Source organism: Lontra canadensis, unplaced genomic scaffold (assembly GCF_010015895.1).
Source record: "Lontra canadensis isolate GAN:19392208 unplaced genomic scaffold, GSC_riverotter_1.0 scaffold49, whole genome shotgun sequence".
NCBI classification, from domain to species: domain Eukaryota; kingdom Metazoa; phylum Chordata; class Mammalia; order Carnivora; family Mustelidae; genus Lontra; species Lontra canadensis.
In genome coordinates, this window is record NW_022631043.1 from 7,006,656 (window position 1) to 7,148,249 (window position 141,594).

General features: G+C 51.6%; 2 protein-coding genes across 5 annotated transcripts; one reads left to right on the plus strand and one right to left on the minus strand.

The window, feature by feature from the left end:
* The first annotated feature begins 28,666 nt into the window (after positions 1-28,666).
* NDRG1 (N-myc downstream regulated 1) lies at positions 28,667-80,522 on the plus strand. Of its 4 annotated transcripts, none has more exons than XM_032873493.1 (16): positions 28,667-28,673; positions 41,345-41,425; positions 43,994-44,029; positions 54,537-54,642; positions 56,632-56,752; positions 59,980-60,042; positions 60,742-60,802; positions 61,832-61,918; positions 64,344-64,400; positions 66,785-66,888; positions 68,278-68,334; positions 69,136-69,187; positions 70,290-70,337; positions 72,561-72,596; positions 76,522-76,573; positions 79,874-80,522. In XM_032873493.1, the coding sequence occupies exons 2-16, from the start codon at positions 41,363-41,365 to the stop codon at positions 80,083-80,085; spliced, it is 1,155 nt and encodes a 384-aa protein (XP_032729384.1). In that variant the 5' UTR covers positions 28,667-28,673; positions 41,345-41,362; the 3' UTR covers positions 80,086-80,522. The 4 variants fall into 4 exon arrangements, with proteins under 4 accessions (XP_032729384.1, XP_032729381.1, XP_032729382.1 ...); XM_032873490.1 differs by lacking the exon at positions 28,667-28,673 and adding an exon at positions 29,457-29,553 and having other exon boundaries at positions 41,349-41,425; XM_032873491.1 differs by lacking the exon at positions 28,667-28,673 and adding an exon at positions 29,472-29,553.
* A 9,433-nt stretch (positions 80,523-89,955) lies between these two features.
* On the minus strand, positions 89,956-123,454 carry CCN4 (cellular communication network factor 4). Its single transcript, XM_032873494.1, has 5 exons — positions 123,290-123,454; positions 102,885-103,164; positions 96,035-96,295; positions 92,526-92,719; positions 89,956-90,879 (listed from the first exon to the last, which is right to left on the minus strand). Exons 1-5 carry the CDS (start codon positions 123,356-123,358, stop codon positions 90,580-90,582), a joined length of 1,104 nt encoding a protein of 367 aa, XP_032729385.1. The 5' UTR covers positions 123,359-123,454; the 3' UTR covers positions 89,956-90,579.
* Positions 123,455-141,594: the final 18,140 nt, after the last annotated feature.

Below are 141,594 nucleotides of genomic sequence, written 5' to 3' on the forward strand. Positions count from 1 at the left end.
CCATCGGGCCTTCTTCTCTGGGTCGCTGGGAGAAGGAAGGAAGAAGATGCTTGTTCTGCATTGTCACCAGTAAGAACCTTGCTGGAGACCAGCATCACTGTCAGTGGTACCCTCCCTACATCCCTCTGCCTGCCTCCTGCCCCCTGCCTCCAGCCTCTCCCTTTCCTCGTCCTCGGTGGTGTAAATCACCTCCTCTCCTTGCCGCCATGCCACGCTTACATCTAAAGGCATATGGCGGAATCGGCTGTACCGCGGCCTTTGCTGGTGATGGTGGGGAGCACCCCCAGGGCCAGAACCGGACCCCATTGATCATCCAAACCTCAGGTCAGCTGCGCTTGATCAGAGTTGGCTTCTTGAATAAATGAATAAGTGGGTGAGTGAGTAAATGAAATGACAATGACCTTCCCAGCCCCATGGGGGAAATGCTTTTGGTCTTCACTGATCAATAGTGATCTGTGCCCCACTTTCTAAGTCACGCCCTAGACAACGATCGCCAGGCTCGAATGCATGACACAGGGATCGGTGAACCAGACAGCTGGGGAGGGGGGCCAGAGAAGTCACATCGTCCCACCTTGGTGCACACGCCTCCCATGAGGGGCACCCCGGGGAGGGGGGAGAAGGAGTATCACACATGTCTTGTCCTTTCATTGAGCTCTCCCTGGGCGTGAGCTGGTCAGGCTCTCAGAAGGGCAGATGCCAGCTTTCAGGGAGTTTCTTTCAGGGAGTTGTATGGGGGGCCGCCCTGGAGGAGTTTGTCAGATACACAAGACCCAGAGCCCAGCCCCACGGAGGAGAAGCCTGTCCTTGCCGTGCACAGACCTTGAAAACGCTGCCACCACCCCGCTTGGAAACGCAGCTCTGCACGGTCCTGGGGAAGCACTGAGACAGACTTAAGGATCGTAATAAAATACCAAGAGAGGAACCAAAGGCAAGCTCATTGTCCTTGGCATCGTGCCTGCATTTTATTTTATTCTATTCTGTATTATTTTATTATTTTTAAAGATTCTATTTATTTACTTGAGCGAGAGAAGAAAGAGCACAAGCATGGGGAGGGGCAGAGGGAGAGGGAGACTCAGGCTCCCCGAGGAGCAGGGAGACTAATGTGGGGCTCGATCCCAGGGTCAGGAGACTCTAGCCGACTGCCTGAGTCTCCCAGGCACCCCATTTCATTTTATTTTTGGGAACACTACAATGGTCATTCTTATACCTACTTCCTAAGATTCGATAGTGTTCACATTTTACTTATATTTTTGCTTTTATTTGCTGGAGCATTTGAAAGTAAAATACAGACACCGTGATCACTCACCCCTCAATTCTCCAACAACTATCTCCTAAAATAAGGGCATTATCTCACATAACCACTCTCTAGATCTTGCATGAGAAAATGAACGATGAATTCCTAATATAATTTAATACTCGGTCCATATTCAAATGTCCAGAATGGTCCTCTAAATAATTTTCATAGCAGTTCTTTCCCCCAAATCAGAATCCAGTCGCAGCCTCCAATGGAGATTCATGCAGCGTTTTGTATAGGACACATTTGAAATCTCTCTTAACCAAGAGGTGTGTCTCCTGCCTGCACCTGTTCTTTTTTTTTTTTTTGGTCGGCACGTGATTCCTGATATTTGCTGCTGGTCTAGAGCAGGCCAGATGTCATGCAGGACGACCCACACCCTTGGACATACCCACTGCTCCCTCCTCCACCTGCAGCTGGCTCCCAGCTGGGGGACTGAACTCAGCCATTTTCAGACCTTCCTCTGGCTAGTGGTGTTAGTGAAGTGATTCTTGTGAACCTCTCAGAGATAACAAGGTGGCACATGCCATGGGGGCCCAGGAGGGTCTGAGCAGGTGGTGTGCACTGCTGATAAGGCCCTATCTTTGTATCAGAGGGAAGCCAGAGGACGCCAATGCGGGCACCTGGATTTCTCTTAACCCCACACACCTGTGTCACCTACCGCTCCTGCCTCCAGCCAAGAGTGCTGTCTCCCTCCCCACCCCACTGTCTTCCCCCCACCCCCTCAGGTCCAGGAAAGCCCTGGGTGCCCACAGACTTTTTCCTCCACCCCTGCCCTGGCTCAATGTCCATTCTGGATTGATGGAAGCTTTCAGGATCACATATAAACACACACTCACACGCATATGCGCACACATGAAACAACAGCAGAAATCAAGCTGAATATTATTGTACTTAATTGGGATGAGGAAGCGCTTTACACATGACCTCAAAAACTGAAACTGTGCAGAGAAGAAGGAATAGATCTGACTAAATCAATCAGCTCTAATGAAAAGCCAAACCAACTCTGGGGGAATGAATGAACCATGAAAATTAAATTCTGACCCTTAATATCTTCAATACAGAGGCCTTTGATCTGTTGACTTCATACAAAGAGTAAGCGTTGGGGTTTTCTATTGGGATAGGACAAACTACCCCAAACTAGTATCTTGGAAAAACAATCATCTGAGGCATTTGCTGGTGATTCTATGGCTGGACAGGGCTTGGCACAGCCAAGTCCTCTGCTCAGCAAGCGGGTCACCAATGGGAGCTCAGCCAGAGCTGTTAGGTGTATCTTCAGTTTCCTTCCTGAGGATTCTCTATGAGGCTAGACTGGGCCTCTGGCCTATTGGGAGTGTCACCAGTTCTTGGCCGCTGGCTTCCAAGGGAGCACAAGCAGGAGAGGCTAGGCTCTCTGACGGCTGAGTCCTGGAACCATCCCAGCGATGCTTCTACCTTCTTTTATCTATTAAAGTAGGTCACACAAGTAGCCCATACTCAAGGAGGGAGGGGAACACAGGCATGAGTACCGGGGGCCGCGGTTCATTGGAAATGCCAAAGTAACATTCTGCCACAATAAGTCATTAAACAAAATTCCAACAGAAAAATTGCCTATGCCTAAAAATAAATAAAGAGTAAAATAATAAATACAAATGGCCACAGACATCAAAAAATGTATTTACTCTAACTACCATTGAAGAAATACCCATTTTAATTTCACCTAAGTTTTCCCAACCCATGGAAGGAAGAGGGTATTGGCAGGATCCATAGACCATTGTGGGAATGAAAATTTCTGTAAATCTTCTGGAGCGAAATGTTGATACAGTGTATCAAAAATCTCTCAAAATAGTGATGTTTTTGAGTCAGCAATTCCACACGTAGGCCTTTCCAGAACTTTTTAGTAAGGAAATACTCACAAAATGTGTACAGCGTTATTTAGATTAGTAAAAGACTAAAAGTGTATAAACAAAGGGTTGCATTGATTTGTTGGAATACAGTGCATGAGATGATAGCCTCATGAACTTGGTTTTTAAGCCAGTGACCTTGCATCAGAAAGTATTTGCCAGCCCTTCCTGCCTCATGTCATCTGGGTTTGGCTGTCCGGACATTCATCTACTCATTCACATAAATGTATTTTTGAGGTACGTTCACATTCACAAGTCTACTGAGCACCACATGGGGAGGAGAAATTATGCACGTTCCAGTTCCTGGTTGGGGAGTGTTTCCACAGCCTTTGGAGAAAAATAAATAGAAATATTCGTTACTAAATATAACATAATATGATCAGATGAATACACATCAACAAACCCACCTCTTTCATCCAGAAAGCAAATAATTAGGTCAAAATAATTAGGTCAAAATAATTAGGTCCAAAAAGGAATAAACTCCTACCTAGTGCAGGTGAGGACAAAGGCAAATGGGTCCCTAGGGGAGAGCATCTTAATCGGTGTATCTTACTTGTCTTCCAGGAGAAGCTCCGTTATATCAGTTATTACATATCCATTATGTGGAACTCTGTAACTGACTAGAGAATGGTATTGTTAAAAGAAATTTTTAAAAGATTGCTTTTTATTCTATTTATTTTTAAAAACGTGTTTATCCTCTCACCGAACAATTTGTACCTCACGCCCTCAATTGTGTAACGCATATAAAAGGGAAACTTTAAAAAACATAAACAACCATTGTGTGAGCGGGAACTTCTGGGGAGTGGTCTTTAGAGCTGGAAGAAAGACTCACTTTTCATATTATGCCCTTTGGGCACTGTTAGGGACCGAATGTTCATGTCCCCCCAAGTTCATATGTTGAAATTCTAACTCCCACCCCCACCCGACCCCCTTTCCTCCCCTGCAATGTGATGATATTGGGAGGTGGGGCTTTGGGGGGCAATTAGGTTATGAGGGTGGAGCTTAGAGTGTCCTTATAGAGAAGACCCCACAGAGACCCCTCACCCCTCTCACCCTGTGAGGACTCCCCTTCCAGCATCTACGAGCCAGGATGCTGGCTGCTACCAGACAGCAGATCGCCCAGGGCCTTGATCTTGAAACTCACAGCTGCCAGAACTGTAAGAAATAAACGTTTGTTGTTTAAACCTCAGTCTCTTGTGTTTTGCTTACAGCAGCCAGGATGAACTCAAATAGGCATGACAGGAGTTTTTGGTATCTGGTGTGTATGTTTTATAAAAATATGGTAATAAAAACCTTTAACATGAATCAAAGTGTTTTCACTAGAGTATCTTACGGGGTCTTTGAAATTCACTCACAAATCGATCTGCTTGTTGGTTGATTCATTCAATAATTTGGTGGTCATACATCCCAGGTAGGAAGACACCAAGGACTGGACTCGAGTCTAGGGGGCGACCTGTGACATCAGGCACTGGGCATCGGGCAGGGTTCACGTCAGCACTGCAGGAGGGCTCAAGGGATAGGGACACCCTTGGTCAGCTGAGCGCTGTTGTAGGGCCGTGGAAGGGAGCAGCCGGCCAGGGAGGGGCTTCGGGAAGGAGGGGCCATCTGAACCAGGCTTTGAGAGGCCCTACGAACCCGTGCCAGGTGAGGACGGCCAGACAGGAACATTGGCACCCAACCACACAAACAATACTGTTTCCAAATCAACTGACCTACTTGGCAGGAATGGAAAATTCACAAGCCAAAGGGAAGAGAGGGGAGGCATCCAGATTGGGCAGAACATAGGAGGCATCTTATAGCTCATCACAGAAAGAAGCACACCTCTTCTCCTCCCCCCACCAACCCCGCCCCGCTACCCAAGAGAGCAGGAAGCTTCTCTCACCGTTGCCAGTCACCATGATAGTCAAAGACCCTTCTGTGCAGGGTGATGGGCTTTGTGTCTTCTCTCCCAGGGTAGCAGGAGATGCTCCTGAGCCCATGACATCCAGGTGGGCTATCGGGAGGACAGCCCACACTCTTTCTTAGATGCTGACATACATTTCAGGGACAGAATGGCAGGTGGCCGAGAGGCTCTGGTTGGACCTCTCAAACTTCTGTTATTCAAGGTCCCAGTTAACAGGCCTCCAGTAATCATGGCTCGATTCCTGGAGATGTGAACCTGGGCAAGTTACTCTCTCCCTCTGAAGAGCCAGCATCCCAGAAGCATTCAACTCTTAGGATTGGTGCAAAGATTCTAGGGACACTGCCCCTCACCAGTGCCACCCACAGAAAACTCATCCTAATCATAAGCCTGAGCTCTACACTCCAAGCATGTGGATGAAAGTTCTCCACCGGGCACCCGTGGACAAAGCCATCTCCAGCCTCACAACACTTTCTCTCCTGCCCCTCTGGACTCCCTCAGCCCAGTCCCCTTACTGGTTCCTCCAACCACAATCTCAGATCAGTTTTCATCTCTCCCTTTCTACCAGATCACCAATTATCTCTTTTCTCTGGTGCTGCCATCACACAAGACATCAAGCCTTTTTGGAAAAACACATGTCTGCTTCTGTCTTCTTCCAGCCCATAACCCTTCAGTGGTTCCCAGTTACCCAAAGGGCAGTCAAAACTCCTTATGTGGCATATGAGGACCCAGCTAGCCCCCATCTTCCCAACAGTCCCAATTCTAGATTTTCCAACCCCCATACTTTGTGCCCAATGAATGCAATCCTTAACCAATTCCAAAGCATGTCATGTTTTCTCCCACCTCTGTGCCTTTGCCCAGGCTCTTCCCACTACTTGGAAATACCATGTCCTCCAATCCTTTCCTTTATCAAGAAGAGCTAGCTCAAGGGTGGTGTCCCCTCATAGCTGCCTGCCTGGTGGGGCTAGGTGGCCATGCTCTGTGCTCCCCATAGCTCTCTGGGCTACCTTAGGCCATCACAATTAACACACAAGTCTGGGCTTAGCTTTCCTCTGTACCTACCTCCTCCCTGACCTGGGGTAACCTGAGACACCTGGCTCAGGGAAGGTGCTAACTGAATGACAGAATGGATGGCCCAATGCCAACCCAGTGTCTGACTGTGGCCCTTGGCTTATAGTTCCAGACACAGTGGCCCCTGCCTGGGAGCTCGCACAGCATGTGGAAATGACTGCTGCCACGTTCCTCTCCGGGAAGAATGTTTCCTTCCAAGGCTATTTCTAGACCTGTGGAACATGAAGGATTTAATGTCTGCCCATGATTAGGATAGAGATTATTTCTGAGTAAATGTATTTCCCCTTTCTGTGGATATGTTTAAATTAACATTACAGGGCTTCCGGGGATCAATGAGCCTCAGAACACATCTGGAGAGTTCTGCTTCTGTACCTGTTTTACAGACGGGAAAACTGAGGGTCAGAGATCAGACTTTGAGTCTGGGGCCAGCTGGTGGACAGAGCCAGTCCTGAGGTCCTCCCAGCATGCCTTGCTCTCCAGGCAAGGCCTGATTCTGCTCTCCAGGGTCTGTGGCCTCATTGTCTGGGGCATGTTGTCCTGTGTTCAAGCGGATCTTTACAGATCTCAAAACTCTCCACCCCTCAGAGATGGGACTATTAATTCTTAATTTTACAGATGAAGAAATGGGCCCAAAGAAGTGCGGTGTCCCAACGTGAGCCGAAGAAGACAATCCAAACCGAGGCCGTCCACACTCCAGCCCTGCATCTTTCCCACACACCACCCATATCCATAAAAGCAATAAAACTTACTTCCAGAAACTAGAGGGCAAGGACACATGGCGATTGCCTATATCTTAGAGGCCAGAAGAAAATATGGAGCAGAAAGCCAGGGAGGAATTATTGGAGGTACATGGAGTAACTTCCCTAAGCAGTGTTTGCATGCCTAAAATTCCATGTGACCCTCTAGAAAACAGTTCCTCTTCCTGACTTATGCAAAGGACTCCGTGCCCCCCTCTAAAAGTAAGTATCTGGCACTATCTGGAAATCAAAATCATGGTCTGCTCACACATACAATTAAAAACAAACAAACATGTAATGCTCCTACTTTAACACAAAGGAGGAATAAAAGGAAGACGACTGGTAGCACACCGACGTGGACTTCAGTCTGCGCATACCCGGACCTGAGTCCACCTGAGTCCACGGAAAACCATAACAAGCAGTCAGATCACCTACACCTATAAATAAAAAATCACCATGAATACAATTACAAATGCAGACCGACATGGGTGTGTTTTGCTGGTGACTCAAAGCACTTCTGTGAGTGATGTGATTTTCCAAAACAGTGAACAACTCTTGGAAAATCCCCAGAGCCAACATCCCTTGATTTTCACAGTAGTGGCATTCTAGAAAATGCAGGGACTATGAAAGCCATGCAAAACCCCCTTGGGTGTCTATGTCGAATCGAAGTGGGTTCCAGGCTCCGATCATTATAGAAAACTGTTTTACTTGCGTGGATGTCCAGGATGAGATTTTTCAGCGGGGTGGGGTCTGGGGGAATCTTTGTCTTATAGTAAATGAGTGAACCATGCAAGGGAGGGTAACGCACACCAACTAGAACAAGCTACATACCTGTGGAAAGAGGTAGATGTTGATAGTACAGATTATCACGACTTGCCTACTTTTTACTATGTGTCACGGGCTGTTCTAAACGCTTCTGCTATAGTAACTCACTGAATGCCCACAAAACCCTAGGAGGCTGGTTTTTCTATCAGGCTCATCTTACAGATAAGGAAACTGAGGCACTGCCTTGAGGTCACACAGGTAAGAGGTGTTTAGTGAGTGGCCACAAATGCCCATAAGTACCTACTGTATGCATGGGCTCTGCTGGGGGCAGGAGAGGGTTGGGGGTGGGGTGTGAGGGGGGTGTGGGGATTCATCAGGCTTGGGGTCCGTGGAAAAGAGAGCTGATGTTTACTGAGTACCTGTTCTGCACCCAGGCGGGGGCTGGCTGGTATACCAGTAAATCCTTCTCCAGTGCTCTCTGCTCTGTCCCTTCCCTCCAGGGGTCCGGCACACCTGAGGTGGGGACTGGTACCATCATTTCCAACCTTACCCCCATACCTTTGCCCAGTAGTCAGAAGGCTCTCCCTGCTGCCCCACCGTAGATCTCGAGGCTTCTCCTCATCCCGGATAGGGCCCGGGCTCCTGGTCAGCCCAGCACTCTGCCTCCAGACCCTGCCCAGCCCTCCCTCCTCCTCATGGCCTCTGCCCCATGCCTTCCCATCCCACCCCACCCACAGGTGATGCTTCTGGCCCTGGCGCGTTCCTCCCTGCCCTGCAGGAGAATCACAGAGCTGATCAGAGGCCTCCTCTGGACCCCTCCCAGAGGTGCTAAGGCCTCTGCGGGCCCATCCCCTCACTCTGGCTCCCTTGGAGCTCGAGTGGCTCTTCCTATCACCTAGTCGTATCACCTACCTCCTCCGGTCGCTGTACACGGGCCATCAGGGCAAACACCGGTTCTCCAAGTCCCCCTGGATTCTCTGTGCCCAGCACAGAGTCGGCCTCCACATCACAGGCTAAGCAGGTAAAGGAGTAAATGAGGAATAAGTGGATATCCCCACCCCGTACTGTGCATACAGGGGAGCTTTATTCTGCTGGTCTGAAGCAGGGGTGACCGAGCCCCTGAGACCAAGCCCGGAGCTGCCAAGGTAACCCTGCGGCCACCAGCCCCTGACCAAGCCCAGCCTCTGGGTGGGTCTGCAGCCCCGGAGGTGGGAGCAAGGGCTCCCACACATGTGGCAGCCAGGCAGAGAGGCCTCCGGGGATGCCGACCTGGAGTCCTTCTCACAGTAGCTTCCTCAGGCCTGACTCACCCCCAGGAAAGCTGATGAGACATTGAGAAAGTTACAGGAAGGCTACTAGGTCCGTGGGCCGTGGGGCTGCCTGGCTGGCCGGTGCCCTGGGACAGCAGCCCTGGAAGAAGAGAGGCCTGGAACTGAGCTCTCCCCATGAGGGATGAGGCACCCACTGGGAGAAACCAGATGCTAAATCCCTGTGGTGCCTCGCAAGGCTGAGATCTGAAACCTGGGGGCCCCTGTTTCTTTAGCTAAGATTCCAGCCAGAGGGAAATGCTCACAAGTCAGAGTGGAGGGTGATGTCCTCAACTGGGGAGGGAACCGGGAGACGGCACAGGTGAGCCGGCAGAGAGTGTGGCATCAGATGGCGGGCCTCTGGGTTCCTCCTCCAGCCAAGGACCTCCTCAGTTTACCTCCCTGAGAAATGGAATGGGCCAGAGTGTGTGCATCCCTGGACACGGAGAGAACCGTGTAAAGCAACCACCCTTCCCTTATTGGAGAAGTCTGTCCTGCATTAATGAGACCCTGGCATTTCTCCCTAATGTGGGAACGTTTGTATGCACAGATCCTGCTGTTCTTTACTCACTGGAAGGAACCAGCCAGATCCTTGTTCTACCTCATCTTAGGAAGGCAGCCTGATGGTCCAGGGCTTGAGAAGAGGGCTTCAGTAGCCCTGGAGCCAAGACCACCCTTATGGGGCTGAGAGGCAGGCAAGGGGAGGGAAGGGGGAGGAGGGAGCAGGCCCTGTGTGTTTTGCCCAGACTTTGTTTGCAGAGCGCTTTGACATTCTGTACTTCAATGGGCAAGGTAATACCATAGCTATTATAGGCTTAAAAGCACAGAGACACAGAGAGGTTAGGTAGCTTGCTTTAGGACACACAGCTTCTTGGGACTCAAAGCCAGGTCTTCTGATTCCAATTCCAGGCTATGCCCTCTGTTTCGAGCATGTTCCAAGAGCATTTGGCATCCTACCTGGTAGCCAGGGAAGGACTACAGCTGTGTGCCTGGCACGCACTCAGTGCTCTATAAAACGCTACCATCCTCAAAGAGTGTCCTAGTCCTCGAAGGACGGGTGGCTCCCACCTCTCAGCTTTCTCCCCCTGAGACACACAGGAGAGGCCATAATACCAGCGATTCACTTTTGCACAATTCTTATCAAAGAGCCTATGACTACAATCCTCTCTTCCCTTGCAGGATGCACACTTGCAGTGGAAGGAGAATGGCATTACGTCAAGGTCATCAACACACTCCGTCCCTACAATCTGTGTTATTGGTCCAGGGAGCGAACACCCATGGCCAGGCTGCCTGCACTCAAACCCAAGCCTTCCTGGTGAGCATCCTGGTCTAGAAGTTTCTTCAGCTTCCCTCTTCCTGGCTCTGTCAGCTGTCCATGGGATCATGAGCTGACCAACCTAGGAGGGCTGCAGTAAGGATTAAGAAAGTCAGCACACGTGTCTCATAAGATGGCTTTTATGAGTCCCTCGGAGCGGTAAGCATTTCGTACTTCCTACTACCGCGTTGGAAGAAGCATGCGCTAATGGTAACACCGTGCAACTGCGATTAGCTATGTGGTCCTTTCAGGGAGGTTTGGGACCAAATATCTCATTTCTGGTCGATATGCTGTGAGCAAAAGTGACTGGGTGTCCGTTTCAAGTCAGATGCTCCCTCCCTTTCCTCCTTGACATGTGCCTTGCAGCCTACGCACGTGCCCCCGATGGCCCCTGTCCTACATGGAGCAGGGCTGCCCGACCTGGATCTGACTCTGATTGGAGCAAGAAATCAATTCTTATGTGAAGTTCCCGAGATATCAGGGATTATTGTCATTGCGGCATATTCTGGCCAAGCCTGACTAAGACAGTGGAATGCGTCAACGCTTACTCAGGCAGAAGAAATTCCTCGTGGTGAAGCCCCGGACTTTGGGAGTGAGGTCATATGGGTTTGGTTTGTATTGCTCAGGCTGCCCTAGACTACGTGGCAGGAAAACCCCAACTCTCAGTGATTTTAAACCACGAAGGTTTCTTTCCTACTTGCCCGATGTGACTGGTAACCTGGGTAAGAGCTCACACACTCGCTGCCTTTATGCACTGAGGGGACCACCCCATCAGGAAGGGGTGTGACCGCTTACAGGGGGAGAGGGAGAAGCTGGCAAAACTGTGTCTTCACTCTTAAAGCCCCAGCTTGGAAGCACCAGCCCCCACTTTCTGCTCCCACCCCACTGGCCCAGACTGGTTACATGGCCACACCTCGCTTCACTTGGTCAGGGTAGCCCACTTCTCCAGCAAGCCTGGCAGGAGAAGGGGGATGCTTGGTCGAAGGCATCAGTGAAAGCCTCCAAGTTAGAGAAGAACCTTCATGGATTCCGTCTGCGCCTCTCACTTTGGCTTGAGCCTTTCACTCGAGCTTCTTTAGAAATGCTGCCTCAGTTTCCCTAACTCTATAGAGCTTTCTGAGGCTGTTTGAAATCCCGTCAGCATCTCCCTGCCTATCAGGGTGAAGGCTGTCTCCGTACGTTTGTCTCCATCACCAGACAGAGAACTTCTCAGGGTCTCAGACGGCATTTTGTCCTTCTGTTTCCCCACTTTCCAGGCTGAACGAGTTTCTCAGCAAATTATTCTGGAGCAAATTAATTCTCGCTAGGGGGTTCAGGCAGAGGAGAGAGCTCCCAGACAGCCAGCAAATGCCACATCAGCCTGCTTAGACTTCCGCAGATCTCAGGAGCCCTGACAGAGTGCAAGACTCGCATACAAGGGCTGTTTTGACGCGTGCTGCTTCGATGTAAGTAACACGCAGGAGCAGAAAGTCCCGTGGAGATCACCTCCTGATGATTCAATCTGATTTTGAGCCTCGTCTGGTGTTCCAGTCCTGCCACTATCTTACCACGTGCCCTGGGCAAGTTCTGCCCCTGTCTGGATGTGGATATGTTCCTGAGCACCAAGGGAAGGACTCAGAACATCAACAGCACGCTCGTTTGGTTTCTAGGCTGCAGAAGCCCACATCACCCGTCCTTCTGCACAAAAACGTTTTCAGAGACAGGTGAAACCTGAGCATGTGACTCTTGCAGCTTCTTCAAAGGCCCTGTCTGCTGCCCCAGGGGCTCTGCGCTTGGGGAGCGGGGCCATACCTCAGACCTGATCTAAGCTTGGGCTCTCTCAGTGGGCCTTTGTGACTTCTGCAGAAGCCCGGAGAGCTGGGGGACTGCTGCGGCTTCCATGAGCGCCCAGAGCAGGACTGAGCTCCCCGGGACCAGAGTACATCCCACCCCCTTGTCCCACCTCCCTGGGCCACCTCCCTCCCCTCCATCCCACCGGTCTTTGAAGACACTTTGCTCTAAGTAGTGGAGGTCTGTGCATACAGATTTGCGCCCTCTCCCTTTTGTCTCCTTTCACTATGGAGCAATTCTTCTTGCTTGCATTCATTCACATGCAAAATATTTATTGAGCGCCCACTATGTTCCAGGCTCTGTTTTATGCACAAAGAATACAGTGGTGACAAAGACAGCTGGGGCCCTTCTCCCCAGGCCTCTCAGTCTCTGGAAAACAAGCAGTAGACAAACCAACAGGCAGAAGCACTATCTTCCATCAACAATGACCGCCATGAAGCAAACACAAAACAGATTCATGTGATAGAAGGAGAAGATGGGCGAGGCATCTTTGGAGAGCGGCCATCTGGGGAGCCCCACTATGTAGCTCAGAGTTGAACTGAAATCTGAGTGGCATGTCCTGGTTGAGGAAGGCAGGCACATCCAAGCTATCCCTGGAAAGGAGCTTTCTTTTTTTTTTTTCTTTTAAAATATTTTAAATATTTTATTCATTTATTTTAGAAAGAGAGAGTGTGCAAGAGCAAGGGGAGAGGCAGAGGGAGAGGAAGAAGCAGATTCCCCACAGAGCAGAGAGCCTAATACAGGGCTTGATCCCAGGACCCTGAGATCATGACCTGGGCCAAAGGCAGAGGCTTAACTGACCGAGCCAACCAGGTGCCCCGGAAAGGAGCTTTCAGGGGCAGGAGGATTCACAGGGAAAGAGAAAAAATTAACATTGGTTGAGTATGTATTGTGTGTTAGGCTTTTAACATATACTATTATATTTAATCCTCCTAAAACATTAATGAGGCAAGGATGGTTTATGCCTATTGTAAAGACAGAAAGACTGAGGCTTCAGTGAGCAAGCAAATTACCAGAAGTTGCTCAGCCAGGAAATGGGATTCAGGATCTGATCGCAGTCGCTCGGTCACTGAGGTCTTACTCCTGTTCTGTCTGTGAGATCACTTCAGTCCATTGGCAGTCTGAACCAGATAATTCTTCATTGTGCAGGTGGCCCTATGCAAGGTAGGATGTTTAACAGGATCCCTGACTTCCACACAGTTGAGAAACAGTCGTACTCTCTCTTTTGTTGTGACAACTGAAAAGGTCTTCAGATGTTATCAAATGTCTCCTGGAGGCAAAATCACCCCAATTCACAACCACTGGTCCAGAACCTCCATGACCATGTCTTAGAGAATACGTTTCTAATCTGTGGAAGGTGAAGAGATGTGCCTGTCTTCAGATGTCCCCCTACGACAAGCTGATCCCTCCAGACTACCTCAGACCTTTTCTTCTTCTCTAGAAATATGTCATTAATCACCCACCAGACATCTCTAGCGCCATGTCCCTCAGACACCTCATTCTAAATGAAACCAGGCTCAGCATCTCCCTGTCAACCCTCCCTGGTATTTCTGCTCTCTGTGGATAGCTTCTCCAGGCTCAGAATTGCTCAAGCCAGAAACCTAGGAATCATCCTAACATCTCCCTCTTCCTCATCCATCTCAGGCAGCCGACCAAATCATGCCAATTTTGTCCACCCTTCTCCATTCCTTTTGGGACCACTAGCTCAATTCTGCGTACCATGCCCTACACAGGGCACTTTTAATCTTTTAGTATCCCTAATAAGTCAAAAGCTCTCAGAAATAAACAAGAAAAAGACTAGGAACCCCCCAAATGGGCAAAAGATATCAATAGAAAGTTTATAGTAAAACACATAAATGACTTTTAAAAATATTTTAAAAAGATGTATAGCTTGACACCAGACAAATGATAATCAAATCAGACAATACCGAGGTACCATTATTCACCAATTAGATTTCAAAAATTAAATATTAACTACAAATTCTGTTGGTGATTTTGGGTGGAAACTGGTTTATTGCTGGTGAGAGTATAAATTGGTACAAGTTTATGGAGGGCAATTTGGCAATACTAGCAAAGTTATAAAAGCATGTGTCCTTTGAACCAGCCAGTCCCACTTCTGGGAATTTATTTAACCAATAATCTTGCTTAGTTACTAAGTGGTATATGTTATTGCAGCATTATTTGTAGTAAATGTTGGAAATATAACTAATATCTGTCAAGTTGAAGACTAATTGAATAATCTAGTAATCCAGTCAATGGAATCCATGCAATGTTACACACACACACACACACAAAACAGCAAACCACCAGAACATTCTTTATGTGTTATCAGGAAAGAGCTCTGGGATATAATGTTACTTGAAATAAACAAGGCATAAGGTATTATACAATGTATTCAGTGTGCTAATTTTCACATACTAGAAGTAGGGTGATAATTATATATGTTCACTACGTGTGTGTTTTCTCTGGGAAACTCAAAGCGGATACACACAAAAGTAATAGAAGTGGTTAGTATGGTGGAGGGTAGGGATCACAATGGATGGGGGACAGGAGTGGAAATAAGAAATTTTCACATGTACATTTTTATACTGTTTATTTGTTAAGCTATTATAATATATTCCCTATTCAAATTTGCTTAGCATTGAAACATTGGCAAAATTAGCACAAAAACAATTCAAAGAAGATGGGATACAAGTGAGAGGAGAGAAGTCTCGGGGTCATCCATGATGAGTCTGCTGAGGCCCCTCAAGTTCTTGGCCCACGGTTGAGGAGTTGGCGAAGAGAATGCAGGTTTTCAAACTCTCAGTTCTGCTGGAACAAGCAACCCCAGATCACCCAAGCATTCCTGAGTCAGCACCCAGCCTTGTCTCTGCTTGTAGAGAAATGACTGTCTAAAAGTGAGTCTGTGAAAAACATGTTCATACCCTAAGCTGGTCTGTGTGGGACAAAACACAGTGTTTCCCAACCCCTAGAGGGACCACACAACTGTCCATGGTGAAAGCCAAGGCTTTGCCCCAGACTCAAAGCCAAATGGGGGTGGAGAAGTTTGCCCGGATAATCCAGCAAGAGCAGAGGAGAATGAAAGCTTCTGTAATTGTTGGCCTTATTGGAATACAGTGGGGTCGAACGGAAGATTCCAGCTCTGCCTCTGTTAAGAGTCACTTAGCAGTCCAAGGAAATCATGTTTCCCAATCTGTAGAATGGGCATACTCGTGCCTAGCTTGTGCAATTGTTGGGAGGTCAGAAATAATGTGTATAAAGAGCTTCATCTTCTGTACTCAGTTCTGGGTAACCTAACACAGGATCCATATCAACACATCTTTCATTTTCAGCTCTGCCTAGAGAAGACCTGCACCTAGGGAAGGTCTAGCTTTACTAGACCTCTAACCAGTAGATAGGAAGAAACTAGCTCAGGTGTGACAAATACCCTAACTATGCATATATGCTCACCTCTCTGGCCAGGACAGATGTCACTAGTTGATATGAAGGACAGACATCACTAGTTGATATGACACTGAGAATTATTTTCAATATAGTGTGCCATTTCTCATCCACCGCCATGCAGGAGAGATGAAAGCCATTTATCCACTCTAGAGTGGTCTTCAGTGTCCCATTACAATCTTGTTAACCAATTTCTCAGGTTCTATCAGAAATTTAAATAGAAAATAATTTTAATATTCAGTTATAAAAATCACTGAAATATATTGCTGCTTCCAGGTCACTTAACATTTCATTGACATTGAAACGTTTCTCTTTGGTGTGATTGCTGAGGCAGGGTGCAGAGCTTTCCTTCAAGGTCTTGCTGCGTCTGGAGGGGATGTCAGCTGGCATGAGCTCCACTTCTCTGTTCACCTGTAGACAGGAGATTATGTAGGACAAATGCATGTCCTTCTCTATGTGTGCTCTTGAAATAAGCTCTGTGTATCAAGCTTACCTGGCATAATTCCTCCAGGCGCTCACTGTCATGGCCCTAGGGATGGGAAGGAACAGAGGATATTTAAATGGCTTCTTCCCCAAGATTCCAGAACTGGTAAGCTGATTGAAGGAATCTCCTGCCTGTTGAAATAACTGATATGTGGCAAGACAAACTCCCAAACTAAACCTATCTGGGTCAGATTTCTGCCCCATGGTATCAACAACTCAGGTTCCATCCCTCATTGTTCTGTTACATTTCATTCGAAAGGTTACCTCATGGTCCATCGTGGCTGCTGGAGGCCCAGCCATTGCATTTCATTCTTGCCATCATTAAGAAGGAAGCAAATCTATTTGTGCATGCTTCCTCTCCTTAAGCATACTTCCTAGATTTTAACTACTTCTACTTAAAACTTAGTATTGTCTAAAACCTTAGTCACATAAAAGGGAAACTGGAAAATATCATGTTTTTGCTGGTTTTGTGCTAAAATCTGGTGTTCTCTTACGTGGAATGAAGAGGAAAATGAATAGAACCCATTCTTTCTTAGATAATTTGGAGCTAAAAGAAGGCCTTGGGCTGGGAATTAATTTGTTCATTGTTCACTCATTCATTCATTCATTCATTCATTCATTCTTCAAACAAATATGTATGAAAGGCTTACTTTGTGCTCATCTGCTTCTCCATTCTGGGGATTCAGGGTGATTAAGGCATACACAGTCCCTACCCCCCCGCCCAAGAAGTTCACAGTCTAGTTGGGTGTCCTAGTTCCAATTAGAATAGATTTTGTGACTTCAATAAACCATATCCCTTCTCAGAGCCTCAGTGTTTTCATCTATAGTATTCTTGGAGCCCATAATTGATACAGATCTCCCAGTTAAAATATTCTCTAATGAGGTGTCTCTGAGATGTAGGGGAAAGGTAGGGCCACAGAGAACCTGACTTCCATTTTCTCGTTTCAGGGGTAACAATCACTAATTTGCAGGGTTATTGTCTGAGTTGGATGGGCCCTGGGGGGCAGTACCCAGCAAGGTGCCTAGTGGAGAGGAGAATCTTTTCTTCTGTTCACATACCTGTTGCTCTGCTCCAGGGGAGGGAAGATTCTCTGGCCATGGGAGGAGGTCGTTTTAGAGCTTGAGAGCTCCCAGGGAATGTGGGGGTGTCCAGGGCTTGGAGAGTGTGAGGCAGGAGGGGACTTGGAAGTCACCAACCATCACTTCCTCTCACCCCCTCCTGGAGTCCCCTGCTCTGGGAATCCCCCAGACATAGGTTAGGGGATCTCTGTGGCTCTGTCATCCACGCTGGCGATCCTCTGGGAGATGCAGCAGCCTGGGCCACAAACCAGGGTGCAAATCCTGACTCTGTCACTGTACTCCCCCTGCCATATTCATATGTTGAAGTCCCCACTCGCAGGACCTTAAAAATGTGACTACTTGGAGACAAGAGGTTTAAAGAGCTAATGAAGTTAAAATGAGGTCATTAGGGAGGGCCCTAATCCACTATGACTGTGTCCTTATAAGAAGAGGAGATGAGGACACGGCCACACAGCAGGGGGACCATGGGAAGACACAGGGACAAGACCACATTTACACACCAAGGAGAGCGGTTGCAGAAGAAACCAACCCTGCTGACACCCTGAACCAGGACTTGCAGCTTCCAGAACGGTCAAGAAATCGACTTCTGTTGTTGAAGCCCCCAGTCTGTGGCACTTTGCTATGGCAGCTCTTGCAAACGCCTACAAGCTGTATGACATTTTTTTCACTTAAGCTCTCTGTGCTCATTTTCCTCATCTATAAAATTGGACTGATAATAGTAGCTCCCTCGTAAGAATGTTCTGAAGCTTCACATACAAAGAGCACTGAGAGCAGGACCTGGGCAGAATGAGCGCTCAGTAAGTATAAGCTGTAATTGCACTGATTACTGCCCGTGAACCTGTCCCACTAGAGCTCAAGGGCAGAGCTCCCTCCTGCATTCCCGGACCTCCAGGGCTCCCTGAAGCAGAAGAACACTTTTCTCAGAGCAGGGGATACTTCTGGACAAACGGGTGAGTGCAGAAATGATGAATGTGAGAATGAATGCCGCTTCCGGTGTTTCTCAGAAGATCAAGATGCCATAAAATGATGCTCTCAGTTGATCTCTCTCTACTGTCTAGTGAGGAGTGCTTAGAGACAAAGTGAGTGCCCAAGTGTGAAAAGAAGGGATTTCTTTATTCCTGCAGTCGGTGGTGGGGAGGCCGCAGTCACCAACACCCAGCAGGTGAGCCTTGCCAGACACACCTTGGGCCCGGGGCCAGAAGCTTACCTGCATCCCGGGAGGCGAATGCAGCATACGTGGGGGACGCAGCCGACGAGGAGGACGTGACAGAGTACCCAGGCAGGCGTGGGCAGGGTGCTGATGTCAGAGAAGCAGTGAGTCGCGGGGCCAGTGGGCCACCCCTGACACCTGCACCATGCTGCGCAGAGAGAAGGGCTTATCTGCCCCAAATGCACCACATACCTGGCCTTTCTCCTGTTGCATCTACTGAGTTTCAGCCTCCCCTCCCTTTCCCTCCTCCCGTCCCCAGATTCTAGCCCCTGATCTCTCTGCTCTCCTAGCTGGAACACCAAAGCCTGTTGTGTGAACCTAAGAAAGCAAGGAGGAAATCTTGGATCACTGCAGAGAGTTCTCTGGCTCTTAAACACATAGGATTCTGCCCAGAGTTGGGGGTTGTAATCAGCAAAGATTTCCTGGAAGTGATGAGCTTTGAACCCATTTATTCTGGAGATCAAAATCAGCTACCCCAAGCCAGCCTGGCATCTGGCAATGCATCCATCCATCCATCCATCCATCCATCTATCCATCTTGTCAACATTTATTAAGCATCTACTATATGCTGGCCAGGCTCTGATTGCCAGGGACATACTGGTGACCAAGAGATTTTTCTAGAAAGGCTAGCTAGTACGCAAAGAGAAGAGACAGAACCGAGATAGAAAGTGAGGCTTCTTTTTCCTTTAATTTGCTTTTTTTTTTTTAATAAATTAACTAATCTCTATGCCCAATGTGGGGCTTGAACTCATGAATCTGAGATCCAGTTGCACGTGTTACTGACTGAGCCAGGGGGACGAATGGGGGGGAAGAAAAGAAAATGAGGCTTTGACATGAAGTAGACCGCCTTCGGCCTTCCTCAGGGTGCCAGAGGGGAACACAGCACTGGAGACTTCACCTCAAAAGAGCATCCTGGAAGGCCTTGAAGGAGGGATGCATGGGTGTGCCTCAAAGAACAAAGTGGCCACAAAATCCCCATGCAGGCCAAGTGGAAACCACCTGCACACACACTTCCTCTGCACAGAGCTGTGTTTTCTGCTATGTTTTCTCTGAGCTTCTTCTTCCATAACCAACCTTGGAAAATCCTTAAAGCCGTCCCTAAAAACCAGTGGAGGTCTTCACTTGTTGTCAGGCACCGTGGAGAAAGTTGGTTTCCTGATGCTCCCTGGGGAACTGCCCTGTGATCATTAGCACCACTCACCAGAACTTTCTGCCACAATGGAGCTAAGTACTGGCTTGCCCAGTGGCTGCGGGATACATGGGGCTATCAACCACTGGAAAGGTGGCTAACTGAAAATTTCATTTCATTGGAATTAATTTACAAACAGCCAGCCCTGTGGGGAGTTCCGCCTCAGTCTAGAGTGGGGCATCCAGCACCCCCACACCAAGTGTCATCCAAGATGTCCCAGGGTGTGTGATGGAGAAGACAGCAATGGGGTAACGCAGGCTTTCTCCCAGGCAAAGTTGCTGCCCAGGCATCTGGACCCTCGGGAGAAGGTGGGTGAAGATACTGTAGCTCCTTGTCTTCCTCAAAGGCCAGGGTCAAGGTCCTTGCTGCTAAAGGATCCCTAGGCTTGCCCCCACCCCAGGCAGAGGGGTCTCCCTTTTTCACCTTCAAGTTCTTCTCCTTCCCTTCCGGGAACCTTGGAACAAAACCTTACTTGCTTCAGCCATTACTGAAAGAACTTCAGCAAGGTCCATGTCGTGCATTGGGTCCGATAATCTTATAGCCGGGTGGAGAGGGCTCCAAGTGGTCAGGTTTCTTCCTAGAGCCCTTCAGAAAAAGATGAAGGGAAGAATCCCACTATTTCATTTTGCAGTGCATCATACAGACTTCCTCACAGGACTGTCATGCCCATGTGAGGGAAGGGATGAGACACCAGGGAAAGACATCCATGTCCAAGGGGAGGCATATGTAAAGGCACAGAGGCAGCCGAGCCCTGTAGCAGCCAGATGGCATGGTGGCAGCCTCAGAGTGACAGATCCTAGAGCTGGGTCACCGCGTGGCCGTTACGTGCTTCTCCACCTGTCCTCACAACCCCTTAGATGTGCCCCAACCATTTCAAAGATGAGGTTCTAAGATTTAGACAATCTAGACCAGGATATGAACCCAGGTCTCGTGGACTAGAAGCTTCAGTGTCTACAGTCCATGGAACGGATAATGTAAATCAGGAGCAAGGAGGGAGGTGAGACAGCTATTTGCTTTGGGAATGGGGTGCCCTCGAGGTGAGAAACCAAGCCCTCAGCCAGGGGATGAGTCAAGGGAGACAGCCCAGAGTCTGAATCATCCAGATGACTCCAGAAACCAAGAGACCAAGCTGGCCTCGTACCCCGAACCTCTGGCCTGTCCCCAAAGGCACACACCTTCCTAAGCTTCTAGTAATAATCAGCCACAGGAAATCTCCCACAGTCATTCACGTAACAGTTAAGCCCATTATCAGCACTTGGGAGAGCAGCCCCACCGCCCTCTGCGGTGGAGGGACGTGGCCGGGGAGGAGGTGACATCATCAGCAAGGCCCTTTTTCCCTTTCAGCAGAGGTGGGCGGGAACCTATACAAGTTAACCTGACTCAGAGTCACAAGATTAGGGTGGAGGGCCGGGTGCTTTCTCTCTGGTTGTGCCGGCCATCCAGACAGAATGTTGGCCCTGACCATCTGCCCACCGACATCCCATAACAGAGTGTTTGCAGAGCCCCTTGGATTTAGAAGGCACGTGGTGGTTTAGGAGAAAGAATGTGGGTTTGGGGGCCATCCAGATACAGAGGTTAGGGACACACTTGGGAGCTGGGCTGCCTGGATTTGATTTCTATCCCTACCACGTACCCACTGGGTGTCTTGGGCAAATCCCTTCACATATTTTCTGGCCTTGGTTTTTCCATTTATAAAGTAGGGATGATAAAAATAGCCCCTTAAGTCTTGGAGACGTGGTGAAGATTATCATTATTACATGCAAATGCTTTACAACAGTTCCCAGGACCTTTGTGCAAAATGGGGATTAGCTACTCTTGTTAGAAACATTACACGCAGCGTGGTCCATCCATGTGAGGGAATAAATACTATGCGTTGTTAAGAACAATCTCATTGCCTCGTGGACGGTGGTGGTAGCAGCAGCAAGAGTTCCCACGGTGAGGCTGTGTTTGCCGTCTTGGCCCAGATAGTTGCTGTAGACTCTGGGGCGTTCATTTTGTAATTATTCCATTATACTCTGCGCTTATATCTGATGCACGTTCTGTTTTATACATGCTGTCTTTTATGATAAGACAGTAAAAAGAAGTGTGTGGGCAGATTTTTTTTCAATTGCAAAGATGTTCATCACATCTGGTTATGTGAAAAAAGCAGGTTATAACAAAGTCAGTAGTCCTTCTATAGGCTGTTGTCAAAATACCTGCTTATAATTAAATGCTATCATAAATTTTTAATATATATTTTCACACACATCCAAACATACATGCTCATAGAAGAATTTCTGGAGCAACAAGCCCCGAGATATTAACAGAGAGTATTACAAGGGGTGACTTACTTTAATTTTTTTGTGATTTTTGTTGTATGTATTTCACGCCTACCTGAATTTCCTAATAACTCCACATGGAGTATTTATTTTTGAATTTTTTTGGTTGTTAAGGCAGCAACCATTTCCGTAGCACCTCTTAGCACGTGATACACTCAGATTAAAGCATGGTCTGCTGACATTGAACACCCCTGCACTAAAAATCACTGTCTGCTTGGGCAAGTGTACATTTCGATTGGATATACACCAGGGATTGTCTGTTTCAGGAAGACTGGGTGACTCAGAACGCACCCCGGCCCCAGATGTGGCTCTGGGGGCTCTGTCCCCTGCTTCGCCTGGCTGGCTGGTGGGACTGTGACCGCCATGTTTTCTCCTCTCCTGACACTCCTTCCCCGAGTTTCGCCCTGCTCAGAGACCACCCGCTCATGGCACCAGCTCCCGGTCCAGCCCTCACACAGTCTGTCAGCCACTGGGGCTGCCTTCCCAGGCCTGGGCCAAGACGGATGGCTTTGTGTCATCAGTCAAATCTGGGCCTCAGTGTCCTCATTTGGGAAATGGGCACCCGCATTGCTCACAGGACAGGGGTGGGGGGGGGCTTCCCTCTGAAACCTTCCTGTGCTCCACCGTTTTAAGAAAGAGTATTGAGTAAAGACCTGTCCACCTGCTCAGGTGAACTCGCTGACCCTCAACAGATTGAGTAAGGGCATGCTGGTTCCCCCTCCACAGTCTTCCCTTCTTTAGGAACAGGACAGCTGAGCCTTGGTCTTCTTGTACCTTGAAGATAATACTAACTTCTTCTGCCCCAGCCCCCCTCCGTTGTACCCTCACAGCTCTATCATCTGATCCCTTGCAGACTGCGGGGTGAATGCTTGCACTGTGCTCCCCAGCCTGGGGGGTTGACTGCCAAGACTCCTTCACTTGAATTTGATCCTGGAGGTGGTCAAAGGCACACATTGCTAGAATGCCTGGGTGGGATGAAAATGTCAGTTTCTGTCCAGAAAGCAGGATGGAGAGGCTTTGCAGAATCAGTGTTACCACTGAGTTGTGGCTTAGGAGGCTCCTAGCAAGGGTGAACCTGAGAGTCATCTCGCTTTAGCTTCAGATAGCACAGCAACTGGGGGGGGGGGGGGGGGAAAGCCCCGGACTTGCCTTCCTCATTGCAATAACATGGGGCAGGATAATTTATTGACCAAGATGGAATTCACCACTAGGTCCAGCGTGGGTGGGGGGTGCTGACCCAGCTTCGCTTCAACACAAGGCATGGGAAGTCACGTGATGTTCCTTCTGGGATCTGGTTGGCAAGTCAGTTGCGTAGTTACTACAACATCTTTTTGCATTTCTTGATCCAGGTTCCAGGTGATGGTAGGCGGGGACTGTCGGTCAGGAGCCAATGGGGAGACTTAGGCTCAGGTTTAATTTCTCCAAGATAAGCTTTCACTCAGGACATCAGGGAGCACCTCTATGGGGAAGGGGAAGGGAAATGCAGCCTCAGAGGTAAAAAGAGCAGATTGAAGTTTTGAAAGTACCAAGGAGCAAAGGAAATATAATAAGCAGCTGTAGTTGTAAGCTGATCTTCTGCACCTAGGTCCAAAGCCTTTTCCTCCCTCCCTTCTCCCCTTCCTCCTTCTTTACATTCAATCAGCAAATACCACTCAGGTCTTGCCTGCTACCTGCAGGTTGGTGTGTTCCCAAGAGAGAGGAGCCGCTGCCCCTGTTGGCCGTGGGCTCTGCAAAGGCACAAAGTGTGAAGGTGCCCCGGCGTGACTGGCCTGGGCAGGCAGGCAGGTCTGACTGGAAGGTGCGGTTTGTTGGTGGAGGCGGTGCTGGTGGTGAAGGGAGCTGGTCAGGCCAGGAAGGTGGGCGGGGGAGGGTTAAGGGCCAACAATTTTAGGAAGAGGGGTGCCAAGCATACATTCGGGCTCCTCACAGCTGCTGTGGCCTCTCAGAGAAAGGGAAGAAAGATTTCCCAGGGCTCTGCCCTGTTCAGAGATGAGGAATTCTCTAGCTCACTGAGCTGCAAATCCCTGATAACCTTCGATGGAATCTAGAAAAGACCTGCCTGAGAACAAAGCCAACTTGGACTAAAGGAATCTGAGAGATAGGGAGAGCTAGAGAGGCAGGGGCCTGGTGACGTCAGGCCCTGGTTCCCGCTGTGCCTGAAGCCAGCCTCCACCGGACTCCGCTGCTCCAGGAGCCCATAGCCATTCCCCTCCGTTGGTTGCTTCAGCCATTTGAAATGGTATGTATGCCACATATGCACTGAGGGGTTCTGACTAACAGAAAGAAAGGAAAACACGCAACGTTCTGGGAACAGAAGGTGGTGAGATCACGCTCCCCCACCCAGGCCTCATTTCCTGGCAGCCTGCTTCAAATATCCCTTTTCCTGGAGGGTTCTTCTTGACCTTCCAGAGCAGGCGAGACTCTCGGGTCATGGAGTCTCCTAAGACCCCCTGGGCTTACCTGAAGACACCCACCCGTAAGCTCACAGGCCTGCCCTTGTTTGATTCATCCCTTGGTTCCAGCACCTCACACTGTGCGGGAAAGACTTGTGAATGCTTGACAGCTATGCATTGAATTTGAAAAATGAGTCTGGTTGGAGAAGAACAAGGGAGCTTTCCTGGAAAAGTTGACATTTGGCGTGGCCTGGGAGGACACAGATCCAGTCAGGATGGGCTGTGGGGGCTGCAGTGACAGGTCTGCTAGAAGTCCTAGTGGCAGTTTAATTCTTCTCCATGTCACATAACTACTTTGGGTCAGTGGGGGGGCTCTGCTCCATGCATGCCTCCTGCTGCTAGGCCTCAGGGATGGAACCCACAATATCTGGGGCATTGGTTGTCACAGTAGTAGGAGAGCAAAGCGAATCACATGCCGGCCATCCGGGGACGCCTGGGGTGGCTCCTTGTTCAGAGGGGAGCCTGCGTCTCCCTCTGCCTGCCACTTCCCCTGCTTGTGGGCATTCTCTCTCTCTCTCTCTCTCTCTGAAAGGTAAAGAAATAAAATGTTAAAAAAAAAACCACCAAAACACGTTGCCATCCAAAATGACACAGGTCCCTTCTACTCCACGGTCATTGACAATACCAGGAACCCCACATGCTGAACTTCAGGAGAAAGGGGCCGGAAGGAGGAGAGGTGAAATGGGGAGTGACTAATCCTGGTGGCTTCCCCCAGTGAATGAAATCCCCACAGGGAGAGGAGGCGCGGGGGCTTTCTGGAAGGAGAAACAGTGTGGGCAAAGGTTCAGAGGTGAGGATGTGAGGGGAGGCACTGGGTAGGTCTTTCTGCAAATACACTACACATATTTGTAAAACACATAGTAGTCTAGTACTAGGGTGAATCCCGTCCCCCGGAAAATCATTTCCACTGGGAACCTCCGATTGAGACCTTATTCGGCAATGAGGTCTTTGCAGATGTAATTAGTTAGGGTTAGATGAGGTCTTGGTGGATCAGGGTTCAATCACACTGGTGCCCTCATTAGAAGAGAAGAGCCAGAGATGGAAACATCCAAGGAGAAGCCCGTGTCATGACAGAGGCAAGGATCAGAGGGATGCGTCCACAAACCAAGAGACATCAAGGACTGCCAGCACACCCCAGAGGCTGGGAACGCGGGGTACAAGGAAGGGTTCTTCCCTAGAGCCTTCTGGGGGAGCAAGGCACTGAAACTGAGCTTCTATGGGGCCAAAGTTGTACATCTCTTTGTCTATTCAAAGTAAAGGATCATTATGAGCTCTGAGCATAGGCTAATATCCAGCCTCCAGTGGAATTGTTCCTTTGCACCTTTTCCCATTGCTTGCAGCTGGATTTTATAGGGTAGGCTTGCTCTCAGAATGCTGGGAGAATTTACACAGGTCCGCGCGTGGAGGTCCTCCCACGTGGACTCCCAAAGCAAGGTGAAAGCTCCCTTTTCCTCCCAACAAAGTCCAAGCAAGTCTGCACAAGGTAGGGAGAACTGGGAGAGAAGCACTTGGATCCGCTCACTTACTCAACCAATGCTTACTGGATTTCGGTATGACCTGGACCATGCGAGATGCCAGGGAAGACGGGCTGGGATGATGAATGCGATAATGATGATGATGGCTGCTAACGTTTTATCAAGAACAAGAGTTCCTTATGTGCCACACGTTGTTCTAGGCACTTTACATGTGTTAGCTTGTATATTTCTCATAGTGACCCTGGGAGAGTTAGCGCTATTACTATGTGTTTTTTGTTTTTTTGTTTTTGTTTGTTTGTTTGTTTGTTTTTGTTTGTTTGGTTTTTAAAGATTGATTTATTTGAGAGAGAAAATGAGAGAGAGAGAGCATGAGAAGGGGGAGGCTTAGAGGGAGAAGCAGACTCCCCGCTGAGCAGGGAGTCCTATGTGGGACTCCATCCTGGGACTCCAGGATCATGACCTGAGCCGAAGGCAGTTGCTTAACCAAACTGAGCCACCCAGGCACCCTTGTTTTTGTTTTTGATGATGAGGCTGAGACAGGAAATCCAAGCACTTGCCCTTGGGTGCAGAGCAAGTGAGGTAGGGAGGGTCAGGAAGGCAATTGTTCTTCCTAACAAGGTTGGCAGAATGATTTGTCCAGGAACTTGATAAATTAAATACTTAAAAGTGAAAGGAAGGGGGCATAGAGCATGGAGAGATGTGTAGAGACACCTAGTTAGCATAGTTTGGTGGAGGAAAGTGGGGGAGAGGAATAGGGCTACCATCACCAGAGGGCAGCTGGGATCATAGGATGGGTCATGAATTGCAGTGAATGTGTATTTGTTGATTAGAATGATCCAGAAAGGAGGTAGATGTCGATTCCAGAGGATGGCAGAGGGGGGCCTAGGATTGGAGCTGGGAGATGCTGGCTTTTCAGGGACATAGTCTCATCTCAACTGGAAGAAAATTTGGGACCGCAGTCTCGGGCTCCTGAGTTGTGGTGGGAAGGCCTAGTGGCCTCTCTCACCCATTTGCTCCAGGTGCATGTGGGGGGGACAGATGTGCAGAGAGGTGGGATAACTGCTCCAGCTACCACCAGTTCCTCAGTGTTGGAATCAGGAGAAGAACTCCAGCTTTCTCTTGGGTCTGTCTCAACCTTGAGTACCCATGCGTTCCAAGCCAGAAGGTTGGGACTGGATGAATCCTATGGTCTTTTTAGTCAAGATAGTCTATAATCAAATCTAAGTTATTGCTAGATAGAAACTTCCAGAGGCCATGAGTCCAGAAACTCCGATCTCATCCCGTGATGGATTTGCAGCGCACACTCATTTACTAAGCAAATCTGATTCTATTGCTGACCAGAGAGAAAAAGAAATAATTTAAACAGCTCAATTCAATTGCACCCACATTTGGCTCTAGGCGCTTTTGCTGCCTCAGCAGGTCTGGGCTGGGGGATGCGGGGGTGTGGTGGGCGGCTCTCAGCTCCCAGGGTCGCTCTGGAGGACGGGCATCTTTCACAGGTATGTGCATCCGGAGTTGTGCCAAAGTCAGTCTTTCCTCGATAGTGGCCACCTTGGGTACAAGAACGTGGTTTCATCCTCAGTGGAAGAAACAACACAGTGCAGCGGGAGGAGAAATTGGCTGTTCTGGACCTGCGACAGAGGGGATGTGGGATCTAGTGGCACTTTCCCCAGAACATCTCCAAGTGGATTTGGACCCTGTACCCATCTCATCTCAACCTGGTTTTAGAACACTGCTGCTCTCTGAAATTCTACTCCTCTGTGGTTACAATTCTTTTTTTTTTTTTTTTTTTTTCTCTTCTCTATGCCTTGGGCACCTTCCCTCCCCTTGCTGGAATGTTTTCTGCTCACTGTCTTCTGGAAAGTTGGGGCTCCTATAGAGCGACTTTGAGGCCTCTGGCTGCAGGTCTGGGCTGCTCTGTGTGCTCTGCCCCAAAGACTTCCTCAAAGGAGGATCTTGAAATGGCCTCTCTTGGCAAAATGCCCATCTTTGGCCCACATACCAGCGTTTCAATTTGTTGTTGAAGGAGGAGGCAGTTTCCTCTGTAGTTTTGAACTTGACCCTGTGTCTTTGGCAGGTAATAAACCAGAGGTGCTCAAAAACAGAGGAGGTAAGGGAAAATGGATTTACGTGAGGGGGTAGAGGACTGCCAGATTTGGGAGGGCCTTCAGATCGTAGGCTGGCTCTGGAGGACGTGAACTTTCTGTTCATGACCGTGTCCTTAGTGTCTAGGATGGTTCCTGGACACGGTAGGCGCTTAATCCAGGTATGGAATGAATGAGTTCGGTGTAGCCTTCTGGTTGTGTGGATGGGGAAACAGAGACTCAGTCTTCTACGCTGTGCTCCTGAGGGGAAGGACTTTGCCTCTTCAGTCCTTATCCCAGTGGCTGAGCACAGAACCGGGCTCATTGCAGAGGATCAATAAATATTTGTGGAATGACAGGAAAGGTAAATGTCAGGGCCTATGGAGGTAAATGGGCTGCACAGAGAGTCAGGTCCCTTGCCTTGAGCAAAGCATGGGCTGCTGGAGGGAACAGGTTTGTCACTAGCCAGAAGAGGGAGAGTGGGGGAAGGGCCCTTGAGCCTACCGGTACAAGGCCGGCAGGGGCCTGAGGGACAGTGACAAGGTCTTCCTCAAGTGCAGTGGTTCTCAAACTGGCTGCATATTTGAGCCACGTAGAGAGCGTTTAAAACACCCCAATTCCTCCTCTGCAATCCCTGAGGTTCTGATACCACTGGCCTAGGGTCCATCCTAGGACCCCTGGTAGGTACCCTTTAAAAAAAAAATTCCTCTGGGAATTCTAATACACAGTGTGGGTTGAGAACACGAGGTAATCTTTAAACAAAACGAGGCCGCAGAGAAGGGCAGCTAACAGGCAAAGGGTGCTCTGGACAAGGTCTGGGAAGCGGAAGACTCAGCGGGTGAGGATCCTCCCAGCCAGGGCTCCTGGGGGAGGGCAGAAGGCCAAGGGAGGGAAAGGACTAGCATGGGTGGGTTTAGAGCTGGGGAGGGGAGGGGCGAGCGGATGGGGTGAACAAAATGAACGAGATTCAGTGCCAGCGAGGATTTCAGCGGAGAGATGATGCAACAAGACAGGGGCATGGAGTGAGAGTTGCTGGGAGCTGCTCGCTGGGATGTCAAGGACTTATCCCGGGAAGGCAGTTAAATTGGGTTGGGGAGCTAAGATCTTGAGACTTGGAGGAAGTAGGGAGTCGCCCACTAGGGATGTCAGGGTGTGGCGCGATGGGACTCAAGAAACTCTGAGACCGAGATGGGGCCCTTGGGTCACAGAGAGACACACAGCACATGCTCACGCGCGAGCACACGGACTCATCCCCAGGGCACACGCCCACTGCACACGCGGAGGCCTTGGCCTTCCGGGGGAGGAAGGCGACCGCGCAGCCGAACCGCAGCCGGAGCTCGGAAGCCCCTCCCCGCCGCGCCCCTACAAAGGCTTGCGCAACAGGCGGCGGCTCCGGCGGGCGCCCGCCGCGCTCGGCCTCGGTCCGGCCCGTCCCCGCGAGCTGGCGGGAGCGGGAAGAGCGCCGGGGAGGAGGGAGCGGCAAGGGGTGTGTCCCCGCGGTGTGCGGGTTCCGGAAGGCCGGGGCGGGGCGAGCGCGGGGCGGGGCCGCGGCCGCGGCGCCTATAAAGTCGCCCGCCGCCCGGGCATAAACAAACCCCGTCGGGCTCCCAGCTCGGACTACGGGCGCACGCCGGTCCTCGCAGCTCTGCTCCGCGCTCGCTGGCCGCCGCGCCTCCAGCCCTGCTCCGGCTCCTTTTGCCTTTCTCTCTATACCTTAGGTAAGCCCGACACCCTCCTCGTGCCGGGCAGGGAGGGATCGATGCCCCGTGCCTGCAGCTGCGGCTTCTGGACCGCCCTTTGTGGCCCCCAGAGCTGCAAGTGCGTGGCGACCCCGCGGCGAGGGCGCGCGGAGGGGTTTTGGGGCGGGGCCGCCGCTGGAATGGGGGGTGGGTTTCGATGAGCGAAGAGGAGGCAAAAAAAAAACCCAAAAACAAAAACAAAAAAAAATACAGGTCCCCGCTCACCTTACCCCAGCTGGGAAAGTGGGATCTTGGGTTCCGGGGAGGGGTGGAGAGCCGGCCTGGGCACACCTTCGTCGCGCTTCTCAGCGCCACCCGGAGTCCCAGCTGGCGCCGCAGGCCTGAGGGCGCACTGGAAGTGGGAGCCGGAGGAGGGCCTGGGAGAGTGCGTGTGCGCGCGCGCGCGTGTTGGGGTGGGGTGTATTCCCGGAGTGGGGTGTCTGGGGAAGGAGGGTTTGAGCGCGCGTGTGTGGAAAGGAGGTGAGTGTGGGAGAGCGGCGAGCTGAGGCTGGAGAAAGGGGCGTGGGTGTGTCCGGTTTCCCGACTGAATTCTGAACCGATGTGCATCTGAGGGGCGGGGGCCGATTCAGCCTCGAAGCCAGGGTGGGGTGTGTGCGTGCGTGTGTGCTGGCGGGGGGGTTGGGAGGGAGGGAGGGTCTGAGTGTGTCACAGTGCGTGCCAGACGCGCGGAGCGAGTGTCAGCCAGTACCGCTGGGCAGGGTGCGTCCCCGGAGGTGGCCCGGGGTTGGCGCTGTGGCGGCACCGAAGAGGTGGCCTGGTCCAGAGGGGTCGTGTAGGCAAGGGAAGGCCCCGCGCTGGCCAGGGCTGCGAGTGGCGTCATTTTCGCCTCCGCCCACCTCCCTGGCCCGGTCCCCCTGCCTTCGGGGACCGCCTCTCCTGCCCTCCTGAGGGAAGAACAGCTGGAATTACTCCGATGTTCCTGGGAGATCCGCGGCCTCTGATTCAGCCTGGGGCGGGGAGCGCGGGGCGTGTGGAGGGTGGTGGGCTGGGGGGGAAGGCGCTGTTCACCGCCTTTGTCACTTTAGTAGCTGAAGCGGGATTTAGTGAGTCTTTCCCTTCACTGTCCCCCTGCATCCCCCTCCCCCCAGCCACTCTGTCTCCAGTGCTGTCCGAAGTCCCTGTGGGTCCGGGGCAGCACCCATATGTGGCTGGAAAGGGGAGGTGCCTGGCAGCCAGTGGGGGAGGGAAATCTGGTTGGGGAAGGTTCAGGCTCAGATCTTCACATGTTCCAGGCCTTTCAGTTCTTGCTTCCTTTAAGTTACTGGGAAAAGGTTGACGATTCAAAGAGTTCAGCCCTTGGCCGCACGGGAGAGCATTATTCTCTTTGTGATGTCCATTGACCATACTTAATGTTCTCAGCCACCTCAGATGAGCCAAATATCGAAATACAAACTGCTCTTGCTATGAAAATGCAGTTCAAAGACAAGCCCACCAGCCCCGCCTCCTGTACCGAAAATGCTGGGTTTTTACTGACTTTTCACAGATACGAATTGAAATAAGCAAGGTAGAGAGAGTGCAAATTCCAGTCCCTGCCTTCAAGGGGCTCGCCCATTCAGGGGGAGAAATGCAGGCAAAGAGGGTAAGTGCTGGTGTGGCCCGGGTGGGGGTCAAAGGTATGGGGAGGTAGAGGTGATCAGGAAGTGATGGGGAACTGTCAGAGGGACAGTGCCTTGGTGTAAGCAGTGAAATCTGGGGTGTCCCCTGACCTGTGACCTCTTCGTTTTGTGGGGCCTCATCCTCCACAAGAGCGTGAGTTGGAAGGCTTCCCTAGCCCTGCCCCATAACCGGAGGTGGCCCGGGGTTGGCGCTGTGGCGCTCCTGGCCTAGGAGTTCAGATACACGCTTTGAATGAATTGAATGGCTCCTTTCCTCTGCCCCATTCCCCTGTAATCTCTTGGGTGGAGTCCCAAGCAGGCAGTTGACCTTTGGGGTGCTGGTGTTGGACGTGACTTACCAGGAAGACCTTCCAGCACCTGTTGGAATCTTCCCTCCCCAGAGCAAGGGTCTTCCGGAGCAAGAAGCAAATCCAAGACTACCAACAGTTGGTCTGATAATTTGGGATGGAATCAGGAACTCAAAACATGTTCCTGATCCTGCGTCTTCCCATTTTACAGAGGGAAACTGCGGCCCAGAGACAGGGTATGACTTGCCAAGGCTGAGCCAGAGCTGGAACTTGGCCCTCCAGACCCCTCTGGTTGCTATTGAAGGTGGTGAAAAGGGTTCTTGGTCTTGATCGTTGCCCCTCTCATAGCTGACATTGGGTCTTCATTGCATTTCTTGGTGAGAAACTTTCCAGGTGGAATGTGGTGATTATTTATTTATTTAGTGTCAATCACATGTTCTTGAGAACTTAGCAGAATCAGTCCAGTGAGCAGGAGGAGCTGTAGTCCTGCTGAGGGATGGTTGACTGGATTCTGGCTGCCCCCTCCAGGTTGGACTTAGATCTGAACAGAGCTGGGGGCTCCCTCCACCAGGCTCACAGAAAGCTCCTAGTCTGAGCTTGCTTTGGCATGGATGGGGAAGAAGGGTTGTGTTGTGTGTTTTTGGTGGCCCAAAGCTGCCGTTCTTCCTTAGAACCCAGCTCAAGAGAATCCCATCCAAGGCGTGACTCAAAGTCCCTGTGCCTCAGAAAGGAAGCCAGGATGATGAGTCAGCATCTAAGACTCTGGCTGGGAGAGGGCAGGGAGGGCCAGGACAGTCTTCCTAGTCAGCTGCTGCATCCCTCCTTCCCCTGTCATCCTGGCCAGAGAGCTGCCTGATCTGTATTGGCTCCATTGAGTAGATGGGAAAAATGAGGCTGAGAGAGTTTGAGAGGTTGGCCCGTGGCCACGTGGCTAAAGGTGGGAGAGCCAGGCTTTGAACCCAGAGAGGCAGACACCTAAGCCTTTGTTCCTTTTCATGACAGCATGTTGGGATGACTGGAAAAAACTGGAATGAAAGAAAAGTCCAGAAATGTGATGAGGAGTGCTGTGCCTCGGTTTCCTCTCCAGTAAAATGCGAATAACAGACACTGTCTCATGGGGGGACATATAAATGTTAATGAATTAATCCGTCGAAAGAGCAGAGAACAGTGCCTGGCATGTGGGAACACCATGTAGGTGTTTGCTGTCAATCATTCCCACAGATCACATTTCTCGAGGCATTTCCTTGGCTATCAGTTTCAGGGACTTTTGTGCTAAGCTTGCCCATGTCAGTGAAAGTGCCTGCAGGGGCTGAACTCATGTTTTGCTTCTTGAAGTTCTTCCAAAAGAACTAAGCTGATGCAGACAGCATAAGAATGTAATGCGAATATTGTCTGAAATGCAGATTTCTAGGCCCAGTAAGTCTGGGAGGCGCCGGGAATCGGCACCATTTCGAAGCCACCTGGGCTGGATTAGGGGTGGGGTGTCCTGAAGGCTGGCGGAGTTGAGGCCATCTGCTACAGAAAGACTGAGGAGAGGGAAAGGAAAGGAGAAGCCAGAGCAGCCCATACTTCTGTGCCTCCACACCCTGGTGCTCCGTAAACCCCTCTTACCTGGCCAAGGAGCCTTGTGGTTTCAGCTCATCACCTCATTCAGCTGAGATAGGTGACATTCTTGCCATTTCTCAGGTCAGCAAACTGAGGCATGGGCAGATGACTTGCTTGTCTATATTCAGGTGAGTGGGGTCCTGTTCTAGGTGGACCACCCTGGACCTTCCCCTCCAGTGTCAAGGTCCTCCAGACCCTTCTGGACCCGTCTTTGAAGCATGAACTTGGTTTCCTGGATTCATTTCATGCGCCCATTTCATGTTTGGTGGTTCCTGCCTGCCTGATCCCAGGCCTTGCCTTTCTACTTTTCTTTCTCCTCCCATTTGGAGACAAGAGATGGATGGAAGGTAGTGTGGGCTGCAGAGGTGGAGGTTAGTTTTCTGATGCCCTCTTGGCCTCCTGCCATGCCAGCCCAGACTTGCTGGAGGTGGGTGTTCTAAGAGATGGGATGTGCTTCCCTTGGGGAAGGTCTGTGCAGGCTCTGTGTCTGGGCTTTTCCAGTCCAGCTGAGGTGGTGGGAGATGAGGCTCGTTAGCGTCTGCGGGCCTTGAATGGCCTGTTCAGGAGTTCCATCTTTTACTTTATACTTTTTTTTCTCTTAAATCTGTAGAAACCTCAATACAGGTGTGAATCTTATACCCATGTGCAGCCTTCCTTGAAGTGGTAGATGGGGACCAGAGCTCTAGGCTGTTCCCATCTCAATCCCAGCTCCACTCCCTTTGAGAAGATTCTCTACAGCTCTTTGGGCACTGCCCAAAAGTCCACAGTTCCCCAGCTGGGAACCCTGGCCTCTTCCCCTCTGTCCTTTCCAAGCATTGTACTGGCCACCTTTCTCCAGGAAGCTCTCCCTGGCTTTCCCTTCCAGGCTGGCATGCTGGGTGTGTGTGCCCGCCTTGGATCATTCTGGACTGAGTCTCTGTTTACCCTGTTCCTGTAGACCCTGAGGGTCTGGCACTTCGTAGGCACTCAGTTAGCGTTGGTCAGAAGAAACCCTGTGTTTATGAAGCAAATAACTTGGGCCATCCTGTGTAGGAAAGATCGGAAGACCATCCAGAGTGTGGAAACAGCGAGACCATTTTGAGCAAGGATCCTGTCAATGTGGCAACCATCCCATCTCTGGGACAAAGGGTTTTGTAGGAGGAATCTGTTTCCGTGTCCTGTGCCAACACTGGCTCTGTTGTGGGCTTTTGATATCTCACAGACTGGCTAGGGTAGCTCATGCTTATGCCACAGATTCGCAGACGAATCCTTGAATCCCACCAGTGTCCTCCTTCAGACTTCCTGTTATTCTGCTTGTCCTCTCGGATGGTCTTCTCTCTGCCAAACAATGGATCGGGCTGCCGAGACTCCACTGAGAAGCTTCAGGAAGATCCCCGGGTCGTGTTACAGAGAGGAGGTGGATGGTGATGGATTGCCAACCCTTCCCTCTTCCTGCTCTGTGTCCCAGACCCCCTGGCTAGTTCTGTGCTCTGGTTGAACACAGGTCGTCCCATTTTAGCTCCGGCCCTATAAGCTGGGGTTAGCCTTCTTCTGGAAGATTCCTTTTTCTTTCTTTTGGCATCAAGCAGTTCCTTGAATGCTGCTGAGCAGGCCCCATGCAAAGCGGGAAGGGGACCCCCCCCAGGAATTTCTAGTCTGATGTCCCCTCTGCATGGCATTTGTACCATTTTATTGACTTTGAGAACCCTGTTCTCGATTTCCGTTCCCCTAAACTGGGGGATTTTCTTGAAAGTCCAATGCTTCTAGGTTCTTCCATATTGTTTACTAGCTCGATTACATAAGAAAAACATGGCCATTTAAGACCACCAACTTCTTCACTCTCCTCAGAGCTTGAGTTTCCAAAGATCTAGAGAGAACCGTGAACTGCCTTACAGCTTGACATCACAATCTCCTTGGCCAAAAAAGAAAACACAGCATGTATCTACAGTAAGACAGGGGTAGCCAAGGCATACCTAAGGCTGCTTTCCTTGAGGTTCCTACGGACGTGGGGCTGTTCTAGAACCTTCGGGGTTTGCAGTATCTGGGGAAGTTGCTATGTCAAACAGCAACAGCACACATTGATTTCCACCCCACCCCCTGCTACCCCCTTTTCAATTCTGTTCCATAAAGAGCCCAGTGTGCTGGAAAGAACACCACTTTCATGTGGCTTTGAAACCGGGCGTGTTGTGGAGGGGACAAAATCTGGGCCAGTTGCTGACGATCACAATCGATGCAAGCTTGTCAGCAAAGCCTCCTGGCCTGCCTTTCCCTCTGCTCCGCTGGAGGTGACCAGAAGGATGCCGTCTGTCCACCCCTGCTCTCCATGCATGCACCCACGTTGAAGGAGTGGGTCTTGGCCTTTCAGAAGTCGCCTCGGGTTACCCATCTAGAAGCTGGGCTGATGATCCCCACCTTCTGCTGGGGACCTCCACGGGGCACAAATAGAACAAGGCGATGAACACTTTCTCCAAGTGTCAAAACTGCTGAAGGCATCTTGCCGGCGCCTGGGTGGCTCCGTTAAGTGTCTGACTCTTGACCTCGGCTCAGTCTTGATCTCATGGTGGTGAGTTCAAGGCCCACATTGAGTGCCATGTTCGGCAAGGAGCCTACTCCAAAAAAAAAAAAAAAAAAAAGTGGAGGGGAGCTAAAAACAAAGCCTTTCTGGGCATTATGAGGGAGAGTAGGAAAGTCTAGGATAGGGACTCTGTCCAGAGCCTGAGCCTATGCTGTTTGTCATGGCGTGTCCGTGGCCACTTGGGCGGGGCTGGGTGGATCCGGGCAGGACCCTTGTTGTCTTTGGGTAAAGCACGTTCCCATCTCAGCAGCCCTCATCCCCACATTTCTCATGGACCGTGTGATGTCCCTAGGGTGCACACAGCCTGTTTCGCAGGTGGGGAAGCTGAGGCCCCCAAAGAGCGTCTGAATGACTTGGTCAAGGTCACATGGCAGCAGAGGGGCAGGCTTTCTGGGCCCTGCTGACTCTTTGGCCAGGGCTGCTGCTGCTGCATCAAGGCTTTTGAGAGTCACAGGCTCTGAATGTCCCTTCCCGGTCCCCGTGACTGGTTAACCATTTTCTGGGCCTCACATGACCCAGCATACCTCAGTCTCCTGCCCTCCCAGATCCCCAGGGTCATGGTCTTCCCTTCTCTGGGCAAATGCCAGTCTTGGCTTCCCTTGGAACCCAGGAGGTCCAGCTAATTGCTAACTGTCTCCTGAGTCTGCTGAAGCGGAAAAGTGCTCGCCCAGCTGCCCTTGGGCCCTCATTACTCATTCACCGACATTGCTAATGGAAGGAAGACCCCCGTGGTGGTGCGCTGGGTCTGATGGCGGGAAACCCACATGGTTCTTGCTGAACTTCGTGAGCTCCTCCACCTTGCTGGGTTGATTCGGGGACTCATAGCGTATAAAACCCAGGGTATGTCCTCACAGATGTCCCTGGATCTCTGGAGCTACCAGGAAGGGGGAATGCACTGGTTAGTCAAGCAGCCACCCCCTTATCCATGGTTTCAGCTCCCCGCGGTCAACCAGGGTCAGAAGCAAATGACCCTCCCTCTGACATGTCCTCAGAAGGTTGACAGTAGCCTACCACCATGACACACGCTTGCATCGTTCCCCTCACTCCATCTGGTCCTGTGGGCACGTCGCCTCACAACATTCCAGGAGGGATGAGCTCAGCACAGTAAGATCCTTCGAGAGAGAGGGAGCCTGCAGTCACATAGCTTTTGTTACAGTATATTGTTAGAATCACTGTATTTTATTAGGAGGTATTGTTGTTCATACTGTGCCTTTGACGTGCAATACAGGAGAATGGTGTGTATAGTGTTCAGTGTGTCCTCTGGGGGTCTTGGGATGTATCCCCAGTGGCTAAGGCAGGGAGACTATCCTGTGTGCCAGATTGTGTTCTAGTCTGTAAGCCATGCTGCTGTTTGCTGGGAGCAGGAGTTGTACCCATTTCACAGATGGGCAAACTAAGGCCATGAGGCTGGAGAACTTGGTAGGGATTACAGAGCTAATAAATGATGATGCTCAGGCTGACCCTCCAGTCTTCTGCCAGCTCCTGGTGACCGTCCCCTTGACCCCTTGTCCACCATGGGTTTCCCCTGAATTCCTTCTGGGGAGAGCATGTGAGAGAGGACGACGTGGTGCTGTGAACTGGTCTGGCAGCTGGTGTGCTGCCCCAGAGCTGGTTTTCAGGGGTCTTGGCCAGAGACCTGTCCTGATCTGATTCCGTGTCTGTGCTTCTTGGGGACACAGTGGGCAGACACTGCCCACCCATCGTCATGCTGGGTGGGGCCAGAGGGCTGGAGGTCGGACACCTGGGCTCTCACCTAGTGCCCTATATGTCCTTGCACTGTCACCCTCTTCTCAAAAAGATCACCTTGGCCCTTTGGGACCTGATGTTCTGTGTTGGGACTTTCCAGGAGGTGGCAGAGGGGCAGGGACCGGCGTGCAGTACTGAGCCGTAAGTTTGGGGATAGAACCTGCTGAGCCAGGCGGGGCCTCTGATGACCTGAGAGGAGTGACCCCCTGAGTATGGGCCCCACAAACCGAGTGGCACCTGGCAGGGGTGGGGGCACCAGGTAGAGCACCCCAAACCAGGTGACCCCACAGGCGTCCCTCCCTCCTGGTGAAGGAAATCAGTCGCCTACAAAGTGGCGTGAGCTGCTGGACCTGCTTCCTTTAACGGGCCATAGGGTCTTGCTGCTGTGGGTTTGAAACCTGTAGAAAAAGCTTTTTAAGGGAAAGTGTGGTGGAGAAGTAACTGCGCGGCAGAGGCCTCTGCATCCCGGCCTGTCCGTCCACACCGGCCCTGTGCTGGTCCAGGCTGGTCCCTCCACCCCCGGGGCTGCAGGCGAAGTGATGGTGGTGGTGGCGGTGGTGGGGGGACGTGTGGGACTCTGTGAGTCTGGGAGAGTGTGGCCTTGGGGGGAGACGGGCAGCCATGACAGGGTCGGGGGGGTGAGCCGGACTGCGAGCTCAGTGGGGCAGGGCTGGCTGTGCTCATGACATTGCCCCTGACCCATCACACAGTAGGGCCTTGTCAGCAAAACTTACGGGAACTGTCACACTTCGCTTGGTCCTGGGCACAGGAGAAGCGAGTACAGAAAACAATTTCTGAACGAATCACTGTTTCAAAGCCCACTCTCCTGGGACTCAGAGGGTGTTTGAGGGTGGGTGCGGAGGCATGGGGCAGTAGGGGCCCATTGGGGGGGGGGGGGGGGGGGGGGGGGGGTGGGGGGGGCTGCCAGGGGGCATTGGGTCCTTTCTGTATGTCACCCAATGCACACCAGCTTTTTTTTTTTTTTTGTCTTTTTGTAAATCTGTTTTTCTCTCTTGAGCTTCCTTTTAAGATTTCTTTAGGCAAACAGGTTCTAAAATAAAGGTTTTCAAGGTATTCTGATTCAGGCAAAGGAAAACGGGGTGAGGGCTAGCCTTGAGCTGGCCCAAGTCAGCAGAATTGGGTTGGAAGCAGTCACCTGTCTTCCTCCCGCTGGCAGACTGACCACCTGCGGTAAGGAGCACCTCAGCAGCCCGGGTTTGGGCAGCCGTGGTTGGTGCAGGGCAATGACCCACACAGAGGTCCTGGCGCAGCCCTGCCGGGAAGCTCGCGTTCATAAGTACAGGCGGCCGTGGACCTGTGGCACCCCCACCTTCCCCGGGGACACGTAGTACGGAAGCTTCCTCTGCTTTATCCTAATCTCCCCACAGACCTCAGAGTCCCCAGGGTGCTATGGATGTTTCTCCGTCTAGACCTGGGTGTCTCAGCCTGCATGCTGTTAACAGCAGAGGCCGGACGGTCATACCGCGGGGGCCGTCCTGTGCAATATGGGGGTGCTGAGCAGCGTGTCTGACCCCCACCCACGAGATACCAGCAGCGTTTCCCGGCCGTGACCATCAAAAACATCTCCAGACATTGCTAATGTCCTCTGGGGGAACCGAATCACTTGTTTGTCTGGAGAACCACTTGGGGGGGCTCTCGGGGGCGTCACTGGAGCCTCTCCGGGGCCCCCAGGGGCTCCAGAGAATCAGTGATTCTTGAGTATTTGATCTTCAAGACAGACTGGCCAGTTCTTGGACCTGCTGCCTGGCGTGGGCTGGGAAGCTGAGTTGTGGGAAGGAAAAGGAGAGAGTGGGGTAAGGAGGCTTCCCTGGGAGCACATTTAGGAACCTGGGAAGGCTGGGATGAAGCTCTTTCCTATTCTAAAGGAGAATGAGGGAGCCGGTCCAGTGGAGGCTGAGGTTCTGATGAGATCCCAGCATCAGAAAGTCACAAAACACGCTGGGCTGAATGCGCTTGAGTCCCGGTGCATGGGGTCTGTTTCAAGTCCTTTCGCTCCTGTGGTGTAGTGATGATTTAAGACTGAATTTAAACACACACACATGGCTGTTAAACTGCATCAGATCTGCTCATGTGTTCAACAAGCGAGTTGTGGTCCGACTTTGGGGACAAGGAAGGTAGCTCCCAGTCCTGGGGAGCTCGCAGGTGGGGCTGCCCCACGTGTAGGAGCCTGTGGAATGGGAAGCCCTTACTCTGTGTGAAGGGTGGCATTGCCAGAACCCTGGGCTTCTGGAAGGCTCCTTAGGCTGTGTAGGCGAAGATGTCCCACGGGCCAGGGTCTCGGGACCACGAACACGCTGAGTTAGCAAGGCCGACAGACCTCTCCCTTTCATGCCTCCTGCCTCCGAACTGGCGGCTACCCAGGAATGCTCACAAACATAAAACCGACTTTGTTTTCAGAATGTTCTCGAGCATAGACTCCAAAGGCTGCATAAAGGCATTCTTGTGGGGCTGGTTATCTGCTGGGGAAAATCGTGCTGGGGCCCCAGACCAGACCATCCCGGGGGATCTGCCCACGGAATGCCATGTGTTGGCACAGGGGGTGGGTGCAGGGTGACCTGAGAGGTGCTTCACGACGAGGATTCTCACGGGTTCTAAGAGTGGGTCTTCAGAGGAGCCCTCATTATAATAGCTTTTGCTCTCTCGGCCCGCTTGTGTCTCCGGAGGGCTGGGCAACGCGTCACTGCCCAGAACTTGCTCCAGGGACAGCTGATGGGTCCAGAACTCTCCTGCTGAGCTCTGTAGGGGGTCCCTTCCTGATCCTTCTGTGCCTCCCCGTGTTAGAGCCAAGCAGGGCCTTCTCTGGCCCACTCTGCTCCCTCAGCCCAGCTCCCATCCTGCTTCCCCATCACTGCTGTCACCTTCCATCCTCCTCACTGCTGCCCCCACCCCTGCTCCCCATCCTTGATCTCACCCTCCCTGTTCCTGCCCCCTCACCCCACACCTGCTCTCCCATTCCTGCCCCCATCCTGCTTCCCAACCCCACTCTGACCTTCCATCGCCTCACCCTCTGCCTCTCCCACCTTATTCTCCCACACCCTCTTTCCCACTCCCTGCTGCCTTGAAAGCCTTTTCTCCTTCAAAATCCCTCTGAATGTAGACCCGTGGAGATGGAGGTGTTCCTGGCCTGGCCCCGTCCTCACCAGCACGTAGCAGAGAGCCCTGCACGTGGGCAGGCATGGAGGTGTCTGGGCGGGCCCAGCCCACTATTAGGACTAGTTGGAGAATGAAAGGGGACGAAGCTCGTGCCCAGCCTTCATACGGGGAACCTCCCCTGACTCTCTGTCCCCTTTTGGTTATCGGCCTGGGGCTGCCTGACTTCAGGATCAGTGATGTGGGTCCCCCCCAAATGCAGCAAGATATCATCCGATTTTTGCTTTTGTTGCCCTTGCCTGAGGAGACACCCCAGAATAGTGCTTAGACCAGCATCTGAGAGCTCACTGCCTACACTTTTCAGTAGCAACATAGGTCCTGTAGTCAACACCGTTGTCATCACTTTGTGACCTGCCGTGGTGATCATTTCGTAATGGATAAAAATACCGGTCACCCTCCTGAAACAAATGTCTCCAGAAACGAATGTCGTACCGCATGCCAGCTATAATTGAATGAAAAGAACGCCAGGAGAAATGCCCTGGGTGAGGCGGTTGGGCCTGGGGGCTCTGTGCAGGGACCCGGCTTGGAGTGTCAGTCCATCCCGTTCACTAGAAAGGTGGTTGTGTCCTTGAGCCTTGGCTTCCCTGCCTGCCTCCGATGCAGGAGTGGTGGCACGGGGCGGGGGGTAGGGGTTGCTTGTGACTGTGATGTGCTGGGTGGGTGGTGTGAGCCACTGGGCAGAGGGGGGCTCATTCCCCGGCCTCGGATTTGCTTCCTTTGGGCAACGTCTGAGCAGGAAGGGCTGACCCATGGCCTTCGTTTCTTTGCAGGCAGGTGACAGCAGGGACATGTCTCGGGAGCTGCAGGACGTGGACCTCGCTGAGGTGAAGCCTTTGGTGGAGAAAGGGGAGGTGAGTGGAGACAGTCCTGGCTACATCCGCTCCCATGCACACTCGTACGTGGACATCGGTGGGCGTACAGTACAGACACGTGTGTGTGCCCACATGCATACGCACTTGCATCTGTCCCCTTCTTCCTAGTGTCCAAGACTGCAGAAGGACAAGAGATACCTTGATGGTTCACATCAAGGAGGCCTCCCTGTTGGAAACAGAAGCCCATGTACTCCAGCTTGGGCTGGCACGGTCCATCCTGGGCCGGAAAAGCTTTTCCATTTGCACAGTCGACGCTGTGTTCTAATTTACATTCGCCTCCCTGTTCCTACCAAGCTCTGTAACTGCCTGTGATGATACATCTTTTTAAGGATACAAGACTCAGGCTCAAAAGTGAAGTTATGCTAAGGCCAAGTAAAGGCTTTCAAAAATAATAATTAACACGCACCAGACATATCTTGCATGCCAGTTCCTGGGCTGTATTTCATGGTTATCTTGAGCTGACCGACAGGATAGACTATGATTAGTTGATGCTAGGTTCTGTGATCCTCCCATCTTACAGAAGGGAAAGGGGAGTCTCGGAAAGTTCATTTGTCCTCCATCACATAGTTAAAGAGCGTGGGGCATGGAGCCAAACCCAGGCCAGTTGCTTTGGGTGAATGGCCTGTTCCTTTGGTATTTTCGTGACTTTGCATGTGGCTGCTGTGTCTTAGGTCCATTATTTCGTAGATTTTTTTGTTATGAATGTGTGAGGCCATCGCCTCTCTCCCCATTTTGCAGAGACAGACACTGGTCTGTATTGGGAAGGGAATCACCCAAGATCATCCAGAAGGAAGTGGAGAAGCCAGGCCCAGGGAAAGCTGCAGACTCCTTGTTACCATTCTGCCCCAGGGGTCTGCAGATATTTTCTGTAAAGAGCCAAACAGTAAATACCTCAGGCTTTGCACGCCGTTCAGTCTTTCATAACAGCTGAGCTCTACCGTTGCAGCATGAAATGAAAGCGGCCACAGACAGTATGTGAGCAAATGGACTTGTGTTCCAGTAGAACTTTATTTACAAAAATAGAGGACGACTGTCATTTGCTGATCCCTGCCGTTCCCTGCTCATGCTCCAAATCCATTTCCTCTTCTTCTGGGGTCTGACAGAGGCTTTAAAAGCAAGCAGACCAGCCAACCAACCCTTGATCATACAGAGACATAGCAACATGTTCTCATTTTTCCCTTTTAAAAAGCCATATGAAATAGTAGAGCACACCTTGCTTTACTCATGTAACGAACTCTCTTGGAGACCTTTCCAGCGAGGGTCCACAGGACACTTTTTCCTTCCAGTTTCCCAGCATCCCCCAGAGTTGGTTGGACCAATGCCTTGTCAGTGGATATGTGGGTCTGCCCAACCTTTTGCCATTCCCAGCAACGCTGCGGGGTACTTGCATCATTTGGACCTTGGACCTGCGTCATTCGTATACATGCAGGTGCAACGTTAGGATAAATTCTCAGGGGTGGCATCTCTGGGTCCAAGGCTAACTGCATTTGTACACCCGGTTTTTATACTTTCCAGGCAGCCTACTGGTATATTGGGAAAATTTCATTTTCGAAACCAACATCTAGGAGGTTATCACTTGCAGGTGGCATGTCTATCTCAAAGTGAATATTTGCCTTTTCTTCCTAGGTTTTGATGGAAGGAAACCTTCTGTTTCCTTTGATTGACTGACTCAGCAGAGTGTTTTTAATGAGACTTGCTTGGGGAAGCTCTTTCGGATACCTCTTCTCAATCTGGATGGCCATGGAGCTCTTGTTGACGCTTCGGGGAGTTGTACAGAATGGCTTTTCCAGCCTCCTCCCACCGACATGCACGTTCACAGAGTGGGCGTTGGCCACATCTGCTGCTACCTTAACCCCGCCCGGGGTGCAGTGAAGCCATTTTAATCTCCAGCAGCCGGGCACCTGTTACAATCGGGTCTTCTAGCTCTGGCTCTCCCAAGGGGTTTCCCTCTTTTTCCTTCCCCTCATTTGCATTTTGCTCTGCTGAGCTGTCTTCCTCCCTGGTGTTTGGCGATAAGGTCCAGAAGGGGCTTCGTTTTCAGAGGGTTTTGGACTCCCATCTCTAGGCCAGAAAGAAAACATGCCAGCAACATCTCCTGGGAAAGTTGCAGTCCCTTCTCAGAGCCACGTTCTCCCTGCTCCCCAGGGGACTGGGACCCCTGATGATGGGGTAACCATGAAAGATACTGAAGAACAGTGACGTGGTCAGGTTTGAGTTTAAAAGTGTAACACTTGGGTAGAGGCAGGGAAACTACTTAATAGCCTGTTACATTCCTGTATCTCTCAAGCTTGTGGCCAGCTTAGACCTTCAGATCTTTTTGAATCAAGTGTGTTGTCAAAAAGGATCTGGCTAATGTGTCTACTCTTCTGCTGGACTGCTCTTCTTTGAGATGAAAAGGAAAGTCTCTCTTTGTAAGAAATTGGAGAGGCCCCACGGAGGAGGGACGGTCAGCATAGACTCAGGGCTTGGAGAGACCCGGGTGGTCCAACATTATTTTTTTCCCCAGGAAACTGACAGAACTGACTCATCTCATCTTTCTCTCCACAGACCATCACCGGCCTCCTGCAAGAGTTTGATGTTCAGGCAAGTGAGAGGGTGTGGCCGCCCTTCCCCCTCCCCTGTTCTGTTTTCTCTCTTTCCTCCTCCTTTCTGTTGGTTGAAGATCCGTTGTTCAGACACTGGGGCAAGGGGAGGGAAGGAAGTTGTGTCACCGGGTTCTCCACACTCAGCTCCTTCTCCCCGGAAAGAAATTGTTTTGATCTCTGGCCGGGGAAGCAAGAGCGTGTCACTCCCTAGGAAGGCAGGAAGGGGATGTTGGGCTGTGGGGCATATGCGGGAGGGACATGGAGGAGAAGTTGGGTGGGCTTGGGACCTGGTGATGGGAGGAAGCTGAGCAAGGCTTGATGTTCTTGGCTCTGCCTGGGAAAGTGAGCCCTTCTCTGTGGTCTCCTGGCTCCATCCCTGCTCAGGGTAGGCGCGGGCGAGGGGGGTGTTTCTGGAGCTTTTTCCAAGAACAAGTTTTCAGGAGAGCAGGCTGGCTGGTCTTGGCAGAGGGAAGGGTCAGAACCTGAGGAACTGGAAGCCCTGGACTCAGTATCTCAAAGCTGGCATGGGCCTCATGCGGGGGCGGGGGCGGGGGGGGACCCTGATGGCAGGTGTCCTGGGCAGTGCTGGGTCAGTAGCACACCCTGTCTACTAACTCTTCTGTGAATCGTCCTTGTGTCGTGCCCCCCCTCCCCATCCCTGTGGTGAAATACACATGGAATTTACTCCCCTAACCATTTTTAAGTGTAAGCTCCGGGGGCACTAACTCCATTTCTGGTGTTGTGCAACCATCACAGCTGTCCAGCTCCAGAACTCTTCATCTTGCAAAACTGAAACTCTAACCCCAGTAGGCACAGATTCCCCACTGTCTCCTCCCCGCAGCCCCTGGTCACCGCCGTTCTGCTTCTGTCTCTGCATCTGGCTACTCTGTGTGGTTCATGTAAGGGGTATCCTGCTGCATTTTGTTGTCTTGTTATTAGCTTATTCTGCTTCATGCCATGTCCTCGGGGTTTGTCTGTGCTGCGGCAGGTGTCCGGATTCCCTTCTCTCCTGAGGCTGAATACTATGCCGTTGTAGGTGTTAGGGACCACGTTTTGTTTATTCGTTCATCGGTCAGGGGCGACTTGGGATGCTTACATTTTGGCGATTGTGTGGAATGCTGTTGGGAGCATGGGCGTGCAAATGTCTGTGCGGGAGCCCTGCTTTCAGTTCTTTGGGGTGCACCCCCAGACAGAGAATGGCTGGATCATGTGATTATTGTAGATTCTTAAAAGCTTGGTTCTGGATTTGGAGAAACCTTGAAAGCATCGTTTATTTGTTTCCTGGGAAGATAATTCCTTGTGTTTGTGTCTCTCTTGGTAGTGTGCAAACCACTGTTAGATGCTGTGATTTCCAGGCACTGGTAGCCAGTAGAACAGAGAACCGCACCTCCGGCCCCACCTGCCAGCCCAGGTTACCACCTGACTTTAAGGTCGCCCAGGCTGGGGCGGGTGGAACGCTGTACCTTCAGGACATCAGCAAAGGGAAGCCCGGGCCGGAGGCTGGGAGAGAGAGGGTAAGATCCCCCCCAACCCATCATGCACCAGGCTGGGTTGGGCCCTCGCAGTTAATCCTGGAGCTGTCCTGTGAGGTGGGAGCATTTTTCTGATTGTGCCTCCCTTTGTTCCTTTCACAAATGCCTGCTTTGTGCCTGGCATTGTCTTAGGTGCTGGGGACACAGTGGGGAGTGTGACAGGCGGTGATCCTTGTTTTCAGGAACTTAGCTCACACTGCTGAGCCGTGAACACATGCCAGGCATGGCTCTGAGCGCGGAGGAGCGCGCTCACAACGGTGCCCCTCTCCGTGGTGCGGAGGGAGAGCCCAAAGCACAGAGAGGTTGAGTAGCTTGCCCGGAGCCTCAGGGGTGGAAAAGGGTCTGAACTCAGCTGGTGCATTTCCGGAGCGCCTGTTGGAAACCAATTCTTCTGAGTTTGCTACGAGTCAGGGGAACCAGTTAAACACGCCGATGCCAGCTCCCTCCCAGGGTGGGGTGCTGTCCGGGAAGGCTGTTGGAGGCGGTGACATTGAGCTGAGATGGGCATGATAGATGGAGCCAGTCATGTGACCAGGAGAAGCTTAGGGACCCATCATCCCACACAGGGGCCCCTCTGGCTTGGTCTCCGAGCCTTCTGAGGGTCCCCTGACATCTTCTCTAAGCGAATAGATGTGATCTTTCCTGTGAATCGGTATCGGGGCTGAATCTGGGTGCGGAGTAATACTCTGTCAAGGTTGTTTGCAAAAGTATCTCTTTGTATAAAACTATACTAATACGGATTTGGCTCTTAGACCTGGTTGACTCATGGTGTTTATGAAAGTTTCCGTCAGATTTCCAGCAGTCTCCGAAATCGTGGGTGTGGGTTGCTGTACGACATTCCCTCTGAAGCTGCACAGCCCTGTGAGGCTCTCCGTATCCTAAAGAGTTACCGACCACAGGCCAGAGGTGGAGAAGGACAGAGCCGTGGTTCTGTGCCCCAGGCAGGGACTTGCCAGCCCACCCTGACCTCAGACTTCACACGGGGCTCTGGCAGAGGGTCTCCTGCCTGCTGTGGACTTCATCAGCCTCAGATGAGCTAGGCCAGCACCCTGGGCTTCCCAGGCGCTCTTGCTGACTCTTCTGGGACTTGTCCTATCATCCCTCCTTGGCAGATCGGGAAACTGAGGCTTTCCAGCAGGTGTGAAGGGGCCCCGCTGAACCTGGTCTGACCCTGACCCTTTCTCTCTGCCGTGATGCGTTACAGTGGTGATGGGCCTGGGAGGGCCGGTGGGGGCTAGAAGCCAGCATATCTTGGCAGCTCCGGTTGTAAACCAACCGGGTTGGGCAAATACTCTGGACAGTACTTTGGGGGGCGAACGTTTAACCCCCAAGGGTGAGCCGATGCAGGACTCACAGCGGGTGTGCCCTCGCGGCAAACTGCTTTCATCTGTTAATTTAGTTGGTTCCTTGCTGCTCATGAAAACAGGGGGGCCCCGGCTGGGCAGTTCCTTGGGGGCCAAGTTAAAGGACCCTGAGCAGCCTCCCTGCATGGATCCCACAGCAGCCCGTGTTATTTTTTGGAAAATATTTCGTGTTTCAGCATTTTGACTAACTCAGGCAGACTCTTGTTCTTTTCCCAGAGTAGTCAAGATTTTTTCCCTGCTGAATCAAAACACACCGTAGCCCAGAGCTCAGCAGTCAGAAGCTGCTGGAGGGTCTGCTGCGTGAGCCTCGGGGCTGCCTGTCTCAGGAGAGAGCTCCCCGCCAGGACACAGGCTTTGTGGCCTTGTCTCTTCCCGGCTGATATCATCTTAGGCTGGGCACCTCGTTTGGGGCCTGGCTGATGTTTTGGGGCAAATTGATTGGTTCCCAGCCTTGGAAGGCTGTGACGTGCTCTCGGGACCTTTCTTTGCAAGCCTTTCCTGGCGACCCTCTGGGATCCTCAGAGTACGTGTGGGCTACTGGGCTGAGGTGCCTTGGCTGTAGGATGGGTGCAGTTTGATCTGATTTTGCAGAGAAGGTTTTGGCATCGGGAACTAGGCTGTTGTGTTTGCAAATTGGATGAGTAGGGTAGGTGGGGATATTTTGGGTTCCAGCTTACTTTCTTTGGCTAGACTCCTAGAATCCAAGAATATCAGACCTGGCAGATGCTTTATGAGCTAGCCCTTCCCTCTCTGCTCCAGGTGGGGAGGCTTCCTGGAAGGCCACTAATGGGAAGGGAGGGGAGGGGAGAAGGGAGCGAGAATGCATTATTTGCATGCCTGCTTACTGTCTGAGGCCTTCCGTGCCAGGTGGGAATGTTACCCTCTTTTGCAGATGAGAAATCAGTCTGGATAGTAAAGAAATGCACCAAAGGTGCTGTCAAGATAACCCTCAGTGACCCAAGTGACTCTGAGATAGGAGAGAATCACAGGAGTCCTGCTAACTGATGTCCTGAGCATTAACCGTACTCCAGAAATTGTTCTGGCCTCTTCTGTGTGGTGTCCTTAACCCTCACACCAGGCCTTCAGGAGACGGCTTAGTGCACCCGTGTTTTATAGTTGAGACAAGGCCCAGAGAAGGTTGAAGGGATTTTCCCCGTGTTGCAGCGTGATGAGATAGATGACCAAGGCTGACCCAGTGCCCATGTCTGGAACCAAAGTCAAAGTCCCTATAACCAGTGGGTGGAGAGGGTGGCAGGGTGGTGACCACTGCCCCTGACACTTGCTCTGGCCTCAAATGGCCTCTCCTATTAGATTTGCTGTTTCTAATTCCTTCCACCTGGATCTTCAGTTATTCAGGTGGTTTGATCTGATTTGGTGTCCGTGGGAATCTGCATCTGCGTGTTCATCAGGACTCCCTGGGCATGGAGCTGATGTCACCCGCTGGGCCTCTGGGTGTGGAGCAGCAGGGGCCATGGCACAGGAGGCAGTGAGCAGCATCTCCTGGGGTCTGGCTCCCACTTCTCAGCTCAGTCTGAGCCTGGCAGAGGGTGAGGGTGTTGGGAGAGGTGATTTTCCCCCCATTTGTTGGACCAGATCAGCTTCTAGGGAAAATGGAAACAGTGACCTTTTACTAATTTTCTTTCTTTGCACACAGTTGCTTCTTGTTTTCATGCTCCCTGACTGAAGGTGGGCAGAACTTAGAGGCTTGGAAATCCTCAACCCACCATTTCCCATCCCTGCCTTCCCCAGCCCCACCTCCCAGCCAGGCCACTGGGGCTTAGAGCCAAGCCCGAGTGACAGATGGCAGAAGTGCTCATCTGGGTCACTGAGATGGCTTGCTTCTTCTCTCCTCTGTGGGTTTCCTGGGAGTGCCCTTTGGGGGGACGGGAGCGGTGGGCCAGGAGAGGGGTGCCTCACCCACCAAGCGCCCCCGTGGTGGGGCTCAGCTCTCCCTAGGTCTAGGCTCAGTATAGACATCCATGTCCTGGTGTCACAGGGCAGGTCCAGTGGACAGAAGCCGGTTGTCTTTGCCAGCTGTGTGTCCTTGGCCGGTGGCCTGACCTCCCAGGGGCTTAGTCTTCTGATCTGTAATCTGGGGGAGGATCACTACTCCCAGGGGTGTCGTGAACGTGATAAACACAGCATGGGATGCAGCACACAAGCCTCCCTCTTCTGCTCCGTGGGTGGATGGATGGCCGGCGCTCTTCCTTCTCTTTTCTCTGATCCGACAAGACTTCCCTCCTAACTCTCTCTTCCCTGGAGAATTGCGGTCTTTGGTGTGGGCTCCAGCTTCACTCTGTATTCCCAGGCTGACTCCCGTCTGCCCGCAGCAGCTGGTTTCCTGACTCTGTAGCTTTTCTTTTCCCTGATGTGATGACAGCATTCAGCTGGGCCTCCTTGAGGTCGTGTCTTCGAGGGGGCCCAGTGTGCCTCCTGCAACCTGGGACTTGGCTGGCAATCTGGACATGGGGGGCCCAGGGGCCTGTCCTGAACCTTGCCTCTGCTACCTGCAGGTGGGTATGCTGAGGTGCACAGATGCTGGCTTTTTCCGTCTGTGAAATGGCTGTTACTGTGTTTGCTCAGTAAACACATGACTGTCCTTACAGGCAGATCATCTGTGTTTCTTGCACACATGCACACACCCCAGCATCTTTCACTCTTCACCTGCTTCTTACTTAATGGAAAGGAGGTCAGTGGCCTAGCCAGGGGTGCCCCTTCCCCACTGTGGGCACTGGAGATGAACCAGGAGGATGGGGGGAGGGCAGTCCCCTACCATTTCCTCTTGAGTCTCTGTGGTAATGATTTGCCTTTTCTTGCCTCAACAAGGCTTGACTTCAGGCTACATCTGACTAGCCCAAATTCGGTTTTCTTTGCCTGTTTGTTGTTCCAGAGAGTGCCCTCCGCCCTTGGCTGTGCCTTGACCAAGGATTGCTAGACTTCGGGGAGGGGCAACCCAGTGCACCAGCTGACTTAGCATCTGGCTAAGTGTGTCATCCCTTAGAGTCCGGATGATTCTGTGTCTCCCCGGGGCCTGCTGGGAAGGAGGGGATTAGGGAGGGAGGTGGTGGCAGCTGGTCTCAGAGCTCCCCTGGATCACTCAACCAGTTGACTTAAGCCATTGGGACCCCCTTGTGGCTTCACACTGATTATCTCTGGGACAGGCATCTATGAAAGCCAGCATGGAGCCAAAGGCAGCCTTTTCTAGAACACTTTGCAGTGCACCCCACGGTTTTAATCTTGGGAGCAGCCCCAAGAGCAGATGGACTCCTTACTGCCCTCAGTTGACAGCTGAAGGAATTCCCACACTAGTCTGGTAACTTGCCCAAGGGCACATGGGGAATGTATCATTAAGATTAGTATTCCTCAACACACACTGCTCTCAACAAGGAAATGTTTGCTATTCTGCTGAGTTGGAAGACCTGTGAAGTCACCCAGTCCCTGACTCCTTCCAGCTTCCTGCTCTGTCTTCTCTAGCATACAGTTCTGTCCTCATGCTCATAAGATGGCTGCCGACTTCCAACCATCTCATTCATATTCCAGGAAGGAAGCAGGCAGAGGGGTGAAAGGAAAAAAAAAAATCAAAAGGCCAAGTTTGACCCTTAAAAAAAAAAAAAATACTCTTCTCAAAACTCTGCTGACATCTCATGAGCCAGAAATGAGTCTCTGGACCACCCTCCGCGCCCATCCGGCTACAAGGCAGATGGGGGAAGGGAGAATTTTATCAGGCACATTGTTGGGAATTCTGTCCTAAAGGGAGAGTAACAGATGTGTGAGAGGCCAGCCCACATAGTCAGCCATAGTTTATAAAGCTCTGAAGCCAGGATTGGCAGCTGAAATGAAATCTTGAAGGAATACTTAGTGGTAAGTGCTGTTTCCAGCACCTGCAGCCTTCTAAGCCGTGTAGACAGTAGGAAGAGGATAGGTGCCGTTTCGCCACTTACTAGCTTACAGGTGGTATGGACTCTGTGAATCTTGGTGCCCTTTTGGGGCCAGACCTGGTCTGTGGCAGAGCTGGCCTCTCTCTCTCTGGGAGTTGGCTGTCAGGTGGGAGGTGGTGATCAAACAGATACTTGCCCCATAGTGGGCACTGCAGATAAAACAACCAGTACACGGTGAAGGGGCCAGCCCAGTGCAGTGATGTTTGTGCTGAGGCTCTTCCGAGTGGGACACCTGCCAGCCTACGGCAGTGTGGAGGCAGGTGCACGTCCTGGGAAGGATGGACGGAGCCAGTGTCATGCCTCTGTTCCACGTGCCAGCGTACCCCAGCACCTTGTCTGTGGATGGCACGTCCCTGGAGATGCTGGGGCCGTAGAAGGCCGTCTACAGTCACTTGGGGGGGGCTGACTTAGAGTCACAGTGCACCTTCTGTCTTAAAGGTTTCTTTTCTTCGTGTACCGTCTGGCACCGAGAGTAAACAGGTGTCAGAGAGCACACAGAGTCTAGGGTTTTGGACTTGGAACAGCCTCAAATTCTGTTCCAGCTGTGTGACCTCGGGTAGATCACTTGCCCTCTCTTGGCCTATCTCTTCTGTAAAGAGGACAGCTGTTACCTGGTGGGGCTGCATGCATTCGGGGAGAAGACTTGAAACAAATGCTCGAGGCAGGGCCAGAATCGAGTAGGAGGCCTGATTTGGTGAGTATTTCCGCCATATTGCCACCTCCTCTGTACCTTGAGAGAGTGGCTTTCTAGGCTTTTCCAGAGGAGGTGAGAGAGGAAAACTGTACAGCTTGGGTTTTTCTCTGTTGCTTGCTTTTGGCTGGGTCAGACCCCTATGCAGAGGCATCTCGAAGATCTGGCTCTGAACCAGAGAAGGGCGGAGGTGGGAGATCTGGCTGGTGGAGGAATTCCAGCCAATGTCGTAGCCAGAGAGAGGACCCTTGGCAATCCCAGAACAGGGGACGTCCTCTCTCAGGCAAGGGGCCATGAAGTGCATGGGACACGACGTTTCTTGGTGCCCTCTCTGTGGGAGAATGTGGGGATGTGAGGTAGGTTCCTTCCTACAGGATACGGCATAGTGATTCATCGCCCTGGAGACAGGAGGACAGAATGTTCTTTGGGTCTAAAGAGGACAAAGCATGTGTTTGTGTTTTAATTCCTCCATCCATCTCAGGTGCAGTCTTGGTTTTGGCCAGTGCAGAGAGAGCACCAGGGCTGGCTTAGAATCGTGTGCGTGCGTGCGCACGTGTGTGTGTGTGTGTGTGTGCGCGCGTGCGCTTCTGTGACTTAAGGAATGGGACTCGCACAAGAAATATCACATCTGTCTTTTCTCCTCCTACTGCCTGAGTGCCTTTGCTGTATTGCTTCCACTTTCTGAGACTGGCTGCCTTATCCTTCCAGAAGAGGCGAGCCGTGACGAATGCTTCTGGCTGCGCAGAGGTCCAGGCTAGTGGTGAGACAGCGTGGGCCACGGCCACCACCCTTGGGTGGTTCCTCTCGAGGATGAAACCTTCATGCTCCATGGGGCTCATGCAGTCCTGGGAGGTACTGCACTTGTCCTGGGAGATTTCGTGCCAATCCTGGAGTTCGCAAGTGGGAGTAGGAGCTCTCTAAGAAGCTCAGAGCCAATTACGGGACAGAGGGGAGCCTGAACCCAGAGTAGTTAGTGGAGTTTCTAGAGAAAGATCATTTATTCTCAGGTCTTAATGCAATAGTTCCTGACTGTCTGCTGGGGGCGTGGACTGTGTGCCAGGCCTGGGGACAGAATAGTAAGCCAGGCAGGGCTGCCCCTCGCTTTCTGGACACCTTTAGTTCTGGTTACAGGGAGGTATAATTTTAAGGCCTCCACAGAGATGAGTCAACATCAGCCACGCATCCCCACCCCAGGGGGCTGTCAGGGACATCCTTGGTGCCTGCCAGGGCTGGGCATCCTGTATCTGCCACTAAGTGGTACCCAGGCACTGCATTAAACACCTCGTTACCGTGTCCCAAGGACCCCTTTTCCTCCTGGCACTGTTTCATACCCCAAGGTGACCACCTCCCTTGAGGATCCCAGGGTGAGGTGGTTTGCTCCTGTCCTCCGGCTAGGGACCCAGGGCTCAGAAGCATCGGGGAAGGGTAGGACCCAGATTTGAACCCTGATGACCTCAGGCTGGCAGGGATGCTGCTTGGCCTGGCCTATTTTTAGAGGGCGCCGTGTGGGTCAGCTGGGGAGACAATGGAGAATGTGACCCTCTCAATGAACCATTGTCCCCGATTGGCTTCAGGGCCAGGGACGGGCCCAGCAGATGACTGTGGCCCCCACTGGGGGCCAGGCTGTTGCTCCCTCGTCTGTGGATTTTTCCAGTGCTTGTAGAGGCAGGAGCGGAGTGCCGGGCACCGATGGGAAGAGAGACCGTGGACTCGGTGTTTGAGGGACTGACTGCCGTTGTTGGGGTGATGAGGGAGGTGGCTCAGGAGGACCCTTGTGATGGGGATGGACCTGGGACTGACAGGGAGCAGGCTTCCCCTCCATGCTGTGGTCTCTGTGGGCCCATCAGCGTCACCTGGTGAGCACTCATACTCGGTGAGGTTCCAGCATTCTCCCTATGTCACAGGTGTGAGGGCAGCCTGGGAAGGCCCCCTCCAGTACCCAGAATCCCCCAGCTTGCTTTAGGGGTCCTCGGAGCGAGGGCTGGAAGCACCTGCAATGCTTGCTTGGGATGGGGAGTGGAGTGGCTTCTTGCTACATGCATGGATAGCGCGCTGCCCTGTTCTGGCGGGAGAGCCTGAGAATTGGGGTGTATTTCTTGATTTGTTAGCCAGTTTCTCACAGGTCTGGGATGGAGGGGCTGTGGGCACAGTACCTCCTGCCGTGTTCTGTCCTGCAGGCCTCCTGGCATCCCCGGAGCTGCCAGGTCCTAGGTCTACTCGCAGGGTACAGCCTGGGGGAAGGGCAGCTTGCCCAGCTCCATGAGGCTCCTAACTGGGGCATCTGGCCCGTTTCTTCTTGTCCATGTGGGGTGGACCCTGACCTGCTCTTTCCTGCCTTTCATCAGCAGTCAAGATGGTTCACGTTTAGGTTGGTTTTGGGAGCAGGTTAGATGGCATCTGGAATGTTCTCTCCTTGGTGAATAAAGGTCAAGGGCTGACCTGAGGTGGCCTCCTGAGGCATGAATGTGGTTTGACTCTTCAGGCTTCTCAGAGTGTGAGGGCGTAAGAAGCCTGTGGGGAATGTTGAGGGTGACCCTGTGGTGGGTCCTGAGTGTGATTCTGGGCAGCTGCCTTGGTTTCCCCGATCCAGACTGTCACCATCCACCATGGGAGCAGATAGTCTAGGAAGCTCAGGCTTTGATGACCTCCGTTTTCCAGGTGGAGAAAACCAGGTCCAGTGCAGAGAGGGGCTGGGGCTGGTGCCTTTCCCACATTTTGGGCGGTTAATGTCACCGTCCGAACCAGGACTCTTTCCTCTGCCTCCCAGCTTAGTTCCCCTTCCCTCCCTGGCTCTTGGAGCAGTTTCTCTGGCTGGAGAGATCTGCTGCCCCAAGACCAGAGCTCTGCTGACCAAATGAGAAACATACGTGGAGCTTCCTCAAAACACAGTTGGAAACTGGACGCATGCAGTCAGCGGTCGCAGCCGCAGCAACTCTGAGAAGCCCACATCACAGACCCCTCTATCTCTGTCTTTCCTCAGGAGCAGGACATAGAGACGGTGCATGGCTCCATTCACGTCACGCTGTGTGGGACCCCCAAGGGAAACCGGCCCGTCATCCTCACGTACCATGACATTGGCATGAACCGTAAGTTCCCGGGAGCCTCAGTTCCCACTGGGGATGGGGAGGAGGACAGCTAGGAAGAGCTGGTGGTGGGAGGGCCAGCTGTTCTCTTTTGCTGACACTTCCTGGAGCGGTTGTGAGAAGAGAACTTGCCACAGTCTGGAAGAGCCTGGAATGCACGACGCAGGGCACAATAATGTCTTTGTGCCTGGGTGTGCTGGGAACTCGGGGCCCTCCACTGTCTGTGGGTGACAGTGACTTCTTTTGATCAGTGTGTACAGTTGTTTTTATGATTTTGACCGAGTTGTACAACCATCAGCACAGGCCATTTAAGAACATTTTTTTACCACTCTGAAAACTTTGTTCCCACAATCTCCCGAACCCCCAGCCCCCGGCCACCTCTGGTCTACTTTCTATCTCTAAGGGCGTGTGTATCCGGGGCATTCATTATAAACGGAATCCTGCCACACGGGGTCTTCTGTGGCTGGCTTCTTTCATAATGGTTTCCGTCCATCCACATGTCCACATGTCCCCTGTGTGATGTCCTTCCTTCCTTGTTCCTGAATTATACTCCATTGTGTGCATAGACCACGCTTCATATTTCCGTCCTTCTGTCGATGAACACTTGGGTGGTTTTGCTTTTTGGCTATTCCAAATGAGGCTGCCATGAATGTTTACGCTGTATTCTTGAGATTCCCAGGAAGTGTTACCATATGTGGGTTCCCCATTTTTCACAGACGGTAAAGCGGTAAGATCTGCTGAATGTTAAAATCCTGCAGGATAGAAGCGAATCTTTCCGTGGCGATTGAGAAGCCACTGACAGCCTGCACGTCCAGGCACCTCTGTAATCCTGAGTATCGCAAGCTGGGTGATTGTGTGATCGGTGATTGACAGCCTGCCTGGCTTGCATGTTTTTCCTCCAGCTTCTTAGTACCTTGAGGCAATGATGTCAGTCACTGAAAACCATTTTCCTTCATCTTCCCTTCTCCTATATCCCTCTTCCTCTCTGTGCCTGCCCTTGGATCCATTAGCTACCATGCTAGGTCCTTGGATATCTGTTATCTTATTTTTCCAGACTCTGGTAAGGGGTGGAATTGCCTGTGGCTGTTACCCCTGTGGTGGAGGCTCACTGTTTTAGTAAGCCAGTTGCAGAAACAGAAGCCCCCAAGATCTCTGTGGCTGTACACAATACACATTTGTCTCTCCCTCCTGTAATGCCTCTGGGCATTCTGTGGGACACCTTTCGCTTGGTGATTCCAGAATGTAGGTTCCTGCCAGCTGTGGCTCCTCCGTCCCCTGGGTCCTCAGAGCCTTCTGCATTTGGCAGATGGCAGCAGGGAGAGAAACCTAGAAGAATGGGTGGCAGGTATTAACAAGAAACCGCGAGCTTCAGGAGCTATTGGCTAGAATCCGGTCACATGGCTGCCTCTCATTGCAAAGGATTCTGGGAAATGTAGTCCCACTGAGTGCCCAGGAAGAAAAGGGGGTGGATGGGTGAACAGCTGGCCGTCTTTCTTTGTCTCAAGCACTCAGCAGTTGGGAGACTCCCCCAAGGCCACATAAGAAGTGAGAGCGTTCATGCTTTACCTCCTGTGCCCTCCTTGGTTGAGAGTCATGTGCCCTGGCCATTACTTCCAATGTGGGGGTTCCAGAAACCCAGACAGAAAGAGGGCATGAGTGCAGCAAGGTCCACCGCAGCCCAGCTGATGAGGGGTGATGCTGGAGCCAGGACGGGAGTCTCCTCGCAGCACCAGCTCCATCCACGTTTGGGCTTCAGCCGCTGGAGTATGCAGTGGAGCCTACCCACCCTTTGCACCACCACCAGGCCCGCTTGCTTGCCTTTTAGCACCAGAGGCAAGTGGGAGGGGACAAGAAGGTTGGCATTCTTTCTTTTGCGTTCATTCCTCCCCTGCATGGGAGTGCGAACAGCAAAAGGCCATTACATGCCACCAAGCACCCAGATGTATTCTGTCCTTACTCCTTCCTCTTCTCTCGCCCCTGCCTGTTCTGCAGACAAAACCTGCTACAACCCCCTGTTCAACTCTGAGGACATGCAGGAGATCACGCAGCACTTTGCCGTCTGCCACGTGGACGCCCCTGGCCAGCAGGACGGCGCTGCCTCCTTCCCTGTGGGGTAAGACCTAGAACCCCGTGCCCCTAAAGGGGTACAGAAAATTTGAGCAGGGGGCGGGGGAGGCGTCACACTGGGTCTCTGTTTTATGGTGGTAAGGTATATATAACCCAAGATTCACGCTTGGAACCATTCTTGAGCGCAGTAGTGTCCCATGCATTCGCACTGTAGTGCAGCCGTCCTCACTGCCTGTCGCCAGGACTTTTTCAGCCTCCTAAACTGAAACGCTGTCCCTGCTAAGCACTAACTCCTTGCCCCCCACCACCCCGACCCCCACTCTCACCCACCCAAGGAGCTAGCTTTTTAATAGGTGTGCATGACAGGCACAGGATCGAGCGGAGAAGACTTTCACAAGAAAAACAGTTCAGAGAGTTCTAGAAAGGTGGGAAGAAAAAGAGAGGGAACAATAGAAAATAATCTTGATGAAGTACTTCCTGTGGTCCAGGCTTAGGTTTTTTTTCTTTTTCCTACAAGTCCTACAGCTTGTTTAACTGCGGGAATTGGAGACTCTGCTGACTTGAAGGATCATGTTCTCCTTAGAACATCAGGGTCTCTTGTCCCAGGGATTTAGCTGCCTGCTTCTCCTCAGTGTGCAGCCAACGTGGGCTTCTGGTTTCTGCTGCGAGGCTGAGACAGGCTTCCTGAGTGCCCGGGACCATCAGTGTCCCCTGGAGGGAGGCAGACCTCTTGGAGGCTGTCATTAACCCAGGGTGCAGCAGGCTCAGGGGTTTCGAGTCTCCCAGAAGGGGCCTTCTTGACATTCACAGATAGCTTCCTCTCCTCTCCTCCCCTCTTCTCCCCTCTCCTCTCTTCTCTTTTCTAATTGGTGTTCAGAATTATCCTTGATAATTAACCTTTGTCAGAGCCCGGGAAGGATACCAGCACATGGGGCCACGACCAAAAATGTAAAGCTTCCTAGTACAGTGGGACCCTGTTATCTGTTCACTAGCAGATTAAGCCAAAGGTCTGTCAGCAAATCCATCCTTGTTGAGAGCAAGTGTTTGAAAGACTTGCGGTAATGCAGTGGCTCTTAGCTCCCCATAGGAGGATTTAAAAAAAAAAATGTCCTGAGCTTTGAGCCCCACCCTGTGGAGTTTTTATTAAGTTGACCTGGAGGCCAAGGTTCAGGGTGTTTGCCCCCCATCCCCGGGTCAGCAGGTGATTTTAGTGTGTGGCTGGTGGCAGCCATGGCCTGAAGAGGCCATGCCTTATTTCTGCCTCCTGTAGTTGGGGGTCTCCTGCACCCTCTGGGGTATGCTCCCTCTCTCCCGAGGCTGAGGCAGCAAAGCAGGGTTGGGGACCCCAGCTCTGGAGTCAACTTCCTACATATGGGGGGCTTGTGTAGAATCCCTTTGCCTCCTGACTCTGTATCCAACCCCAGGAACAGCAAGGAAAGAAGCCGTTGGGAGTAAGTGGCTTCCCCAGGATACCCTTTTGGGGGCTGCTGGCTGTAAACTGAGCCATGGCCATTTCAGAAGGAAACTGGCCCCATTTATGTGTAGACAAACCAGCTAGGCCCTTTCTGGCTCTTTCCAGAGCTTTTACACCTGCTGGGGTCCCCTCCTGGAATATGTTTCCTATACTCTACACTCATCAAACCCCAATGCCTCCTTCAGTGTCACTTCTTCCAAGAAGCCCTCCCTAACCACCTGATCCAACAGAACAGGGATCCCTGTCTCAGTTTCCCTTCTGAACACCCCCACCTCCCTCACTGTTACCTCCTTTGTCATTACACTCCCTTGTTTTGCCTGGCCCCTGTGTGGGACCGGGGCTTTCATGCTCATGTGGTCTCCCTGGGGAAGAGTGAGCACCCGTAACTCCTTTGTGGAAGGGCCTCCTCCTGGAGTTCTCCTCCCGGAGACCAGCCTTGTGGGATGCCTCCTAGTCCAGGATGCTCCTGTGCCTCCCCGATACTGTGGCCTATCTGCTGGTCTTGGGCGGAGTTTTTCGGGCTCCCGCAGGGAACCGTCCAGAGACTCATGGGATGTCCCTAGGAGCTGGTCCTGATGCAGCGAGCCATGTGCATCTTCTGATAAAAAGGGCCCGGCTCGCTCATGGCACCCAAGGCTTTGGGGAAAGGGATGATTCTTGGAGTTCTTCCAGGCACGTCGGGAAAGATAACGTGCAGGAATTCCGTCTAGGGTTGTTGGCTCCTGCAGGGGCAGAGCTTTCTGGCCTTTCTGGAGATCCCAGGCTGATGAGCACACACGGTGTGAGAAGGCAGAGGGAACAGCCTATGCGAAGGCCAGGAAGAGAGCAGGCGTGAAAATGCTCGACAAGACACCGGGGGCAGCGCTGGTTTTGGCTGAGAGGAAGGGACTAGCCTGGGAAGTGGCTCCTCACTGTGCCGGGGGTTGGCATGTGGTACGCCCATAGGAAAGGGGGGACACAGTGGGAACAAGAAGCCCCATGTGGGCCCAGCCTAAGGACTTGGTGACAGGCGATGGTTGTTCCCTGCACTCTGGGAAGGGGAAGCATCCGCCGTAACGCATAGGCTTAGGGCAGCCTGCAGACTCCACACTCAGGCAGGAACCGTGGTTCCAGAAAATGGGTGAATCGAGGCATCCCAGTGCTTTCAAATCCTGCTGGGTGTTCCGTCTCCCAAAGCCCACTGTGTCCAGCTCATCAGCATGGCCTGCTTCTCTGTGCTCTCTCCAAGCTCCAGAGCATCTCTCGGGGTCAAGGGGGAGATAAGGGAGGGACTTCCCCGTGGCCAGGAATGTTCTATGGGAGAGCTGCTGGCAAGCCTCCTTCTGGGAGGTGAGTGAGAAATCCCAGAGCCCACGGAAGATGCCATTCCAAGGGCCGGCCTGGCCATGAAACCAAGTGGCTTATCCCAGCTTCACTGCTATTTATATAATCTGTATACCGGGGGAAATCACAGGAACCTCACAGGGTTGCCGTAAGTATTAGATGAGCTGCTAAGCCTCTGATGCTTGCTCTGGGACCTGGAGCATAGGAAGCAATCTTTCAAGGCTCAGTTTACAAACGGGGAGGATTGGGGTGGGGCGCGGCCTCCAGCAGGGACTGAGGCTGGTGCATGTGGCTCGATGCAGGGAAGGAGGGCCGCAGGGGGCTGGGCAGGGGGCTGAGTGGGGGCTGAGCGGGGGCTTGGGGACACGGGTAAGGTTGTGCTTGAGTCCTGCCCCTCAGGCCTGTTCCTGCTTGAATGATTCATTTCCACCGGGGTCCAGGCCCCCACTAATGGCCTCTGCATGGCTTCTCCCAAGGTACATGTACCCCTCCATGGACCAGCTGGCCGAAATGCTTCCTGGAGTGCTCCACCAGTTTGGGTAAGAGCGAGGGATCAATGGCCCCAGCAGCCTGCAGAGAAAGGTGGTTTCTAGCCTCTGCCTCTCCTTTGGCTTTGATCTGGCCACTGAAATGTAGGATGAATGGTCAGGAAAGAAATGAGCTGTCGCACCGTCTCTACTCCACTGTCTGCCTCCCTCCGGCTGGGCTTTTCTCCATGAATAAATACATCACCTGAAGCCCGCCTCCCCCCCATCCTTTCCCTGCCTCCTCTTCTTTTATTGCTCTTCTGGCCTGCCCTCCATTTCTCCCTCCATGCCCTATTTCTTCAGTGCTCATTGCCTTTTACTTGAGCCTTTTGTGTGAGGATCATACCTCAGAGTTCTTGGCCAATTTATTTTCCTTCCTAGTTTCAGAGTCTAAAATAAAGCTTAAGAGGGGAAGAAGTGGTGCGGTAATGGACCTTCCCATAAATGTCAGGGAGTCTCTCACAGCCTGCCTGAGAAAAGGGATGAGTCTCTCCAAGGTCACGGTGTTCTGTCAAGCTATAAAGCATGATGCATGTCGGGTCCTTGAGGCAGCGTGTTCTGGCTTGCCAGCCACGCTCCGCCATGAGCGGGACAGACGCTGGGGGCGGTGGCGTTCCTTAGGGACCAGGAGTGAGGGAGGTTTTTTAAGAGGGTCATTAGGGCTCCCATTGCTCATCCTTGTGTGACATGCCTTTTTATTTCTGCTTCCAGGCTGAAAAGCATTATTGGCATGGGAACGGGAGCAGGTGCTTACATCCTCACTCGCTTTGCTGTGAGTTCTTGGGCATTTTTAAAAAAAAAATTATGTTAAATGCAACTGAGTCAGGATTAAGGAAAACAACTGGATAAGCATCAAAAATCCCAGAATGAAGAGAAATGACCCGTAATTTCTGAAGGAAGAACCGCAGTTCACGTGGTGTGTGGCCCAGAGTCGTGCGCGCGCGCGCAAGTGTACTCAACATACATGCTGACAGCCTTGCCTTTCCTACAGCAGACAGATTGAATCTTTGACCACTGATTTTGCTCACTTCTTGGTTGGTGGTGGGCAGGTCCTCATGTCACCATACCTTCTGCTGCTTCGTGAAAACCCCACAGCTTCCGGATTCTGACTGATTCTCCACTAGAATCAGAGACACGTAGGCTCATGTGACTGTGGGCCCAAGCCAGGTGCTCCTGGAGCCCCTGTGTCCTTACCGAGCAGCTGTTCAAAGACGCAGCAGTGCTCGTTTGATGAATAGACTTGAAGGTATTCCGACTGCGTGTCACTTGCTGGACGTTGTCAGAACTCAGAAATGCTGGTATGAATTAAAAAAAAAAAAAAACAAAACACTGATGGACTAGGCTCTGAGCTGATAAAGAAGATCCGTGTTCGATATGAGATGGACACAGATGTGTCTTCCAGGAGTGGCTGCTAAGGAGCCATGACATGCCCTGCCTGACCTTGAAACTGGTGCTCTGGTAGACCCATCTGGCAGCGGGGGGAGAGGAGGTGCAGGAAGGGAAAGTGACTTGCCCAAGGCAGGTGTGCCACGCGCACACACGTCTCTTCTCCCACTGCCGTGCACACACACGTCTTCTGCTTCCCCGCCCCACAGTCTCGGGGGCTCAGTCCTGCGTCTGTTGAACTGGAGCCTCTGTTTGTCATGGGAGGTGGGGCTGAAGGGTCTTGAGGGCAACAGACTGCTCTGGGGATGCACATGGGCCCTTTTCTGGTACTTTTCTCCATTTTCTGCTTTACCTTTGAGGTACATGGTATCCTGAGATCACGGCGTTGCCACTCACCTTGTGTCTTGAATTGCAGCTGAACAACCCTGAGATGGTGGAGGGACTCGTCCTTATCAACGTAAACCCTTGTGCAGAAGGCTGGATGGATTGGGCTGCATCCAAGGTGAGGCTGGGGGTCAGGGCCAAGACCAAGGTAGTATCAGGGTCAGGGCTCCAGTCAGGGCCAGGGTTAGGGCCAGGGCTATGATCAGGGCCGGGGTTAGGTTCAGGGCTGGGCCAAGGCCAGGGTCAGGGCCAGAGTCAGGGTCTGGGCCAGGGTCAGGGCCAGAGTTAGGATCTGGGCCTGGGCCAGGGTCAGGGCTAGGGGCAGGGCCAAGGTGAGGGTCTGGGGTAGGGTGAGGGTCTGGGGTAGGGTCAGGGTCTGGGATAGGGTCAGGGTAAAGTCTAGGGTCAGGGTCAAGCAGGTAGAATAGTTGGGCCCACCCAAACCCCTTATAGCCTCCTACTCACCACTCCATTACAGAAAACAGTTTGCTTTGCTTTGCTTGGGATAGTAAACATGACTTCAGCCATTTGTCATTCGGAAGATTTCAGTAGGACACTGTGATCTAAACTAGACATTCCCTGGGGACGTGAGTCCTCGAGCCAGCTTTGATAAGCATAGTTTGGGTTAAGAAGTGTTTGCTGAGGACCTAACATGTACTGGGCTTCGGTCAAGACACTGGAAATCAAAAGAGGAACAAGACAAAGGCCTCTGATGTCAGGAACCCACATATCATTGATGAAAAAGGAGGGTGTGTTTAGGACCAGCACTGCTACTCATTTGATGATGACAGTAATTAGCTAGTGTGTCCTGAGTATTTCCCAGGTGCTGTTCGTACTGTCTGACCACATTGACTCTTCCCAGTGACTCCGGGGGGTGGACTTGTTAAAACCAGGTTCTGGAGGAGGAAAGTGAGGCTCAGAAGTGAAGGAAGCTGTCCAAGATCCCACAAAGCTAGTCAGTGGGAGAACTAGGGCTGAATCCAGATCCCATGGACTCTGTAGTCCTTGGGCCTCACCTCCTGCCTCCATCCCCCGTCTCATCCAGCAGGTGTGGAATGGCCCCTTGACCCAGGCGCTGCAGGTCTGGGAATACAGAGGGGACAGGACCCATGCTGTCTTGGGAGGCTCTGCTCTGGCTGGTGTCCTAGCGTTCCTTGTTTATCTTTTAAAAATGATTATTGTGTTTTTTCATAAAGGCGCCAGTATTTGCCAAGGGAAGAGGTTAGCCGTTCCAATTGAAACAGGACAGAACCTTTCAAGCTGGGGTGATCCTGGCCTTTCATTTTGAAAGTATGTTTTTGCCAAGTGTTGGGTGGCTGTCGCAGACCGAGGTTTGAAGGGGTTGTGCCCCTCCCTGCTACCTCCCACCCGTCTTGGCCACTCTGATACTGCATTTCTTTCTGGAACCTTATGCCAAAATGCAGGAGCCCATCCCTCTGATCCTGCGTGATATTCAGAAGCAGAGCACACTCCCTGTTTTTTTTTTATTTTCCAGGAAAGGAAGTGCTATTACCGTCAGCCAGTTTGGCTCCTGGGTAACTGTTCTGAGCCAGACGTGAAGGGCTGGGGACATTGACCATTGGCCAGAGTAGGGCCTGAGGAATGTGTGTGTGTGGCTTTAGCATCTGCACCATATCCTTCCTTTCCAACCCCAAGAGAAAAAAGCCCTATATTGGGAGTCGTCTATTACGTGTCAGGCACTGACGTCAGATCCTATGACACGTGTGGTCGCCTCATGTTACCTTCACCTTGACCTTGTGTCTTGGAAGCTCCTGGCACGGCTGCTTACAGATGAGAAGCTCGAGCTTCAGAGGCTCTGCAGCCCACCCAGACCCGCACAGCGAGTGTATGGCAGGAACCCCAGTCTGGAGAGTCCCCTGGCTTGGAGCTTCTCTATCCTGCCCATCCTTGCCTGACACTGAAATCGGTCAGCACACATTTATGGAGCTCCTGCTGTATCCTGAGCATTTATGGAGCTCCTGTTACGTACCTAGCACTTATGGGGCTCCTGCTGTACACCTAGAATTTAAGGAGCTCCTGCCGTATACCTGGCATCGTGTTGGGGAGAGAGAGAGAGGAGAGAAAGTTGGCCATGTCTTTAGTGACCTCCATATATTCCAAGAGAGGATACTGGCTCGAGGTGGGTAATCTAGAGGATGATACAGGAAGGCTAGTTCAAGCTAAGCAGGTCCTGGGGTAGAGACTAGAAGAGCTTGGTGTGTGTATAGAAGAAGGGGGCCCTCCTTGGGAGAACCCAGTGTGCTACAGCATAGGGAAAGCTAGGAGCAGGCTGGGTCTCTGTTCAGCTCCTGTTTTCTGTGCATCTTTGCACTGTGCATGGGGGTCTGAGAACAAGCGATTGGTGGAGACTCAGGTGCTGCCTTCAGGGAGGGCCCAGGTCCTTCAGTCAACTGGAACAGGTAGCCAAGTGCCCATGAGGGGGCTGACTTCAGACCTAAGTGTGGGGAGCTCAGCACTGAAGGCTTTGCTGACCCACCACTGCAAACACCTGTTCTCATCATACCTGTTCTTGCCCTGCCCAGATCTCTGGATGGACCCAAGCCCTTCCAGACATGGTGGTGTCCCACCTCTTCGGGAAGGTAGGTAGCATGGCCTCACATCCTGTCGTTCATGCCGAGCGACCGCGTGCTCCTTGGGCCTTGGGCATAGAGACCAACCAGACACAAACCGCTGAGGCCGCTGCTGACATCCGCCTCGCCCACAGTGCCCGTGACTGCTTTCCAATCAGGTCCCGCTCACTCTCCTTCTAACATGAGGCTTTTTTTTTTTTTTAAAGAAAGTAACATACTAGATAGATCCCTTCTAAGTAAATATAACAGATAGCTTTTTTTTTTTAATTTTATTTATTTATTTGACAGACAGATCACAAATAGGCAGAGAGGCAGGCAGAGAGAAAGGAAGGGAAGCAGGCTCCCCGCTGAGCAGAGAGCCCGATGCGGGGCTTGATCCCGGGACCCTGAGATCATGACCTGAGCCGAAGGCAGCGGCTTTAACCCACTGAGCTACCCAGGCGCCCCTAACATGAGGCTTTTTAAAGGTGCTTTGTTATTAGAAGTACGAAATTTCACCAGTGCTGACACACACACACATCCCCATAAAGCCGCACTGATTGAGATGATGACCATATCCATCACCCCCAAAAGTTCCCCGTGCCCCTTGCTAAGCCTTCCCTCCCTGCCCCTCGGACAGCCTCTGATCTCCTGACCCTCGCTGGAGATGAGGTCGTATTTCCTAGAGTTTTACATAAATGGTACCACACAGTACGTATCCTCATGCGCTGGGCACAGTTGCTTTGAGGTCCGTCTCTGCCGCTGCTCCCTTGCTTTTCCAGCTTCTGGTAGCTTCAGAATTCCCTGGCTTGTGGCTCAGCCCTCCATGCTCTGTCTCTGTCTCTGGTGGCCTCTCAGCGTCCGTTTCAGATCTCCCACTGGGGGCACCTCGGTTGAGTGCCCAACTCTCGATTTCAGCTCTGGGCATGATCTCGGGGTTGTGAGATCGAGCCCAGGGTCAGGCTCCGCGCTCAGCATGGAGTCTTCTCGTCCCGTGCCCTCTGCTCCTCCCACCGACTCACGCGCTTTCACTCTGTCTCAAATAAATAAATAAAATCTTAAAAAAAAAATACAACAAACCTCCCTCTGCCTTTCTCTTAGAAGGACACTTGCCATTAGATTTAGGACCTACTGGGATGATCTCAAATGATCTCATTTCAGGATCCTTCTCTTAATGACGTCTACAAAGACTTCTCTTCCAAATAAGTTAGCGTTCACGATGCCCAGGGGTTTGACATGGACGTGGCCTTTGGGGCTAGCCTGCTGCCCACTGTAGCTGTCTTCCCCTTGTCTGTGCTCCATTCAGTTTGCGATACATTTTCTCTACCCCTGAGTGTATCATCTGAGCCTGAGGGGATCATGGGAAAAATTAAAGTCAGTTTCTGTATTTCCTTGCAGGAGGGGGTGTCAAGTATAGGGTGAGAGTCTGACCTGCTTCTGCCCCACATTACTTGAGGAACCCCCAGGTTGCTATAGTTTGTTTGTTTTGTTGTTGTTGTTTTGTTTTTTGTTTTTTGGTTTTTTTTTTATCTGAAACCGCAGCACAATTTACGATGGTTTCTTCCTGATTATGTTTCTAATGGCATGTTGGCCTCTTTGTTGCTTCACTGATCATGGACTACTTAGACAATAGTTCGGGCTGGACATGGGCCCCCCTTTGCTCCCTCCCTGTCCTGCTCTGGTGGCCACTGATCACATCAGGCCATTTTGTGGAGCCATCACATCCGCTCTTTTACAAATGAGAACCAGAGCAAGCTCGTAACTTGTTTGTCTGTCCCAAATCACATTCAGAAAGGAACCAGGGGTTCCTTTCTGAGGAAAGCCGAGGCTTCTGCAGGTCTCTCGCCACCCCCCCCCCGGAAGCTGAGAAGGCTCTTCTTTCCAGAAGGTTCACGGGAGTTGCATGCTTTGGTTTTGTGTTTCCAGGATGAAAAACTTCTCAACTCCCCCTTAAAAACATTAACTTCTAACAGTTGCATCAATTTTTACTCTTTACAAAGGGCTTTTGTGTGCACCACGTCTCTTAATCCCACAGCCTGATGATACAGGGAATAGTCATCCCCCCTTTTATTTTTGAGGGGACTAAGGCTCCAAGAGGTTAAGACACTTGCCCCCAAAAAAGGACAGTGCCAGAGCCAAGGTCCATGTTTGGGAGGACTGACCTCGAATACAAAGTCCTGAAGAAGTAAGGAACCCAGAAGGGCGTTCTTTTCCCTTTGTGGGTTTGCATTCCTTCCTGTTATCAGCTGATAGGCAAAATCAGACTGCATTTCCCGCGGTCTGCTCAGGCTCCCTGGGAGTCGAGTGCATTATGCCTTATTATCTCTGTACCGCATAACCCGAAGAATGGAGGTACTCGGGAGTGGCCCAGGGCCCTGGTCCCAGCAACGGCTGTCTTCCCTCTTTCGATGCAGGAGGAAATGCAGAACAATGTGGAGGTGGTCCACACCTACCGCCAGCACATTGTGAATGACCTGAATCCCGGCAATCTGCATCTGTTCATCAACGCCTACAACAGGTATTAGTACACGGCTTGGCAGTCGAGTTCCTTTTGTTGGTCTGGAATGTGGCGTAAGGCAGAGGGGGCTTACGAAATCAGTAGAGGATCCAGTCCCTGAATTTGAGCAAAGAGATGGCTGGGAGAGGGAGACAGGTGCTTCCTGGAGTCCTGCACTCCAGATGAGGGGGATGCAGGCATGAGGGAGACATAGTCACCGCCCCCCCCCCGGGGTTTGGAATAAGTGTCCATGCCCCGGCTGACCCTGCAGAGAGGCCAGGTGTGAGGAGGGTGAAGACAGTGAGAGTGGGAACGAAGGGGAGGGAGCAGTCCAGAGAAGCTGCTGGAAGGTGAGCCAAGCCAAGGACAAGGAGCACATCCCTCCAGCCTTTGGCAAGGTGTTAGTCCTCTTCATGATAATGAGGGGCTGGTCTGGACCTCAGCTGAGGGAGGGGACAGCTTAGGGACACTGGTGTCAGCCAGGTGTTCTGAAAACAGGGAAGGCCGTCTGCTGCGCTCCCATGAAGGGGACAGGAAGGAGCCTCGGGACTGTATCTCTCTGCGGCCAGTAGCTTACTGCATGAAAGGCGTTAGTGTCTGTAACAAAGTTCAGTGTCCATCTCCTCTTACCATCCTCCCAGCATCCCGCCTCTCAGTGCAGTAGGGAGAGGTCCTGCCCCAGTGGGCAACTGAAGATGTGGGACCCTGCAGAGCATTTCTTAAGCAAATACTTCCCGAGAGCTGGAGCAATCAGGCAGTTGGCTAGGCAGCAGACCCGCAGAGACCAGAACAAACCCCCAAGCCCCACACACTGCTTTGCCCTCGTGGTGCCCATAGGAATCAAGTAAATCCTCTTAAAAATCCTGGGACACTGTTACTATCATCATCTCCTGCCAAGGAAGCGCATGCACAGAGAGGTTCAGCATTCTGTCCAAAGTCACACAGCGAGGAAGTGGAAGGGTGTGATTTGAATCCAGTCTCTCTGGCTCCAGGCCATGCTCTGGAAAAGGGTGTCTGCTGGTAGGAGCCCTCGGGAGGCGAGAGGCTGGATAGACATCTGCAGGAGTGAGCCATGGAGCTGGCCAGGCCCATGCTGGGTATGGCACAGCACAGTAGGAAACTGGGGGAGGCTTTGAAATGAGGGAGGGAAAGGGTCAGGTTTGCGATGTAAAAGAGATTGTGTAGAGTACTCGGGTTGGGGACAAGGAGGTGGGTGCCATGGGAAATGAGTGAGTCCTGCTGTCCCTAAAACCATTTACATGGACCCTGAGAGGCTGTGCTGTCCCCGAGAGCCATGCTGGTTGGGACATGAGTGTTTAGCCAGGACAGCCAGTGGCAGGACATCCTGGGATTAGGGAGATGGGAGGGGCTGTCCAGGTAACGATGGAACCGTGCGTTTGTTGTCTGCAGCCGGCGGGACCTGGAGATTGAGCGGCCGATGCCCGGAACCCACACAGTCACCCTGCAGTGAGTGGCCTTTGTCCCCCTCGCCATCTTGTCGCCTTGCTCAGCCCCTGGCAGGGCCCTCTTTCTGTGTTTGGCAGGATTGACGCTCTGTGCCAGGACATCCATCATTGGCACGCCCTGGGTGTGTGCTTCCCAGGAGGCAGGCATGGCCCGGTCTCTCTAACCTACTTGATGTGCAGGGGTTCAGTTCCTGGGGGTGTCCCTGAGACATGGGTGGGAGCCTAGGGTCTCAGAGAAGGAGCGCTCAGTGTACTTTGGATAAAACTTATTAAGTACCTGCTCTATGTTGAATATTGCATTAGGCTTTGCTTTCACAGAACCTGGAGATGACTAAGACATGAGTCCCACCCTAAAGTACCCTATAAGCTAGTCATAGGTACAGCTGACTGCATTCTGCCGGTATCATCTGTCTTTTGTAGTTCTGTAAGTGAGCCATATTATTTGACGCCTGAACTTGGCACATGCCATTCCCTTTGTCAGGCATGTCCTCGTGGTCTCTGGTCTTGATTGTTGGCAGAGCCCTACATATCCTTCCTTGAGGAGAGGATGCTTGAAACTAAAACATCAGGGCCCAGAAATTCTCTGGCTGAAATTCATACTAAGGTGTAAATGACTATCATCTCAGTTTATCTTAAGAACAAAGCAGAGGATGGAAGAAGAAGAAAGTTCAAAGAGCAAAGGGTACTGGGGAGACCAAAACAAATATTTTTAGAACTCTGGTCTCAGCCTGGGAGGCCTGGGAGCATATGAATCTTTAATAAGTAAACTTTGTGTTAACTCGCTCTTCTCTCCCTGACCCAGGTGTCCTGCTTTGTTGGTGGTTGGGGACAGCTCTCCCGCTGTGGATGCTGTGGTATGTAGGAATCATCCAGTTGTTTCTGTGCTTAATTCAACAGTCCGAATCTGGTTGGCCTTTGGGCAGAGGGCCCCAACATCAGCCTCTATCCCAGGTGACTGCCAGCCCTGTTTGCTTGGCACCGGGTCCTCTGTCTTTTATTTCCAGGCCCAACACCTGCCGTTCCACCTCCCATTGGTTTGTTTAGATGGGCATGTTTGCCGCTTGGCTTCCCAGCCAACAGACTCGGGAATCTGGTAGAGTTTTCAGACCTGCTTGGTGCCTGATTGTCTGGAAGGGCAGAGAGGGCCCTGGGCAGTGGGGTTTAGACAAGGCTTTCTGAGTCATTTCATCCCTTAATTCCCACCTGGGATGTTGGGGAGGCAAAGCACAGACTTGACCCTCTGATAGCCCCACAGCTGGAGACCGGGAACCTTAGGGGTTACTGAGCAGAGTGCTAGCATGGTGACACACCTTGTGGCTACAGAGTGGGACTTGCAAAGGGCCATGAGTTTCCTGTGATCTGACCCACCAGGCATAATCATAGGATATATCAGTATAGAGATATTGTTCATAGGAAGGGAGGTGATAATCTTAACTGTAGGCACTTGGAACATCATGGGTTACATGGGGGTATTTTGTCCAGTTTGGATGTGCTGCTGAGATGTTCATTGACAGATGAAAGCTAGTGGATGTTAATCTCATAAAAGCTAGTGGATGTTAATCTCTTATGAAGACTGGTTGTCAGGACTGCAGATGTTGATCCACTTGTAGAATCTCTGGCAGCACTAGGTTAAGTAAGTCCATTCATGTAGCAGCTGTTTCTGGAGCGTCTGCTGGATTTCAGCGCATCGTTGTAACAATCCTTTGAAAAAAGACATTACTCCCTTTTTATGGATAAAGAAACAGAGGCTCAAAGAAATTAAGTAACTTGTCGAAGGTCGCTAGTAATGACAGGGCTGAAACTTACGGTTACGTCGCTTCATCTGGAAGCCCACATTCTTTCCTCCATGCTAGTGGGAAGACGAGTTGCTGCTGATAGGGGCAGCAAAGGGGGAAGGCTGATGACCTTGGCTCTGGATGGAAAATTAACAGCTTTCTTCTCCCTTTCCTGGTCCAGGTGGAGTGCAACTCGAAATTGGATCCAACAAAGACTACTCTCCTCAAGGTACAGGCAGAATGATGCGAATCCGCCTTTGTTTTTTCTCAGAAACCCCTAGCTCGCTACAGAATGGAGTAGTGCCTAATTGAGGCACAGCTGGGGGGGTCAGAGACCGTAGAAATAATTATTTAATGTGTGTGTTCGCGAACATCTATCTGTTGTGCCCCCAGCTGGACACCCTAGGCTGCAGAGCCCTAGAGTCTGTGGGCTACTGGCCTTGGTGCTCCGAAGAGGGATGGACTAGGATTTGTGCAGGCAGGGGCTCTCCTAAGGGTTGGGCTGGATGTTCCTCCAAGAGGGGCTCTGCCATGGGAGGGCAGGACTCTGGCAGCTTCTCTGGGTACTTGAGGTGCTCACTGTCCCCGAGGCCAGATTGAGGGTCCGTGCCCTCCCTGACCTCCCAGTCCAGCCGCCATATTGTTTGTGACTTGCCTAAAGGCACCACACAAGACGAGGACCCTTTCTGGTTCTACCCCCAGGAGGGCAGGCGACCCAGGTAAGGCCTGCGTGAAATGAGCTGAGGGTCTGTGGAGCGCTGTGCCCTCAGTGGCCTTGTGAAAGGCACTGGGAGGCGTCTGATACTGAGGAGGGGACCTGGTCCCTGGAGCCAGCTCTTCACATACACTTTCTTTCTTTCTTTTTTAAAGATTTTATTTATTTATTTGACAGAGAGAGTGAGATCACAAGTAGAGAGGCAGGCAGAGAGTTGGGGGGAAGCAGGCTTCTTGCTAAACAGAGAGCCTGATGTGGGGCTCGATCCCACGACCCTGAGATAATGACCTGAGCCGAAGGCAGAGGCTTAACCCACTGAGCCACCCAGGTGCCCCGACTTCACATACATTTTCTATCAAGATTCCCTCACGGGAAATTGCAGGAGAAGATGCTGGGCTTTGGGCCCCAGGGGGCTGCTGATCGGCTGATCCAGGAGGCCCGTTGTCTTTCTTAATTGTCCCGGCAAACCGTGTCTGGATTCCGGCAGCACTGGGGCCGCTATCCCAGGAGAAAGATGGAGAGGTCACAGCTATTGCTGATAGGGAGAGGAGGATGGAGCATTCGAGAAGGGGAGCTTAGTCTCCTCGTCTCCATTATAAGCACCCAGATCAGGGATGGGGGGTGCCATGCTGAAAGGCGCAGGAGTCTTCTCTTGCTGCCTTGCAGTCTGGAAGCTGCAAGTCCCAAGTCCAGGTGTGGTCAGGGCCACGCCCCCTTCGAGGGCTCTAGGGAGGCCCCTTTCATGTTCTTCCCTTTTGTGGCCATTGCCGACAGGCCTCAGTTTCCCGGCTGGCATCCGCATTCCTCCTGTCTCTGCCTCCATGCCGCCCAGCCTTCTCTCTGGGCAGCCCTGTGTCCAGATTTCCCTCTGGTTTTAAGGACACCCCCAGTCATTGGATTTCGGGTCCACCTTCTTCCAGTACGACCTCATCTTAGCTCAGCACATCTGTGGAGGGAAGGTGATGACCTACGATCAGTGGCCAATTTGGCGGTGATGGGGATCTGAGTCTAGACAGCTTGGCCCCTGGGGTCAGTTCTGGTGTACTGTCGCTGCATGGGTGCCCCCGGGTGCCCCAGTTAGCCTGACCCTGAGGCAAGACGCTGGGCCTTGGCCTGGCCCAGTGCCAGCTGCTATCACTCATCAAGCCTGCCAGTCCCATGTCTCTCCTAGCTGTCCTCACCCCCACCGCTGCCCCAGTCTGCCGAGCCCTGGGTCTGGGTCATGGTCCCACGTGGTTTGATGATTCCTTAGGAACTTCGGAAGCTGTGGTGTTTGTGCCGGTGTAGCCAGTGGGAAGACCCTGAGGCCAGCCGTCTCAGGTGGAGCAGTTTCTGTCTAAGGGAACGTTTCACGAGAATGTGTGTGTGTAGGGCCTCCCGCACTGAGGCTTTCTGGTCAGATGGACCCTGGCCCCAGGCCTGCTGGTTCCTCGAGCTCTCTCAGGCCCAGCATGTGCCTCTGCTATGGATGTTCGAACCCTCCGGTTCTCAGGGAACTGAGGGAGATTTCTGGGGCCCAGCAGGGCATCTGGCATCTCAGTCAAGAAGACACAGATCCATGCTGAGATGGACAGAAACGAGCAGCCCTGGTGGGTGGGGGTGGGTGTCTCTCCACCCGTCAGGTGCCCAGTGTCTGACAAACGGGGCCAGACGGGGCCGGGCAGTGGCAGGCGGGTCCCATGGGGAGGGACGCCTCTGCCGTGGTGTTTGGCACTGACCAGCTTCCCTCTCTCCTAGATGGCAGATTGCGGTGGCCTCCCACAGATCTCCCAGGTGAGTCCCACCTGTCCCCGCCCCCCAGCTGGAAGGTGGGTGCCTCTCTGTCCTGTTAGCACCCATTCCCCCACTGTCTGCTTGTCCCCCAGCTCACTGTGACATCTGATGACACCACAGACACGTCACTGTATACAGAAATTGCTTGCGCATCCTAGGAACCCCAGGGGCTGGATGACGCTGGGGCTCATGGGGGGAGGGGGTTTGATGCATGGACACGGCTTGACACCTGCAGACCCAAGTCTAACTGTGTCTGGTGTTCGCCCTCAGAGACCACAGGGTTCTGCCGGAGCTCAAGGCCGAGCAGAGCGGGGCAGTGGGGAGATGAAGCCAAAGTGTGTGTGTGTGAACACATGTATGACTGTGCATGTGAACACATGCATGTATCTGAGCACGTGTATGACTGTGCATGTGAACACATGCGTTTGAGCACGTGTGTGAGTGTGCATGTGAACACATACGTGTGTGCACGTGTGTGTGCGTGCAGACATCAGTGCAGTGTTTGCTGCACAACCACTCGCCCCTCCCATCCCCCACCGGTAAATAACCCCACTGACCTAACAAGGGAAGGAACTTTGGAATCTCTATCCTTAAGTTTTCATCATCATAGTTTTCTTCTCTTTCCTAACATGGAACATGATGTGAAATCGTTGGTCGCCTTTGCCACCAAACTGTGGGAAGGATGGAATGATGCCTTTTCTTTCTTCTGTTCCTTGCCCTCCTGAAAGGGACTTCATGGCTTCTGCAATCCAGCACTTTCTTGATGGACAACAATAGAATCTGGATCTTTTTCTACATACCTGTATCCTCCTTCCCCCTGTGCCCCCACCGTGGGAGCCTCCTGCAGCAGTGAGCCTGCACTCAGGGTCCGTCTCACCTGCCAGGGTGTAGGGAGAGACAGGGATGAGGGCACCGAGCACCAGAGGGTTAAGACCACATCCCCCTAGGTCTTCCCACTGACTCTTTCTGGCAGGTGCACCCATGCCCTGGATTCACACGTGCTCTGAGGGCCGCCTTATCCATGAGCCCGTCATCCAGGCAATGACGTCAGGCTGGGGAGATAAGACAAACAAAACTTAGATTTTTAGAGGAGAGAAGGGCTGTGTGCCCTCCTCAGTGATGAACCAGGACCTAGAATGTGTATTTTATGAGTTTGAGGTTTGTTTTATTTTTTTAATCAATGCTATTTAGTACTTCTAATTTTGTAGTTACAAAGTAATACATTTTCATCAATGAAAAATTAAAGATACAGGTGAGTAAAAGAATAGTAAAAAAAACACATCCGTAGTTCCCCAACTTCAGGTTTTACCGTTGTTACAAACTTTAAAGTTACTTACTTCTAGTCTCCTCCTCTATATACTTGTGTACATTTTAATTTTTGTTACTCTAAGCAAGATTAGGATCATATTGCATATCTATTTTTTACTAGTCCACATAACTTGACATCTCCAAGCTCTCTCTTCCTTTGGTTAAAAATGCTCTGTACCTTGTTTTTAATGGCAGGACAAAATGCCATCACACAGATAACCCGTAACTGGTTTTCTTGACGCTCTACTGCTGGACACTTACAGGTAGTTTCCAGTTTCTCACTGTTCATGGTGGGGCTCTGGAGAGCCTCTCAGTGTGGGAAGGATCAGCTCTTGGTTAATTTCATGCGGCCCTGCCAGTTTCAAGGACTGTGTGATGGAAAAGGGAGAGTCTTGGCTCTGAGTCCCCAGGGAGTGGGCGACGGCTCCCAGGTCCATCTGGGGGCAGAACAATCTTCGTACTAGCTGGAGCTGTCCCAATAGAGAACGGTCTCTCTGGGGTCATGGAGTATTTCGCTGGGGGCTCTAAAGGGGAGACCCGCGAGAAGCAGATTTCTGCAACAGGTGCACCCTGGGCTTGACTCTTCTCTGCATTGTCTGTCACTGCAGCAACTCCCTCTAGAACGCTGCACAGAAGTGTAGGCACAAGTGGCTTTTGGTAGCTCGACTAGCCTCTTGGCAGTGGGTCCCTCCGCTCCCACTAGAAAAGGACAAAATCCTTGCAGTGTTTTATCTGCTGTTGTGTTACGCCTCATTACAGCTGGGAGAAACCAGAGAAGGGTGGGCTGGCCCCACCTCCAGAGGGAACAGATGGGCTCCCTGCCATAGAGCCTTCTTAGAAGCGGGGGTAATACCTGCATGCCAGTGGTGCATCCTTCAGCATCCAGCTCACTGCTGGACTTCTAGTGGAACAGTATTTCTCCAGGGCCCGCGGTCCTCAGGCTGGCTCGGGGAGAGGGGCCCCAGGGTTCCTTCAATCTGCCCTCCCTTCCTCCCTCCCTCTGTCCCTCCCCTTTTCCCTTCCTTTTCTGTATTGGAAATGAGAACAGCTCCAATCCTGACCGTAATAGAAACACGTTGTAAAAGCCTGGCAGGGGCTGAACCAGCCCAGGCTTCCGGGAGACCAGTCCAGGGAGACCCCTTTTTACTGTCATTCCTCTTCCTCCTGCCCTCACAAGAATTGGATGTCTGTTTATAGAGGGCATCCCCATCCCTCATTCCATTTGCAAGGCCTACAGTCCTTAGAGGTGAGAAGAACAGGTGTTTGTTGCAGTGTCACAGAAGGGGAAGGGAGGCTGAAGGATTGTTTTGTGCTGGGCACTGATGGCAACTCTTGTCACTTGCTGTTGTCTCACAAACCCCAGAGGGCAGCTTGAACACAGCCTCTCCCTTATTTATTGATTATGTTTTTAAAAGATTTTATTTATTTGAGAGAGTGAAAGCGAGAGAGATTGCAGAGGGAGAAGCCGACTCACTGCCGAGCAGAGAGCCTGATGCGGAATTTGATGCCAGGACCCTGAGATCATGACCCGAGCTCAAGGCAGATGCTCAACCGACTGAGCCACCCAGCCACCCTACAGCCTCTCCTTTAAATGTCACGTGGCTGTTTCTAGAATAGTGGCAGGCATTGGTGGGGGTGGGCAGGAACACTGCGACTGCCGATGACTTCTCACTGGGGTGGAAAGATGCTAAGGAGCGCAGACCCAGGACATCGCTTGGGAGAGTTGGCGGTTAATGGGACTGTGGGTATGGCCTTGAGAACATTTCACTTCCCAGTTCAGATGAATTTAAATTTGGAGAGATTAATTGATGGAACTGGGTAGGTTCTCAGCATTCCCAACTCATTTCACTTAAAGTAGCCCATAGATTTGGTTAGTTGGTTTACCCAGCTGTCCATCATCCATCCATCCATCCATTCATCTATCAATCCCTCTTCTGTTTTTTAATTTCTTTCCATCCATCCTTTTCATCCATCTGTCCATCCTCCTTACTTCTATCCATCCGTCTTATTTTTATCTACCTGTCCACCATCCTTCCAAGCCAGCCAGCCTTCTCTTGAAGCTGAGAGTGAATTGCCTTGAAAGCATGGAGTTTGGAAAGCCCGAGATGAATCTGTAGGACCACGCGTGAATTGACTGTAAGACCATGGATGGATTATTTACCTCTCCATTACTGTTCGGCAATGATACATACATGGAAATGGCACCAACTTCAGAAGGTTATTGTCGAAAGAAGATGGAATGCTGCAGGCTGTTGGTGCTGTTACATTCTAGATGCTGAGTTGGACACATCACTATCAGTGCAATCTTCTTCATGGAAACCCTTAGCAGTTAGTGTGGCCATCTCTCCGTGTTTCACAGGAGAGGTCATATAACGTGACCAGACCCCCCCAGCTATGAAGTGAATTTACAATTTTTTCTCCCTAGCCAAAGTGAATTCTGCTCCCCGTAACTAACACATAGTCTTTCTTTTCTTTTGTTCCCTGTCCAAGCAGCACGGGGTGGCCTTCCCTCTCGGGCCCAGCTCTTTAATAAAGGTGACTGTGGGCACAGCTCCACATAGCCCTTCAGTATGGGGACCTCCAACGACTGACCATACTGTCCCTTTTCCTCTTGCAGCCAGCCAAGCTTGCCGAGGCCTTCAAGTACTTCGTGCAGGGCATGGGATACAGTAAGTGTGGCCTTTCTGGGCGGGTGGTGGGGTGAGGGGCAGGCATGGGAATTGAAACCGCAATGACCTGGACCGGGCTTGTAACTAACTACTCTCAGTACTCTCGGCCAGCCTCAGCTTTTTGCAAACTAGGAAGGTCAGGGGAGGAAACGTTTAGGTGTGTGGTGGATGGGCAGTAGTGCGGAGGTTCTAGTATCTTCTTTATACCACGGTGGCTTCATCTCCCTCCACTAATTACCAGGTATGGTTTCAAACGGAGTTTTCTTTAGATTTAGGTGAGGACCCACCCTCTAAGCACCAAAAAGAGCACAGTGGAACCCTGAAAATCTTCCACATTTTGGTTACATGCTTGCTTGCTTTTTTTTTTTAAATTTAATTTCAATTTAATTGACATAGAGTGCATTACTAGTTTCAGAGGTAAAACTTAGTGATTCATTAAGTTATGTGTATATGATTATGTGCTTGCTTAAGAGACTTACAGTTGTGATGGTGGTGGTGGTGATGGCGGTGATGATGGTCATGATGAAAGATTATTAGTAAATCCTTTGTTTTTTTTCCTCATTTAACCGTCACAGTAAGCCTGTGTGCTACTTTTTTTTTCCTCCCCTTTTTTTTTTGAGAGAGAGGGAGAGAATGCGTGTGCATACAAATGGGGTTAGGAACAGCGGGAGGGGGAGACAATCTTGGGCTCCACACTCCGCACAGAGCCCAGTGAAAGGCTCAGTTTTGCAACCTTAAGATCATGAGCTGAGCCGAAATAAAAAGTTGGATGCTTACATGACTGAGCCCCCCAGGCTCCCCAGGCCCCCCCATCCTATGAAGTCCTCTTACCCGCATCTTACAAATAATGGAACTGATGTTTGGAGAGATTAAGCAAGTAGCAGAGTGGGTATCTCTGAAAGTTCTTTGAAAACCATAAAGCTCTGTATGTGGGTGATAAAGTCACCCGTATTCAAGACCGTGCCTCTTTGCCAAGTCCTTGGATTTAGGAATTGAAGGAGAAATAGAAGCATACTTCAGGAACATGCTGCTTCTTACGTGATGGTTATAGTTTAGTTGTTAGACACATCCAGCCTTCTTCAGCAGTGCAGTCCCATGACCAGGACAGACCATTGCCAAGTGTAAGCACTCTGGTGGGTTGCGGCCACAGATGGTACCAGTTGAGGTGTGAGCCGTGACGTGGTTCTTTTGGCTCTTTCTGCCGACGGCTTTGAATTATAATTTATATGCCAATCTTAACGAGGATGTCTGAATGTCTAATCTATTCCTTTTTTTTTTTACCCCTCGGAGCCTGAAACTTTTTGTTCATTTAAAATAGTAATGGTATCTTTGGTAAGCCGACCACACTCTTAAGATTGGCCACAGCCGCCTTTAGTTTCTAGAGAGGCCAAGAGCCAGTGAGTCTCATTTACATGCTGCAGGCAGGGCCCGTGTCCCTAGGTGCCCTGTTCCAACAGAAAACATCTGTCTCTGGGTCTGCTGCCCTCTCAGCTACCTGCCCAATGGGAAAGCGAGCAGGCAGAGGCAGCGCCCGGAGACCGCCGCGGGGCAGACTTGGTTTACCTGGCAGGGCGTACATCATGACTCGTTTGCTTTGGACCTACCCTGGCTTTGGATTTCTGCCCCGAAAGTGTATTCTGAGGAGAAAGGAAGTGAAAGGCAGGCCTTGTTCCCTCCAACACGCACATATACACCCCCCCCCACACACACACACACACAACACCAGCTTCTGTCTCCAGGAAGCTGAAGCATCCGGCAGGTTACAGGGGAAGAAAGCAGGAAGAGCTCTCCTCCCAGAGGCATGAACCACAGAGAAAGCAAGTAGTCATCTGCTGAGCGTCTGCTCAAGCTGGGCCAGGCAGGACTCTCTCTTTGCATCCGTGACACCATTTGCTGGTCAGCCTTGAGCCCTGTGACATCAGAAAAACTCTCAGATTGGGGGATTGAGAAATAGGGGTTCAGAAAAAAGAGTGAGCGACAGATGTGGGAGCGATCCCGATTCTCCCTGGATCTAAACACTCGCTCTTGGAGAAGGGAATTCAGTGCGGCAAGGATTCGTTTGGTTTGTGGGCACGTGTCCCAGCAGGCCAACCCTTGCGTCCTCGGAGTGACCAGCGTAGTCACCGCCAGGCTTGTGTATGTATCCAGTTCCTTGGCTTGTGACCGATTGCTCAGTGTGGCCTTCGCAGTGATGCTTTGTTTGGGGGGTGTACTAGCTTCCTATAGCTGCTGTAACAGATCTCCACAAACCGGATGGCTTAAAAACACCGAGAAACATGCTTTCACGCTATTATAGCTCTAGAAACCAGAAGTCCAAAGTCAAGATGTATGCACGGTCATGCCCCCCCTTGGAGATTCTAGAAAGAACTTTCCTTGCCTCATCTCAGCTCCTGGAGGGAGCTGGCAACCCTTGCTTTTCTTTGGCCTGTAGCCACATGACTTCCACCTCTGCTCTGGGTTCACATGGCCATGTGTGTATGTGTCTGTGTGTGTGTGTGTCTGTGTGTGTATGCGCACACGCACTTGTAGGGATTCCGTCTCATGAACAACCAGCCTAATCTAGTATGACCTTATCTTAACAAAATGTATTGGCAAGGACCATATTTGTGTTCTTCAGTTCTGCTGCCTATGAATTTGGGGCTGGTGGTTATGAGTTTGGGGGAGTAGAGGTCAGGGTTCAGCCCAGTGCAGGTGGGGGGGTCACTTTGTCTTCATTTCACTTTCTCAGCCATCTGCTCTGTGCAAGGCTATTACAAGTGCTAAAGGATGGACATCACCATTGATAGTTCCTGGGAGCTCACGAGCTCTCTGGAAGAGATGACAAGTCACAGCTGGGCTGCAGATTTGCTGGGCGGGGAGTGGGCTCGGTTTCCCCACCTGTGGCATGTGGGGATTAGCCCAGCTGGTATCCTCCAGGGATGTCTTGACAGTGGAGGGTTGTGGTACATGGGCGCACACGGGGGTGCTGATGCTGGGGGATCGGTGTTTCCATTTTACTGATGGGCTTGGAGGGCTCCGAGAGGGACATTCCCAGAGTCACACAGCTGTTAAGCAAGTGGCAGACTTGGATTCAGACCCACGTCTAGGTTCAAGCCACCATGTGATCGCAAGTTCTTAGCTTCATGGGGACTTGCTCTCCACCACTGCGAGCAGATACAGAGAGGATGGGGAGCCCGGTGGCTGGATGGAGACCGGGATGGACAGGTCAGGCAGGAGGAGGCACCGTTGCTGGCGTGCAGGTGCCTGTCGTGTTCTCTAACTGGGTCCCTAAGCGGGTGCATCTTCTTTCTCGCTCCCCAGTGCCCTCGGCCAGCATGACCCGCCTGATGCGCTCCCGCACGGCCTCTGGCTCCAGCGTCACGTCCCTGGAGGGCACCCGCAGCCGCTCCCACACCAGCGAGGGCACCCGCAGCCGCTCCCACACCAGCGAGGGTGCTCGCCTGGACATCACCCCCAACTCCGGGGCCACTGGCAACAGCACCGGGCCCAAGTCCATGGAGGTGTCCTGCTAGGCGGCCTGCACCACGGCTGCCCCTGGACTCTGGGCTTGCGCAGCTGCCCTTTCTCTGGCCCTTCCCGCCCCTGCCTGCCACACCACACGTAACTCGTATTAACCCAAAGCTTATGGTGTAAGAGAGCTCTGGGGGAGCACACAGTTAGACTGGGTTTGTCAAGGGCGCCTTTCCCAGCAGGGGCAGGGTGGGTGGACCAAAGGAAAAGAAGGATCTCAGTGTCTGTGCTCATGGCCGGGCTGGCCTGATGGCCATCCCCCACCCCCTCTCAGAGACGCCGAACTGCCAAAAACAAGACACGCCGTCCTAAACACTTCCTAAATCCAGGCCTAGGCTGACCTGAGCATCCTGGTTCTAAAGGGCACTTTGTCGGAAGCCAGCCCCCTCTCCTTCCTGTTTCTTCTCCAACTAAAGACAAACTGACCCAGTTTCGGGAAGCAGAACCCTGTTCTGATTTGGGGAGGGGGAGAGCAGCAGATTGTAGGTAGCTCTTTTTGAACTCCAGGAAGCAGGAGAGAGGTCGAATTTACGTGGAGGCTAGAATGTTTAGAAAAACAAATCTACGCAGTTGACGTGAAGACATAGATTTTCAAATTTAGTGTATATATCCACTTTTTCATGCCAAAACATACAAGCCTGTTCTTCTGGCATCCTTTCAATGGACAGTGAAAGTGGGCAGCAAAATCTCTGGGCTTTCCAAAGAAATGGTCTTGGCAAACATTGGTGTCATTGGATCGGAGCCCTTGGCTCTGCTGTCTGCCACCGCCTCCGCAGCCCCGACTTCCCACCCCGAATACGTGAGTGATGATTTCGTTCATGGGGAAGATGACTTGGGTTTGTACTTACTTTCTTTGACATGGAGGGAAACATTCCAAACAGCCCTACGAGGCTGTGATGAGTCTCCACGCAGTGGGGCGGGGGATGGGGGTGGGGCAGGGGGTTGGGGTGGGGGTGGTATTTGGTTTATTAGATGTAAGGGATTTCTGTGGTTGTGATGGGATCCAGGGCAGTCAGATTTCAGTCGATCCCACCCCGGTTCCCAGGAATCTTGGGTGATTGAGTTAACTCCAGCTCCCAATCTCTGACTAGTGGGGTTGAACCTGGGTGTGACAGCCGAATGTCTCTGACTTGGTAGCATCACTGCATCTTCAGGGAGACCCGTTTGCCCCTGCAGGGGGTGGGGGTTCACACGGGGAGTGTAGGCTGAGAAGATGAAAGGATTTTGCCTTCCCCTCTTCCCTGCCCCTCTAACTTTTTGCTGAATGCAGCGGCGGCACTGACAGTTCTGGGCAACATCAGCGTCGCTGTCAAGTTTCTGTACTACTGGCTTTTGATTTTCATTTTGGCTAACCATGGGTGATCTTAGAGGAGGTTCGATCCGGGTGGGATGAATCTGTGCGAATCAGCCACTGGGGCCTGGTGCTTTCCAGGACCCTACAATTGGTTAGAAGGAAGTAATCAAGACTTCTAGGTAGCTGGAGGGGCAGTGACTCAGTTTCTTGCCCCTACCATCCAGAGGCTTCCCCCCAACCCCCGACTTGTGCAGAAAGGTCAGGGGCCAGGGCAGGAGTGGCTGACTCGAGTTGTAAAACTGTTCTGTACACGTCTTTCCAAAGGAGTTTCTTAATGAGATATTTGTATTTATTTCCAGACCAATAAATTTGTAACTTTGCAGTGGCTTGTGTCTTCTTTCTCTGAGAGTGTGTGTGTAGCCCCACAGTGGCGGGAGGGGTCCTTCCTTACCTGGGGCCTCCCAACGCCTGCCTTAGGACATCACTGTCCCCTAAGACTACAATGCGAGCTACCGATGTAAGTTTACCTTCTCTAATAGCCGTATTTGAAAAGGTAGAAACAAGTGAATTTTAATATGTTTCCTTTAACCCAGCATATCCAGAATATCAACCATTTCAACATAGAATCAGTATGACAATGATTAAGGTAATTCACCTTTATGCTAAGAAAATCAGTAATTCACACCACAGCACCTCTCAATTCAGACCAGCCCTATTTCGGGCGCTCCATAGCTCAGACGGCACAGCAACAAAGGGTTAAAGGTTTTCAATCCATATTTAGAAGGAAACATCTCATGTTTTATTTTTATTACAACAAAGCATGTGATAAAACCACTCCCTTTCTCACACCCAATGACAACCATTATAATGCTTGTTTCTACTATACTAAAAAAAATTTAAACACAGCAGGTTTTAATATGACCTGTTAACTTAGGCGGCTTGGGATTAGTTTAAAATTTGTAGAAGAATTGGAAAGATGGTACAGAGTTCCCATATACCCCACACGGAGTTTCCTCTGTTAGTAAGACCTCACTTTGCTATGGTGCACTGGTCACAACTAAGAAATCAGCATTGATAATTACTATTAACTAAGCTCCATACTTCATCGGAATGTCACTACCTTGTCGCTGTTCTTTTTCTGTACCCGGATTCCATCCAGGATGCCACACTGTATGTGTCCTTATGTCTCCCTAACTTCTCTGGGTCTGTAACGGTGTCTCCCACTTTCCCTGCTTTAGATGACCTTGATAGCTTTGAGAAGCGCTTCTCAGGCATTTTGTAGACTGTCCCTCAGTGAAGGTTTCTATGATACTATTCTCATGGCTCCACTGGGGCAATGGGTTTTTGGAAGGAAGATCGCAGAGACAGAGTGCCATGCCAACAGCGTGATGAGTCATTGGGAGTCCCCACTCACTCCGTGGACCCTGATCACCTGGCTGAGGCAGGGTTGGCCAGGGTCCTCCACTGCCCTGTTAACTTTTCTGCTTTCCCACACTTGTTCTTTGGAAGGAGGTCACTAAATTGCTGAAGACAGACCCCACTCAAGACTGCCTTCCCTTTTAAATAGCTACCCTGCTGTTATTTATGCGGGATTTTCATCACTTAGTGGGAGAGTTTCTTCAAGTGTAATTTGCTATAAATTCCCTATAAAACTTGATGTCTGCGTTATGGTACAGGGAGGGGATATGCTGTAATTTCAGAAACGAATTTGGGCTAACAAAGAGTTGTTACTGCAGCACAGAAGGGTAAGAAGGCTTTCCTAGCCACGGGGACTGTGTGGACCCCGGTGCGGAGGAGGGAAGATGTGGGCCTCTGTGAGGAGCCTGTAGTGTAGATGGGTGCGGGTGACCAGGCAGATATCTGCCATGGTGTGATTTCAGTTAGTGATATTGGGGTGTGTTGCCTACGCTTAAATGGGGGGGGGTACGCTAAACCACAATCCGATTAGTCAACACAAAGATGCATTTTATCCTCATCCCAGTACACGGCCCCTGGATTCTAAACATGGACCACGGGTCGGAGAACCCCATGTTAGGGAAGCCTGCTTTACACACAGCAGAAGGAGCTTTTCCCACACTCACTAGAAAACCCCTTTTCTGCATCAGGTCCTGCGCGGGAGTCAGAACAGAGAGAGGGCGGGTAATGGAAGAGCCAGGAAGCCAGCGGTGGGTGCCTAGATTGGCTTTGGGAGTGGGAGCGTGGCGCAGCCACTGCTGGACCCGCCATGCTCACAGCTCGGGGCTCGGGCTTCCCCCGGGGGAAGAGCTGTTGCAGGTGCTTGCATGCACCAGATGGCTATTGAGAGACACTACACTCAGAGGATTTCTGCCTGCTGGGAGACCTATTTCTGTTCTCCTAGCTGCCTGTTTTGGTTTCTATCCCCTAACCTTTGGGTTTCAGTAATAGCCAGCAGAGCAAGTGTGCATGGAGATGAACCATGTGCAGGATCTGTAGGGACATTGGGGACTTGACCTGCCACCTTCTTCATTGTCCCTTCTCAGACACAGCCTCACTGTTGGTCATTGGATTGGTCCCTTGATGTAACCCCGATCCTTCTGGTTACATACTTGTCTTGGGCTAGCTGGGCTGTGTGGAAACCTTTCAGGTGTGTCCCACGTGGAATCCAGGGGCAAAGGGTAAAACTTGGCCTTATGAGGTTGGAGACCAGATGAGGGAGGGGCCTTGGGGAGCCCATCAGCCTCGTTCTTTGTGCTTCCCAAGATCAGATTTCTCTGTATCTCCTAAACCTAAAATGGTAATCCTAACCCAAGGGCTCTGACCTTCAGGTTCTTGGACATGGAACCAGTCAGGTCTTTGTGTCTCCTAAGGGAAAGAAAACCACTGATTCAGCTTGACTTAGGTGTGTACTTGCTGTCCAATCAACTATGACTGGGTTCACCCTCCTCCCACCCCCTCCCCCCACATAAGTGAATCAGGGGTTCTAAGCAGTGGGTGTAGTTATAACAGGTGAACTGCTATGCACTCTTCATGGTTAAATTCATTGATAGCTAAACTCACTGTTACAAGACAGAGCCTTCCACACCCCTGCTCTGAGAAGTATTTTCCTAATTACCCGCCCTCTGCAGGAAGCACCCACCATGTGACAAGGGTGCCCTGCAGAGCCCGACCCAGTAGAATGTGCAGTATTTCAGCTGTGGGTTACCTTGGGTGTCCTTTTCTCCAGCAATGGCATTTCTTCTGTGTCCCTAGGACCAGCACAAAATGCCCAGCACATTTCAGCAGGTTTTTGTTAAATGGAGAAACACTTCCTCTAATAAGTGTAATATTTAGCAAGTATTATTTTTCTTTCCCCTTTTTATTCTTTATCTCTCAGGATGAGTGATCCTTGTTTCACAGATAGGACAGCCAGGTTCAGAGAGATTAGATGACTTGTCCAGGCATTTCTAAAATGGACCACGTCCCTTGCTGCCTTTAAGAACAGTTCACTGAGCACATGACGAATATAACCAACGATTGAAGTGTCGGGATTGCAGAACATCGGCTGAGTTCCCCAGGCTGAACCTACAGATGCCCTCAAGGCTTGTGTTGCTTGTGGAGATGTTTGTCCCTCTGTTAAATAGTCCCATCCAGGCTCTGGTGACCTGTGTTTTACCGTATCTTCTACCTGCCTCTCAATTCTTCTGTCTCCTCTGTTGGCTGGCTGACATTTTCTCATGGCTATCAATAAGCCTCCTTTTAGTAGCTGCCTCTGCCTCTGTATGTGATGGACTAAGAAATCCAATTTGTTCATATTGTGTGAAAAATGAGAGCAATCCAGTTTAGCACAGAAATCTGGAAACATTCTTTGTAGAATATATTATATGAAAACATATAGGGGCATGGTGCCAGATTTGTCATCTCCTTAGAAGACATTTTCACTCAGTTCTACACTGGGAAAGAACCTAGATTCAGCTGGAACCCAGACTTCTCAATACGTAGGATGATTTGGCATTTTCCTTTCATTGGGGAGGGGATCAAGAACACTGACTTCCCCTGCCATGTACTGTTTTACCTTTGCGATAAAATGCTCTGGCCATTTCCTCCAAATGCCGTGTTCCCCAAACTTCACCCACCTGATAAGTCATCATAAATTTCTCCCCAAATCTGTACATTTATCTTAATCTGGGGCATCCATAGGACTCCATGATCTAACTTCTGGTTTTGAGAAAGTTATGCTTCAGGATAGAAATGTTCTTGGAAAGAATTCATGAGGCAATTATTCTTTTCTTGGAATTGACTCTCCTCTGACTTTATTATAGTAGCAGAACATGTTTTAGAGGTAGTGGAGGAGGGAGATTTGGCCAGAAGGCATCACGCATGTCTTTCACCCCGTGTACTCAGCCGTATGCACATCTGTTCACACAGCAGGGCGCGTGCTATGTGCTGCACTGGGTTTGGGGGACAGACAAGAATGGCACCTTTCCTGCCTTAAAGAACCAGTGTTTAATCAAATTATAACATCTATGAAAACATCAAATAGAAAAGGTGAGGGAGCAAGCAGCATATGATTAAAGTAGAAAAACACTCAACTGAACATTGCTGACCCTTTCTCTTTATATTTGCTGCTGTGAAACAACGATCTAAAAAAGCAAAATATACAGACACATACACTGACTCGAATTTTTACTATACTTTTGCTGACTATCCCCCATTCACAAGGACACGGACACGGACAAGGACACAAGGACACGGAAACATCAGCCAATAATAACTGGTTTTGTTAAGCGCTTATGGTCTGCCAAGCTCTGTTCCAAAACTTTGCATGTCCTTTGCATTTTATTCATCACGGCATCATCCCCACGAGGCAGGTGCAGTCATTTCCTGCATTTCACAGCTGGGGAAACTGAGGCTCAGATGGGTGCAGGGAGGAATTCCAGGAAGGAATAAGGTATGAAAAGATCCACTTGACTCCCAAGGTCAGAGCCGTTTCCATTTCATCCCGCAACCTTCCTTATCTACTCCCACCAGTTCCTAAGGCAGCTGGCAATAGATACCCACCCTCTCCATCTCTCCATGGGTCCAAGCCCTGCTTACCCAGCCCCTGACACATGCCGCACACTGTGCGAGGCCAAGAGGATGCAGTCATAGTCCTTGATCTCAAGGCACCCACAGTCTAGTTGGAGATGTAGAAGGGCACTGAATAAATGAGTCAGTGAATGAACGAATAAACACAAGAATGCTAGTTTCCTTTTTGTATTTATGGGAGGTGTCTTCCAGCCCAGACCCATTTGTAGTACCGACCTTTTGTGAATTCCAGAATTCATCCTTCTGAGCCCATCTCCAAATGTTTAGCTATTTTTATAAATGTAAACTATCTGGGACCTAACTTTCCACCATCTGCACATTTATCAGATGTACTAAATGCTCCGTCTTTGCGCATCATAACTGAATGTACAAGAAAATCCACCAAATCCAGGAGGTAATTTTGCTGATGATTTATTGCTTTAAGGAGAAAAACATAAACGGGGAATTTGAGCAATGAAAATCCTTCACATTGAACAAACACGTTCTGTGCTACACAGATCATGAGAAAATGAGGAATGTTGTAAAACATCACAGATTGCCCAAGTGCTGTTTTTTCCTCTATTGGGAAATTCTGAGACATTCCTTCTTTTGTACTTCTTAGTCCCTTGCAAAAATGGCAGTAGGAATACTTAAATACGAAGTCACAGTCTGAATATGATATAGACGTACATACACACACACAGACACACACGCGTGTATGTGTAGAGATACACAGGTGACCATTCTGACCGTTCACGAGTCCCAGCTGTGCAGGCTTACTGCAGTTACTTTGGATCAAGATAAGTCCTTAAAAAGGCAGTGACCTAATTCAATAGACTAGTCGGGGGCTACATTGCTTCCCCATTATCTCTAACACAGTACAATGTTAATGAAATTATATCAGTTGGATCATATCATTCGAATCTACTTTCTTTACTCACTCCCTGAATCACTTTGAAATTAACATTGTAATTGTTGTCTTGTTGTCAGTAAAGCGTCTCTTATATCTTTTAATTGGGGGGCATGCCGGCTGGGCTTAGTGACAGGAAAGACGGCTCAGGTGTCAGACTGACCCAGGTTTGCAATCCTGGTCCACAGTTCACTAGCTGTAAGACACTGAGCAAATAACCCCTGTGAGCCCCAGTGTCCTACCTCTAAAATGGGGCAATGATTATAATGCTACACCACGTAGGTTTGCTATGAGGATTAAATAAGTCGTTGCAGCAAAGCAGCTAGCCCAGGCCTGATCCTCAGGGTGCTCCCCAAATGCTGAGGATGAAGGTTTAGCAAGAAGCAGTGGTTTGGTGAAGGCAGGTTTCCTCTCTCCGCCTGCTGGAGCATGCCCAAGAAATTCACTCTGAGCACAAATGCGAATTTCTTCAACAAAGGTTAACAAATCCTTTCTTTGCCTTGTCCCGGAACATGGGACTGGAGTTACGCAGGACTAGAGAGCTCGTTTATCTCACCCACTGGATGCCCCAGCCAATGAACACTCGGTTGGGAGTCATTCATGCTCCGCCTGGAGGCCTCCCGGAGAGGAAGGCCCAGTGGAAAAAGCTGGAATTTGGGCTCCAACGTGTTTTGGCGGAATTCTCAGCTTCGCTGAGTCTCAAACTTTTCGTGGATAAGATGGGGACAAGAGGCTTACTTACAATTATTGTGATCATGAGTAAGATAATTAAAAAGCTAGCAAAGTGGGTGGCACCACGTAAGCTTTCAATAAAGGGACATTTTGCATTGGGACTATTATTCCTAACTTTGACTGAGGTAGGTTGACCCAGGGCAGAGTGACCGTGGCCGCTAGAGAGATCTTCCTTACTTACATTTGCCCCGAAACTCCTTCCCCGTGACTTCGGAACATGGGGCTGAGGCGTTCCCTGCGCTGGACCAGTCTGTTTCTCAAAACACGCTGGCCCACTCGGTCCCAGGATAATCCCAGATTTCTCCAGCCTGGCTTCCCAGGATCTTGGAAGCTATGCTCATTTTCCCAAATTGGGATGCAAACTCATTAAGAACCTAGCTCTTGGGTTTCTGCTGAATTTCAAATGCGGTTAGCTGTCACCTAGTCCTTGTCATTTACAGATCTCAGTCCGAGAAAATCTGACACACATGGGCTCCCAGGAGAATCTATTCATGGGGTGAAAGCTCTTCACACAAGAATTCTTTTTTTTTTTTTCAATAAAAATATACCTTTCTTTAAATATTAAATGCCTCTTTCCCTATGGCGCTCAAAATAAGATTTGGCTGATGAAAATTAGGTTGGCATGTACCTTTGGAAGAAGAAAGCCTCTGAGTGAAAGTAGGAAAACATACAAGGTTTTTTTTAATTCATCAAATATGTGTTGAGCACCACTGTATGCCTTGTACTGGACCAGGCATGTGGGAGGTACAGTCAGGCGGGCCCATTCCCACCTTTGGTCCTCCTCCAGAATCCCTCCACACACCACACAGAATTCCCTGAGGAACAGCTTACACATCCCTCATCAGCAGCACTGGGTAGACAAAATCATCTTTTAAATGCACGATGAGCGCTGGTTCTGATTTGGGGGGGAGATCAGGGAATTCGAGGTTTTGTCTAGCCCATATATTTTTGGATGCTCAGGCACCTAAAATATCAGAAAGTCAGATACTCTTCTCTTGGAAAAGGAGCCATAGAGACAGTGAAAAGAGTAAAAAAGGACAACGTGAAGTCGGTGATGCCGACATATTTTCCCACTCGACACGTCTGGAAGCTGTAAACGCAGGGGCAGCAACGTGGCTTAGAAAGTCAGCTCGACTTGGATTAGAATCTCCACTCCCTCTCTCACCAGCCGGGCGACTTTGGTCAAGGCTCCATACCTCTCTGGGCTTCCATTTCACATTTGTGAGAATAGAAATAATACTGGGCACTTTTCAGCATGATTGCAAAGCTTCTCCACGAGCTAATGCACAGAGAGCACTGAGAACTAGATCTGGGACCCAAAAGGTACTAAATAAAAGAATTAGAACAGTAAATATTTATATTCTACTAATAACATAAATAATAACCTCGTTTTAACTCCTAACAACTTTCTTTTCTGTTTTAGCTCCAGCTCCTTTTTGGCTTTTGATTCCTGTTAAATATATTTCGTTCTAAACAACTGGTTTACCTCTGTCTTCACACCAGAACTGGGTTGTTTGGGTCCACAGACCCGAAGTCTGTGGAAGGGGCCCCTGTGGCAGAAAGAAAGGTGTCCTGCACCGAGGGGGTGACCCGACTCTGCCGCCCCAGGCTCATGCTGAGTGGCTCCAATTCTTGGTTTGACCCGCATCCAGCCTGTAACTGTGTCGGTTATTTCAAGTTGGGCTGGTCCGGACAACGACGGGGTCTCCCAGGGCTCTGCAAGAGCAGAAATGCCCTCGGATGCCATTCCCAGGGGCCCCAGGGGCCATCCTAGGGGCTCTACCAATTCCCACGAGCCCCCAGCAAAGAGAGGGTGTGGATGCAAGGCCAAGCTGGCCGGCTGCCCCTGTCCTGTGGGTGAGCATCAGATTCATTGCTAGGGGCTGACACTTCTGAAATTTTCCCATGAAAAAGAATGAAAGTTATCAGATTGCATTTCTAACCAAAATGAATCCAATTTTTACCCTTTACTGGGCAGGGATGAAGACAGACTTAATCTCCACAAAGCCTAGGTTAATGAACACAATTTTCCATTAAATTTCAAAACCAAACAACCAAACACTTGGCAAATATTTGGTGACTTTAGGGTGCACAGATCTTCGGAATCCAAGCTCCGTGGGTGGGCTATGGTCAGAACTGTCTGTTAGGGTGCCCCTTGGCAGGACTCAGATGATAGACTGGTCCAGGGTCCTACATCCCATCTGTCCTTCTGAATAGACCCAAAGAGTCTCATGGCTCGTGATCGAGAACAGAAATGAGTGATATTAAGTGCCTAGCTGATGCTGTTCCTCGGGACTCCGGCGAGATCCGGCAAGACTTGCGGTGAATTGGACAGGCTTGGGTTTTGTCAGAATCTTTGGAGATGGGCACTTTGTCTGGAGTGTATGCCGCATGGGATATTCGGGTAGATGGAGGCAGGACAGGGGGCCAAGGATCTGGACCAGGATAGTTAGAAGTCAGTGAGAAGTGGATGAAGAAGGCTCAAGTGTGGGCCTCAGAGGGCTGGCTGGTTTGCAATCGCTGGGCCAGGCCCCGAGCCCTGTGTTTTGTGTCTGCCTAATTGGCAATTTCTGAGAAGTCAGGGTAGGACTCTAAGTCAGCAAAGATATCGTTGGGATTCCTACAACTCAGGTTGCAGAAGCAAGCATTAATCCATAGGACCTGGCGGGAGAAGCCGGGCCCATCGGGACATTGGAAGGAGACATGGATGGTCTTGGACTTGTAGGGGATGCAGCACCTGCTGTCCGTGCAGACCCCACAGTACTTCGGCCGGTAGGAGCGTGTGCTGATGCACCCGGCGAGGTTGAAGTTCATGGGTGCCTCTGGCTGGTACACGGCCAAACACTTCTTCCCTTCCTGCAGAAAAGGTGGTTGCAGCTGGGTTGCTCAGAGGATGAAGAGCCACCATCCTCCCCACCAAGCCCTCAGTTCTCCGTCTGCACTCACCATGTGGGACCACTCCACCTTTCCTTCAGGTCTGTGGCTCCTTCAAGCTGGGAAGGACCTCCCCAAACACAGCAAGGCCCAGCCACACTATGCAGGACTAACTGTGGACCTCTCAGGGAATTGTGTCATGGGGGGGTCCCCACAACCCCAGTGTCCTCTTGCCTACATTTCCTCGCCAATGCCCGAGACTCAGTCACCAACAGAGAATGCCCGTGTTGCTTTTCCAGCCCACCCAACACCCCAGCTCGTGACTAGCAGACCCATCCCGGGGCTCCGTGACTGGGGGGATGCACTTTCCCCCAACCTGTTCCTCCTCCATTCCACCTCCAGCCTCTCGCACATACCCTCCTCACCTAACTTGTCCAACCAGAGTGTGTTCTGTCTCTCCGCTGGGATGTGGGCCGGTCAAGAGCAGGGTCCTTTCTAGGACTCTACAGTCCAAGTCTGTGCTTGGTACACAGTAGGCACTCACAAAGCTCATTGCGGGAATGGCTCTACTATGGACCGGTGCCATGCCGGAACAGGGAGGGTGGTGGTACAGAGCCAGGCTCCGTGGGGGCTGAGGCGTATACGGTTTGAGAAACCATCTGAGGTTCATAATTGTAAAACCAAACTTGGGTGGGAAGTGTGAACCAGCAGCGAGGACTTGAGACATTGGTGTAGATCCTCGAGAGCCCCAGGCAGTCACCAGCTGAGGACCTTTGCTCCTGTTTCTCCTGCTGCTGGTAGCCTTTCCATCCATGCTCTCAGCGATACCACATCGGCTGAGTGCCTACTGTGTACCGACCCCCAAGTACAGGAAAGCCAGCATGGCCAAGGTCACTGATCAGACAGGGAGAAGAAGAGAGAAGGGGAGAAGGAGAAGGACGAGGTGGAAGGATCCTGTTGGTCAGCACGGAGATCATGGGAGCAGGGGCGGAGGACAGCCAGCGAGGAGGATCTGGGGGTTCTGAGTTGCCTTGTCTATGAGGCCCCCCTCTCCTCAGCAACCCCAAGACATTATCAGTGCTCCAAAAATGGAGTCAGTGCTGAGTTTTTCTTTTCTTTTTTTTTCTTTTCCGGGCAAGGCAGATGACCAATCCTAAGATGGAAGTGAGGAGGCCTCGAGAGAGGCCAATCAGACTCATTTCTAACTGCGGTGACCTACTCTATCCCAGATCCTTTGTTTTAAGGATCTTAGACTCTGCAAGCTGGAGGAGATGCCTGAGACCAACCCCATGTTTTACTGATGAGGGGCCTGGGGCTCCAAGACATAGAGAGCGGCCCCCGTCACGTGCAGCGAGCAATAGACGGGCACTGAGCCCCCACTGTCCTGAGCCCTGTTTCCAGCTCCCCGACTGCCCAGCATGGCTGTCATGCCTGTGCCGGGGGCCGTGTGGGCTGGAACAGGAGCAGAGGGGGAGCGGCAGTCAGCGAGGGCCCTCCCTGTTACCACGCATCTTCCCATTTCACAAAGGGCCCCCGCAAGGAAGTCCAGCGGCCAGGCTTGAAGCAGGCTCGACTGTCTGCAAGTCCAACACGGCTCCCCCTTCCCCGCCCCCGTGAGGCCGACTGACCTTGATGTGTGGACGGATGTCCACGTCACAGGGCCGCAGGCTGCACAGGCGGCTCTCTTGCTCAGGCCAGCAGTGGCTGTTGACATTGGAGATGCGGCTGGAGACCCCCAGGCCGCAGGTGGTAGAGCAGGGGCTCCAAGGGCTCGTGTAGGTGAGGCAGTTCCTGTGCCACGACTCCATCTCACCCGTGGCTGCTGGGGATAGGGACCAGACCGCCCATGAATTTCCAGCTGCTGGCAGCCCCTCTCTTCCTCCTGAACCTCCAAGGGGAGGAGGGGAGGGCTGTCGACCCCCAGCCGGAAAGGGCAAGTCCACTTCTAACCATCATGGGTCCCCTGGCAAAGGAGGACCCGTTCTGAGCTCCTATAGTTCTCCGGAGGAAAGACCATCTTTACAGACAGGTGGACCGGAGTGCAAATCCTACCATCCTATTCAACTACCTATAAGCTATCGGGTTCCAGATAATTCCCTCCGGGTCTCAGTGTCCTCACTGGAACAGCCTTCCATGGCTGGTGTGACAATGAGAGGACCTGTTGACTGAGTATATATCAGGCATCTGCAAGGCGCTGGGATTTGAAGAATGGAGGGTAATGGCCCTGTCCCTGCAGAGGTCAAGTTTAGATGGAGGAAATCAGAGGGAGCGTCTATACGCTGGTGCCTGATATCTAAGCCAGGTGATGCTGAGAGCAGAGTGGATAAGGACACACACAGCCATGTCCCCTGGGTTCAACTCTGAGCAAAGCCACTCAGTAGCTGAACTTCCATAACGCCCACCTCCTGCCTCCGTCTCCCCACCTGCAAGCGGGGTTTGGCGATAGCATCTTCCTCCCAGGGCTGTGGATCGGAAGACACATTCATACCTGTGAAAGCCAGGAGCCATCCCTGGCTCAGTAAATGTGAGCTCGTATGGTTTCTTGACTGTTAACTACACAAGTCTTGTCTGGCTCTATTTTTTATTTTTTCTTTTCTAAACTTTTTTTTTTTTTAATTTCTTTTCAGCGTAACAGTATTCATGTTTTTTGCACCACACCCAGTGCTCCATGCCCTCTCTAATACCCACCACCTGGTTCCCCCAACCTCCCACCCTCCGCCCCTTCAAAACCCTCAGGTGGTTTTTCAGAACAATTAACATGGAGGCCATGGGGAGATGGAGAGGAGAAGGGAGTTGAGGGAAATTGGAAGGGGAGGTGAACCATGAGAGACTATGGACTATGGACTTGTCTGGCTCTCTTAATGTATGAATCGCAGCATCTAGAACGTGGCGAGTAGTCTCTGAGTAATGGAAAAATGGACGGAGCTTGAGACGGAGGCAGATAAAAAGCCAGGAAGATAGAAGATGGATCCCACAGAAAGACCATGAAGAGGACGTCAGTCAGTCCAGCCCTGACACACGCACATGCACCCAGCAGGTGGGTACTCACGGGAAGCCAAGAAAGGGACAGGCAGAGGGAGAGAGGAGGAGGGACAGACGGTAGGGTACAGGAGAGAGGGAGGGAGGGGGGAAGGAGAGGGAGACAGCGTGCTTTGCATAGTTTATGGGGGAGAACAGGAAGGGGCAGGAAAGGAATAAAAGAATGGGGGAGGGGCAGAGAGTGGGAAAGGGAAATGTAGGAAAGAAGAGACCCTAATGGAGTTGGAAGGTGGGAGGAAGGGGAAGGGGCAGTGCTGGATACCCACTCCCACCAAGGTAACAGGCGTGCAGGGAATAGGGCTGGATGAAGGCAGGAATGAATGCGTGAGAGAGGGGAGCTTTGAGAGACTTGAGAGATGGAAGAAAACAAGGAGAAACATTTGAGGACAGAGGAGAGTGGGGCTGGGATGAGCGAGGTGTGAGCTCAGAGGAGGGAGGTGGAGGGAAGGATTTGCCTGGGAGGATAAAAGGGCTTTGGTTTCTGGGTCACCCACAAGCAGGCGGGGGCCCTGCTTGTACTGGGTCAGAACGGGGTCACTGGGCCACATACAATGGGCAGACAGACACTGCCCCACCCCCAGTGACCCATGTGTAGCTCTGCCAGTTGGGGAGTGTGGTGGGCCAGCTTCCCCTGCCACCTCCTCCTTGGACATGGGACGGCCTCTTCATGGGGCTGGCTCAGACCCTGGGAGCCACCCCAAACCCCTCCAGAGAGACTGTGCACCCCTGAAGGGCGGGGAGGGCAGGATCACCCTCTTCCCCCGCCCAGGCATAGCCACTTAGGGTACACAGCTTGGTGGCGGGTCTCCATCGCCTGGGCTGGTCCCCTCGCACCCCAGCTTTCCAGGGTGTTCTCTGGGACACCTTCTTCACTTGGCTCCTGCAAAACCTCTTTCTCCTGTTTTCATCCTGCCTGTTAGATTTGTCTTTCTCAGCTTTCTTCTCTCCCTCGCCTTAAATGGTGGTATCTCCAGGGCCACATGTGTGGTTCTCCCCCAGACAATTGGGTGCCCCAGGGTACAAACAGCAATGTCTGGAGGTATTGGGGGTTGTTGCTACTTGGGGGGGGTGAGGTAGAGGCCAGAAGTGCCACTAAACATCACACAGTGCACAGGGCAGGCCTCCCCACAAAGTCTCAGGTTCGAAATATCTGAACCCAGGCTGAGAAACGCTGCTCAGCACAGCCTCCTTGAACAATCTCATGCACTTAATAGCTTTTTAAAAAATTACCAGCACCCTCAGAACTCCTCTGGGCCATGCCAGCCTCAAACTCAAGCTGTTTCAAACAGTGCAATTCTTCATCCCCAATGTGTCCCTCTCATTTTCTCTCCCAGGTCACGATGAGCCCCGAGAGTCACTGTCTACCCCTCTCTTTCCTTCATTCCACAAAGTGGATTGAGGCCATGGCCTCAGGCTTACTTCTCACGCACCGTCTCTCACTTCTGTCCCTTCCTTGCCACTTCCACTTCCATTGCCCTAGCTCAGATCCTCATTGGCCCAACCATCCATCCATCCATCCATCTGCCCATCCATCCATCCATTTATCCATCCCTAAGACAACTATGGATTTGGTACCTGCTAAGAGTCTGGCATTGGGCTATTGCAGCAAGCAGTGGTAAAACCAGTGGGCTTGTCCCTGTCCTCCCTTTCCAGGACTTCCCTCTGGCCTGTGTACCTGGCTGCAGCCTCACCTGCCCATCTATCCTCCATTGTGAGGGAAGCCACCTACCCTCTCTCCTGCTCTTATACCTTGTATCCCTGCTTCTCCTCCTCGGGTGCTGCACACGCCCCAGTCTAATCTCTTCAGTAGGATAACAATGAATCCCACGGATCTGGCTTTGTTCTTGATAAAGCTCTTCCTCATTTTGTGTTGGGAGGACCTCACAGAACAGTTGGGACACATAGAGAAATAGGGTCGCAGAGGACAGGTGGCTTTGCCAAGGTCACACAGCTAGTGGGGCAGAGGTCTGGGGACTGGGAGTCATTGCACGTGCATGCCAATCATAGGGAGTCAGGGCCCCGCCCTCTCCTCCCCCTCCCCTCCCCCCTCCTATCACCACCCCCTCCTGCGCTCTGTCCTCCCACTCCTCGCACCCACCTAGAGCACCGGTGTGGCGCTGTGCTGTCTTGCGCGGCCTCCTGGCATCGTGGTCGCATACCCACTGCTGGCAGCAACGACCAGGGATGCTGACCCTCCGGGGACGATGGCACCAGAGGCGCGGGGGGCGCGCGCGCAGGCACAGGGGTGTGCAGCCCACTGCGCCATCCACACACGTGCAGTTGTACTTGCAGTTGGGCTGGAAGGACTGGCCATTGGTGTAGCGCACCCCATCCAGGACGCAGCCCACGCCGACCACCTCTGCAAACACATGTGCCGCTCGGGTCAGGCCCGCTGGGCATCGTGCCCTCATGGGGACACGGCCCGCCCCTGGACCTGGCCCCGACCCTGGGGAGTGCCCACCCTGGGGGCTGGCAGGCCGGCAAGGCAGGCAGGGCACAGCCAGCCCCCCTTCTCCCTCCCAGAGTGTGAGGTGCAACTCAGTCACCAGCCTTCAAGTGACCCTGGGGCCAGGCTGGCCGTGGTGAGAAGACGGAGTCTGGAAGACAGAGTCTGGTCGGGACTGGAACCTGTGCCACCTGTCCTGTCCCACCCATCCTGTCCCAGCACATGGCACAGAGCTGAGCACTGATGAAGACCTCTAGGGCCAGGGTTCTGAGGGGCCACGTGTAAAACCTATCATAACACTTGGGAACAAAGATCCTACTCATTCAAGGCAGGCATTTATGGAAGGTTCTGGGCTCTGGAGATACAGTGAACAAAATGGACAAAACCATGCCCTCATAGAGCTTCCCGTGCAGTGGGTGCCACTCAGGAAAGATGAAGAGATCATACAGAGAACTGAAGGCTACCAGTGTCAGGGAGAACAACGGAAAGGAGGGGTGGATGGGGTGGGAGGTAGTGGCTGATTAAGGCAGACCCCTTGCCTGTGTGATGCTGCTTCAGCAAAGGGGGAAGGAGGTAAGGAAGTTCGCTGGCACTGGTGTTGGTGGGGGGATCTTTTAGGGAGGGGGGGAAGAGACCTGGGAGGTTAGGGGGTAGCCAGAGATGAGGTGAGAGAGGTCTTCCTTGGTGGCTCAGAACTGTTAGCAGCTAGACGTGCAGTGTGTGCTCCGTAAGGAACTATTGAGTCAACTCATGCTTCACAAGAGCCCAGGAGCTACTGAACAGAACAGGAAGTACGGACAGTCAGGAGGCCACCCCTATAATCCAGGCTGGGGGTGGCCGTGCTCACACCCTGGAGGGACCGGGAGCTCAGCTTCTGGGTGTGTTTGAAAGGAATCGCAGCTGGATGAGATGTAAGGAGCAGAGGAGATGAGTCAAGAGACACTCCTCATCCATAACCTGAGCCCTGGCAGGGAAGCGAAGGATGCTCTGTCCTTGGAGGAGCTGGTTGTGGGGTGGGTGACCTCAAGAGTTTTTCCTTAGACATGAGGTCTGGTTACAGAAGCCTGGAGGGCGGGAGGGACCTGGGGCTGCTGGGCCTGGCCAGCGCTGCCCCCTGGATGCCATGTAGCCTTGAGGACAGTGTGTGAAAATACAAGCATAGGGCTCCCAGGCAGCAGGGGTATCCACCCAAGGAGGGCTAGTTTGGAATCCGAAGTCTGCCCAAAGCTCCGGCGTATCTTCCGAATTTGCTGGCAGGCGGTTGTTGATAGTAATAATCCCAGTATCTAACAGGAGTGCAGTGTTCCTAAGCTCTGTCTCTGTTCTTGGCCACCTGACTTGCTCTGTGACAGACTTTCACGCATTGCTGATTTCGTCCTATAAGGAAACACCACCCCATTTTCACATACAGCAAAACTGAGTCTCAGTGAAGTTGAGTCACGCTCCGAAGACGACACAGCTAGACACAGAGTCTCAGCGTGTGGGGATGCTGGCATGATGGCTGTTTGTCCTGGGAGGTGATCGTGCAGCGAGGAGGCCCAGAAGGAAAGGCACTACCGCTTGCAGGCCATCTGATCTTGTGCCAGGCACCATGATATGTTATCTCATTCAGTTCTCCCATTGACTTCACCAGGAGAGTTTTCTTTTCCCCATTTGATGGACAGGGAGGTCGAATGATTCATCAGCTCACGGTCACCCAGCTGGTGATGACAGAGCTTCACCTCGGTCCCCGGGGATCTGACTCCACAGCCCATTTCCTTCCACCAGACACCAGGAAAGGAGGGGAAATTGGAAAAAAAAACCAAACCAAGGCAAAACAAAACAAAGCAGAGGAAGCACTGGGTGAATCACTCATCCTTTTGTTCTGAGTCACACGCCGACCACGCCCTTGCTCTGGGAAGGTGTGAGCACACGTGTGTGCACATGTGTGAGCACGTTGGTGGATGGGGAAAAGGGAGTGGGCTGAAGCCTGGTCTCTGCCCCTGTTGGGGGAACTTTGGGTGGGCAGGCAAGGCAGTACCAGGTGCCCGGGAGCCCTTAACACAGTGACACCACCTGGGGAGATTTCAAAAATTCTGATGCCCACACCATGCCCCAGAATATGGGGGTGGACCCGGGACTTGATATTTTTGTAATTTTTTTGACTTCAATATTTTTTAAGATTTTATTTATTTATTTATCAGAGAGAGAGAGAGTGCACACAAGCAGAGGGAGCAGCAGGCAGAGAGAGAAGCAGGCTCTCCTCTGAGCAAGGAGCCCTATGTGGGACTTGATCTCAGGACCCTGGGATAATGACCTGAGCTGAAGTTGGACGCTCAACCGACTGAGCCACCCAGGCATCCCTGGCCTTTGATATTTTTTTAAAGATCTCCAGGTGAATTCAGTTTGTAGCCAAGATTGGGAACCACTGCTTCCAAAAGCTGCTCCCAGTCTCCTGGGAATTTGGGGCAGGTGGGGACAGTGGTGGTGCTGGTGGCCCTGAGCAGCCTGCCCACCATTGCCTAGAGTGAGAGTAGGGTAAACGACATGTATGGTGGCTGGACCCACAGCAGACTCTAATGCCCCCACATCGCTTACTTTTGAACTAATGGAAGGACCAGCTCCTGGTGAAACACCGTATCCTATGTAATCTCAGGCTTGCAAGTACCGGAGTAGTGTGGTGAGCCTTCCTCTTACCAAAGGACCTGTAGGAACTCAAATCCCTGGCTCCACCATTAAGGTCTTCACTTTCCTCCCTTCCCTAATGGACTGTCAGCTGCATGGGAGCAAGAACAGGGGATCATGCCATGTTGTAACCCAACTGTTGCATTAGCACCCACCTATTCATAACTGTGTGAATGAATCAAGGGTTGGAGGGATGGATGGATGGATGGATGGATGAATGGAAGGGAGGTGGGGTGAACCTTCATCTGTATTGGGCTACCATGTGTCAGGTTCTTGACATCCCAATCACACAAAGAAGTATTATTTGTCACATTTCCTTGATGACAAAACTAACACTTAAAAGGTTAAGTAGCTTGCCCAAGGTCACCATATCAGTTATGACGCTGGGATTCGAACTTAGATTGTCTATCTCTAAAGACCATGCATGAGCTGTCTACTCCTTTGCTCTGGAAGGAGACTGCCTCCTCCTCTGAGGATGACCATGGGCAAAGGTGAGATAATTTTTACAAGGGAAGGTTAAAACAAAGCAAGTAAAACAATGACCCAGAATAGCCGGTCATATTTGAGGTTTTAATGCAGTCCCTTGTTTACTCTCAACAATCGCATGAGGTTGGTTTGATCGAGCTCCTTACATGATGTGCCCAAGGTCACGTAGCTGGCAAATGGCAGAGCCAGGATTCAAAACCCAGTTCTGTCTGCCTGTAAACTGCATGATCCTTCCAGCAAACCACACTGCTTTCAGGCCTGGCCCAGCTGTATTAAATGCAGAGTAATGTTTGTACAACAAAAATAGCCAAAGAGTGTAATTCAGAGGTCACTCTGCCCATAGAAGTATTTAGTTTGGCCCACAGAATGTTTTGAACAAAAAAAAAAAAAGAAAAAACAAAACAAAACAAAAAAAAAACACTTTTTTTTTTTTTTTTTTGGAACGTGTTGCCAACATTTACAAAACATACACAAATCCGAACTTTTGGATTCTCTTGAAAATTGAGTAGACTAGACAAGACCAAGCTCACTTTTCTGCCTGGCCACAGTGTCTGGTGCCCAGGAGCAGAGACCCCTGGTAACCAAAGCTTGCGTTCACCAAGTTGCCATGATTCACCTTTCTCTGAGTTATATGTGTTGGTGTTGTGACTGCTCATTCTTATGACCTGTCTTTTCTCAGGCTAGTTACATGCACAGCTCCAAGTACAGGTTTAACCTGTCTTGGGGACCATCCAGTAGTTGAGTTGACCATTTGCCACAAGATTATCTGTGGGACTCTTCTTTCTCTTTCCCCCTCAGACCCTGCCTCCTCCTCCATCTTGCCTTAGGGTCTCTTGAACTCAGACACCGTGGCCGCCATTTCTAGGAAGATGTTTCGTAGAGCACTAGCGAGTTGTGTGTATGTGTACACACATACAGGCATGCAATGTGTGTATCTGTGAGTGTGCAGATGTGTGGTGGGGTGGGTGAGTGGTAAAAATCTACCTGGACAAAACAATTCCCTGTGCAAATAAGTTTCAAAAACAAGGGCTTCTTATATCTCCCAATTTTAGAATTTTGCAGTGGATGTGAACATTTAAAACCTCTCATAAATTGTGTAACTTTGTTTATTCCACTATCTGCAAACTTATATGATCAGGGAACCATTGGCAAGTCTAATACCTATTAAAATCTGTGGACCAGTTTTCTTTCTAGGTAAAAAGGAAAGGAAATACCTGGGGGCTCATGGTGAGGTGAAGCTAAGAAGCTATAGTGAGTGAAAGCAAGACCCAAGATACAAGGAGATACGTGTTATGGATGGGTTGGGAAGGTGGTTCTCCAAGCGTCTGGTGGAGAAGGGCAGGTGCGAGAGGCAGTTCCAAGGCCTGCACAATCTCTGGGTCCATGAGAGAATGTCTATGAAGACATGGTGCCAGACATCAGTACAGCTTTAGAGATTAGTAAGATCATAGTGAACTTACTTATCTTTTTAATGACCTTGAAGAACAGCTGTAAAGAAGGAAAGAAATGATGAGACAATCTCCGATAACAAAGGGATTTGAGTAGGAGGTCTCAGCCAGATTTCTTCACCTGGGTATGACGAGAGACTATATGACTTTCTATATGTATGAGCAGTTAGTCTCAAACTTGTGTTTAAATGAGAATCATCTGGGCATCCTGTTAAAGGTGTAGGTGCCCATCTTCACTTCTAGAGAATTTTATTCAGTTAGTCAGGGGTGGGGCTCCAGGATAACATTTTCCACCAACACATCAGATAATTGTGTGCAGCGATGGTGCAAGTTCTGTCTGAGCACACCATTGTGTGGGGCTAATAGTGAGTCTGAATAAAAGGGGGAAAGTAAGGGATGGGAGGATCAAGCGTGGTTACTTGGAAAGCTAAAGACAGATGACTTTGTATGAAAGTTGAAGCATGAATCAATGATAAAAGAGCAGAAAGTGCATTTAATTAACTGTAAACAGGCAGGATTGTCTGACTTGAAATTATGGTCATAACCTTCAGCAACCGCCTACCTCAGGAGATATGATAGGTTACCTGAGGATGAGAGACTATGCTATGTGTGAACATATAATTGGGTGCATATGGAGTCATAGTTAGGGAGAAGTCTTGACTCAGCACTAAGGGAAGAAAGGTGTTCTTGGGTTTATGAGGCTTTGTATGTTTTTTCAGAAGTTAAGCTATTGTGTCATGATGCCTAGTTACAGCTCTTTATCATGCTGGGTCATGTATTTTGGATAAATGGTTAGACAATTCAAGCTAAGTGACTACCATTCCAGATAGAAGCATGAGATCAAAAAGTCCCTGAAGGGAAGTGTCTTGGAACAAAAAACGACATGATAGAGCACTTGAAGAGCAAACAAACAACAGCAACACTTGTTTCCCCAGCATGTGGATATTATAAAGAGCAAGAGTAAAGAAAAAACAAAAGCAATTAGAACCCCAGGAAAAACAAAAAGCTTCATGAGGAAGTGGAGATGCAACGTGAGAGGTTTGGGGTGTAGGAAAAGAATAAATGAAACAAGATGGGATCAGGAGGGAGACAAACCATAAGAGACTCTTAATCTCACAAAACAAACTGAGGGTTGCCGGGGGGTGGGCAGGTTACAGACATTGGGAGGGTATGTGCTATGGTGAGTGCTGTGAAGTGTGTAAACCTGGTGATTCACAGACCTGTGAATAATAATACATTATATGTTTATAATCATATAGTAATAATACATTATATGTTTTATAATGGGGCTAATAATACATTATATGTTTATAATCAAATTTAAAAATTATTAAAAAATTTTAAAAATTAAAAAAATAAAGAGAAAATTCAAACAAATACAATACCTCATCCTTCAGCAACATTATTTACATATTCATAATATTATAAATACTGATTACTGTATAACCAAAGATTATGAAAATAATACTGAAAGATAGGCAATGTGTCAGGTGGTATTGAGGAGTTAAGTCATCAGGTGTCATATAGGAACATTGATATGTTATCTAAAATTGGTGTTTTAAGCCAATTGAGTTATAACAGAAGACATGCGTTATATGGTGATAACTACAAGAAGAAATGAAAACCAAAAGAGAATGAAACCATGCTTAGGTCTTTCCTGGTGGCTCCCTTTTCCCAAGTCAGCCATGGATGTACCTCCAGGACTAAGAAGAGAGTGGGAAGCCAGGCTCTGGAGACAAGAGGAATGCAGGCATCCCTCCCTCTTCGGGAAGGGCACAACTTCTGATCTCTAACCACGGACTGGAGTAGGAGGGGGGCAGGAGACTGGCCAGGGGAAGGGCTACAGGGGAGGACTAGAGCTGGGGTGCTGGGGGCTGGCCAGAGGTAGGGAGGGTCTCACTTACGTGCACACACTCCTATTGCGTACCTCGGGCGGTCCCCACTGTAATCGCAGTAGAGGCCCCGGTGGGGGTCACAGATGGCTGCCTCTGTGCAGTTGTCCCCGAGCTGCTGAGCACACATTTTACAGCATTCACAACCATCTGTGATGAGGCTGACCCCCAGCGGGCAGCGGGGGGGTGACGGTGGGCACTCACACGGCCACTTGCAGAATTGGGGGCGTGAAGCTGTGTCCTCCAGTGGCACTGGGGTGAAAGCCATGGCCGTGGAGCCTGGAGAGAAGGCCTGTGGGGGAACAGCAGAGATAAAGGACTGCCAGGCAGGGGTATCAAAGCCCAAAGGGCCAGCAATCACCTTCTCATCTTCCTGGTGTTAAAAGGCTTGTATACAATTATGTTTCTTCTACCATGTTTTTAATAGCCAGAAATCTCCTTTCTCTTCAGTAAAACAAATAGGAGCAAGGAGCCAGGAGGTTGGAGAAGTCAAGCCAATTTTCCCCAGTCCCCCTACTGGAGGTTGTGGGGCCCCGATTTTATGTCAGAACTCTGGCCACGCTAAGCCTCATGTGTGTTTCCTTCCATCCTCAAGCATCCCACAACCTGGGTCGGTGTCAAGTTGGTCTCATTTCACAGATGAGGGAGTTGAGGCTTTGAGCAGCAAATGCCTTCTCATGAGTCCCACTGTGACCTGTTCTGTACCTATTGCCTTTCCTCCACAGCCCAAAGAGCCACCTTCTTGATACCACTGTGCGTCCTTGGGAACTTGCAGAGCCAGGTGACTCATACTTGACAGCAGGTTTTAGCCAGATGACCTATTATTATTATAATTAGTTGCCCTCTGAGCCCCATTAAAGGCTATGGGTGGGTGGCAACCAGTGACCCCTGCAGCTGGCCCTCTCAGCCCCTCTAGAGGGAAATTCGGCCCCTGTTGCTTGTGCCAGGTCTGCGGACAGGAGTCCCCCAGCCCACGCACCTCCCATGGCCCCATTCCCATCCCCATCCCCCAGGTTTGTCGTCATCCTGAAAATATGATGGACGCAACACTGGGAAGCTGGGAGGAGGGGAGATAGGCCCACAGAGTCGTCCCTGCTGGGAAGAACGAGTAGATAGAACGCAAGGCTGCTCTGGGGTATCTTTGAGTTTAGGAGGTTCAAGCTGCCTGTATCTCTGGGAGCCAGTCACCTTCCCATGCCCTCTGGGTGCTGCCCTGAACCCCTATCCTGCCCCTTGCTCTTTACACTGGAGGAAGCAGAGGCCCTAGGAGAAAGGGACTTGTCTGAGGACAGAGTGTATAGCCGGGTCTCAGCCATTCTCTCCTTCCCAGGCCAGTGTGGTCCCCGCCAGGGAGCATCCCATCCAGGGCTTCTCAGATGTGCTCCGGAATTCCAAGGTCAGCAGGGGTAGGGACCAGGGTTTCTGCAAGCGGCCAAGGTGGAGCCACAGCACCCTCCCCACCCTGACCTCAAACCCGAGAAACCCTGCTCAGTGGAGCTTAGAGATCTGCCTTCCATTCTTGGAATGACACATGCGGACATATACAGATTCTTCTTCCCTTTTCCCGAGGAGGGAACTGAGACCCAGAGAGGCGGAGGGACACAGCCAGAATGACACAGTGTGGGTCAGGACCTAGGCACAAACGACTCTTGTAACTCTCATTTCTACACCCTTTGCCTTTGCCCTCTGGGTTTTTAGAGTCGCACAGCAGATGTTTGCTGAGCTAGCCCATAGCCTCTCGAGAACTTTAGGTGTTTGAAGATGAATTTAAAAATTCTCTCAGAAAAAAAAAAATTAAAAAAATAAAAATTCTCACAGTTTGGAGAACCCACAGCTTTTGGGAGAGATGGACATGAGAGGTGGTTTATTAGAGTGCAAAGCTGTATGCAGAGCGCTGGGCGTCCCGGGGGGAGCCCCAGGAGCTCCCTGAAGGTCAGGGCAAGAGTCGCTCTGTCCAGGGGAGTGAAGCCCACCCTTGCACACTTGGCCAGGAGCGATGATCCCGGTCGAGAGGTTGGATTCACTGGGCTCTTGGTTAGGGGCTTTGTATGTAAGCCTTTTCTCTGTAAATATTGATTGAACCTTTGAAAATCCAACCGGCAAACCTTGATTTGAGGCTTCTGTCACCTCTGGGCTTGGTTTCAGGGCTCAGTGGTGCCCACTCCTTTCCCACCGCAGGACCTCAGCCCTGAGTTCCCTGTGACCAGAATGTCCTTCCCGCTTCCCTTCACTGGGGCACTGGCACTCAGGCCCCACCGTAAGGGCCTCCCGCAGAGAGCACGCTCCTGGCCTGCTGACCACACTTGGTAGTCAGACTTGTGTGTGTTCCGGGTGACTAAGCCAGCCCATGGGGAGGAGGGCAGAGCAGGGCCCTCCACAGGGGACCTGGCCAACAGCAAGGCACCGTAGGGAGGCTGCGGCTGTCTGCCATCCATTTCTCTAGATGCCATGGAACCTCTCCCTTCCTTCCCTCATTATCTTCTCTTTACTGGGGGCTTCTCTGCTAGGCCAGAAACAGAGACCCAGAACAGCCAGGAGAATCATGCCTGTGGCCACTTCCCTCCTCCATGGGTGATGTGGCTTGGCAAGGCCTTGCTGGCCGGGCTCCAAGAACTCTAGGAGGTCGGCAGTGCTGGTTCCCATTCACCAGGCGATCCTCTTCCCTGCCCTGCTATTCCTTAGGAATGCAACGAGACACAACAAAACCTCAAACTTCCTCATCAATAAATCAGCCAGATGTGCACACATGCACGCGCACGCATGCGCGCACACACACACACACACCCACCCCTCTCTTTCTGAATCCGTAGAGAGAATTCTCCTCATCATTCCGTGACCCTAGAAGGTTCAGAGGTTCGTAAGCACCCGTAAACTGTCTCCGACCAGTCCCCAGGCCCATAATATATACATATACTCTTGGCAGGGGAAATTTTAAAAAGCCTTTTCCTCCAGGAAGCCTTCCATGCCTTCCCCAGGTGGTGTTAGAGGGGGTCCCTTCCCACTAGATAGTGAACTGTAAAGGCCTTAGCGCTGTCTGTGGGCCTGAAACACAGCCCATGGCCCACGGCAGGACTGTGGAAGTGTTGCCTAGTGGAATGGGCCATGGGGGATTGTTGATTACAAGGGGCTTTGGTGTCCTTTCATACTCAGGACCTCTGGTCCTGGAACCTTGCCTCTCAGCTTGGATTACATTTGAGTGTCTAAAAAAGAACATGGGACCTGAGTGTGTTCCTTCTGTGTGGCCCCGGACAAGCTTCCTAACCTTTCTAGGCCTTGACATCCCCATCTGTGATCCAGCCACAATAATTTCACCCTCTGGGAGCTATGGGGAAGGGGTGCAGCCCTGTGTATGCAGAAGACTAGCAGGGCCTGGCACATGGCAGGCAATCAAAAGCATGACATCTCCCTTGCATTTCTTTGTTGGGGATCCTCTCGCACCCCCATAAGGCTTAGCGTGGGGCTTGCGGGTTTAGGTCCTTTGAACTGAGCTGGGATGGGCTGTCATCTGGCAGATACCCTTCTCCCATGGCCGCCGTCTATCCCAGGGTCTCCAAGGTAAAGCTCCCCAGAAGGAAGCCTCCTTTCCAATACCTGCCTGAGCCCTAGAGCACACAACTCCTTAGGGGAAGCCGCTTAGGGGAGCTGGGACATTGAGGGATGGGCTCTGGGCCTTCAGCTTAGCCCTGCTCTAGCTTTTGGTGCCATCTGCTGGTGGGAAGCCTTCTTGACCTCTGTCCAGGGAAGAAGGTAGGGGGAGAGCGTGGGTGGGGGGGACTGAGAACTCCTGGGTTTGATGTGAGACCCTTGAATCCTTGCTGTCTTGTCTGGCCTTGACACCACAAAGGATGTGACTGCGGATTCCTCCTGATGATGAATTTTCTCTATGTGTGCACACAGGGAAGCCGAGGGGTGCCATGTGCTTCCTGCCCTCAAGGGTAGATGGTTTCGTTGGGGAAATGTGCTCGACTCTTTCATGCATTCTATGGACAGATACTTAATGAACACCAACCATGTGCCCGGCTTTGTGCAAGGCTTGAAGGAAGCAAGGCTGCATGGGACACAGCCCATCGGCTTCCTAGTCAACCACCCCTTGAGGCCAAGAGATGTGAGCACGGTAATTGTAATTCAGTATGATCAAAGCTGTAATGATGGCACCACACACCCCTGCCCACCCCCCTTATTCGCTGGGTCACCAACACACCTCTGGTCAGCTCTCCCTTTGTCCAACTGCTGCACTCAGTGCTGGGCAGACAGCGGAGGATACCACGGGGACACAAAGCTGACCTGCCTGTGTGAGCACTTAGGAGGGTTGGCCATGTCTGCTGGGACTAGAGGGGGCTTTTTGGGGGGTGGCGGTGAGGTGTGGGAAGAATAGCAAAGGGCAAGCAGGAACGTTGCAGCAAGGAAGGGCACCGAAGCAGATGCAAAGGCCATGTGCAGGGCATGTGTCTGGGACAGGGGGAGAATTGCAGTGAGCTGGGGCAGACAAGAGGTACAAGGAGATGGAGGCTGGACTAGATCACAATGAGGTCATTGTCAAATAGATCAAGGAGGGCTCTAAATGCCTGGCTAAGGTCTCGGGCTTTTGGCTGGATTCTGCCGCCATCCTTCGTTGAAGGATTTTGGCAGAATGATCAGGACAGATTTGTGTTTTAGAAACATCACACTGTGTCAAGCCTAGTCTTTGCAACGTACTGTCCAAGTGACTCTGGGAGTTCACTTTCTGAGCCTTGGTTTTCTCTGCTGTTCCTGCTAGATACACCCACCAAGTTTCTGGGAGCAAGTACCAAATGAGATCATGGCTATGGCCTCCAACTTGTCCTAGCCATTCCATCCGCAATTCCATTGCAGACCTTAGCTCTGGTGACCGCTAGGGGCCAATCTTGAGCTAGATTTCAGTTTCTGTGGCTGTTCTTTTGTCTTCCCCACAGTGGTTGGTATCATGAGCTCCAGTGTATAGATCAGCAAAGTGACTTGTTCATGGCCAACAGGTAGTAAGTGACAGAATTTGGGATTAAACTCAAGTATGCTGACTTCATGCTTTTCCCACTACTGTACATGAAGGAGAATTTTCTAATGGAAGAAATCAGTGGTAAGGTAGTGAGCACATCATCAGTGGAGGTAATCAAGAAGTAGCATCATCTGGGCTGGGGGATGCAGAGGAGTTTCAGGTCTCACAAACCCTGTTACATAGTAGGTGTCAACAAGCATTTGTGAATAGAATGGATGAGTCAATGTACATTTTCCCCCGATGCTGTCCTCCCTTGAGGGCAGAAACCATATGCCATCCATTTCCCTTACATTATAGCTAATATCTACCAGTGTTTGTTGTACATGGAGAACTTAAAAAATTGTTTTTTCTTTATTTTTTGAGAGGGAAAGAGAGAGAGAGCAAGTGGGGGCAAGGGCAGAGGGAGAGAGAGAAAGAATGTCAAGCAGGCTCCATGCTCAGCTCAGCACAGAGCCCAATCTCATGACGCTGAGGTCATGACCTGAGCCAAAATCAAGATTCAGACACTTGGGACGCCTAGATGGCTCAGCTGGTTAAGCATCTGCCTTCTGCTCAGGTCATGATCCCAGAGACCTGGGATCGAGCCCTGCATAGGGCTCTCTGCTCTGTGGGGAGCCTGCTTTTCCCTTCTCCCTCTGCAGCTCCCCCTGCTTATGTACGCATGCTTTCTGTAAAATAAAATAAAATAAAATTAAATTAAAAAAAGAGAGTTGGACGCTTAACCAGCTGTATATGGGGAAGCATTTTATGCCTATCTTATACAGTGCCCCCAACAAAACACAAGGCAGACCTACTAATTTTCCCAGAGCAGAGGAAACGGGCTCAGAGGGGTTGAGTGATGGTCTGAAGCCACACAGCTGGTCACGGTTGGGGGTGGGCGGCACAGCCAGGATGCAGCAAAGGTCTGCCTTGCCCGAAGATCTTGAACCCCTCACTCTTCTGCCGTCTGTGGTCACCCTCCCAGGAAAGATGGCGCTCCTGTGGTCCCTGGGAACACACTCCCATCACAGCAAATATCCAGATGCTGGGAGCTCCAGGAGAGGCTGTGGGGATCCTTGTGTGACATGTCCGTCCCTTCAGGATCACATTTCATGACATGAGGAGACCTCAGGTGTTCGTGTCACTACCAAAGCTGAGGCCCAGCGGCCCAGAGCCCTGTTTCAAAGTCCTGTTTCCTCCAGAAACTCTGGCCTGAGCTACGGTCCTGGGGTTGAGCGGGTTGGAGAGAACAGGAACGGGAGCCTGCTGCCTAGCGAGGAGTAGGGAAGGGCTTAGGACCAGCCTTGTTCTCAAGGGTCCTGGAGGATTCCAGCTTGGGGCATCTTAAACTCCTCTCTGACCAACCTGCCCATTTGAAGGAGAATGTGAAGCCCGTGGTTTCCTTTCTGCAGAGTATTTATCGAATATCGGCAGCGGGGCAGGACCTGTGGGGGATGGGGTTGGAGCAGCAGACCCAGAAGGCTCACTGTCCTTACAGGGCTCACTCACTGCACTGCCTTTCCAGGCTCCTGATTGCAAGAATTTCGACTTCCATTCCAGGAGCTCCTACAGCTGATACCGGCCCAGGAAGGGGAACTTGATCATGAAAGCCATGAAATGGGCTAGAGACAGTGTATTCAGTTAATGAATCCTCCCACCATCCCTTGGGGGAATAACTACCCCACCCCCACTTTAACCAGTGGGGAAACTGAGACTCGGGGAGTCTAGGCAGCTGCCCAGATGCCCAGGTAGGGACTGGCAGGACTGAGCCTGCAGGGTCTGACTCCAAGCTCTGGGCTCGAAGCCTCTGGTTTTCCTTCGAGTCACCACCAAAGCCACTGTCGTCCTCCTGCTCCACTCAAAGCCGTCCCCTGAGGTGTGCGGTGCTGATGACCACTTCTGCTGTGGCCCCTCCCCAGGCAGGGGATACTTGATGACATCAGGTTCTAGTAAAACGCCTGTCTGCGAAGTCCCAGGCTTCGGGACTTCGCTGGGGTGTGCGGGTGGGGTTGGGGACTTCCTAGGGGGTCCAGTCAGTCTTGGGGGCCTCCGGTCCAGTAAGTCCCCTGCACCTGTGTCCATCCACCTGCAGCCTCCCGTGCTCCCACGGGGCTGAACCAGCCTACCTGTGGGCATCTCCCTGAGGTTCCGCTCAGGTGCACCAGCTCCCTCAGATGCCGGACGAGGCAGTGTCTGTCTGTCTGCCTCACGGGCATTTTTTTCCTCTTATGCACACACACAGACTATCAGCCACCTTGAATGTCCAGATTAGCAAGGCATGTCCACCTGCCCTTGGCCATGATGCATGGCCTGTTGTCATAAAGACACGGGCTGTCTTTCTCCATCCGAAATGTGAACGTGAGGGAGGCACCTCAGCCAGAGAACGGGCAGAAGCGGTTCCACAGACCTTCTCTTCACCGGCTTCCTTGGGAAGTCAGCCAAACCCCAGGGCACGGCCCCTCGCCCTTCCCGTGGCCGGAGACGAGCCCTCCACACTGTGACACCGTCCTCCCTGTTCGGGGTGCCGCGGTAGCGGGTACTTGTGCCAAACTTGAACGAATGGGGAGTCCTGGAACCGGCCAACTTGGGCCGCTCTGCCGTGTTGGGTCCTTGTCTCCGTGGACGATGAGCGCAGGACTTTTGTGATGCTCTGTTTTTAACCCAAAACCTTGTCATTCCGTTTTTCAGCCCGTTTCAAGCAATAGGTGCTCGGGCAAACCCCACAGAGCGCAGAGAGTAATTCAGGCAACTGGCAAAAGAGGAGGGATTGGGGGAAGTCCTGTGAAGCCTGGAGCAATCGACCAGGGGGCCGTTGTGTCTGCCCAGAGATCTCTCTAGGATGTCTGGAGCGGGGCTTTCCTTCTGGGGCCGAGGCTTTTCCTGGAACCCCAGGATGTTTGGCTGGGCCCCTGGGACGCCCCGAGGCTCTTACCAGGCTCCCACTTTCTTTTCGGTTTTGGAGCTCCCCCTGCCTTCCCAGCCCAGACAGGGGCCGGTCCCATGGCCTGCCTTCCTTCTGCCTGCCTCCTTCCCCACGCCCTGCTGCTATCCTTCCACGCACCCTGAGCTACCCGAGCCAGTGTGGCTGTGCCCATCCTGCAGGTGGGGAAACTGATCCTTGAAAAGTCACTACCTTATGGGGCCTGCATCAGATTTTCTAACATCAGAAGCCAAGAGGGCAATACAACAAAATAATCTTTGCTTTGCTTCCCCCAGGTGCGTGCTCAGTGCTCCCTTGGTCACAGCCTGCTTCTGGTAGGTTCCACCTGCTCAGCCTCCCCAGCTCTGCCCTGACCCAGCCACCCCTCCTGCCAGCCAGGGCCAACATTACAAGTAGAACCACTTCCCACGGTGGCTCCCAAACTTTGCCAAGCCTCAGAACCATGTGGAGGTTTTAATAAACTCCGAAGCGGGGCCACTGTCCCCAGATAGCCCAGCTTAAATGCTTCGGGCGGGGGTGGGGGCGCAGGCACTTTTCCAGGCGGTTCTGAGCCCAGCAGAGGGTGAGAACAGCTGTGAGCTACGGACCCTGTTAGAGTCCAGACTTGACCCCCACACCGAATCCTCGGCCTCGGTTCCTGGAGGCCGGGCGGAGACTGCATTCTGGCCTGCACCTCTGGGGAGTCTCATGGGAACGGGAACCCTGTCTTCGAGTGTGTAGCACTCGAAGGTGTGGGGGCTCCGGGCTTGCTTTCCTCTCTGTACCTGCACACGCCCTACAGGTCCATGAGGTCTAGCCCTTGGCGGTGAGGTTAGTGCCCTCCTGAAGGAGACCTCAGAGAAACCCCTGCCCCTTCCTCTGCATGAGGACATAGTGACAAGACACCAGCTATGGCCCAGGAACAGGGTCCTCATTAGAACATGGCTACATGGGCACCTTGAACTTGGTCTTCCAGGCTATGGAATTGTGAGAAAGGAGTTGATCCCTTCGATGGAACTTACTAGACAAACTTAAGCAAATGAAGATTGGGGGCAACAAATTTAAAGCCCCTGTAGGAAATGCTACAAATGGAGCTTGGAGATGCTGTTTAACCATGAGCAGTAACTGTGGATTTTATGGTGTTTTCCAGCCTCTGAAAATGGACCGGAGAACAAGTGAATCTACAGTTTGACTTGCATTATCCGTTCTCCAAGAACACATGGCAGCAGGCAAGGGAGCGGAAAGTAGGAAGCCGGCCGGGATGGGGTGGGGCACCCAGGAGACTGAAATGTTCTGCTTGATGACAGAGATGGACACCATCGTCTTCTGAGTGTGTGTGTGTAGCTCATCGGGGACAGGAGCACTCTTGGGAGAGGAAAGGGCACAGCATCAAGACTACCCCACCGGGTGGTGAGGATTCTAATGGGGTCGAGCCCAAGTTGCCAAGGACCCCAGGAGAGGAGATGGGAACCTCTCACCAGAGGGTTTTCAAGGCAGGGCTGTCTTTCCCGCCTCCTCAGTGCCCAGGAAGGTGCCTGGCGGGGGGTGGGGGGCGCGGGATGAGGGGAGTGCTCAGTTCCCGAAGGGGATGGTCCTGGAGCCTGGTTTCTCTGCTTTTGGGAGGCCGCAACGACGTGCTCCACAAGGGGGCAGCCTTTAGACAGAAATGGTCTAAGCAGATCCCAGCTGTGATCTGGGGGCCTCAGGAAAGGGCTGCCCTGTCTGGAAGCAGTTTCTGTTCACCTCTTTACAGAAAAGAGGGCCCTGGGAGCAGCGGAAGACTGTGACCCTCTCTGGCCTGGGCGTAGAGCTGTGGGGACCCCCGCAGCCCACCTGCCTTCTCTACCACTTTGTTCTCATGTCTGGTACGAGGGACAGGAACAGTCACGCTGTAAGCCAGTGGACCCCTATTTCCTGAGCTCCTTGTAGGAGAGCACCCCTAGGAGCCTGTAAGCCGTGTTCCTGGTGGGGCTGGCTTCAGGTGGGCACTGTCTCAGAAAGATCTTAGTTCCCCACCCCTAATGCCACCATGCCTGAGTGAGGGGAGGACCCAGCACTGCCCGGACCCTTCCATGCCCGGCCCTGGCTCCCACGCAGAAACTGAAAGTCCCGCAGATGACTCAGTATTGGCCAGGCTGCAGGTCACAGGGTGTGCAAGAGTTTGGGAGATTTTTCTGCTAATTGTTTTTATAAACATGCAGTCTTGTGAGCTTCTGGAAGGGGTGGGGGACTCGACTTTATAGGACAGGGCTGAAGACTCAGGAAGCCAGACTTCTTTCCAAATAACAAGCCCTTGTGCGTCCGTTCAGTCGTTTGTGCCTTCATTCATTCACCAAGCACATGAAGCATCTCCGAGGTTCCCAGTACGAAGCTTCAAGGAGCACCCCGCCTTCTGAGGAGACAGGACCCTAAAAGGGGTAAGTGCGTCCAGAGCAAGGATTGGAAATTGCAGCCCATCGACCACATCTGGCCCACTGCATTTTGTAAGGGGCAGGATGGATTTCCCACTTTCAAAAAACTTTGTGAAAAACAACCAAAACAAAGAAGAATATTCCTCAGAGACCTTCTAGCTCACGAAGCCTATTTACTGTTCAATCTTTTATAGGCAGTGTTTGCTCGTCGTTCTTTGTGAGAGATAAGTGTGGATGTTCACCAAAGTCGGGAGAATAATCCCACCTCTCGTACCTTTCACCAGCCTCAGCGATTATCAACGCTGTGTGGCTCTTTCTGGATCTGTTACTCCCGGCTACTCACATGCGTTCCTTCCCTGAGGATTTCAGAGCAAATCCCAGACACCGCGTGATTTTACCTGAGATTCTTGAGGGTGCACGAAAGTACGAGAAATTTTTAAAAAATGTAACCCCCATACAATGGTCACACCAATAAAATCAGTTACAGTGTCGTGATTTTCTCTGGTTAGTACCTAGACCTTAGTCCTTATTCAAATTTCGTGAATGTGTCTCCAAGATTTCTTTTTTTTCTTAATGGGATGGTTTCTCTGAATCAAGATCAATGCCAGGTCTATATGGGGTTCTGCATGTTGCCTTTTGTGCCTCCTAATCGTTTTCATTCTGTATAACTCATGACAACCCCAAGAGGCGTGTGGCTTTTGCAACCATCTTTCCCAATATACAGATGCGTAAACCGATCCCCAGAAAGGTCAGATAATCTACCCAAGGCCACCCACAAATGGCAGGGGTGGGATTTTAACTCCAATGGCCACACCACGTGCTGTCTCAGCAGAGTCTAAATAAGGGCTTTGAGAGCAAGACAAGAAGGTAAGGGGTGGGGGCATAGGAACAGGGAGTGCTTTTTGGAGGAGGCGTCCTGTGCACTATGTCCTGAAGGATGACTGAGAATTGACCAGAAGGGCAGAGAGAGAAACAGCAGGAGCAGGGTGTGCTGGTAACAGTGATGCAGTGTGGCACAGGAATGACCTGTGGTCAAGGTTGGGGCTTTAGGGTTCAGGGATGCGGAGAAGGTAGGCCGGGGCCATGGTCAGAAGACCTTAAGAGCCATGCCTGGGATATGTGCATCCCTGGAGGAAATAGTCTTTCATGACTTAGCCAACCCACTGTGCCAGGTGATGATCAAAATAGCCCTGTGAGGTCAGCCCTCATGGTCTCAATTTGACAGATGGGGAAACTGAGGTCCACAGAAGTTAACACACAGCAGGAAAATTACACCCTCTGGTCTTCGGACTCTGGATCTCATAATCCTCCAGTGACTTCTAAGCGGCCCTTCTCTTGCCCAATGTCCAGTTCCTGCAATTCACCAAAAGGAACTGGGGGGATTCCCTGTCCTGGGTCTAGAAATGGCAGTGGCCATGGGGTGGCCAGGGACAGGGCTAGTCCGGGAGCAATAGCCAATAGCGACAAGGGTGGAAAAAATTGCCATCAGCTAAGGTTAGGCCTGTTCTTCATATAGGGGAAGAGGAAGCAGCTGCCCAATGGAGCCAAGAGAAAGTTCTTTAGCTCTTAAGCCCATACCTGGAGGTGGGAGGTCCCGGGCTCTAGCCCCCAGGCTGAGACTTGTGGCTTTGGACCACCCTTTGCTCCCCCGCAGGGCAGGCTGGGGTGAGGCAATCTTCTGGCACCTTCCAGCACTCTTGGCTGGCTGAACTGGGCCTCTGATAAAGGTAGTTCCTCCCTCCAGCATCCAGAACCTGACCTCAGCTCCTTTCCCCCATCCTGGATCGGGTCCAACGCAGGCTGGGAGGACAGACATCAGCCGGGCTTTTAAAGTCCATTTTATGAATGAAAAGCTGATGCTGCGCTGAGAAATGGCAGAGCTGGTTCTGGCCCCGGGCTGTGTGCCGCCGCCTGCCCCCAACCAGCACGCCATCCAGCACAGGCAGCCCAGGTTTCTTGTCTACATTTCAGATGGAGAAACGGGGGCTCAGAGACTAAATCAGAGCCTGACGAGGACCACGCCTTTGGATTCCTTGTTCTGAGCTCAGGAAGTCAGTCCATAAGTGCCTGCTCCCCGTTCAGCCCTCTTAGCATTCAGGCCCAGTCTTGTCAGATTCCCTGTCCCCTTCCCCAGCGCAAAGCCTCTTCCGTAAAGGTCAGTGTCATAGCTTCCTTCCCTCCCTTCCCCTCTATACCCATCCTGCCCAGCCTTTCTGGCTTTATTCATTCATTCATTCATTCATTCAACCGACCAATGAAGAGTATGTATTGGCCACTTCTAATATTCAGCCTCACTGTTATCCACCAGGAAGTGTCAGGTCCAGAAGGTGCTCAAGGCCGGGGGGTGGGGCACAGCATGTGCCAAGGTCCCAGGTGTGTATCCTTGCTGGAGGTAGGGGCATGAGGGAGGATGGCTCATGCATGGGGTGGGGCCAGCAGAGGGCTCCAACACGGTGACATGTTTCCTTCTATGTGGGCAAGAACAAGGACCCATGGGTGCCCACTGGCTGCTCCACCTGGGAGGAAACCAAAGGAAATTTCCTAGAGGGTGCCAGTTCCAACAGTATCAATTTCAGCAACAGAGAAGAGAGGGAAAACATTTCAGGCAGAAGGAACAGCAGGGGCCTATGACCAGGAGAGAGGACACTTGTGTATTTGGGACAATGGTCCTTGAAGTAGAGAAGAAGGTGAACGAAGGCAGTCCCAGAGGATGAGCGTGGAAGGCAGGATTGGCCAGACTCAGAGTGGGGAGGACAGCGGTGTTCAGGGCACGCCCACCTGCTTTGGGCTCTGTGTTCGACCCAGCTCGTCCCCTGGCACAGTGACACTCAGGAGCAGATCCCTGTGTCACAGGACACTGAGACTTTAAAAAGCTAAGTGAGGTGCTCAAGATGGGCCCCTTCTAAAGTCAAACTCCATGGTTTACTCTCGACCACCCCGTTTGCAGAGTTCACTCTCTTCCCTCCAATGTCCGTGTGTGCACTTGAGCCTCTAGGTCAGAGGAAAGCCCTGGAGGGCCCAGAAGGAGGGCCAGCAGAAGGTCACAGTTCTCCCGCTGTGAGAGGAGTGGGGGACCTGAAGACAAGGGTGGCCTCAGGGCCAGATGGAGACTTCCTCGCCGAGATGGGGAGGCAGCTGGGGACTGAAGTCCTCCAAGGGCGCTGTTACCCACCAGGGCACCTCCCGAACTTTCAAGACCTCAAGGTTCATCGTGGTGGGAAGTGTTAAACCTCTGGAGTCCTGGATCCCTGCCCAGCCTGACTCAGTAGGCCTGGGGAGCCTGGGATTGCTTTTTGTAGGGAGTACTTGGGGATCCTCGGGACTGGGCCTGATTGGGGTGGGATCCTATGGAGATTAAGCTGGGGGGTGTGCTTTACGGCTTTATGAGACCAGCGATACACTCTGAGGGTTGAAAGACGAGATGTAGGCAAACAGGAAATCATCTTCGGACACCTTAAAGGGAAGAGGCATATCTGGAGGGTCATCCCAGAGCATGGGACACCCCTTTCACTGTCCTGTCCTACAGCAACAACATGAGAATCCCAGCCCATGATCTCTGTTCCTGGTGTGATGATCGGCCGCCCGGTGAATCTGTGAATGGACCCCAGGACTCTGGTGGCTCCAGCTGGAAGCAAGCTTAGGAGTCAAGCCCAGTCTCCTCAGTTTTAAAACCAGATAACAAGCACTGAGAAGGTGAGCAACCAGGCCAGTCCACCATCTGCCCCAATGATAGAGTGACACATCCTTGCTCTTTCAGAATATTCCTCCTCCCTTCCCCCCCCAGACCCACCCTGACCTGGGCAGGCTCGTAGAACACGCCTCTTCTCTCACCTCCAAGGCTAAATGCAGGATTCCCAGAAGGGCAAGGCTGGATCCCTCCTTCCTCTTCTTTGGGCCCCAGACTCTCATTTCTTCTCACTCCCCCTGCCCACCCCTACTGAGCCTTAGCAGTCCCGTAGTCGATGTCCCAAGCCTGGACTTCCCTCCAGGCTGATGGCCTTGGGGTGGGTGGGCACAGATAATATCACATCCCCTGGAATGTCCATCATTCATGCTTTGAGAGGCACAGTTCCTTCTCCGAGTCTGTCTCTCCTTCCTCCTCCACCTCCCCCTTTCACAGAGAAGCACAGGAAGACAGTTGGAAGATGAGCAGAATGTCAAGGCTAGAGGAGAGACAGGGGTGATTTTTGAATTCAGGTGTGTGTTAAGAATCACCAAGGTGCCAGTTAATGTGCATGTACCTGGGGTCTCTCCCCAGGAAATCAGGTTCAGAGCCCCAGAATTGGTGTTTTTCTCCTGAAGCCCTCTGAGCTTCCTTTTGGATTCTTCAACATGCTCCTCTCTGCTAGCATAAAAGTCTATCTCCAACACATGAGCCATTCTTGAGAGTAGGACAGAGATGACCATTTATCACCATGTCTCTAGAAATAGGAAGGGGCTGAGTGCACAGCAAGGCTGTGAGCATCCATGGAGTGAGTAAGTAGGTGGGCTATCAGCATCAAGGGATTCAAGGTTGTAAGACACAAGTCTCAACTACAAACACCATAATTCATCAGCACCACCACCATCAGCACCATCATCAAGACCACCGTCGTCTTTACCAACTTCACCCCACCACAACCATCACCATCATCTCCATCTTCATCACCATCCCCACCATGACCATCTTCATCACCACCACCACCATCATCACTATCATCACCATTAGCCCAACCACCACCATCATCACCACCACCATCACCACCACGACCACCACCACCACCATCACCAACACCATCACCATCACCACCATCACCATCATTACCACTATCATCACCAACACCATCACTGTCACCATCACTGTCACCATCATCACCTTCATCACCATCACCATCACCATCATCACCACTATCACCACCACCATCACCACCATCATGACCACCATCACCATCACCAACATCATCATCATCACATTCATCACCATCACCATCATCATCATCACCATCATCACCATCGTCCCCTGGCATAGTGACATTCAGGAGCAGATCCCTGTGTCACAGGGCACTGAGACTTTAAAAAGCTAAGTGAGGTGCTCAAGATGGGCCCCTTCTAAATTCAGACTCCATGGTTTACTCTCGACCACCCCGTTTGCAGAGTTCACTCTCTTCCCTCCAATGTCCGTGTGTGCACTTGAGCCTCTAGGTCAGAGGAAACCCCTGGAGGGCCCAGAAGGAGAGCCATCACCAACACCATCACCAACACCATCACTATTACCATCATCATCATCACCATCATCACCATCATCACCATCTTCACCATCATCACCATCATCACTACCATTATTACCACTATCGTCACCATCACCACCACCACCATCATTATCCCCAACTTCATCATCATCACCTTCAGCACAGCACCACCATCAATCAGCTCCATCCTCCTCATCACAGCCACCACTAGTATTTCTCCTACATGATAATCCAAATATGTTCCTTGACTCCCTCAAAGTGTACTGGAAAGCTTGCCAGGATGGGGAAATCTTGAGAGCTTAAGAGACCAACTCAACCCTGAGCCCTATACGGCCCACAGGTAAGTCTGCCCCTCCTCTCGCCCACCTGCTGCTGACTCTGGGGTCTTTCTGAACCTCTGCTCATTTGTTCAGACCTGGCACTTGTCGGTGGCCAATGCTTCCTCTCAAGCTGGGATGTGAATCATGTCCCCACCTCCCCTTGCATGTGCTGGGGGTTCGTATGCTTTATCTCTGTTTCATTCTTTAATCTTGTCAGTAACCCAAGGAAACAAGTACTAATATTACATCTTTTCACAGATAAAGAGACTGGCTTGGTGGAGGTGCTGGGATTAGAGCACTTTATATCTTTCTCTCTCCACTTATTAAAATCCATCTATACACAATTGCGTCTTCCCAGGCCAACAGTATCTAGTAAAACACAAGATGAACCATATATGGAATTTTATATTTTCTAGCAGCTGCACTGAAAAACCAATAAGAAACTAGTGGAAGTTTAACACTCTATTTGTTTAACCCAAAGTATTGAAAATATTCTTGTTTCAACATGGAGCCAATAGAAAAATTTACAGTGAGCTTGTGATGTTCTTGTGCTCATACCGAGTCTGAAATCTGATGCGTGTTCTCCATCTCACATGGGATGAGCCACATTTCTGGCACTTGGTGGCCTCACACAGTGAGTGGCCACGTTGGATGGTGGCGGGAGAAGGATGCTGCCTGCTTCTTGGGTGTGGTTTTCAAGTGAGCTGATAGATACAGGTGGGTAGGACACCGTGAGCGTTTACAGAGTGATTGCTTTCATTATCATCAGTGTTTCTGAGACCTGGGGAGCTCCTGAGGTGTTGAATGAATGTACCATGTGCTGAAGCCTTGCTCTCAGACATTCACAGCATTCTGTGGTTCTTGCTCAAAACTTCCTTCCTTGCTTTGCTTTCCTGGCTGTTGTTGGCAAGGCTCCCAGCCCCTGTTGGGACCCCCGCCTGGGCCATTCCTGTCTTACTTTCCTTGCTCCCATATGGAAACCCGTGTGTGTAGCGGCCCCTCCCAGCTGCCCAGAGAGATGGCTGAGGCTCCTGGGAGGAACCCCAGGCACAAATCCTTGTATAAAGCCAAAGGCTGCTTCCTGGCATTTGGCTGCTTTGTTGGCATGGGGCAGGGGCCTTTTCTAAACGCTGGGGGTGGTGAGTCTGCTGACGGGCCAGAGGTACTGCCCCACCCCTGGCCGGGATCAGGTTCCCCAAGGAGCACTGCTCCCATGCCCATTCCAGATGCTGAGGCTCTGCCAAGCGCCGTGCCAGGTGGGAAATGCCTGCCCGTGCTGCACTCACTCCAGCAGCCGGGACAAGCCGCGAGTGGGAGGGGTTGCCAGTGTGAGCAGAGCAGCAAAGCTGCAGGAAGAGGCTCCAAGCAGGGGCGGGGGTGGGGGAGGATTTGAAATGCTGGCTCAGGTCCAAAGTTATGGACAAGCAATGTAAAGAAGGCGTGTCACCTCTGTTCTCACGTGTTTAAAAGGGACATGCCACATCCTGGGCCGCAGTGCCCGGCGGTCGGTCCTAGGAGCGGAAAATGAGCGTGCGCCCCATACCGCACATGCGCATCCATATGTATTCACACACACCACGCCGATTTGTACACTCAGACGAGCTGCAATCTCAGACACACGTGCACGCGCACACCTGTGCCCGTCCCCACGTACATGCACAGGGGAGAAGGGGCGTGAGTCTCCTCCGCACACTATCACAGACCCAATGTGTACCTAGGAATTCCTGGCACGTAATTTGTTTACCCAGTCACAGGCTTCTGGGCAGCTTCCCTGACGCAGTCCTGTGGTCATTCCTTAGCCCCAGCAGGGAGCTGGGTAGGACCGAGGTCGTGAGCCCCGATTAACAAGAGAAGACAGAGAGGCCCGGAGTAGTTAAGGGTCCTGCTGAAGCTGGCACAGCCAGGGGCCGAGCCTGCACCCAGCCTCTCCCTCCTGGATGACTCCGTCCCTGCTGACTCACTTCCCCACGCATGGTGGCTGTCATCTGTCTCTAGCCTGTACTCTCTGTAGGGGCAGAAACTCTGTGCCTCTCATTTCTCTGCAAGTACCTGGACCAGGAAGGCAGCCGGCCGTATGGCAAAGCACGGGACCTAGGTTCAAAGTCCACTCTGCTGATCACCAGCTGTGTGACCTTGGGCAAATAACTGACCCTCTCTGACTTTCAGTTTGGGCATCTACAAAGAGGGGTCATCACATCCACTCCAGGGTTTTGCGATGAGGATTTCAGGTGTTTGATGAATGCCCGTGGCTGTTGGATGCTTCGAGGAAGGTCTGGAGCACCTGGCAGGGCATGTGAGATCACCCACTAAAGGTAGCCCCGTTCTCGTGGCACAGGCTGGGTACTCTCCACGTAGGAGGAAGAAGAGAACAAAGAGATGGGAAAACCGGTCGTATCTGTAGTCACCTTTATCACAGATATCACGTTCTCAAGTCGACTGGCTGAGTTTCTGAGCACACTGCCCTGTCCTCCTCAACGTTTCTCTCCCTGGTTGGCATCTTGCTCCTTCAGTCACAGATTCACTATCCCATAGGGCAAGTCTTCCCTCAGAACACTATTTCCTCCAGTTTTCTTGGCAATTCCCACAAACCTTGTCTTCCATATGAACCTCTATAATCATTTTTCCATTAAAACCCCACTGGGCCCCTAAGGGAACTTGCATTCCTATTATACACTAGTGAGCAGAGGACAGCTACGTATGGAGTTTGGCTAGAAAGCAAAGCCCTGGTCGCCATCTGTCTCCCAGCCCTTGCTGGGAACGTTAGGATGCTCCGAGAGGTCTCAATGCTGGGAGCGCCTTAATCTGGATGCAGTGTAGGGTGGGGCGTGCTGGGGACCCAGAGAATGTCCTCTGGGGTGAGGGTTGGCTACACAGAAGAGAGGAGCCTGATGTCCTCCCAGGAGCCTCCCCTCCAGCCTGCTGTCCGGATCTGTCCGGGCTCTTGTCTCCCTGGCTACATGGCCCCATGGCTGGGCCCGTGGATCTGGACCCCTCTCTCCCCCAGCACTACCTGCTATGGGAGGTAATGGGCTCCAGGGTACTTGGCTCTGCCGTCAGCTTCTTTCCTTCTTCTCACTCACACTCCTGCTACCCTACCCGTCTCACCTCTCCTCCATCCACCCCTTGTCCTCCCAGCTATAGCAACCCCCAGAAAAGGCTGCTATGGCTCCTCATGGTTGCTGCAGTCTGTAGGAAATGCTCGGTTTCCCCTCAGCTAGGCAAGTTCTAGAAGGAAGAGTGGGATTTGGCAGGGGAAGATCTAAATTGGAGCCCTGATCACTTACTCATTGTGAGACCCTGGGTAAGTCCCTTGCTTGCCCCGAGCTTCCGTTTCTTTCTTTTATAAAGTGAAGTTAGTATCTCTTTTTGTAGCGCGGCTTGGCACCCATCCTGGGCGGGGACACAAGGTTCAAAGGATTTCACAACAAATCACACAGGTACACTCCCTACCTTCCTTAATCTTACTACAGTGCTTGGAAGAAGCTCTACCCCACCTCACCCCCAGGTCCAGAGGCAACTGGGCTGTGGTCAGAGGCCAGCTCTTAGCCTCAGATCTGGTTGAATCAGAACCCATGTCTTTGAGCCCGTGGGTGAGTCACTTTACCCCTGAGCCTCAGCTCCCCCATCCACAAATGGAGCGCATTGATCCCCAAGCAAACCGTCATGGGGAGTTGGTGATGAAAGCTTCTCCCTGCCTCTGGGCACTACTACAGGCAGCAGGCGTTGGCCCGGGGCCGCAGGGTCTTGGATTCTGTTCTTCCCTGCTGCCCACCTCCTTTGCATCCTGGGTCTGCCCCATCCCCACGCCAGTAGGCTGGCTGTGTGCCGCCACGCGTCTTGCTCCCCTGGCCTCTTGGAGGTGCAGACCCCTCCCTTTTCCCTTTGGCGTGCCCTGGGCTAGAGAGAGGAGAGAGAGAGAAATCTCGGGATCCCTTGAAGCAGCAGGTGTCACGTGCAGGGCCCCAAGGCACATGCATCCTAAGCTGTAGAGGGCTGTGCCAGCCCGAGACACCAGCAGCTGGGGATGGAAAGCACGCCCAGGCAATGTTTGCTTAAGAGAGGCACTTGTGTTGAAAGCTGGCATTTGCCTTCCCAGGCTCTCTGGGTGTTTTCTGACTCCTCTCTCTGTAGTATCCCTAGCACTTGGAGACTCAAGTTCCAAACCTAAGGCTTCACAAGTCTCCTGCCAAAGTCTTCAGTTAGTGCTGTGTGGGGAGGAGTGACTGGCCCAAAGTCACACGGCCAACCTGGGCAGAGCTGGGACTGGAGTCCAGGGCCCTGATTTCCTGCTCCAACAAGTGTCTTTCCTCTGAGTTTCAGGGGGGAAAGAAGGGTGTGGACCACCTGTTTGCTTGGGCCCCCACCCAAGGCTTATTCCTCCCCCCATTCCTCCAGGATCAGCCGACCCCACACAGTCCCCTTCCTCCCGCCCTGGGCTTCACTTGCCTTCGCACTTCCAGCCCCTCTTGATCTGCCCACCCATGTAGCAGAACCGGCTGGAGAAAGGGATCTGGGTCCCCTCTGCAAGCCCCTGCCGGCAGGACTCACCGTGGCCGGGACGCTGCCCGCGGCTGCTGCTGTCACTGCTGCCAGCGTCCAAGGCAGGAACCACCTCATGCCTGGAAGTCAGGGGCAAAGGCATCTACCAAGCAGCCTCTCCAGGGATCCGGCCGCTTCTCCAGGGAGCTGGGTCGAGAGACTGGCCCGGCCCATCAGGAGCAGCAGATATGCCTCTTCCCACAGCCCTGTGGGGGTTTTATTAAAGCAAGATCTGACGTCAGAGTTAAGGACAAACCCTGCATTTTCCTCTGAAAAAACTTTTCCTGCCTCTCTCCCTTTTTTTTTTTTTTTTTCCCTTTCTTCCCTCTGTCCCCACCTCCAGCCCAAGCTTGGCCAGCCTCTCCCGCTCTGACAGCTCTTAAAGGGAAAGTTACAGGGCTATGATTTCACACTGGGGCAGTAAATTCTCAGAGAAGGAGCTGGGGTCATCCTGCCCAGCTATTTCATAAAGTTGGGGAGGGGGAAATCGGGGAGGGCGCAAGGTGGAGGTGGGGATACTGTTACCCTGGGCGGGCGGGGGGCTTTGAACGCGCTCCCAGCGGAGGGAAATGAACTCCCTCCCATTTCTTCAGACTGCTCCTACTTCTGGTTTTCATTTGCCATCATTCACTCTTCTCTCCCTGGCTGCAAGCGAAGGAGGATGGCTTTGAGAGCAGCCATCTAGAGATGATAGGAATTTTCAAATGAACTCAGCTCTGGGGCTTGGGTTCTCATCAGCCCTCCACAACCAACTGAAGCCGTGGTGGCCAATTTACAGGTGTCGCCTCTCCCTACCACCAGCCCAAGAGGCCCTTTTGGTGCTAACAGCTGTCTCCCCACATCTGGGCACTTGTTATCACTGTCAGTTTTGGGTGCCTCGCCTGGCCCCTGCTGGACATTGCCACACAGGTGAGGGGTCTCCTCTGGGACCCTGTCTACCCTTGTCCAGCCGCCTCATCCTCATGGGGATCTCAGCAACCGCCTGGTTCCCAGGCTCCCTGACTGGCTCCCAGCCTCCCCTCCCGATGCCCATCCTCTATGTCCTCTATGGCTTCCCAGAGCCATCAAAGTGAACCCTGGAAAATTGAACCAACTTTCCAATTGAACCAATTGAACCAATCTCTCCAGGCTACAGGCTCCCTGAGCCCGCCCACTGATTTATGCAAAATCCCCAGTCCTGGTGAGGCATCTGAGACCTCCCCGTACACTTCTCTGTCCTCTCTCCCTGTGCTACACTTGACCATGCTGGCCGCCTTGCTGTTCCCACACACACCCCAGCAAGGTCCCATCCCTGTGGTTCCCAGAGAAGTCACTCCCTCTCTTCTCTTTTCCTGCAGCCTCTACAAGGGGATGTGGAGCATGCATGGCTGCTCAGTGTGGTGTAGGTTTGTGACCATGGACATGACCCCTCAAGAGGTGACTCTGGTGATCTTTCCATTTATTGATTTGGCCTCTGTCCTGATTCTGGCCAGTAAGACATAAAGAAACATCTGCTGGGGGCTCCTAGAAAAGAATGAATCCCTTAGAAGGAGAAAATTCTCTACTCATTCTGTTTTTACCTTGTGTGCAGTTGATGGCTGGAGTTGATGGCTGGAGCTGCAGCAGTCTTATTGAGTACATGAGGCACAAGCTTGAGGATGAAAAGCCAGTGTGCTGAGGATGGTAGAGCAGAAAGAGGAAAAGAGGCTGGGGCTTTGGGATTTTATGGTGTTCCTAAACCAAACCTGGAACAGTCACCTCCAGACTTTCTGTTACGTGAATTAACTCAGTGACTTACTGAACACGCTGAAATTAGGTGTCTTATTCCTTGGTGCCAAATGCCTCCTAACTGCTATATGGGGCTTTACAAAAATCATGCATGTCAAGTGGCCAAGGAGGGGAGTTATGGTACATGGACACTGCTTAGTAAATGTGAATCCTTGCTTCCTTCTCATGAACTTACTTGCTGGTCTTCAGAATAAGTCCCATGAAGCAAGCACCATCAACAGGTGTCATTAAAGGAGTCATGCAAGGTGTTAGGTGCTAATCCACGTTCGGTGACCCTTTGATGAGCACCAAGTACAGACTGGTCCCGTGCTATGAGATATCTGATGACCATAAGGGAGACAGTGGAAACTCAGAGATGCTGGCTGATTCTGGGCATACACTAAGTTAGTGGCAGGCCTGGGGCAAGAACCCAAGACTCTGAACTCTGACAAGGCCGAGTCAGGACCTGGTATTTCCAAACAAGTGAGCTTGACCTTCCAAAGTCTCGGGATATTCTCTGCCAGGACCCATGCAGAACCCAGAGAATGCCGGGTTGTTTTGGGAAATCTGATGACGACGGGCAGTCGGAGCAGATACTGCAAAGCGTGGCACAGTGCTGACCACTTGCCCCTGCAGGGGAAGCCTCAGATGGCCAGCTGGTCCTGCTGGAAGCCACCATCCTTCAGCACCAATGACACCTTGAGAAAGGTGACATTGTGACTCAAGCAGAGTGGTGCCACTTACTGGAGGGCCTTGGACAACCAACGGTCTCTCTGTATTTCAGTTGCCTTTGCAGAAAGAAATAAGATGGTGTTAGTGCCTACGGGGTCATCAGGAGGCCTGCCCGAGACAGGGAGGTGTGTCTCGGCATTTGTGAAGGGCGGCGTCAGAATGGACCAGTATGACCGGATAGCCCTATGCACATCCTGTTTCAGGGGTCCGGCTTCTTGAATGAGCTCATGGAGCAGCCTGGGTGTGTGGCTGGGGTCTGCCTTGGCGGGTGGGGGTCCGGGGCCAGGCACTACCGTCCCTCGAGCTGAACAAGCTGCAAGCTACTGGCTGGTGGTGACTGGGACTCTAGCTGCCATTTATGGGACATTCACCACATTCCAGGAATGCTTGCTGTCCCACCGGGTCCTCCTCTTAGTTCCTGTTTTGGCACAGCCCCGTCCTACAGATGAGGAAACTGAGGCCTGGGGAGATCAAGTACCACGTGGCAGCGGAATTGTGATCGGAACTCAGACCTGAGCAGCTTCCAAACAAGGCTTTCGTCAAGCAGACCACGCGTGGAACAAACAAATGAGTCAATGCAGGAATGAATGAATGCAGTAGATGGACAGACGGATTGACAGATGGAGGAATGCATGCGGAGATAAGTCTGCTGTCTGGAATGTTCCAGTTCTCAGGCCTTCCCAGCCTGGGCTCCACATCTTTGTTTTCTGCATCCACGTCTCCTTTCCCTGACCACTCTGCCAACACAGGTCCTGGTGGGTCTCATAGACAGTGAGGTCCGAGGGTGAGATCAGCCCCACATCTTTCTCTCTGTGCTATATCCCAGCAGACACACAGAACCTGGCAGAGTGCGGGTCTAAGACACACGGTGAGTGAGCAGCCAGGTGCATGAGCAGAGCATGTGAAGAGGTGCTGGGTGGACGTGTGGACGATGAGGGAAGGAAGGAGAGAAGGGGGAGGGCAGGTGGGAAGGAAGTAGGGAACGGGAACGTGTGTGGGAAGGAAGGTGGGTGGGAGGCAGGGAGGGAGGGAAGGAGGGAAGGGAGGAAAGAAGGAAGGAGGGAAGGAGAGAGAGAGGGAAGGAAGGAGGGAGGAAAGAAGGAAGGAAAGGAAGGAAGGAAGCAGAGAAGAGGAGAAGGAGGGAATGAAGGAGGGTGGGAAGGAAGGAAGGAAGGAAGGAAGGAAGGAAGGAAGGAAGGAAAGAAAGAAAGAAAGGGAAGAGGGAAGGAGGGAAGGAGGGAAGGAGGGAGGGTTACACAGGGCCCCATCCGCACGGAACATTGTCTCCTCACTCCCAATGTCCCCTGTCTCCATGCCTCTCCCCACCCCCCACCTCCAACAGCAAGGACCTGTGTCCTTGAACTCATCTTTGTAAAATACTTAGTGAGGGTTTTGACTTAATAGTCACGTATGAAGCATGAACTATGTGCTAAGTTCTGCTCTGAGCACTTTACAGGGAGGGAGGTGCTGATTTCATCTCTCTTTATATTTGGGGAAGTTGAGGCACAGAGAGCTGAAGGGTCAGCAAGTCACAGCGCAGAGTCAAGGGCAGAGCCTGGGCTATGTTTGGGGGGCACTTGCGAGCTCCTCCTGCAGAAGGGTGGGACGCGGCTTCCTGGAAACTTCCAGTTCCTATTTCCCACTCACTTCTGTGGTCTTCTGATCCCTCCACTCCTTCCTGGCATGTGGTTTCTGCCGCTCCTCAGTGTCCCCAGGGTGCAATCTTTAGGTTCTGCTTCATCCCATCACCCCCGTGAGGGGCCATCACGTGACCTGCAGCTCCCGCCCAGCAGGCCCAGTGGAGGGTTTCTGTGTGACTTGGGCCTCACAGTTAGATGTCACTGTAGCTGTTGCCGTTCCCGTGTAGCTAATGCACAGGCCTGGGTGGGATCCTGCCTCCTGCCGTTCACCTGCTGTGTGTGATTTCTCTGGTTGGCCTGCTGATCTCCGCCTGTAACATGGGGATGAGGGAGGTGCTGATCTCTGGCCTGGAGTCAGGGCTGTGTGAGCGTGTGTTCAACGAGCTGAGCACATCATCAGGGCTCCATAGCACCCCTCGTCTTAATGAATGCTCTCACTCGGCCTCTGCTGGGAGCACAGAGCAGGGTCTGGACAAGGTCAGCTCTGTGACCTGCCCCCAGGCCTGACACACAGCAGCACTGCAGACATGTGTGGCGGAGGACAGGGGAGGCTGCGTAGGGCAGGCTTTGGCTGGAGCCCCATTACCAGAAGCCTCTGCTTCCACCTCTCCCAGCATCCCTGTCTCTAGCTGTTTGCATGTTCTCTCTCAGCCTGAGCACAGCTTCGAGGGGCCTCTTCCAGCAGATCTCCCAGAGCTGTGAATACATTCCAAAGAGGGTCTGGAGGAGAAGGTTCAAGAACAGAGGCCATCGGAGAGGATTCCGAGGCCAAACAGTAAGGCCGCTTTGACCAGAACCAGATGCACAGAAGATTCCAGACGCTCAGCACCAGACGCCCAGGAAGCCCCAGATCTGCTCACAGCCCATTTGTCATGTGTTTGTCCCATGAATGAGCACGGAGCCCATATTGTGTAGTTCCTGGGGCTGTTCCTGGGGCAGTTCCTGGGGCTCCTCAGACCCACATAACACACCCCTGCCTGGGAGACAGAGGCCAGCTGCCCTGACCCAACCTGGCTGCTGCAGAGGCGGAGGTGGGTCTGTGGGGCCTCCCTGCCGTGCTTGCTTGGTGCCCAGGCAGGGCTCCACTCTCCTCTTGGGCCCTAAGCAAGAATGGAAGAACCCTGGAAGGAGTGACCCTTGGCTCCAGGACTGCCTAGATCCCAAGGGGTCAAGGTAAACCTCCCTCGTGCTCAGCCAGAACAGCTAGGTCTGCTCCAGGAGTCACAGGCAGCCCTTGGATGGCTCCCCTGCTTACTCCTTGGTTCTAGAAGGACGACAGAACTGGGCAGGAGAACACCTCTAGAGTCAGCCTTGGCCTGAGGTGTGGATCCCCAGGACTCCTCATGTTTCATCTGGGAAGGTGGAAGGGAAAAGCAAGGACATTGGGGTGAGCCAGGTCTACAGCAAGCTCTCCCTTTGTTATGTCATCAGGTGGCAGATCTTGGGGAAGCCAATTCTAGTCTCTGAGCCTCAGTTTTCCTGTCTCTAAAGTGGGGGTAACAATCATCTATTCCTAGGCCATGATGGAGACTAAATTAGTGCTCAGTCCGTGGTAGATGTGGAGTACGTGGTTATGGTTAGTATGTAATTTGCTCTGCATCACAGAGACTCTGCCTGTGTCCCTGCCCGGGTCACCCCTAGCTCACCGTGAGTCTCCTGTCCCCAGCATGGGTGCAGGCTGGGACCTCATATCTCCAGTTCTTCTCTGTCCCTACCTCCTCCAGTAAAATCCCATAGTCCTCCCAGCAGTGCGTGGGTCTCTGCTGGGCTCTTTGATGAAAATGAGCGGGGGGTCGGGTGCAGGGCTCAGGTACAGACGAGGAAAGACAAATGGAAACAGTGAGACAGGGACAGCCTGTCCTGGCAGCCACCTAGGCTGACTGCTTCTTGAATCCCTGGTGGCATTTCGGGGCTTTCTCCTAAAGGGGTGGCAAGGTACTTTGCCTGAAACCCCTTGAATGCAAATGCAAATGTGCCCTGAACTTGTCCACCCCAAGACCCCTTCCTGCCCGGACCCACAAGGTCTCTGGGAGCTCTTGTCCTGGAGCATCTGCGCCATCTCCCACCTGGGATTCCCAGCTGGCTGGGAGGCAGCTGTTGTGGGTGGGAGCAGGGACACTCTCCGAAGACCACACCACACCTTCCATTTCTGCCCCTCTGAGCTGACCCCGGGCCTTGCTTGCAACAGTGACTCTAGAGATGGTCATTATAAAAAGAAACACAGTCGCCAAACTGTGGAAAGAACCAAGATGCCCTTCAACGGACGAATGGATAAGGAAGACGTGGTCCATATACACTATGGAGTATTATGCCTCCATCAGAAAGGATGAATACCCAACTTTTGTAGCAACATGGACGGGACTGGAAGAGATTATGCTGAGTGAAATAAGTCAAGCAGAGAGAGTCAATTATCATATGGTTTCACTGATTTGTGGAGCATAACAAATAGCATGGAGGACATGGGGAGTTAAGAGAAGGGAGTTGGGGGAAATTGGAAGGGGAGGTGAACCATGAGAGACTATGGACTCTGAAAAACAATCTGAGGGTTTTGAAGGGGCGGTGGGGTGGGAGATGGGCCAGCCTGGTGGTGGGTATTATGGAGGGTACGTATTGCATGGAGCACTGGGTATGGTGCATAAACAATGAATTCCGGTTCACTGAAAAGAAATTTGAAAAATTAAAAAATAAAAATAAAATAAAAAGAAACCTTCTTCACCCTCTTCCAAAAGGACAATGCTATCTACTGCCTGGGATTTTAGTGAGTCTTAAATCAAAGAAAATGGGTGATGCTCTGTGTCTGGGATCCCTGTGAGAGTTCGTGGCATGCGTTACTGCTCTGTGTTGGAAACTCACCCAAGCCCTCTGTGTGTGTGTGTGTGTGTGTTTTTTTTTTTCTTTTTTTAAGACTTCAGTTTCTTAGTTTTAGGTTTAAAATAAAGTTGAGAGAAAGGTATAGAGATTTCCCGTGTGCCCACTGCCCGTATACAGACACAACCTCCCCGCTATCACCGTCCTCCGCCACCATGCCCGTTTTCTACCCGGGATGAACCGTCACTAACTCACGATCATCACCCGAAGTCCACAGGCACGTTAGGGCTCATTCTTGATGTTGCGCGCGCTACGGGTGTGGACAAGACGCACAATGACCTGCATCCATTAACACACCCTCGAGTATTTTCACGGCCCTAAAAATCTTCTGTGCTCCGTCCGCTCACTTCCCTTCACACCAACACGTGGCTACCGCTGATCTTTTTCCTGTATGCATAGTTTTGCCTTTTTCAGGGGGTTACATAATCAGAATCAGGCAGCATCTAGCCATGTAGCCTTTTCAGATTGGTGTCTCCCATGTGCTGATATGTTCTGGATTCCCCCAGGCCTCTTTATGCCTTGAGAGCTCGGGTCTCATTGGAGTGGAATAATATTCCGTTTTCTGTATATACCACACGTTTCTCCATGTACCTCCTGCAGGACAGCTGGGCTCTTTCCAAGTCTGGCAGCGATGAATCTAGTTGGATTAAACATCTGTGTGCAGGGTTTTGTGTGGACATAAGTTCTCAGCTCCTTCGGGGAAACACCAAGGGACGCAATGGTTGGATCTACCATAAGAGTATGTTTCTTTTTGTAAGATGCCCCCAAATTGTCTTCCAAAGTGGCTGCTCCATTTTGCACGCCCACCGTCAGTGAATGAGATCTCCTGTTGCCCCATATCCTTGCCCGCACTTGGGATTGTCAGTGTTCTGGATTTGGGCCATTCTCCTAGGTGGGTAGCTGTTTCACACTATTGTTTAAATCTCCCCATGTTTTACTGTTATCTCAGAGCCACTGGATGCAAACATCATCCCCATTTAACAGAAGCAGAAACAGGTTCACAGAGAGGAGTAAAGGGGTCAAAGTCATGAGGAGGTTGGAGCTGGGGCTTGGACCCCAGAATGTTGGGACCCTCACCCACATTTATACCTCTCTGAGTGAGGGGTGTGCAAAACTCCAAGGCTCATGCATGGTCGAAGAGGAAAGGAGAATGGTCTGGAGCCCTGAGCAGGCTTAGTGGGGAAAGCTGGTGCTCACTGAGTGGTGGGGTCTGTGCTGGGTGTGGCAGAAGTCAGCAGGAAGGGCGCAGGTTCCAGGCTTGGAAGCAGTGAGCTGTCTGGTTGCAGAAAAGAGCTTAATGTCACCCTTGCCCTTGACAGTGAGGCTTTTCAAAACCCCTGTGAAGGGGAACTCAGAGCAGCAGGTTCAAAGCCTGCCAGAGACACCCCAGCCTTTGTGCCATGCAGGAGGCTAGGTTGGGCCAGTGATGGGCCTGTCTATCTTCTATCTTGAGCTCCTGGGTGTTTGGCCAGCCTCAGATGCAGCCCAGTGAGGCCTGGACATCCTCAAAAGTCACTGGACATGGAATTCACTTTTAAAATGTACAGCTTCCCAAGACTGTGACCCAGAGGTTCTGAGTCAGTGTGTCTGGGAAAGGCCGCAAATTTGCTTTTAAACAAACACTTCCTGGTAAGTCTGTGGGAGGGTTTCCCTGGAGCCTGCTTTGAGAAACAGGGCAGAGTAAGCAAGCATGGGCCCTGGGTGCAAGCGGGCCTGAATTGGATTCAACTCCTGCAGCATTTTGTCTTGGAAGAGCTGTCTACATTCTCTTAGCCTCTTATTTCTCATCCGTAAAATGGGCTGATGATGTGTTGTGTTGGAGTTGTGAGGCTGGCATATAATCATTGTGTTAGCGTGCTAGGGTTACTCTCAAAATAACCATAGCCTGGGTGGCTGAGATCTGCAGACGCTCTTCCTTTCAGAGTTCCAGAGTTCAGAAACCAGAAACCAAGGAGTTGGCCAGCCTCTAGTCTCCCTGGAGTTTCTAGCAGAGAATCCTTCTGCACCTTCTTCTGGCTTCTGGAGGCCCCAGGTGTCCCATGACTTCTGGCTGCATAACCTCCATGTGTGCCTCGACACTTGCCTGGTTTGTCCTCTGTCTGTGGATCTGTCCTCTGTGTGTCTTGTAGAGACACATGTCATTGGATTCAGGGCCCACCACCCAGAGGGTCCAGGCTGATCTCATCTCAAGATCTCTAGTTTATTTCCATTTGTAAAGACCCCTTTCCCAAATAGGGTCACATCCCTAGGCTCTGGAGGTTAGGACGTGGACATGGCTTCTTGGGAGTCCCCTCTCAACCCAGCACAGTGACACTTAGGAAAACGGAGTGATTCCTGGGACGTAACAGGGGCTCCAAAAGCATAGTTCTTGTCCTCTCACTCTTTCTTCTCTCTCTTGGTAAATCCTGTCATCTCCACCTTCCAGACAAAGTGCAACCTGTCTTCTCACCACTGCCATAGCCATCCACAGGGCCTGTGACCTGGGCTCACCAGGGACAGTGTCCCCTCGGGAGAGTGGCCATCCTGAGAAGTGCTGGGGGCCTCTCTGATGGCTGGAGCTGGAACCATGGGTGCAGAGCAGTGGTCTTTCTGGAACTCAGGCGGTGGGGAGGGGTGCCCTGGCTGGCCCTCAGGAGAACTGGGGCTTTCAGAATCAACCCAGCTCGACATTTCCTGGAGTGGTGGTGGTGGGCAGGCCAGTTCCCCGTTCATCCCCATCCAGGAAGGCTCCTGCCTGCAGCCTTGAGTCTCCATAACTCTGTATCCTAGTGCCCATCTCTGCTGTACAGGCTGCGTTTGTTCAGGGGGAAAGGGCCTGAGTAGAAAGTGGGGTTTTCTAGATGTGAATGTCCGATGTCCTTCACCTTGTGCCCAGGACGGGCCCTGACTACTGTCCAGCCTCATCTCACACCACACACTTTCTGCTTCCCTCAGCTCAGGCCAGGCTGGAAATAACGGGTTCCATTGATTGCACATGGGATTTTTTTTTTTTTTTAATGAAATTTCAGGTATTAGAGCTTACACACAGGAGTCCGGGAAAGGGCCGTGCAGATTTGGGAGGAAGGAGGTGGAGGGAGTTGGAGATTCATACCTGCTAAGTTCGCCAGGTTTTGATTTTGACACTGCTATCTGTTATGACAGTCGTGTCCACCTGGTCTCTGGCAATTTCCCCTCTGGAGCTTCATCATCCTTGCTGAATTCAGAAATCTCATTGGCTGGAGCAGCTTCTTCTGTCAGCAGTGGCTTGCTGAAGATGTCCACATCAGGGCCCTTCCCACCACCATTCCCAAGGGCTTGGAGACATGGGCATCTCTGGGACCCTCCTGGGGGTACAACTCGGGGCAAGTGAGCAGATGTATAAAAAAATAGCCATCCTAGTAATCCAGTTTCCCTAAGTCCATAATGGAACACCAAAAAAGTTCTGGTATGTCAGCTTCATTCCATATGGGTCATCTTTGGGTCCAGGTTTCGGTGTCTCCACCAAACTGACTATTAGAACCACTCCCAGCCATTTGAGCTGCCGTGCTGGAACCCGGGTTTCTGGATCATGAGCTTGTGTCAATAAATAAGACTTGATTCAATATTCTGTTTCTTTCACCCTCATCCAACAACCTTACAAATCATATCAACCTTATAAATCATATAAATGACTCAAGTGCCTGTCTATATAAAACTAGCAAAACTTTGTAGGTTTTGGACTTTAGCCCCCAGGGCTGTTGGCAGTTGCATGCAGCTGTCAATCTGGGGGCAGGGAGAGGTGGTGGAAGTGGGTCCTGAGGAGGACCAGCCCCTCCTGACATGCAGAACATTCCCTAGTGGGTTCTACACATAGGGGAAGATGATCTTCTTAGATGGGGAGGGAGGGTTGTTCCACCTGGAAGAGGAAGTTGCATCCGTGGTCCTCAGATTCGTTGAAAATGTTCATCTGTCCTCATCTCAGTATTGAGGGTACCACTCTCTCCATGCCTCCTTCCTTGCAAGGTTGTGGATACAATTTGCATTATCACTCAGCCACCCCAGGATTTCGTGTTGGGTTTGGCTTTCAGAAATCTCAACCCTTTGACTATCAAAGATAAGAATTTCTTTCAGAACCACAATAGAAACACACACACACACACACACACACACACACACACACCCGTATTGGTTCACACATCCTGGCTATTGAGAGAAAAACATTCTAGACACACGGCATCCTGCTACAGGCTCAGTTCTCCCAGGCTCCAGCTGGGAATGGAGGTGTCTGCCATGGTGGTCTTGTCTGTCAGCTGCTGGATGCTTGGGACCAGGCTGGGAGTCATTGCTGCCCGCAAGCACAACCACACACTGCCCCTGCTTCCTGAAGACGATGCAGGGAAGATGAAGTCTGCATGGCCATGCACCCCTCCCAGGACAGGTTGGGGCAGCCATTCTGTAGAGCCATTGAACACCGCTTAGTAATGAGACACACTCAGGCAACTGCCCTGTGATCATGCCTTGAAACATTTCCCTGGGGACCATCCGTGGGATCTAGGAGGAAACACTCATTCAGGTTCTGCTCGCAGTGATGAGGAGCTGGGGGCAAACTTCCTTCCACCTCCGGGACATGGGGAGCTAAATCCTTGACAATGCAGGCCAGAGAGTCCTGTGTGGCAGTTAGAAACGACACAGTCCGGACACTTTTAAGGTCAAGGCTTGCTCTATCCTGACCTTATGACTCTAGACAGTAGAACGCCCACTTCACAGCCGAGGGAGGGGATGCTCGCAGGGATCACGGAGTGTGCTGGGCCGCCATTAAGAAGCACCACAGCCTGGGTGGCCTAAGGAACGGAAAGTGATTTTCTCACATGTGTGGAGCCGGAAGTCTGAGAACAGTGTGTGAGCACGGCTGGTTTCTTTGAGGTCTGTCTCCCAGGCCTGTAAATGGCCTGCTTCTCCTTGTCTTCACATCACATTCCCTCTGGGCACGTCTGTGCCCCAATCTCCTCTTCTTGTAAGGACACCAGTCATATCAGATCAGCAACCACCCTACGGATCTCCTTTTCCCTTAATCACCTCTTTAAAGACCCTCCAAATGCAGCCACAGTCTGACGTTCTGGGGTGAAGGACTTCAACATGTGAACTTGGGGGGAAGCACCATTCAGTCCATGACATGCTGCTGGTAATCAACAGAGCAGGCCTCGTTATCAGGGCAGATTCTCCAGGGACGGGTGAGTGGATGTGGTGACAGGCAGGGCCTGGGGCCACCAGGCAGTGACTCAGACAAGCAGACTGTGGGCCGAGGTTACAGGAAGCCGGCCACTACTGGGTTTGCTGTCCTTCGGCAGAGCGTGGAGGCGAATAGCTGGGCTGCGGCTCTGTCCCCTGGGCACAACACTCAGCTTGCTTCAGCAGAGGGCCAGCCAGCTGGAATGTGATCCTGCTCCCTGGAGATCTGAATGCCTGGGAGGTTCTAGGAGTCAGACAGTATCCCCTGCTTAGTGCCTTTTCCTGCGAAGACCGTCTGGGACGTTTGGAGCTGGTGGTGGTTTCTTGCCTCTGTGGAGTGTTGTTACTCTCTGGGTGTTGTTGAGCACTACATGCATGGTCTCAAAGTTCTTCCCAGTTCCCCACCCAGCTTCCAAGCCACAGATGGAGACACAGATACCGCTGTGGCAAAGTGATGTGATGCCCCCTTGTGCTCTGCCCCAGCCCAGTCGCACCCCTGATGGCCGAGTCTCTCATGAGCATCTGAGTAAAGGGAGTCAAGTGTCTGCAGATGCAACTGTGAGTAAGGCCTAGACTCCCAGGGGGTACCCCAAGGGGAAAGAGAGGACAAGCCGAGGTCCTGGCCACTGCAGGGCTGTGAGGGATCATGGTGTGTCCACGTGCAGCTTCCCCATAAGGGGGACTCAGGTCACCTGTGCTTGGGACAAAGAGAGCCAATCTGGGAAAGCCATTGATGGGTCATAAAGGGGACAGTGAGGATGAGTACGAGTCTGGTCACTAGGTAAGAGGGTGGGCGGTGAAATTTCAAGTGGAGGAAGCAAGGCAGGTCTTTGCAATGCAAGCTTACATTTACTGAGATCTCTGCGCCATTTAAAGCACTTGACACACATTCACCCATTAATCTTCACTACAAAACAAAACCTAGCTGTCTTTTCAGCTCTGTTTTATATGTGAGTAAACAGAGGTGTGGATAAATTAAATTGTTCATTCCAAATTTCACAGCTAGTAAGTGGCAGGGACGCTATTGAGTGTGGCTCCTTCTTAACACTGTTGCAGTCTTGCTGTCTATAGCACTGATGATGATTTTTCTGGTGCCAGACCCTGGAAGTTGCTGGGGTTATGGTGGTCAACACAGCTGCAGCCCCAAAGACAATAGACAAAAAAAAAAATTCGATACTCTGCAATACGATGGCATTGGAGGCAAATGCAAGGAATTATGGAAATACGGAGGAGACGGGTCACTCACCCTCTAGGGGTGTGGGATGTGGGGCCAGAGGTGGGTGGAAATTTGTGAGTGGAGGAAGCTGAGATGGGAAAGGTAGACTTCATGAGGTGGAGCAAGGGAACATGGCTTTCTGGGCAGAAGGAAGAGCAGGTGACCCAGGGATGGGAAAGGTCCCTGCATGTTGGTGGGGCTATGAGTTCAGCCTGTAGGAGACTCTGGGAGAGTGGTTGGGAGACCTGCAGAGGGGCCAGATACCCCAAATCTGTGGCCCTGCATGTCCTTTGAAGGGCTGTGAGAGCCACTTAAGAAAGTATTACATGACAGATGTGGTCAGAACTTCTAGAATGTTTTCTATGGCCCCTGCTGGGTAGGAGGATGGTGGTGAGAGTGTTGGAGGCAAGGAGTCCAGTCAGGAGCTGTGGGGCTATTGTGGCTGAGGTGGCTGGGCTCAGGCCATGCGAGGCAAGTCACAGAGGCAGACAGAAGTGATTTCACCCTCTAGGTAAGGAGCACTCCCAGGGCTGCTGAGTGGGGCTGACGTGATGAGGGATGGGTGAATGGACAAAGGAAAGAAGGGAGGGATGCTATGGCAGTGGTGTGGAGAAAGGTGTGAGGCCTTTGCCATACCCATATTCCTGGGGCACTAGGAGCTGACTTTAGAATCTGAGTGCCCAGCACACACAGTCTCCACTTCTGGGATTAAAGCAGGTGTGAAAGGGTGACAAGAAAGGTGAATGGCTCATTCAACCATCCAGCAGCATGCTGGGCACTGGGCACGGTTTGGGACAAGCCGACTATTTGCATGGTATGTGAAACAATGATGGAGGGCAGAGATTCTACTGCAATAAGAGACAGATTTGCAGACCAGATGATGGCTCTTTAGCCACAGTTCCTGCTGCTTTGAATGCTGTTAGGTCTTCCCACTTTAGATGTTCTCCTCTTTGCAGGTTTCCCTGAACCCTCAACTAGAGGTTTCTCTCTCTTGCTCCCTCCTTCTCTCTCTCCCACCCTCATTCCTTTAACATTTTGTTTCTCCCTGTATAGTTAAACTGACAGCTATAGATTTTACACATAACATATACATGTCCTATGTGTAGTATTAGTTGGAAATACTTTGAACTCTCTCCAAGGATTCTGAGATGTCTGGGGGCAGAAGTGGGTCTTCATTTACCTCTCTATGAGTAGTGTTTGACTGTGTTCAGTTAAGCGTTTACAGGAAGGAAGGGAGGAATGGAAAGAGAAAGAGATGGAGCAAAGAGCAAAGAAGAACAGGAAAAGAAAGCATAAAAAGTGAAAACAATAGACAAAAAGATGACCGAGTTGGGAAAATGAATATATGGATGGGTGGGTGGACAAAAAATAGATGGGTGGAAAGGTGCATGGATGAGTATATGAATGGGTGTAGAGATGGATGGGTGGAAGAACAGAAGGATGGATGGAAGGATGGATGGAAGGATGGATGGATGCCTGGAATGATGGATTAACAGAAGGACAGAGAGATGAATAGATGGGTGAAAGAATGGATGGATGGATGGATGGATGGATGGGTATATGAGTTGATAGAAGGATGGCTATATGGATGGTCGACATGAACTGATGGATTACAGAGATAATTAAATAAATGAAGAAACAGGAATGCTGGAGAGCTGAAGATCAATTTGAATTTTTGCAAACCATTGGGATGGCAAGGCCAGCCCTACAGCCTACAGCCTGGTGGTCTTAGAGAATGGAGGTCTCTGGGCTGGTTGATGGAGGAACAGGACCTAAAGAACTGACCCCCAGCTCTGAATTCCGGGCTGTTTCTACTTATGAATCTGTGTGTGTATAAGCAGTAGGGGAACTTCAAATATTCCTGCTTGGGTGGTCTTGAGGCAAGTTGGTTAATCACTCGGCACTCAGTTTCCCATTCTGTTAAGTGGGTATACAATGCTTATCACTGGGGTATGGCCTCCATGTAGTAGTGAGTTTGTGTGCTTTGCCCACTACTGGTGCAGAATTAGTACACCTTCCCTTTGCGCCCAGGTGTTGGGTGCTGGCTTGGGCAGCACACTCAGGCACTATCTCACTGTAAGGCCCCAGGCTGGTCCTTCTCCTTCTGGGCCTCAGATTCTCATTCTATAAAATGAATGATTAGACTGACCATCTGAGGGAAACCTCCCCCTCTGACTCTCCCTGAGTTACTCAGAGAACATCAGTACCTTCCTCAAGTTGAGGGGAATTGAGGACAGCCCCCTTGCCTGGCGGGCTGGCAGTCTCTGGCTGGGATGACACCCAATTCATTTACCCTGCAGACTACAGGGACATCTCTGGCTCTGCGTGGGTAGCCTTGCCCCAAAGGCGCCTGGTCCCCATTGTCCCCAGCCTACATGCCTTGCCTGGTCACAATGCTGCCTGTCTTCTCTCTTCAAGATCTGGGTTAGATAAACCATCTGCTTTCTTCTCTCTCCTTATTTTCTATGAGTCTCAGCAAATTCTGCCCCAGAGAAAGCTGCCAGATCAGTGGGAACCTGGTGTTTGTCAAAAATGAGCTCAATGTGATCTTCCACAGGAAAAACAGCCCAGACTGGTTTCCAAAACAACTCACCCCAACCCCAGATGGGACAGGTTTCCGGGGTGCAGGGAGGGCAATGAGGCTCAGGGCCCCCTGGAGAAGAATCAGGATAAAAACAGACTTTGCCCCTCAGCAAACACCCCTCACCTCTCACTTGTGGGATATCTTTGAATAAGCTACTTAACCTTCCAATTTATTCTTCTGCAAGTGAAAATTAACTAACAATTGACAAGAAGGGCTTTTATGAGAATTAGCATAGAACCTTTACGAAGAATATGGCCAAATGTCCGCCATGTGAAGAAATGCTGGACATTTTTCATACTAACTTGTAAGTGTGTGTATCCCTGTGTGTGTGTAATTTATATATTTTTAAAATAATATTTGCTTATAAAGTAAACTTATTAAAGAAGAAAGTCAAAAGACATATAGGAATTTAACGCCTAAAGTGAACCTACCATTTTGAGTGACTTCCAGTTTTTTTTCTATACATACGTATATATTACATATATATTTAGAAACCAAAGTCATGTTACTTGTATTTATTCACTTTCTATTTGATATTTTAAGCTAAATTATTTTTGTGCCTTCAGCATCCTGGGAGGGCCTGGTTTGAAGTGGATAAGTAGCATCCTGTATATGGGCCCACTGAGATTTAGGCAAGCGATTCCCTATCACTGGACACTTAGCTAGTTTCCAGCTTTGTACTACTCTAGCTGTGCAGGCTCAGGATTTGAACCCAAGTCTGCCTGAGACCAAAGCCCAGGATGATTGCATGACCCACGAGGCTTCCCAGGGGCTGAGACGCAATTTCTGCCAGTCTCTGAAGTTTCAAACTCCACCTCTGCCCAACTTTACTCCCCCTGGATCCTCCCTGCACCTCCCTCAGAAACCCAGTAGCCTGATTGCCACCCACATCTCACTAAGGAACTACAGATGTGCCCTTGTTAGAACCTGTACCCATTCCCTTCCCTTATGGCCTGCCTGGTGGGAAGGTGGGGGGATTAGGAGATTTAGGGGGAAGAGGGGTGAAGAGACATGCTGAATAAACACGGGCAGGAAGGGTGGAATCTGCTGAGAATGGTTTTGGTTTTATGTTTTGGGTTTTTGTTTTGCTCTGTTTTGTCCTTTAGGGCTTGGCCCAAAGCTTCAAAGCCCAACATCAGAAGTTTCTCATGTAAATCTGTTTCTGTTTTCCTAAGTGCAAGAAACACAGCACCATGTGCTTCTGGGCCTGTTTACTCTATGTTAAGACCACATTGCAAGGGGCTGGGAAGGGAGCAAGGTCGAGACAGCAGTGCGTGCTGGACATGGCCCCCGGCTTCTCCTGTGCGTGCACACGTTCCTAAAACATCGCTCAGGAGGAGAGATGGCCCGTAGAGGTCAGAGCATCCTACCTCCCACTTTGCAGCAAACTCCCCTCAGATCTCTTCGCAGCTCCTCCTCCTGTCCCACATGCCAGAGCTACTGGCCTAAAATAGAAACCTGACCATTGCCCTGTCTTTCCTTAAATCCATCAAGTGGTGTTTTTTGCTCTCAAGGTAAGACCAAGCTTCAAAAGCCTGGGGCCCTGACCCTTCTGGGATGGGTCCTCTCCTGACCATCTACCCCCATGCCTTTCCACATCCTGAATCTGACCCAAGCAAGCACCTAGAGTCTCTCACACTCTTTCTCTTTTGTTCCAGACCTTGCTCATTCTGTTCTCTTGGCCAAGAAGACCCATCTTTGATCTTACTTTCTGTCATAAAGCTCTTCACCTGCCAGCCCCTAAGGGGAGGTCTCAGTCGGGTAAGCTCCAGGTCAGTCAGTCTGGGTTTTAAACCTAGTTCTGCCCTGTGTGGTATTTGGCAAGTGACTGAACCTCTCTGAGTCCCACTTTTTTCAAATTAAAATGTGGCTGATAATTCTACCTCCTCAGAGGGTCAGGATGAAGATTCAGGGGGTTGTTATGTATGAGGTGCTCAGCAAAGGGCCTGCCCTGGACTATGGGTTCAAGAAATGTTAGTGTATCCTTGAGCTCAGGCATCCCTGCTTTGGAAGATTACAGATGGCTGGGATTCTTTGGCAATCTCTTAGTGGAAGGTAGAGTCGATCCCTACTCCCCTTGAGATTGGACTGGTTCCATCAATATTTTCACTAATAAAGTACAGCAGAAATCACTCAGTTTGGGGCCTGAACTTGAAAGGGACAGATCCTCTCCTGTGGTCTCTTGCAGCCTACCAGAGAGGGCCTGAGACTACATGTGAAGCAGAGGTACCCACCCAAGCCCAGCCTTCCACCAACCCTGCCAAGCAGCCATCTTGGATCTGGATGTTCCCAGCCCCAGTGGACACCGTGTGGGTCAGAGATGAACCACCTAGCTGAGTCC

What these genes read in the sequence shown, in the direction of transcription:
- NDRG1 (XM_032873493.1), top strand. Translation starts at nt 41,363, where the DNA reads ATGTCTCGGGAGCTGCAGGACGTGGACCTCGCTGAGGTGAAGCCTTTG. An exon ending in TGCAAGAGTTTGATGTTCAG is followed by an intron (nt 44,030 to 54,536) that starts GCAAGTGAGAGG and finishes GTCTTTCCTCAG; the next exon opens with GAGCAGGACATAGAGACGGT. An exon ending in CGTGCAGGGCATGGGATACA is followed by an intron (nt 76,574 to 79,873) that starts GTAAGTGTGGCC and finishes CTCGCTCCCCAG; the next exon opens with TGCCCTCGGCCAGCATGACC.
- CCN4 (XM_032873494.1), bottom strand. Translation starts at nt 123,358, where the DNA reads ATGAGGTGGTTCCTGCCTTGGACGCTGGCAGCAGTGACAGCAGCAGCC. An exon ending in CGCAATAGGAGTGTGTGCAC is followed by an intron (nt 96,296 to 102,884) that starts GTAAGTGAGACC and finishes ATGTGTTTGCAG; the next exon opens with AGGTGGTCGGCGTGGGCTGC. An exon ending in GCGCCACACCGGTGCTCTAG is followed by an intron (nt 92,720 to 96,034) that starts GTGGGTGCGAGG and finishes CCCTATCCCCAG; the next exon opens with CAGCCACGGGTGAGATGGAG.